Source organism: Lissotriton vulgaris, chromosome 12 (assembly GCF_964263255.1).
Source record: "Lissotriton vulgaris chromosome 12, aLisVul1.2, whole genome shotgun sequence".
NCBI classification, from domain to species: Eukaryota; Metazoa; Chordata; class Amphibia; order Caudata; family Salamandridae; genus Lissotriton; species Lissotriton vulgaris.
The window spans coordinates 203,815,934-203,960,112 of NC_141700.1; the positions used below are offsets into that span (position 1 = coordinate 203,815,934).

At 44.7% G+C, this 144,179-nt stretch overlaps 1 protein-coding gene across 1 annotated transcript; it reads left to right on the plus strand.

Moving 5' to 3' along the window:
• The first annotated feature begins 104,912 nt into the window (after window positions 1-104,912).
• LOC147673808 (uncharacterized) lies at window positions 104,913-107,909 on the plus strand. The gene is made up of 4 exons (XM_086946420.1): window positions 104,913-105,192; window positions 105,920-106,018; window positions 106,727-106,861; window positions 107,455-107,909. The coding sequence occupies exons 1-4, from the start codon at window positions 104,913-104,915 to the stop codon at window positions 107,907-107,909; spliced, it is 969 nt and encodes a 322-aa protein (XP_086802546.1).
• The last annotated feature ends 36,270 nt before the right edge of the window (window positions 107,910-144,179 follow it).

Genomic DNA, 144,179 nt, shown 5'->3' on the forward strand with positions numbered 1-144,179 from the left:
GAGTCCAACCTGATGGAACTTGTTTATTTAAATGTACAAAAAATACGTGAACAATTGAAGTAAAGGCAAAAGAATAGCCAGGACCAACAGAAAGAAAAAGTGTCAGTTGCCCTAACTGCTAAAAGAAAAAGCAGGAATTTTAATAAAGTGACCAGATCTCTCTCTTTTAAAAAAACTTTCCTCATGCCCCATCTGGCCAATAAAGGGCGCAACCCTGCAATTAAATACTAATAGAGCGGAACCACTGCGAGGGTACAACGAAAAGCTCAACTCCCCAAACAATTTATATGATTCACAACTCTAACAGGCAGTCCCACAATCATCCCTGTAACTCAGTATGTCTGACAAAGAAGCACTGTCTTTTTCTGAGCCACATATCCAAAATGTTATTTCTACACCCTTTCCCTTCTTGTCCATAACTCTTAGCACCACAGCCAATCAACATAATGAATCCGAAAAGCTAACTAGATTGCAAAAAAACATATTCGCACAGAATTGCATTGTCATTTCTTGTTAGAACACTTAAAAGCCGGTACCATCCCTTGGGGCCTCCAAATTAAAAACATTCCTGTAATATTCACTGACAATCCAGAGTACAAATAGGGCTTTAGCTTTATTAGCACTAAGTGTAGCCGTGACCTATTGGTTCAGACACTCTGTTCATCACCACCCCCTTTTCTGAATCGTTTTTGGCCACTATAGGTGTGGCAAGGTATACTCAGACATGAGTCCCTTTCTCACTGCACCATCAGGATTCAAGCAAGCCGGGCCGAAGAAGGCTGAAATGCCAGAAACCGGTACCCGGTAGCTTGTCTCCTTTCTGGTGAAGAATTGGCTTGGTAGTTTAGTCTGCCCTGTTCCCATGATGCACTGGGCCAGGGACAGACTGATTGGCATATAGCCAGGTTCTGAGCTGGGATGGTGCAGTGAGATAAATAACGGTGATGGATCAAGCCCTGATCTTTGGACTGGGTAAGAGTGGTCTGCTTAATTCAGACACTCTGTTCATCGCCACCCCCTTTTCTGAATCATTTTTGGCCACTATAGGTGTGGCAGGGTATACTCAGACATGAGTCCCTTTCTCACTGCACCATCAGGATTCAAGCAAGCCAGGCCGAAGAAGGCTGAAATGCCAGAAACCGGTCCCCGGTAGCTTGTCTCCTTTCTGGTGAAGAATTGGCTTGGTAGTTTAGTCTGCCGTGTTCCCATGATGCACTGGGCCAGGGACAGACTGATTTGCATATAGCCAGGTTCTGAGCTGGGATGGTGCAGTGAGATAAATAACGGTGATGGATCAAGCCCTGATCTTTGGACTGAGTAAGAGTGGTCTGCTTAATTCAGACACTCTGTTCATCACCACCCCCTTTTCTGAATCGTTTTTGGCCACTATGGATGTGGCAGGGTATACTCAGACATGAGTCTCTTTCTCACTGCACCATCAGGATTCAAGCAAGGCGGGCCGAAGAAGGCTAAAATGCCAGAAACCGGTCCCCGGTAGCATATCTCCTTTCTGGTGAAGAATTGGCTTGGTAGTTTAGTCTGCCCTGTTCCCATGATGCACTGGGCCAGGGACAGACTGATTTGCACATAGCCAGGTTCTGAGCTGGGATGGTGCAGTGAGATAAATAACGGTGATGGATCAAGCCCTGATCTTTGGACTGGGTAAGAGTGGTCTGCTTAATTCAGACACTCTGTTCATCACCACCCCCTTTTCTGAATCGTTTTTGCCCACTATAGGTGTGGCAGGGTATACTCAGACATGAGTCCCTTTCTCACTGCACCATCAGGATTCAAGCAAGCCGGGCAGAAGAAGACTGAAATGCCAGAAACCGGTCCCCGGTACTTGTCTCCTTTCTGGTGAAGAATTGGCTTGGTAGTTTAGTCTGCCCTGTTCCCATGATGCACTGGGCCAGGGACAGACTGATTTGCATATAGCCAGGTTCTGAGCTGGGATGGTGCAGTGAGATAAATAACGGTGACGGATCAAGCCCTGATCTTTGGACTGAGTAAGAGTGGTCTGCTTAATTCAGACACTCTGTTCATCACCACCCCCTTTTCTGAATCGTTTTTGGCCACTATAGGTGTGGCAGGGTATACTCAGACAAGAGTCCCTTTCTCACTGCACCATCAGGATTCAAGCAAGCCGGGCCGAAGAAGGCTGAAATGTTAGAAACCGGTCCCCGGTAGCTTGTCTCCTTTCTGGTGAAGAATTGGCTTGGTAGTTTAGTCAGCCCTGTTCCAATGATGCACTGGGCCAGGGACAGACTGATTTGCATATAGCCAGGTTCTGAGCTGGGATGGTGCAGTGAGCTAAATAACGGTGATGGATCAAGCCCTGATCTTTGGACTGGGTAAGAGTGGTCTGCTTAATTCAGACACTCTGTTCATCACCACCCCCTTTTCTGAATCGTTTTTGGCCACTATAGGTGTGGCAGGGTATACTCAGACATGAGTCCTTTTCTCACTGCACCATCAGGATTCAAGCAAGCCGGGCCGAAGAAGGCTGAAATGCCAGAAACCGGTCCCCGGTAGCTTGTCTCCTTTCTGGTGAAGAATTGGCTTGGTAGTTTAGTCTGCCCTGTTCCCATGATGCACTGGGCCAGGGACAGACTGATTTGCATATAGCCAGGTTCTGAGCTGGGATGGTGCAGTGAGATAAATAACAGTGATGGATCAAGCCCTGGTCTGTGGACTGGGTAAGAGTGGTCTGCTTAATTCAGACACTCTGTTCATCACCACCCCCTTTTCTGAATCGTTTTTGGCCACTATAGGCGTGGCAGGGTATACTCAGACATGAGTCCCTTTCTCACTGCACCATCAGGATTCAAGCAAGCCGGGCCGAAGATGGCTGAAATGCCAGAAACCGGTCCCCGGTAGCTTGTCTCCTTTCTGGTGAAGAATTGGCTTGGTAGTTTAGTCTGCCCTGTTCCCATGATGCACTGGGCCAGGGACAGACTGATTTGCATACAGCCAGGTTCTGAACTGGGATGGTGCAGTGAGATAAATAACGGTGATGGATCAAGCCCTGATCTTTGGACTGGGTAAGAGTGGTCTGCTTAATTCAGACACTCTGTTCATCACCACCCCCTTTTCTGAATCCTTCATAAAATACCAGCGCTTTGTCTGCTGCAGAATGCCAGCAATTCTAACTGCGGACACTGTTGATTCTAGTCTCCCCAATACATTTCTCAAAAGTAACAAGTAAGGTCTAGGAGTATATTCAACTGTATTTTGATTATGTATTTAAATCCTTATTCATGATCTTAAAATACATTTTCCTATAATATAGAGTTTAGCTTGGATAGCGAAAGTGTAACCATTGTTAACACACATGTTTTACTGTAAACATCAGCCTGGCAGTGCAACATTACTTTAAATGTGGGGTGTAACTATAATCATTAGCATCTCCCATTGTTAGGAGACACTGCACTTCCCTGCATGCATCCAATTACACATTTTCTAATGCTCCTGGTGTACTAAAATATTTCAGAAGAATATGTTTTGAACCACATCCAAGAAAGTCTTTCACTTTATTTGCTGATGCCCACAAAAACATATGTAGAATATTGGCAAAAACTTCTTGGCACTTCTTCACTATATTCTGAAGGAACACGATGTATTATTTCAGAACAACAAGTCATATTTGCAGCTTAAACTAACACATATACTTATTTTTTTCAAAAGTATAAAATCTACTGTCAACTGTCCCAGACAACGTCCAAAATATGATGGGCGATATCCGTAGCGCTCAGACGTTTTTCTCCTACCAAGAGAGACATATGATATGCTACCATGAATATTGTCTGATTAACATGAATTATAGGCAGTCTGACAAAGTACATTTTGATTTCACCATGACATTCACATTAACTATTAAATAAAGAGAAAGAAAATTGTTGATTGTACAAGCATCATGCTGAATTAATATTTGTAAACTATCATGAAAAGCAAAAAATTGCTACAGTTGTGATTTTACGATATGCAAAGTTGTTATGCTTTTCATATTGCATAATGGTAATAATTGCACAATGTTAATTTTGACACACATTTTGCAGAAACTATTATATGAAAATTTAGAAAAATTTATAAAATATAAAAATATAGGGTACACGCATACTGGGCATGAAGGACTGAAAGCCTCAGATAGCTTGTGGGGTAAAAGGAGGCAGGTTCGCCCGCACCTGCAAGCAATCTGCTATATGTCATTGCCATAAGGCTGTAAAGCGCTCCTATCTTCAAGGCAGCATGGGATGCGCATACCGGGCATGGAGGACTACAAACCTCAGACAGCTTCGGATGAGAAAGGCAAACCACTCACCTGCATCTAAATGTAATCTGCTATCCATCATCACCACCATAGTGCTATAAAGCACTCCTATTCTCTCTGCGGTGTGGGACACGTGTGGGCCGTGCCAGGGCAAGGCTCGGGCAAAGGGCGTGCCCATCAATCCTGCACCCATCAGCACCAGGAAGACCCACCGCCTGCATTTTTGGCCTAACAATGCCTGCTCAGGGTATATCTTGCTTTCCCTGTATGCCAGCCTCTACCACCAAGAGAGATAAGATACTTAGGAAGGACAGACCCGGCGGTAGGGGAGGGGGTGTGGCGATTATATATAAAAAACCACTGTCCTGCCTATTACTACCTATGACAAAGTTTAGAGAGGGTGGAGGAACTCGACTTCCATATGACAATTTCTGATCACCAGTCCATTGCTGGTGCGGTAATATACCGACCACCAGGGCCAGCAGGAAGGTTCCTGGAGTCCCTTGGCCACTCTAGCTCACCTATTGCATCCATGTATAGTCAGTGTTTCATTCTTGGGGATTGCAACATACATTTTGACCAAACGACCAATCCAGAGTCTATCAAACTATGTGAATCCCTGGGTATCCTCAATCTGATTCCCTATGTGTTGCTTCCAATGCATGCTAAGGGTCATAGCCTAGACCAAAGCTTTTCAACAACTAGGTGAGAACCAGTTGTTCCCCTGCCAATCCTCTGGTCTGACCAGTTTCTGCTAACCTTTAGGTTAGACAAGGATACTGGGCAAGTCTCAGTCCTACTGTAAACAATGGGCCAGAAGCTTTAGACCTTTTGATCAAATAACACCGTAGGCTTTAGCTGCCATACTTAGCCAACATCCCATACCAGCCAATGGTAACTTAGAGCATGACGTCTTTCGCTGGAAGGCTGGCTTCAGGAGTGGACTATGCAGCTAGCCCCATTAAAAACACGAGTAGCTAAACATTGCAGAACCTCTGCACCTTGGTTTACCGAGTCTTTAACCTCTTCGCTGCTGATGACGAGCTGAGCTCGTCATCAGCTACGGCACTGCTATGCTGATGACGAGCTGAGCTTGTCATGTATCGCGGCTTTTTGAAAATTGCCGCACACAGCGGGAAAAGCCGCCGCAGCGATGTGGTTAAGGAAAAGAAAAAGTGTGTTCAAAGGCCTAGAACGTTTATGATCGAGAATCTTTGATCCCATAAATAAACTCACCTATAAAGCGGTGCTGAAAGCCCACTACGCCAAAGTTTGAGAGGAAAAGAAAAACTTTTTGGCTGCAAAAATTGAACAAGCTGAGTACTGCTCTAAAGAATTGTTCAAGATCGTCAAGGACTTCTCTTCCCCCTAATGCAACAAAAAGCCTTTTTGCCCCTACCTATGAATGGACGAATCATATTGCGCAATACTTTTATAAGAAAATCAAAACTATTCAGGATTCGGTCAGTGGTCTACCCCTGGACTGGGAGAGCGATACCTATACGCCTTAACCCTGTGTGCCCTATTGCGAAGGATACCCTTTTGGAGTTTCCATTTATAACCATGGCCACTTCAGTTAAAATTATGAAGGCTCTGAAATCCAGATCTCCCTCTGACCCTTGCCCAGCAAAAACCCTGGCATCTATTGCTGAGGTAATGAATCCAGCTGTCAACCAGTTATTATATCTATCCCTGTCCGAGGGAGTGATGCCAGAAAATTGGAAGCACAGAAACATTCTCCTGCTTCGAAAAAAACCCTCAGCCGATCCCTTGGTGGTCAGTAATTATAGACCAATATCGCTCCTGCCTTGTTTCTCCAAGGCATTAAAGAAAGGCGTGAATGTCACCATTACACATTTTACTGAGGCAAGTCAGGTGCTTCACCCGAGCCAATCAGGATTTAGATCATACTTTAGCACAGAGACTACCCTGCTGGAAGTATCAGAGACGATTAAGAGCACTCTTGACAGAGGTGGTAAGGCAGGGCGGATACTACTAGACTTCTCTGCAGCTTTCGATACCGTGCCCCACAAAGGACTTCTTCAAAGATTGAAGGAAAGTGGTATTGGAGGCACGGTGTTTAGGTGGTTCTCCTCCTTCCTGGAAAGATGCCATCAAACAGTCAGTTCTCCATTCTCATCCCTCATTCAACCACTGAATGTAGGCATTCCCCAGAGTTCCTATTTAAGCCTTACTCTGTTTAATACATACATGGCCTCTCTTGCTCCATTAGCAGAACAACATGGGCAAAAATTATATTGTACGTCGATGACACTCAGTTGTTGTTTACCTGTGAGAAGGATGAGGCGATCAGCGGCAATGAGGTCAATGTTTGCCTGACCAAGGTGTTGCCTGGTTCAGGCAAAATCAATCACTATACAACTCCGACAAGTCAGAAATCATTTTCTTTGGACATACTCCAGACGACGAATGGAGCCAATGGTGGCCACAAAAAGTATCTCCCCAGTATGCCCAGTTTCCACCATAATAAACGTAGGGGTGAAACTTGACTCTGACATGTCCATGAAGTCTCAGGTCCAATCGGTAGGTGGCACCTGTTTTGGGCTATTAAAAATGATGAGGAATTTCATCCCACTTTTCCCTATCTCACATAGGAAAATGTGGTCCAAGCACTGATTACGTCAAGACTGGACAACGTTAATGTGCTGTATCTGGGCCTTCTGGACTATTTATTGAGCTGCCTCCAGGTAGTTCCAAATGTGGAGGCAAGGGCTGTGCTCATGGTCAGACCAAGGTCACACTCGTCCCCTCACCTAGAGTACCTGCACTGGCCTTCAGTGAAGAAAAGGGTCAGTTTTAAAGCCCTGGTGATGACTTTTAAGGCCCTAAATAACATTTGGGCCTGTACCACAGGAATACAGTTCAGCCCTATAAACCATCCAGAACCCTGCGGTCATTGACCCAGTAACTGACAATCGTGCCAAAGTTCTGTCGTTCACATAAAGGAGGGCACTCCTTTCAGGTAGCTGCCGTAAAGTTACGGAACAGTCCTCCACTCTCCATTAGAAAAGAACGTGATCTCCTTGGCTTTAGGCAAATCTTAAAAACCTGCGGGCACATTATCAAGAATGGCATTAAAATTATCACTGATTTAGTGGCAGGAAACTGCAGCTAAAGCGGCGATAATGAGCTTGATAATATGCCCTTGTGAATCCCCATAGAAGCCCATTTTCACAACAGAACACGGGCTTCTATGGGAATTCACAAGGGCATATTATCAAGCCCATTATCGCCTTTTTCTGCCGCTAAAGCGGCGATAATTTTAACGCCGTTCTTGATAATATGCCCCCTGGCTCTTCCAACAGTAGATGAGCTGAATTGCTACTAGGTGTCTCATGTGCTCTGTCTTGGGGTCAAGACAGCGCCAAGACACTCACAGGAGTAGCTGTGCGCTCTACAAATACCCCATAACATAACTTAACATAACATAACATTTAATGTTAATTGAAATGTGTTCCTCCTTTGGTTGCCCATGGAATTCTTCAATTCTAGTGCTAGTGCATTGTTCTTGTTGCAGACACTGGAACCATTGGTCCCAATCGCCTGCATTTAGGCAATTTTCATCTGTACTATTAATTCATTTTTCAAGAGGACTGTCTATCTTTTTTTTCTTTTTGCCATTGTGTCCTGTGCCATAATTGGGTTAGCAGATTCCTTTCTAGAAAGAGCCTAGGCAGCGCATGCACTGCCTAATATGTGTTTAAAGCAGCTCCCAAATTTTCTGTTGCTCCTGTTTGTGCCCTTTGTAAATGTCTACTTTTATCTGGTGGATATGCTTAATTTGACCCGCCCTTTGGTAGTATGGACCCTCCCAGGTGACTGTCCCTGTTACTTGTGGTCTTACTTGTATTTATTTATGTTCCTTCCTGCAAACTCCCTTTTTGTTTGTTGCTTTCCCTCAGCTCTTGTACCAGTACGGTGTCCGCTTCACAGATGCTGTACTTCATGTTTTCGATAGCATTTATATTTTCCGATTCAAACGGCACATTATCTCTATATTAGTGCGTCACACTGGGCTTATCTTTATTAGTTAATATGGCAGCTGCTCATCTTTGTTTTGTTATGCACGTCACAAATCTTTGTTGCTCATTCAGATGCAGCATGTCTGATGCTATGTTGTTGCTTGTGTATGGGGAGCCGTTTGAACAATTTTTCACTCACTCATGCTCCTTTGACTCTTTTCCCCCCTTCCTCCCCCGGTGACAACCTCCTCTCCTGGGGACGCCACTCCACGGATGGCCCTGAAGGCATTTTATGATAAGCATTTGTGCTGCGCTCCCAGTGATGGCATGCCTGGTATTGTCAGGGATTGTATTTATTATTATTATTAATATTATTATATGAAATTTGTGGCGCGCTCAGTTACCCAGGGGCATCCCGGCGCAGAACAGAACGAAGAAGGGAAAGCTCAGACTCAATCACTACACAGGAAAGCCAAGCCAAGCCGGAGCCAAAGGGGTGGGCACAGCAGAAGTAGAACTAATACACAAAAGATGGTGCAATCTTTGTCCGTCTTCTCTCTTCACCACTGCTGCCTTCTCTGTTGCTGTGTGGCATCAGTGGGCTGGGTGCAGAGGCCTACACCTCCCATTCCGAGATCCGGGCGCTTCTGTGATGGCTGTCACTGGAGTGTTTAGGGTTTTTTTCAATTTTAAACCTAGCCAGTTCCTCTGGTGTCCCTTTGTTGTCCTTTTCTTTTGTTTCTTCTGTTTGTAGGAACAGCTGTAACCCCTTCTTGTAATCTGTAGAAGCCAGTTTGTGCTAGATGCATAATGCTTACTGGCCAAAGGCACCAAGCCGACAACTTGATGCCTGCTTTTCTTTATGGCGAGGTGTTTAGTGTAGTTTAATCCTTCAACCCGCAATTGCGCTGCAGCCAGGCTATGTGCCACACAGCTTCTTCAAAGTCTCCTGCCCGGGCACCTCTCCTGGCTGCACCCTACCTATTCTGCTGAAAATATTGTGTACAACCTCAATTTGTTGTAAAGTCTTTTGGTTTCAATACGTGTTGTCTTTAGCTCATTCTCCTAACTGGGCGTCTGAAGCTGCAGAATGAAAGGCTGGTGAACTAGGGACTTTATGAGATCAAAAAAGCCTCTGTAAGCCAAATGTGTCTGCTGCAACGCCAATGAAGGCATGATCCAAGCTAAGGCTGTTTGGTGAGTTTCCCCAAACAGATGCTTCAGTCAATGTTGTCCTTGTCTGTTCTATTACACCACACTTACTCATTCCTGTCCTAGCTTTCCTATAGGCTGTCAACATACTTGGTCGCCAGTGCTGATGAAGACCCTCTGAGATGTTTTTACAGTAACACATATATGCTGGGTTGAAACGTCGATGTACATCTACTTCACGCCTTTAGTCACCCCCCTATCTAAAATAACTGTGAAGGCAATATAGAGAGTGAGTTGAGCAACATTGTAATCTGAAAAGACAGAACACTGTGATCTTTGTGAAACCTTTTATGCTGTTGTAAAATGGGATCATTTTGCAAATGTTTGTCATTTATGTCAGTAATTATTTGGTTTGTCTAAAAAGTCCTTTTCAATGTTTGATGTATTGAATTTGATTGTATAGCAGCCATATTTATAACAAGAAGCTTCCATAATATATATTTGTGTTAATATAATTATGCTATGTGCTGTATCTCTCATTTTTGTCGATGAAATTAAATAAGAATTACTGTGGTAAAAAATAATTGGGTAACCCTACCGAAGCAATTGCAGCACAATTTCTTACTGGACAAGATTAAGTCACCCTCCTAACAGCAAAATCTTTCAAGATCAGGCCCTGCACCTCTACAAGGTACAGTGGGGTGAATGGACAGCCTGTATGTGGCTGTCAAACTGTATACACCGTCAAAATGTAAAGCACCAGCCATCATTTGCTTTAAGTACAGTTTTTGGGAACAAGTTAATTTTACTACGGCTTCATTGACCTTTGAGCCTAAAAGTATAAGGCAGGGTATGGGTGCATGTGACCGGTCCCTGTCTTTGTTTTAGGGAGCTATTTGTTTCACCTAAGGGCAGTTGTGTCCGCTGTGATTGTCCTACATGGCTAAACACAGAAAGTCCTAAATGTGAGTCATATTGCCTATGTGAATGCTTGTTCGATTCGCAGCTTGGTGTGGCCCAATATTGTTCTACTTCCTTTCTTTTAATTGTACCCTGTACTAGAACCTCATATCTTAAGTAGTTCTTCTTTTGTAATATGTTTTTTAATATTGATTGGGTGTTTTAATACTGAAGCGCTCTCTTCTTTAGCTAGAGGTTCTACCAAAGTGTGAAGGTGCAGTTTCTGCACCCATTATCTTAGGAGATGGGTTATTACATGTCTCCTTAGTAATCATCATGGGGAAAAGAAATGTAAATAAATGTACTTTAAAACTCCCTGGAGAACCTACCGTTAAAAAGGCCCAGGGAAACCCACTTCCACACAAGCACTAGCTCGCGTCTCCCGGAATGTTACTCTGTAACATACAGATGGTCACATAGAGAGAGTAGAGAATATTCTACTTTCCGATGCCTCTGGTAAACCCAGTGCTAAAACAAATAATCCTCAATTAGCGTCCTTATTTACCAAAAGGGCTGGTAAATCAAATGTTATGTTGCATCAAAAAGAAAGGGGGCGGGCTGGCTGTGCCAAAGTAGTTCCGCAAACAAAGCCCATTATCTAACCCTCCGGTTCTGCTAGAACCCACAATTGTATGTACAAATCGCTTTTCTCTGTTGGCGCTGAGCACACATGCCCCTCAAGGCCCTGAAGGACGCTCAGGTCCTAACCCCCAGCCAGTAGTTGATGTAGAGACTAATGTGCAGATAAAGAACTATGGGGAATTATTCATCAACTGAGGGCAGAAATAGTGGATCTCAAGGAGAAGGTTTAACCTTTTACTAATTCCCAATCATATGAGCCTACTCCTACAGGTCCGATACAAAGGCCTGAACACCCCCTTGTTCAGGTGGCCTCCACCCTGGACTCTGCTCCATCAGTAATCAGGCCTCATAATAGACTATTTAGTGGGGTCCCTATAGTGGCCTCACACCACCCTAGTGCCCTGAATCGACAACTGACATCTTCTCTACCTCTCCTCAGGTTTTTCTACGCCCCCTAACCCTGTATAGATCACCAACCCACATACATTAAATATAAGTAAGGGGCAAACACGAGAGGTCCATTTTTTAACACAGTCCACTACCCCAATATGTTTATCCCTTCTATAGTTCCTGCTCAAAACTCTGATTTACAGACCCAGCATTTAGCCAGATCTTCATTATCTAACACCAATCACCATACCATTTCCTATGTCAGGACCATATACATGACAGGTGTTCCTAAACTCCAGCCACATGTTAGAGAAGATGAGGACTCTTTGACCAATAAAGTGATCCACTGGATCAGAGATACCAGAAAGTGTTATAGTGTCATTTATTCCGACATTATCAGGGCCATACGATTGCCATCATCGGTCAGCAATCTAGTTTGTTTCAAACTGCAATTTAGCCATCCAGCCATTGTTAATGGCCTGCTATCCCTTTACACCCAGACATTTACCCCTTTCAACTCTGCAATACAGTACAAAACGAAAGTATTTACTCAGCAGAGAATGAAGGCCCCTTATGTGTCTGCCCTGCTATCCCAAATTACCACAATTGTGTTATGCTGGGCCCTAACTCTGGTCCATTACTAGAGTATCTCAACACCTCTATCTCTACCACTATCTTACCCACTTAAATTGCTGTGAACAAATCCATCCCACCAGGTTGGGAATGCCTCCTGATATGCTTGAAAAGCCACTATGCTCTCCCAGTGAGCCTCCCATAGTACTCTATAGCATCCAATCTCCTTTCCTGCCCAGTTCTGTTAACAATTTTATCCTGGCCTCTTGGAATATGCCGGGCTCAAGAGTAAGCTCATACAGGAGGACTGGGGGTACTTTATTTATAAGGGTTTAATATTTGTGTTCCAAGAGACTTGAAAAATCACTCTATCTCACAGACAAGGCCTTAAGTCCAGAATTGGTAGACCGATAAGTGGTCTGGCCATATGGGTCAAAGGTTCGTTGGGATGCCTAGTGAGACAGTAATCTATTGATTTCACCAACCTACTAGGAATTGAATCAATCTTTTGTAACAACCTAAAATTACTCCTTTTTAATGTCTATAGCAGGTGTGTTCCTAAATCTATTGAGTCCCCAGTTTTAAAACATTTAAGAGATATTATTTTTGAGATCAGGGAGGAGATTAATATTATTGTGGGTGGGGATTTTAATGCAAGTTCTGCACCTTTGGCATTATTAAGAGGCATAGCCGGCAAGGAAGACTGATATTGGGGTACACCACAACTCAATGGCTCTCATTTAGCAACCCCATCCAAAGTAGTCCTTCAATTGTTAGATCTTTGTTTGTGCTGTCACCTGAGAAACACTAATGGCAGAACTAAGTCTGACGCAGCGAGGCATCCCACCTGCAGGTGGAAATTATACAGGAGTCATATTGATTATATATATTCTTGATCTCTGGTCCAGGGAATCTCCTACAGATATGTAAATTAAGCTTTGGTTCACGAGCGATCACTCCCCCCAATGGCTTAACCTATGGGCAGTATAGCTAGTTTAGATAATTTCCAGCATATTCTCTGCAAGGGGATTTGACTTTTAGTAATAATTGGAGAAAGATCCGGTGGGAGAATGTGGCCAGCAATAAGGGGGTTTATGCCCAATGTGACCTCTAACCAGACACCCCTCTGCTGAGGAATGCCTCAGGAATCCTCCCTGAGCCCTACCTTATTTAACGTGTATACGTGCTCCCTAGCAGAGACGGTCTTACCCTTTGGAGTACACATAGTCACCTATGCAGATGACACGCAACTGATAATTGGGCTTAACAGAGCTGAAAGCTCCCCTCCCAGTCTGCGCCCTTGCTTGGAAAAAATCGCAAACTGGATGAACAATTCCTTCCTTAAACTGCATGGGGAAGAGAGCAAAATCATGATCATTCTCTCCTTGACCTAAATGCAATTTGTCCGACTTCTCTAGGCTCAGCTACCATCCTCAAGACCCTGTTAAAAAGTCTGGGCGTCGGGATCTACCAAGATCTCACATTTAATACACAGGCACGGAAGATGGCAGCTTGGTGCTATGGTGTCTTGAAAATGATTTGGAAGGTTCTTCCCCTTCTTCCTTTCCAGGCAAGGAAAATGATGGTCCAAGCCCTTATCTTGTCCCGGCTGGACTATATGAACGCTCTGTGTCTGTGAGCCCCCGCCGCCACCCTTACCAAGCTACAGACCATCCGAAATTGGGCAGCAAGACTCTTATTAGGCATCTCCAAACCTCACTCAGTCAAATCTACCTTGAATTCATTCCATTGGCTGCCAGTCCAGGAGAGAATCAATTTCAAATCCCATATTTATCATCCACTAATCTCTTTACGGAACAGCCCCCCCCCCCATTCTTCATAGTAGTATCCAGTATATCAGCCCAACAGAAGTCCTTGCTCTAAAACTATGAATTTGGTCATCATACCTAGGATCAGGAAGGCTAGAAGCGGGGTACGGCAATTCTCTTTCAACGCGGCCAGACTATGGAATTCCCATCCCCCTATCTACGTGCAGAACCCAACAATCTTTCCTTTCGCAAATCCCTAAAAACCCTGCTTTTTACCTGACGGGTGAAACCGCTCATTGCTGCTACTACAAGCGCTGGGATGCCTCCGGGTAGCCATGCGCTATACAAATGTTATTTCAATTCAATTCAATTTCAATGCAATTTTATATGGACATTGTCCCCATTTTACTCACTTTAGCAGAGAGTGAGAATTCCCCTCACAAAATTCTAGATGTTCATATCAATTGGCACAAGGACATGAAACATACATTTTTTTTACTAAACCCTTTTCTAATTATCACTCGTTACCAGCTACCGACCCTACATGGTTTAAAAAGGAGTACCGGACAGCTAGGAGTCAATTAATTAAAATTCTTAAAGGTGGCTCCCAGAAACCATTAAGCAAGCTAGAGCACTTTATAAATCCACCTAAAAGAACGCAAAAATAGTCTCGGACACTGCCACTTGAAATTATATTTTAATTGCGGCACATTCCGGGAATCAGACAGACTTTTGGCATATTATATCCCATGTGGCTAAAACTATCAGAATGTGGCCTAAATTCAACATCCTCCTACATGAGTGAGTAAATCTATTTCACTCTCTTTATAATGAGCCTATATATTCTCTCCCTTTACCCATTTAGTGGAGCCAGCCAAATTGGGATCTATGTTGCCTGTAACATCTCAGGCAGCCAAAAACATGGCTTCATCTGACTTTGGTGATTTCTTTACCACATTAGAAACTAAACTGGCCATCGGACTGCAGAAAACCAGAAAGGCATCTGAGTTAGACAGGATTTGATGGATTTGCCTATTTCAGAACCCAACTTATGGGCTCCATGCTTTAATTGAGTCACTAACGCTATGATGGCGTGTGCTTAAATTCCTGTTTCTTGGAAAGGAGCAGAGATTATCCCTATTCAGATGATGGGGCCTGTCTGACCCAGTGAATTATCAACCCATAAGCCTCTTAGATTCCAGCCAAAAAATATTCAGCAAATTATTTCAAGACCTTATTCTCACTTGGATCAACCGTAATGAGATCCTGGTGCAGTTTCAATCAGGATCCTGTCCCAAAATGAGTATAGTTGACCAGATTTTTAGATTCCAACTAATCCAGTGGAAGGAGGTAGATAACAACAAGGGAAGCCTCTATGTTGCTTTTGTTATTTTAAGAGCTGCATTTGATCTGGTCCCTAGAGGAAAGCTTTGGGGTAACCTCAGGGACCTTGGGCTCCCAGGACCCCTTCTTGATATCTTAATTTGACGCCATAGCGATAATTTTGATCAAGTCAGTTGGTGCCCAAATAGGGAAAACACATGCCATTTTGGGATAGCTAAGGAAGTGAGGCAGGGTTGTAGCCTTGCTCTAACACTTTTCATTCTTTTAGTTAATAGTTGTGTTGACTACCTAACGTACAGCGACAGTAATTTCCTAGTTCTATGGGGGTACTAAAATTCCGGTCTTAACAGACGACACTCTGTTGGTATATAATACCCCAAAAGGCCTAAAGACTGTCCTACTTAGGTTAAAATTATTTTCCTCGAATCATGGCTTAGCTGTTAATGCAAATAAAATTAAGTTTATTTCAGTCCATCACCATAGGGGATTTAGAGGGGTGTTAACCTGAGGGGGTGGAGTTGGAGAAAGTAATTGGCTTTGAATCATAATCAAATCAAATCAAATAAGCTTTATTCGATTTTTGGTTTACAAAATCATAAAAGAACACATTAAAAACGATGTTTAAAAAACTATATGAGGTTAAAATACTTAAAAATGTTAAAATACTAATATACAATTAATACAAGTCCATCGGTCGCCATAATCATTTCTCTAAATTGATCATTTCCTTTGGCAAGTCTCGAGGTTTAGGGCGGTGAAATCTTGTACATACATAATCAATTCAGGATGTTATAATCTAGGTATACACTATGTACATGTAGTCCGATGACATTCCAATTAAAAAGGCAAAAGCGTGCACATATATCATATGGTTTTCCGGAAGCTAATAAGTATCTTTAGGAAGGAAGATACTGCCTTTATAACATATCCGGACTCTAATTGTTTTAATTTAAAGAGCGCCGCTCTACAGCCCCTTATACCCAAGTTTTTAAGTATGGGTTTCAGATACCTTTTCCTGGGGATCAAATAAAATTTACAGAACAAAATACAGTAAATATTAGATTGGTGGGAGGTATCGTCACATGGGCACATTACCAGGTCTTTTGACCAGTCATTACATTCTGGGAAAGTTACCAGTTTGAAAAATGTGTCAGTGCGAAATCTGGTCAACAACATACGAGAATAAAAGCTTGGTTCTAATGACAAGTTAGGCTGGATCCCTACATGGGTAATAAGTAGCTGGTTTTCCATAACAGTACATTTACCCTTTTCCGAGATCCACCTTGTGTTATCTAGGTGCTAGAGGACCAGTTTTTTAAGAGTACTTCTTGGCACTGCTTCCATACTTATTGGAGTATCAAAGAATTCTGTGTGCCCAATCTCATATATCATGGTGTTGACATACTTTAGCCATTTTATATTTACCATTCCATCGAATTTGAGGCAGTCTGTAAGGATGTCTCTTTTTAAGCTTGTTTCAGGCATTACCCAGATTTTATGCCATAGGAGTAGAGGTGAAGTTTTGATGATATCAGAAATGTATGGTAAACCAACTTACCTATGGCAGATGTAAGTAGCCTTAGATTTGGGAGCTGCTAATAAATAGCGGATGAAGTGATTTTCGCAGTGTTGAATCTGCTCTACCTGTTCAATCCCCCAAATCCCTGCCCCATAGGTACCAGAAGAAACACATTTAGATTTATAAATTTGAAGGAGTTCTCATACCGGTCTGCCACCCAGTTTTTTAGCAAAATTTATCTTAGCTCCATTAGCCCTAGAAACGGCTAGTTTCCTTGCAGTCACCGCTGCCTGCCTTGTTCCCTTTCTGTCAAATTTGATTCCCAAGTAGAAAAATCTATTGGTGCTCTCAATCTTATTCTTACCCAAAAAATTGCTCTGCTAGTCCTTGTGGTATTGCCACAGGTCATGGAATACGTTTTTGAGACGTTGACTTTTAGCCCTCTAGTATTCATATATTCTGCGCATTTAGTTACTGCCCTTTGGAGACCAATAGTGGTCCTTGACATGAGATTACAGCGTCATCCGCATACAGAAGGATAGGGGCCTCTCACAGTTAGGTAGTCGAACTGAAGTTCGCTTAGATGTTGTCCTATGCTATTGATGTACATTGTGAAGAGAAGGGGTGCTAAAATGCACCCCTGTCCAACACCTCTTCTTATGTTAAATTTGGCTGAACATTCTCCCCTTCTACCATACAGTACCCTGGCCCTTGCCTCTCTATATAATTTCTTAATAAATAAGAGGATCTGCCGAACTACGCCCATGTCACTAAGTATTTTCCATAATGTATCATAGTCAAAACAATCAAAGGAGGAGCTTAAGTCTACAAATGTCACAAAGAGATTTACTTTCTTAGCCTGTGTGTATTTAGCTATTATCAACGCTAAATTAAGGCCCTGTTGAATTGTACCTTTGCCTGTCCGAAACCCATACTGTAAATTAGAAATAACATCCTTCTCCTCCGCCCCACTCATGTAACCTATTTAAAATTATCCTACCAGCCACCTTCATTAAGGCATCTAGTAGAGATATGGAGCGATAACAGGTTGGGTTGTTCCTGTCCCCCTTTTTAAAGATTGGTATCACAATCGCTTCTGGCAAAGTTACAATAAAACCAGAACTATTAGAGCAATTTAACGCATTAGTTATCAAAGGTGCCCATAGGTCTAATTCATATTTATAGATATCAATCGGAACACCGTCCGGGCCTGGCGCTTTTCCCGAAGCACTTTCCCTAATCGCTCTTATGACCTCTTCGCAATAAAATTCAATCCCCAAGGGGAACATGCTAGCTGAGCCACCCTCATCTGATGTTGCAATTAAATTATCAAATTCTTTTTCACTGTCATCTATGTTGGCTTTATCATGTAGGTCAGTAAAGTGGGTGACCCAGGTGTCACCTGAGATAGCTAGGTCAATAGCATCTGTATTCTTATCTTGTAGAGAGGGTGCGTAAACCGCTTTCCAGAAATCTATATTATCATTCTTTTGACATGCTTTGTGCAACGTCTGCTAGGCTTCCCTTTGTAACTGTTTTCTCCTGATAACTAAAGCAGCATGGTAGGATCTTCTAGCACGCTGTACTGACTCAATTGATCTAGGGACTTCATGTAGGACACGTTTCAAGTTAAAATGTGCCTTAGAGCAATTCTTGTCAAACCATCCATGGGATTTATTAGTGCTATGACTATATTCCCTTATTAATAGTTTTTTTATTTCTTCTATAATTTTATTAAAGGAGTCAAGAACTATGTGGTTTTCTTCAGATTGCTAAAGACATATTTCCATGTGATCATGGGTGTTAAGGACTAACTTTCAAAGAAGGCCTCGGGTTCAACTTTATCCAATTTAATAGAATACCCATTTGAGCTTGCGAGGCTGATGGGGAAATTATGAAGGCCCTCGGAGTTATCTTCCACCCCTTTAATTTTCAAACCAAAAGAAATAGGGTAGTGGTCACTCAGAGTGGTGTCAAATATTTCCCATGATGACACAAGTGCTGAGTGCCTAGACGATAAAACGGTGGATTCGATGGTCGAATTGACCCCTCTCCCATTAAAGGTGGGCTCAAAGGATATCGGTGGTGAGCATAGTTCATTTACATAGCATAGATCAAAATGAAATATCAGGGTATTCAACAAGTCCCCTAGTTTTGAGTGGATGAATTGGGTCGGAGCATCCTCCTTATTATCCCCCAAAAAGCAGATACCAGAGGCACAGCGAGGGCACAAGATACAATTAAAGTCAACCACCCATAATAATGCCATGTCTCCATTCCCCTGTTCCTCTAGGCTAAGGAGGTTTCTCGTGAGGTTGTTTATAATATTTTCCCATAAGGATGTGTGAATGTTATAATAAAAATTTATAATTGCCATATTTTTCACTCCTGCCCATCGAACTAGTAGGATCTGGTAATACTCTATTGAAATAAATTTAGCAACTGTGGTCCCTCCTGTGTTAGAAACACAGGCCCCCTTTGTTACTACCATGTGTACTTATAATAGCAGGTGTATTAAAGGTTTGGTATCCATTTAGATGAATTTCTTGGACCGCCCAACACAGAATACTATGATTATTTACTATGTCCAACCATTGTGGGAGGGCTACTTTATCCTTGAGCCCTGCAATATTCCAGCATAAGATTTGTTACCACCTGGAAGTTCTCTCAGCAGGGGACACCCTTTCCAAATCCCCTATTTTTGTGCCAGTAATCCCTCTCTTCGTGCGTATCGGTCCTGCACTTATGGGAGGGTGTATGATTAACTTAGTCCACCATTTGGGGGTTGTTTAGGATGGTTGGTTTTTTTGAAAAAATAGCGGGACTGGGATTCTCATTCGAGGCACTAACCATTTCTGGGGTATTCAGCCGATCAGGATGCACCAATGGTATACTTCTATTTAATGAGGTCTAGGTTCTAATTGCATAGTATCAGCTTGTGAAATAGATGCCATTACGGTGGATAAATCAGTTATGATCTGTGAGTTATTGGTAGCTGTGTTTTGGAGACCGGTCCGTAACTGCCTATCACTGCTTCCTCCTGTAATAGAATGTTTCACGTTAAAGGCCTCCTCCAAATTGGTCATTCTATTAGAGAGGGTCTCTAGTGCCTCAACCAAGGTGCAACGGAGGGTGTCAATGCACTTCGTAAGATTTTCAATTGCCGTTATGTTACGTTCTAATTGTGTGGGTAACGTCACTTTACTTAATTTTTTTTTAGGTTTGCAAACTTGTGTTTTAGCTAATTGTTGTTTCCCTTTGGGCTTGTTCCTAGTCGGATGCTCTTTGGATGGACTTATATGAATAATGCTCTCATTTATAATTGAGTTAGTACCCCCCTCCGTTGTATCTGGGTTCTTATAACGTTTATTCGGAGGTTGGGCCTCCTCTTCTGAGACACTTACTTCTATATCCTCCACTAGATTTTGTATGCATCCATTACGTGCGTTATCCTCCAAGTGAGTCTCTTTTGTGAAGCTTACCAAAAGTGGTGTAGGTACACTAGCCTCTGGGTCCGAATTGCATATCCCTTTCCCCAGGGTCTCTTCTACCGTGTTAATCTGTTTTTCTATAGCCCCCATAGCCCCCACAAGGTACGAGAGCAGTGCGATTGGCCCCCTGATTGTATTTCTAGGAGGCCCTTTATGTCTGCTTGGGTCTTCTTTCTTTTACTCATTGTGCCACCTTTCTGTTATCCCCCCAATAAAACCAATATGCTGTGTACTTTTCCAAATGATATAAAAACACAAGTAAGTAATATACCAGTTTTAGGATAAGTGTTGGGGAGTGGGCCCAGCCCAGCCTCCTTCAGGCTCTGACGGGTGCAGACAGGAGGTGCTCAGTTGTTTTTAAGCGCCTCCGGGCGCTTTAGAATGAATCTAGCGAAGGGCGCCACATGATGCTGCTGGGAACTGCAGTCCTCTATTGTCTGGCAGCCAGCCCCCAGCTACGATGCGGCAATCAGCAAGCAAGACCGCTCCAGGGGGTGATCAGCGAGCCCGAGGCAGGTAGGCCCGTTTCCAGTAAGCAGGGTGTGTTCAAAGTGTTCAAAGTACCCGGCAAGGTTCAATAGCGGCTTTAATTATTTAGGAATTTGCCAGTCTTTTTCCAAAACATGGGTTAGCCAAGTTACAAAAAGCACACTTTTGCTGGATCACAGGGTGTCAGCTATTTTTAGATTCACAAAAAAACTCTTTTTACACTGCTTCCTCACTCTTAGAAGTCTGTAGAGCTACATCAGTAGCTGTCGCAGTCTATGTGTGCTAAACTGTGGGGCAACAGTAATATAGAACCATTGAGGGTGTCCAAAAACAAATACTGAGAGTGGCTGTTAAACTCACCCAAAGTACGCCTCAGATCTTCAATCAAGATCTATGATTCCAGACTATTTCTTCTTTGATGTGCCTCAAACCGCTGCTCTGCTTGCTACATGTACGGTCTACCCTTGAGTTAGTACACTAAAGGGCAGTATTCAGAGATATTTTGGACAAGCAAAAGGGTGGTGTGACATTATCTTGACTGAAATATGTGAAGCGGTCCTTGTACTCACTCGGTCTGACTGAGTATTAGCTGTTCCCAATTGCTATTCCATCATCCTCTGCCACAAAGCTGAAGTCCCTCTATTGGGAGCATGAGGAGACAAAGTTGAACGGCAATTTGGGGAGTAGCAAACTTTGCCCAGTATGTGGAGATGATGAAAAAGACTGTCATCTACTTTTTTCTGTCCATTTAATTACAAACAGGGTAAACGCTTGACAGCTCGCCCATGCCAATCTTTAGGAGTTTGCCACTTTAGGGCAGCTCAGAGAATTTGCCAAGCAGACAGTGCAAGATTTATTGTTTTTTCAATTGCTAAATTTCTTGAGAGCATGTGGCCCATCAGGTATCAATTTCAGAAGTGGTCTGGTTTGACTATACTTGAAGAGCCTCTTAGAGGTCAGTGATTACACTAAATTTACTCTGTGCCTTACCTACTGAATCCAATACTGATGGCCTTTTATTTGCCTGCTAAAAGTGGTAGAGAGGACCAAAACAATTTTAGGTTACTTACAGTCATGGGTTAAAGGACCACAGACTCTGGACTTCATTTGATGTGTTTAATATAAAGCAAAAAGCCAAAAATAATTAAATATAAACACACCCTAATATCAGAGTATATAGGAACATACAAATCAAAATAGAGCCAAGTCTAGGAATAAAAGCCATTCCTTATTAAAGGCATAATGTGATGAACTCCAAAATCAAAATGCATCACATAATAGAAGCTAAATCCAATTCTCTTTTCATTGAGAAGTAAAGAAAAATATATTTTCCTACACTGATCTAAATGAGGGTCCTGTTTATCTCCTTTATATCATACCCCAAAGCTGTCAGCACATGTTGACTTCTTAAGAAGTACTCACATTAAATGGGTCTGATAGCTTAAGGCTATGGAGCTCGTTCTAAGATGCTCCTTCTTCTCCGAAAAAGCAGAAGTCTCTTGAATCTGTCCCTGCACATGATTCAAAAAGACAATGTTCAGCCCCCCCAATATGTCACAGAATAAACTTTTTAATCACAAAATTTCTGTACTTTTCCACAGGAGCTGTGTTGTTCAGCTTCTTTCCAGTGGCCTTAGTTCACAGATCAGCCAGACACGAAAGGTGTCCTCCCTTTTCACCTTCTAGTGTTCTTAAAAGACATTCTGGGTATCTCTTTAAATCTAAGAATAACGAGGTCAAATTCCTGCACCTGCAGTAGGATGATAACATGCTATCTTCGAATACAAAAAGGATTAATTTCATTATTTCTTGAGCAACCAGGAATAGACACTAACAGCAACCTGCAATTTGGGCCTACAATTCAGGCAACTTAAACTAAACACGAATTGCATTGCACAAATAATATTTCATCCTACAAATTATACATACAGGAATTATAGGTTTCTTTAATACATACAGAGTCCTATTTAAATGTGCACACTACATTTCGATGCAGACATAATTTTGAATAAATGCATCTTAATAAACGTGAAACACTGCAAACGTTAAAAATACATACGAGTGCGTTTAAACCATGAGTATAGTGCACCCATACAATTTAGAGTGAGGTAAGGGCTTTATCAGTACCCTCCTCTTATGACTAATCTCCTAACACCAACATCTACCCACTCACAGTTTTCTCCTTGTAGAAGAAACTGACCTAAACAGAAATTGTAGCTGGCCGTCCCTGTCCAAATCTTTCAAACCCGTTAAGGTGCTGATAATGACGGGCCTGCAGTCGTTCCAATTGCTGCTCTAATTTTTTCAAAACGTTTTCATTATGACGTGATTTTTGCCATTTGTAAGCTTTGAAAGTTACCATGTGTATTATTATACAGAGGACAGCTATTATGATAGGTTTCAAGATGTACCCCAATATTCCTTGTCCCAGACTTCCAAACCAGCTTCCAATCTTTCCAAATCCCTTGCCATTTGTTCCCAAATTCTGTCTGCATCCATATCACGTAAATCTTGATGTATCTCTAAAATATTACTAATAGATTTCCTTATAGCCCGACTATTGTCAGGAATATTTGTGCAGCACTGTTCAACTTTCAATAATACAGACTCCTCTGGCTTTTACTAATAACACATCTAAAGCAAGATGATTTTGAAGAACCATAGCCCTTATCGAAACCATCTCCCCATCAACAAGTAATAAGATTTGGGCCGTATTCACAAAAAGCTGATCCACTACTGTTGCCAATTTTCTAATTTTGTCATCATTCAAAATCACACGCACACTAGATATCATGGCTCCAAATACATCTCCAACAATTTCTCCAGCACTTGCACCACGTTTTCCTCTGTGAACTATTTTCCCTTCCAAGGGACATAGATCATCTACATGAAAGATTTTGGGAAATACCACAGCTAAAAAACATGTGCCATAGGAATTCTTAGGCAATTTCACATAAGCACTTTTTCCACACACTAAATACACATTTGGTACTATGGTTAATGTACCCAATAGCGCCTTTCTTATTGACTCCTCAATTAAGAAAATGTGTTCACAATCACTCTCACCCACAATTATGTTGTCATACAATGTTGACGGGTGTCTAATGCACAATTTCCCTTTTTGCTGAAAGTCCAAAGCTAATTCTTCCTGTGTCCATGAGACAACCTTATGCTTTGGGTTTGGACTAAATGAAGTCTGCCTATGTCGATCTTTTATCTGATCCACAAAACTTCTTTTCTATATGAGATAACATGCAGGTCAGATTGTGTTTATGAGCATATGATGTATCCAAAGTAATAGTAGGCACAAAATATGTAAACATCCTCTCTACCTCCTTACAGTAATCATATTTATTTAAGTACTTAAGAACGGGAACTTCAGAGAGTACTACATCATATTTTGAGAAGTAATACTAAAAATGGGCCTTACTATAAAACAAGCTCAGCAGCACACTACATGTAATGCCATAAGCCAAAGGTAAGTGACCATATCCGATGCCCTCGTCTACTGAGGCTAGCAGTTGCATACACACATAACAGTCCTTCGCTTCCATTGTATCAAAATACTCATACAAAAAATGAGCATATGCATTCAGCATGAAATCACCTTTTTGACAAATCTACTTGCAACATCCAACTAGTTTCCGTAATCATATCTCTATCTTTGACAGATGCACCCTCTCCTACATCTGAAGTAGGTGTTGTTTGTTCCCCATTCCTTTCAGTATCGTGAGACCTAACCAAAGATGTAACAATCACCACAGTTATGACAATAAGCGTACCAATTATACATTTCTGCTTGTGTCCTGATTTTCCAGACTCCATGTTGAACCACTGTTAGGTTTCTTGAAGCACAAACAAAATCAACAAAGTCTCTTTTTTTCTTTTCTTGCTTCATTTTATTAATAACAATGTCTTTCATTTTCTGGTTTCCATTCGATTATAGCAAGTTTCAGTCCAGTAATACTAAACCTATTGAAGAGATGTAGTCAGCCCTAGTCCTCCGTTCTTCTTCTATTGAAAGTCCCTACTTTAACTCTTCTTCCACGTGGGCCTAGGTCATCTTCTTTCTAAGGCTAATAAGTTCTTCTTTCACAGTTCAAGCTTCATAGTTTATGATATTAGATCCAAGCATGGTAAGAACAAGCTGCAAAATCTCTGCGCAAATCTCTCCCATTTCTTGTGTGGTAGGCTGTCGATCAAAGAAAGGGAAAGCGACCTGGTTGAGGATATAAAATCGCAAACCACTCAGCCTTGGTGGATCGGGAACTGTCAGAGTCAGAATTCCGAAAGCATCAACTCTAGGGACTATTAACTGAATTTCAATTGTCAGAGTGCTCTCTCCGTGACTCACTATGCCAGTCCCCAACCTCCCGGATCTCTCCGGTCTCTGCATCTGCAGCCAGGTACGTCCACTCCGGAGATGCATACTTTTGTGACTGTACCCTTTCTCTTTTGGATCGTCTTAGACCATCTGGTCTTTGTTTAGTTTCACTTTGATCTTAATCAGATGTTTCAGGAATGGGAGCAATATTCTTCTCAGATACAAGCTTTATGTTCAACCTTTCTTTCTTGGTTGGCCACCTTGTTGCTGCAGTATCTGCACTCCTCCCTTCCTCTTGAGTTGATTTTTCTGCACCAGGCTGTTCACTCTGCCCTGGTTCGAAATTAACTTCTGCAATTTCATCTATCTCAGAATCTGACTCTAACTCTGGAGCAGTTTGTTCTATTCTTTCTTTTTCAGTTGATCGTTCAGCCTCATCAAGAGTACTCACGTTCTGATCTGTTCCCTCTATTTCTGTTGCATTCTCAGCTGCTCTTCTCGGAACAAGGGAAGCAATTTCTTCAACAGGCTCGGGAACTCTACAAGTATGCAAAGCAAGAATCAAGTTTGGGAATCCTACAGACTTTACAGCCTTACTTGTGACCAAAATCACCTGGTATGGACCTCGCCAGCGAGCATCAAGACAGCTCTTCCTCACGTGCTTTCGGAAAGGCACCCAGTCACCAGGATTAACATCATACAGCAGGTCTCTCGAGGAGGATGCAGTCACAGCCTCGACCTGGTGGCACACAGAATTAACCACATCAGCCAGTCCTCTACAATAATCCATAACCAAATCATCTGTGATGTTATATCAATGTTGTAGCTGACACCATAGGTAATCGCAGAGCTCTTCCCATCAATATTTTGTGGGGATAGAGCCCTGTCCTCCTATTAGGAGTGCCACGCAGACTCATCAATATAAATAGAAATGCATCTGGCCATTTCAATGAAGTTGACAAACAAACCTTTGACACCCTCATTTTGATTATGCCGTTTATCTGTTCCACAAGACCAGAACCCTCAGGCCTGAAGCTACAGTGCAATATCTGGTCAATCTTCAAAGCTGTACACAATCATTCCATGATTTCATTATGGAAGTGTGTTCCTCTATCTGTCTCCACTGAGGTCGGAAATCCAAACCGCAGTATCAGTTCCCTTAAGAGCATTTTTGCCACCTTGAGACTGTCACATCGTCTAGTTGGATAAGCCTCAACCCAATATGAAAAGATACACACCACCACCAACACATATCTCAGCATATTGCATCTCGGCATCTCAATAAAGTTCAATTGTATCCTATTCAAAGGACCTCTTGATCTTCAGATGTGGCTCATTGCATACACAGTTCTCTTTCTAACATTCATTTGTTGACACGTAAGACACCTGTGACACACTGCTTCTGCATGCAAACAAAATCATGGGTTAAACACCGTTTGCCTAAACACTCGCACCATGGCATCTCTCCCGAGATTAACTGCTCCGTGATTCTGCCTGGCCATTGGGTTCAATTGACAGTTGGGTAGTACTGCTCTGTCATCTGTCAATACCCATATGCCATATTCTCTTTTTTCACAGCCTGCTCTAACACATGATGCAGCTTCCTCCACTGGGACCTCTTCCTGCAGCCTCTTCACCTCATCTGAAGTATTGGCTACAGCTAACATCATGCTGAGCTGGGTCTCTTCTGTGCTCTCTCCTACATATTCACCATTGGAAATACAAGCATGTATAGCACAAAATGATCTACTTCGTCAGCATAGTTATTTCCTTTAGTAACATAGTCTTCTCCCTTCCCATGGGCTGCACATTTTACCACTGCAATCTCCCTAGGTTTCTGTAAAGCCTCCAGTAGTTGGTGCACATATTCTCTATTATGGATAGGGGTTCCTGAGGACATTAAAAATCCCCTCAGTGACCATAACTGTTCGAAATCATGAACCACTCCAAACCCATATTGGCTGGCTGGATAGATAGTCACCCGGACTCCATGAGCCATGGTACAGGCACGTATCATAGCAATAATCTCGGCCACTTGAGCAGAGTAAACTCTTTTCAAACAGTCAGCTTCCACCACCCCTAAGATAGTGCATACAGCAAACACTGCTCTCAGACACCCTTCATTGTCTCTTAAGCATGAACCATCAACAAAAAGTATCAAATCAGATTCAGGCAGCGGATCATTAACAAATTCAGGTCTGGGTTTGGTAGATAGCTCAATAAAATACAGACAGTCATGCTCTTCATACTCCTCTCCTTCTTGCGGAAGAGGCAACAATGTGGCAGGATATAAAATGGTACAGCGTTTCAGAGTAAAGTTTTCAGAAGCCAATATAACTTGTTCATACTTTGTAAGTCTGTTATTCGTTAAATGCTGTGTTTTTGTTCTTGTCATTAACAGTTCTACTGGATGTGGCACATAAACAATCAGTGGGTGACCCATCACTGTACTTTCACATCTTTCAATGCTGACACCTGTTGCAGCAACGGATTTGAGACATCTGGGCAAGGCAGAAGCTACTAGATCTAATGTAGCAAAAAAATAAGCCACTGATCTAAGGGCACCTCTATGTGTCTGTACAAGGACAGCTAATGCATATCCTTCCTTCTCACAGCAGAAGCGGGAAAATGCTTTGTTATAATCTGGCATTCCCAGAGCTGGAGCGCAACATAGGCTCTCTCTCAGCTCGCGAAAGGCTCTCAAGCAGTCATCCCATGGTACCGGATCACTAATGTCTTTTCGAGTCAACCTCAACAGTGGTTTTGCTTCCAAGGAAAAATGTGGGATCCACTGTCGACAATAGGTGACCATTGCCAGAAACCTTTGGACTTCTTTCTGTGTTTTCAGAGTTCCCATTTGCAGAATCGTCTCTATGAGATCTTTTGACACTCTTCGTTTTCCTTTCTCAATTCGGTGCCCTAGATTCTGAATTTCAGTCAGACAATACTGAAGCATGTTTGCGGACGCCTTGTGTCTATTCTCTGCCAAATGATTTAGCAAAGCCACTGTGTCCATCCTACAAGCATCCTCAGTCTCTGAAGTGACCAAAAGGTTGTCAATATACTGAACCAGGATTGAGCTCTGGGGCATCACTAGCCCTCTCAAATTCTTTTTCAAACTTTGACTGAAGATAGAGGGACTTTCTGTATACTCAGAAGAGTCTTTCCCTGGATTCCCATGGAGTGTAGAAGGATCCTGGTCCAGTCATTATTGATGAGCAGGCTGGACTATGGAAACTCCCTGTTTGTAGGCATGGCAGAATATCTCTTCACCAAATTGCAACTAGTGCAGAACGCGGCGGCCAAGGCCATATGCAAGAAGAGAAGTTTGACTCAGCCAAGAGCTGCCTACGAGAGCTTCACTGGCTGCCAATGAGGCAGAGAGCAACTTTCAAAATGTTGTGTATAACACACAGAGCACTATATAACACAGGCCACTTATCCTCAGAAATAGGATTCAGTTCTATGCACCAACTAGAAATCTCCGCTCTCAATTCACAGCTAGAGCAGGAACTACTCGAGTGAAAAGAGCCAGGATGGGAAAGAGAGCCTTCTCCCACATAGCTGCATCCAAATGGAACAAATTGCCCGTGGCTCTCAGACTTATGGACTGCCACCTGGCATTTAGGAAACATCTAAAAACCTACTTGTTCCCTAATCCAGACTAAATGATTCTGCCCGTGATAACCCACCCCTCACTATAGCTGCTACAGCGCCGTGATATAATACTCAGGATGATTGTTAGCGCTTTACAAGAAAAAAATAACATAACATAACATAACATATACCCTTGAGGGACACAGCACCATGTTAACACATGGGAATCTATCTTAAATGTGAAAATAAATTGGCTATCCTCGTAGAGTGGTGTGGAGAAAAACTCCTGACACAAATCGATGTCTGTAAACCATTCTGCCTCGCATGGTATCTGAAATAATGTAACAGCTGGATTTGGTACCACAGGACAACATGTGATCACAATTTCATTGACCCTGCGCAAATCCTGCACTATTCTGTACTTGCCACTAGGCTTCTGTAGCCCCATAATAGGTGAGTTACAGGGACTTCAGAATGCATTGCACAATCATAGACTCGATTACAGCACTTACTCCAGCCACAGATTCTGGAGTCAATTTACTTCGTGGGAACTCAGCATTTGGTTTGACCTGTATCTTATCAGGTTCAACCCATCGGAGCAATCCTATCTCCTCACCCGTGAAATCCCATACTTTCGGAGAAACCGAATCTCTTAAATCATATGGTAAGTCAGCAAACATTTTGGCACACAAGCACATATTGGCCATTTTAAAATCATTGTCGTCATCATAGTTTTGCAACTCCACTCCCCTCAGCGTGAAAGATATGGTACAATTTAGCTTACACAAAAGATCTTGTCCCAATAGACAGACTGGACTAGAGTCGCACACCACAAATTGGTGTTTGTCCTGGAATGGTCCTATTCTCCAAGGTAACTCCTTTGTTAGTGGGTTGGTCATTCTCAGATTGGTAACTCCGAGTACCTGAATCGAATGTCCTGAAAATGATAAATTAGGGACCACTTCCATCCTTACTGTGGAGTGCGCAGCTCTGGTATCTAACAAAAAGGTAACAGGATGTCCATTCACCTCTGCATCTACTAATGGTCCACTTTGATATACTTTCAGAGCAGCACCCAAAGTACACTGTGCCTGCACCCCCCTCTGACACTTATGAGAACCTTGAGTTTGGTCAAACCTGTCTTGTATTTCCAAATAAGGCATCTGATGATACACTTGATTACTTGTGGATATTCCCGGAGGCTGAGGAATCCAATATGCAACAGAATAAACTTTTCAATCGTAATATTTCTGTACTTTTCCACAGAAGTTGTGTTGTTCAGCTTCTTCCCAGTGGCCTTGGTTCCCAGATCAGCCAGACACGAAAGGCGTCCTCCCTTTTCACCTTCTAGTCTTCTACAATGACATTGGGGGTATCTCCTTAAATCTAAGAATAATTAGGTCGAATTCCTGCACCTGCAGTAGGAGAACATGCTGTCTTCAAATACAAAAAGTATTCATTTAATTATTTCTTGAGAAACCAAGGAGAATATAAACTAACAACAACCTGCAATTTGGGCCCATAATTCAGGCAACTTAAACTAAACACGAATTACACTGCACAAATAATATTTCATCCTGCAAATTATACATACAGGAATTATAGGTTTCTTTAATACATACAGAGTCCTATTTAAATTTGCACACTACATTTCAATGCCGATATAACTTTGAATAAATGCGTCTTAATAATTGTGAAACACTGCAAATGATAAAAATACATGTGTGTGCGTTTATACCATGAGTATAGTGCACCCATACAATTTAGAGTGCGGTAAGTGCTCTATAATCAGTTACACATAACTGTTTACAAGATGTGGCATCCACATTGTATGTACACTAAATATGTATGCTTGCTTTCGTACTCAATGAGGATATGCTTTTACAGGCCTATTTTGGGCAATAATTCTTATATAATATTTACCACACGTTTTATTACTGTTTTTATTTATACTGCTGTATTGTGCCCATGTAGGCTTTTAAATTATTTTTATTAACTGCATTTATTTGTTGTGCAGTTGTTTTATGAAGTATTGATTCTCTACTCTGATGATCGTTTATGGGAATAAAGTATTTAAACAAACCAACAATAAAACACAGTGGGGCTTATTTACAAGCCCCTTGCGCCACCCATACGTCACTTTTCCCATGTTAAAAATGTCGCAAAAGTGGCTCAAGAGACTTGTAAATAAGCCCCAGTGTCTTTTTTTGCTCTTATTTTATTTCTACGCTTACTTAGGTTAAATACAATAGAATTAATTTATTTTCACAGGTATCGCTTATTTTCGAAATTGGAACTATTTGTAGCCTTTTGTCAGATTTGATCGCTTTATTATACAAGAATCCATGCTAATACTTAGTATTCCTCAGACTACTTTTCACCTCGTTGATACTTAATGCTCACAATATTTTTTGTTACTGAGTGGGAAATGAATTATGAAAATGTAGTAATTAATTATGACTGATCGAGTCGCAGTTTCTCTGAATCAGACATTGCATTGTAGTAATTAGTATTTGCAAGGTGAAACCTAGTTTCACCGTGGTGTAGAATAAACTCTAACCAACACCACACAGAAATGACAAGCAGGTTTTTGTTTGCTGAATAGACTATTGATTACATTATAAATACTGACAAAGCCAATAGGATTGTTCGCTGCATATACGAAGGGATATACAATATTCATGCACACATTCACATTTTAAGTAAATAACTCTTTCCTGCATTTTCTGCTTTTTGTTCACAACATCAGGGTCTCATTCTGAGTTCAGTCTTAGTTCCAGCACAAATCACGAAATCAGAAATACCATTATAGCATGGTAAAAACACCTTAAAAAAACTCTTAGATAAATTGAGTCTTGCATTAGAGGTATCAGAGGCAGAATTTGCACAGTAATGATGTGTGTAAAAGTCTGATATTAAAAGTGTGCAAGATCAAAGCATGGAGAAACAAAGATTTTGGGGGCACTTTGCACCAAACCTTATGCTCCACTGGAGGAGAAGATGAAGAGGACATTGAGGGCCTGATTCACAAAGGTCCTCTTACACTTTAGTCTAAGTTGAATCTTTTTCAGTATTCACAAACTACAATTTATTAGTAACTTAAAGACTGAGGATACTCTGCCGTTGGGGTGGAAAACTCCAGTCTTAAAATATAGACCGGTCCAATTTTTGTGATGAGAAAGGATATGTCTTTTGAGGAACTTCTAAAGGAGGATGACCACCGCTTTTGTCTCCCCATGATAAAAAATTCAATTATATGACCATTTGCCACCATGACAAAGAAGATATAAGGAAGAAGTGAAATGATCTCAAGCAGTGTGTCATGGAGAGTTTTGTCAAACAAGGCTGAGACAGTGTGGATGCAAGACATGAACAACTACTACATGACATCCTGTCTCCAGTTAGAAAAAAGTATTGAAAATACCAGACCAATCTGAGCTGGTCACAGGAGTTGATTAAGAATTGTAGAGGCTGGGGGAACCTTACAGGAAAAAAGAATTAGTGTACTTTCATCAAGATGCTAAGCTTGCAAAAGGGTTATTGTATCTGTGCACAGGCACCAAATAATAGCCACAAAGGGCCAGATGTACGACCATTCCGTTTTGTGTTTTGCTGGTTGCAAATTGCGATTCTTTTTTTGACTCGTAATTTGCAATTCGAAAACAGAATGTACTAATGTGTCTCAGACACCCAGATTCGCAGAGGGGTCGCAAATAACCTGCCTCATCAATATTCAAGGCAGGTTGCAATTTGCCACCCATTGGGAATGGGCTACAATCACAGGGATGGTGGCCTTCTGGAAACAGCAGACAACCATGCCTGAGTTTGCTTTTTAAATAAAACAACTTTTTTTTTCCAAATGCAGCCTGTTTTCCTTAAAGGAAAATGGATATGTTTAGAAGCAAAACATGAAAAGTTTTCTTTTCATATTTTAACGGCAGGCAATGTATTTTCTCATACATTCACAAAGGGGAAAAGGTCCCCTGGGACCCCTTCCTGTTTGCGACTGGCTTACCACCTATTAAAAAAAAAAGTAGATAGGACTGCACTTGTTTTGCGACTGCATTAGCCAAACAATCGTACATGTCAGTGCGGCTCGCTATTAGGAAGGGACGTCCTCGGCATGCCCCTTCCTAATAGTGGCTTGCATACCCAAATTTTGCAAGTCAGTAATAGGTTACCGAGTCATAAAATAAGGTTGGACCTGCTACAACCCTTTTAGGCAGTCGCAAATGGCCTGATTTTCAGTTTGCGAAATCTAAAAACAGTCGTACATCTGGCCCCAAAATTCTCTGTAGTTGGGGATATGTGATACATATAGAAAACTAATTACAATATCCACCAGGTATTTAATTAAAAGGAGCAGGTTGTCCTTTGAAATTTATTTGTACACAACAACTAAGTCACCTGCAATATCAGACTGTCTCAGGAATAGAATATTGAACACCAATACTAAAAAGAGTATAACATTATATTTGTTGACTCAGTCTATGTTCCTTCTGATTGGACACAAAGGGGCATTCAGCTAACCATGTACTTGGATTCCCACTGTAAAGATATTGAGCAGGACATAGCTATCACCTTTTTAGTCTGAGGTGCCAGTCACCGTATTTAACAAGGAGTCCAAACTGTCCCTAATTAAAATAGGTTGTTCAACCTCTCTACAGTAGTTAAGCATGAGGATAGAGACAAACTGTGCCATTGCTTGCACTATGAGCACGCCATTTCTCAATAGTGCAAATGTATGTTCTGCTGCTTCTGCATCAAATCATGCTTTTTATTGGATTACTACAAGGAATGGATGATATCTTACTGTATTGATCACGATTCTTGTAATACAGCTACTTTTCTTCTGGCGATGAAATCAGTGCCACTAAAGTCTATAAAGGAACCCAGTTGATTCCATTGTCAGACAATTTTTACATGCTGCGATATCCTACTTATCCCTAAACATCCAGAACCCCAAAGATTGATGAATAGATATGGCACTGAGTGTCATATTACATTAGAGCAGTTATAAAGACCTTCATCCCCAGACACAGACAAGATCCTATGCTGATAGTAGTCTAGCCATACTAATCTGGGCCTCCTCCGGTTTGGGCAAATTAATGCACACTCGAACCCTGCACACAAAATCGAAGTTCATGATTCCATCATTGATGAGTCCTTGCTAATGGTGACCATGACATAGCTAAGTGAGACCCCTTGACCAGATGCTTTGCTCACTATTCTGGAATGCTGCTTTGTAATTCTAATGGATAGATTCTGGGGCCTTAATTGTGGCCTTGCGATGACTAATAAAATGGACCATACATTTTAGTAGTGTAGGTCTAGTCCAAGTGATGTATTTGAACATACACTCTTGAGATATAAAATCACTGTCAATGGCTTGTTTAATTTTGGTATAATTTATATACTACTGTTACACCTGACATCCTTGCTGTGGTATTGCCCCAACATGTTGTGCCTTCACACCTTCTGTTTACTGAATTCATTTTGATTGGATTTAGGAACCTGCTAATCATTGCTAAGGTGCTTCTGCTCTCCCCTTCAAGCATGGTGAGATAGGCCTGCACCTAACTAGCACATTTCATTTACTTGTAAGTCCCTAGTAAATGTTACTACATGTACCAATGGCTTTTAAAAAACATGTTGCATGCCATTTCAACGTGGCAAAGTAAACCTTTTACCAGGTCCAAACCTTCCCTTATAATATTTGTAAGTCACCCTTTAAGTATGCCATAAAGGCTCATAGGGAAGGGGCATTGTATTTAAAATGTAGGTCATGTGTACTTAAGTTTTACATTAAAGTCACCTTTCACTGTTGTAAGGCTTATCTCTACCAATGGCCAACACTGGTTTACCTCATTACATTCATTAAGTGATACATTTAGATTGGGAAAAGATAGAGGCATGCTGTTTACACTCAAATGAATTGTAATTTAAAAGTCTACTTAATGGTTAAGAAGAATTATAAATTACTATTCTAAAAATTCCACTCTTAGAAAGTTGCCATTTTCTTGTCCCAACCATCCGTGCCTTCTGCCTGTGTCCTGGGTCACATTGCTGTAAATGTCCCTACTCTTTGTGCTTTTATAGTCCTTCCAGGCAGTGACACAAAGGGGGCATAGGTGTGGGCAGGATGGGTCATACCTGCTGGATGATTGAGAAAGGGCTATATGCAGCCCCACTTACAGTTCAAAGGGCTCTACCTCCTGCATGCAAAAAGGAACAAGACACCAGGCCTGCCCTGCCTTTTGCCTCCCCCGGACAGTTTGGGGCCTTGACAGGGGAATGAGAAGATCTTTCTAGCACAGCTGTGGAGGTAAGACACAGAGTCCCCATTCACAAAGGCTAGCATGAAGTATACATATTGTGGGGTGCATTTAAGAAGAGGTCATGCAGTGCCACACCTCGAGTCACCTTACTACGCTGTACTGTGTAATAGGAAAAGGTCAGCAATGCAGCGAATTTAAGGCAATATGTGCATTCCTTTCCTTTCCCTTGTGCTGGTGCCCTTTTGGCAGACTAGTGCCAATTCAGACATCCTTGCACCATGGTGCAAGGGTGCCTATGCTGCATGCAGGATTGATTTTGTGCCTTTCTAATATGCCACCTGATGAACTTCTTGAGCCAACAGATGATATTGTTGCCTGTCTTATCAGCAAAGAACAGAGTCACCATCCTCTGTGATCTTACTTTATGGCTTCACTTCCCGCTCGAAGTATCTTTGCAGTTCTAGTATTCATTGGACATTTTGGAAAGGGGCGACCACTCGGTCCCCCCGAACGTATGGCAGAGTGCCTCGATCCCCCCGGGAAGACATTTTTGGGCGGGAGGCGCGTCTCGGCTGGTATGCCCGAAGCGGCGTAGCCGGGGCGCGCTTTTTCCCGCCCTTGAGTGGGCTGGCCTAGACACGGACGCCGCCGGCCACGCCCTCGGGGCAGGCAGGGGCGGGTTTACGCCCGCCCTGAAGATGGATAAAAAGAGACGCAAGACCAGAAGACATCCTCTTGTTCCTGTGCTCTGAAGCTGCACCTCCCGCTGCACGTGAGCTCGAGACGGAACGAAGAGCCAATTTTGAGCGTTTTAATCGTTCTTGTTTGTTTTTCAGTTACTTTGTTGGAGAATGCCGAAGAAGGTTGGAAAGCGCATGAATACCGACCAGATGCTGCGTGTTCTCATGAAGGAGATGTCCGAGCTAAAGAAGCGGGTGGACAAGAATGAAGAAAGGGGTCCAAAACGTCCTTTGGCGGGAGCAGCCCCGGGAGGGAAAAACAAGAGGCCCAGGAGGGGGGCAGCGGGAGAGGAGATCCCCGGTCCCAGTGCTCCGCTCGAGGCTCCAACTCCCGTGCCAGAGGAGGGGAATCCGATCACCCCCGTGTCCGAGGAGGATATGCCGCCCGAGTTGGCAGCACAATTGGCAGCGTGGTTGGGAAAAGGTAACGAGGGCGCCACGGCTGTCGAAGCGCAGGAGCTGATTAAGCAATTGCGTGAGAAACGGGAAGCAGCCAAGGTGCCCGTGCCGGCTGCAGTGGGGGACAAGACACCAGGGACGGTTGCGACCACAGAGGCAGCGTCAGGTGCAGGTAAGCGGCCATTGCCGATCGCGAGGGATGAGTCAACACCCTCTCGGAGGGAAAAGTTGGGGCAACATGTTCCTTTGGCAATTAAGGAAAAGATTTGGGCGGGGGAGTATGTGAACATTTTTTCGTTACTTGTTGATCATTATGAGGTGGAGCATGTAAAGAGTCAGAAGGACCTAATGCATCCGAGTGTTTGGCGCGCAAAAATGGCCGCCTTTAAAGTGAATGAGAATATCGCCAATTGGGGCAATGCCTGGGGAATCTTTACATCAATCCTGGGGGAACGTAGGCCTGAGTTGCTTTCCGAGTTCCCAATCTACCAATCACGAATCATGGGGTACTCGACATCGCACCAGGGGAATCATTGGTTTTGTTACGATAATATGTTCAGAAAGGAAAAGGAGCATAATAAAAGTTTAACCTGGGATTGTTATGATGCCTTGACCTGGGATAAAATGAAGGAGTCAGGGATGTTAAAAATGCCGTTGGTGGGAAGTAATGTGGGTGAATCCTCCCGACAATATGCAGGGACGCCCTTTCGATCAGGTTCGGGGGCCGACGATCACTCGAAACCTACCGGCAATACCGGAAGAAAGGGTTTCTGTTTTAATTACAACAGAGGAAAATGTACGAGACCGCAGGGATCGTGTAAATTCAGACATGAATGTAGTGGTTGTGGGTCGTCCCATCCTGAGACCTCGTGCAGAGCCAGAACGGGTGATAACGGGGGGAGAGGAGGTGCCAAACAGGTCTAATATAGTCCGAGGGGCGCCTTTACCCACTCCCATTGATACCCTGGCAATGATCCCTTGGCTCAGTGATTACCCGGATCGTACCTCTGCTGGGGTGCTGCGAAACGGTTTTTCGTATGGTTTCCGCATCCCGGTAGGGGACTTTCAGGGTGTGGATAAGTGTAAAAACCAATTTTCCGTCCTGCAGCATACAACCGTAGTACAGGATAAGATCCGAAAAGAGGTGACTCGAGGTCGGGTCGCTGGCCCGTTTAGTGTACCCCCAGTCCAGAATTTTGTTTGTTCTCCCTTAGGGGTAGTCCCCAAGAAAGACCCTGGAGAGTTCCGACTAATTCATAACTTATCAGCTCCACGAGGTCTTTCCGTAAATGAGGCAATCGATCCAGAAGTGTGTTCGGTGCGGTACGCATCCTTCGATGAGGCCGTAGCCATTTTGAATCGCCTGGGGCCCGGGGCGCTGATGGCGAAGTCAGATATCGAGTCAGCGTTCCGATTGCTCCCGGTACACCCAGACGACCAGCGTCTCCTAGGTTTCATGTTTCAGGGTTGTTATTACATGGATAGGTGTATGCCAATGGGGTGTTCTATATCCTGTGCTTATTTCGAGAAATTCAGTTGTTTTCTACAATGGGTCTTCACAAAGAAAACGGGTTTCCAAGATGTAATGCACTACCTTGATGATTTCTTATTTCTTGGGGCAGCCGGGGGTCTTGAATGTGGCCGGGCCTTGGCCGAATTTTGTGTGTTGATGAAACAGTTAGGCGTGCCATTGGCGCCGGGTAAAACAGTGGGTCCTACGACTTGCCTCGAGTTTCTGGGGATCGAGTTGGACTCCATTGAGGGGTGTTTCCGTTTGCCAGCCGAGAAAGTGTTGAAGTTCAGGGCTGCGCTGCAACTGTGTATAAATGCATCAAAAGTTACGCTGCAACAATTACAGCAGGTGGTGGGACAGTTGAATTTTGCCCTGAGGGTAATACCAATGGCCCGCCCCTTTTCCCGTTCAATTGCCCAAGCGATGGTCGGCCTTAAAGAAGGCCATCATCGCACGAGACTATCGGCCGAGATCCGCCAGGACATGCGTATTTGGTTAGCATTCTTGGCGGATTTCAATGGTAGAATCGTCTGGAATAAACCAGCCGTGTCTTCTGAGGAGCTGGGGCTATGGACAGATTCGGCGGGAAGCATTGGTTTTGGCGCCATCTTCGGCACAAAATGGTCGGCACAAAGATGGCCGACTTGGTGGCATGAGAAGGGTCTGACGAGTAATATTGCTTTCCTCGAATTGTTTCCCATCTTGGTGGCCTTGAGAACATGGCCCGATGGGTTCAAAAATCACTCGGTCATATTTTGGTCGGACAATATGACTGTGGTCGAGTGCATCAATAGTCAGGCAGCACGTTGTAAACTGATCTTAAGACTGCTTAAAGAAATTGTTTTACTATGTATGCAATTGAACGTGCTATTCAGAGCAAAACACGTGCCAGGGGTGATGAATCAGGCAGCTGACGCACTGTCTCGTTTTCAAATGCAGGCTTTTTCGGGTTTCCTTCCCTCAGCGGACCCGGAGCCGGCACCCTTTACCGAAGCTCTCTGGTCTCTCGGTGCCCCGAACTTCGTCACCTCGTGGGAGAGAGTCTAGCACCAAGGACGAGGAAGGCATATGAAGGGGCGTTTCGGGCCTACTTAGCCTTTTTGGGGAGTGATAGAGAGCGACTTTGGTGTCATGAGGAATGGGTGGTGAATTTCCTGATGTCCTTACGTAGGGCTGGGAAATCGGTGGCTACGGCCCAGAGGCATCGTGCTGCCATTTCCTTTGTTGCCAGAGCACACGCTATCCAGGACCCAACAGCGTCTTTCGTTGTACAGAAAGCGCTGCGTGGGTGGCAACGCCTTGAGGGTCGCAAAGTAGATGAAAGGCGCCCGATAGGTTTGGATAGATTGTCCCAGTTGTTGGCTACACTTCCTGCCACATGTTCATCTCAGTTTGAGGCAGTGCTGTTCCGAGCCGCGTTTACGCTAGCATTTCACGGAGCAATGCGGGTAAGCGAACTAGTTGCAAGGAACAAACTGGATGTGGCGGGGGGTTTGTGCCAGGAACACGTCCAGATCAGGGGAGAAACAATGACTGTCTCCTTTGTAAGGTCTAAGACTGACCAAGATGGGATGGGTGACTGCGTCATCATACGCAGGATTCCTGGGTCCTCCATATGTCCGGTAAAGTGTTTAGAGGATTACCTAGCACGAAGGGTGGCATCATGGGGGGGGACTTTGTTAAGACACGCGGACGCCACCCCACTGACGAAATTTCAGTTTCAGCGGGTGCTTGCGATGTCAGTTGCCGCTGCGGGCTTGAACCCGGGCGAATTTGGGACCCATTCCTTTCGGATAGGGGCTGCTACGGAAGCTACAGCCAGGGGTCTTAATGTTGAGCAAGTGAAACGAATGGGGCGTTGGTCCTCCAATTGTTATAAAAGATATGTGCGGTTGCACATGTTGTGAAGCTGTAATTATGTACTCTGTACTCACGCTTCTTGTTTTTGTTTGGTTTCAGTTACGCAAGCCTACGAGGCGGGGCGGACTATGCAGTCGACCTTACACCGGGTCAGCGGTCAGACATCACCGGCTGTGAAAAAGGAGGTGTGGGTCGTGGGCCACTCATACGTGAGGCGTGCCGCAGACGTATTCAAAGCAGGTGACATGATTCACGTAGCTGGGGAATACGGGTACAGGATGTCCTTCTACGGAAGGGGCGGTCTCTGTATTGACCAGTTTCAAAAAATTTTTGAGGGTTTGTTAGGGCGGACAAGGTCACCGCCGTCTATAGTTATAGTGCATGTTGGGGGCAATGATTTGGTCACCATCGGTAGACGACTACTCCTGGAGGCAATGCTTTCCACTGTAAGTTGGTTGGCGAGGAGAGTTCCGGGGTGCACGATTGCATGGTCCCATTTGATTCCACGAAAGGTGTGGCGGGGGGCTATCTCTATCCCTGCTTTGAATCACTCTGTTAGAAAGCTTAACAATAAAGTGAGTAGGACATTGCATTCTATTTCTCATAGCTGTATTAATGATGACAGGATGTATTCGGGGGATGGTGTGCATTTGTCTTGGGTGGGGAATGAGTTGTTCTTAGAAGACCTCTTAGCATGGTTGAAATCTTTGAAACATGACCTTTAGGTAGGAGTTTTGTGGGGGGTCCGGATAGCCGGTCAACTATCCGGCCTGTGGCGGTAAGGTCATGATCGGTGAGCACTAATTGGAAGATCCCTATGAGTGGGCGTCACCCAACACGGATGGGAGCGCTCGGGGGAGGTGGCCTTTGGCCCCTCAACGGGGGGGCGGTCCCTTCTAAGGATGGGTCGCCGGAAGAAGAGGAAAGGCGGTCAAGGCCCCTTCCTGTGTAGGAGGGGTTACAGCCCCCTCCTGGGGAATTTCCCGGGGCCAGTGACATCTGCGACGGCAGATGCGGTAAGTTGTGTGGGGTTGGGGGGAGGTCTACGATACCTTCTAGATACCTCACACGAGTCTTCGAACGACCTTTAACTGGCGTCGAGTTCATAAGTGCCCCCGTCAAGACAAGGGAAATTGTAGTAGTTGCACGTGAGTACGCCTCAGTGCTGTCGCCCCTCCCAAGTGGGGGGGGTATGTCTGGTTAGGGATCTTGACACCGGTTACGACCTTGCCGTTGGCCCTTAAACGTTAGGATGTACAATTTCAATGTTTCAAGTAAATGTTTTTAGGATGTTAGATCGGCTAGGAGAACCTCTGTATTAGAGAATCTGTTAAGGTTAGCCAAACATCGCAGTGTGGTATGAAATTGTACATTAATGTTTAAATGTTTTAATTTTTTGTTTTTAATAAATACGGCCGGGGGGGTCACTCCCTCCCACTTCCAAAAACTTCAAGAACTGTTTCCGGTTTCCCTCATTTGGGGATTGTGTTGAGAGGGGGTGGCGGGTATCTCAGCCATATTAACTTAACACACCTTTCTAATGATCCTATCCACAACAAATTTGATATCTTTGATCCCAATTTCACAAACTACAGTGACTTTATTGCCATTTCTACGTAACATATATGCACACTCACTTCTTTAGGTTTCACCCTAAACTGGTGCAAGTTTTTATATGTACATAGATGATACACAGTTGATATTTGGTTCCGATCATCCATGCTCTTTTCTGGCTTCTAAACGTCTCTTAGACTTCACCTGGTTAGGAGACGGATGTTGTTTTATGAAGTTAAATCCCACAAACCAGAAATCCTCATTGTGCAACATGTACAGACTGACATTGTCAACATTTTTGGTTAATCTATTATGTATTCATCCCCCACTCCCTAACCAGTGGCTTACATCTGGATTCCAAATTATCACTTGATCACCAAGTTGCCTAAGTAATTAGTTCTTGGATTTCCCATCTCAAAATCCTTTGTAATAGTCCTTTTTTTCTTGCAAAGAGATTTCATGTTATCATTGTAATAGTGCAAACCTGATTGGACTATGGTAATGTGATCTACCTCTCTGCACCTTCTATATCAATCAGCCAGCTCTAGCTGATTCAAAATACTGCAGCTTGCCTACTCTGCAATGTACCTAGACATTATCTCAATAGTCCTTTTATAAAGCAATTTCATTTGATACTCACTAACTCATTCTCATCAAAATTGTGTAGAGTGTACATGCACTCTATAATTAACCTATAATATATCATATCAATATAGAGAGACATGCCCATTGTGTCAAGGCCATTTTATTTGTCAAAGGAAAGAAAATCCTGCTTTAGGCCTTTGTTTAACTGAACAAAACAGCTTGTCGAAGAGGCACCTTACACATGATGCCTGCTCTGCAATCCTTCTGTAAAGAATCTGAAATGTATGTGGCACCTGTTGCAGCACATAGATGATCTGTGGACATTTCACTGCGCTGCAAACACAGACACACTCTCAAGACCAGTGTTTCCTCCTCAGTGATTGCTGTTTTTTAAGGGGTGAAATCCACCTTTCCCTGCTCTCCTTCTCCTCCTTGCCATTGACATTTTGTCCCTTCCAACTATAGTACTGTTTATTAGGTATTGCCGTGCAGATGGCGAAATGTCCTTCGGCATGAAACATTCTGCACAAATTCCACGTACCCACAGAGATATCTACCAGGCAAATGAGAATCTCTAAATAAGGTTCAAGGTTGTGGTAAGCTGTCTTGATGAGATGGACTTCCAAGAGTAGTTGCTGGCTGATCAACCAGGTTCCAGGATTCAAGGTTATTGGAAGTTGTCTCGAAGAGACAAAGCTCCAAGAGGCATTGCTTGCCGCCAACTTCAACGTGAAAATGTCCAGGTTATTAATGTTGCCAGGTGTGGGGCTCGGAACCCAAGGACAGTGCTGATGGTGATGGAGCAAGGTTTGATACGCAACAAAACTTGCTTGTATTCAGCCCTCTCGAAATGAAATGTAATGAATTAATCAACATGCTTTGTTTTACTAATATTTACATTACACAGCATTTTCTAGTAAGCAGGGGAAGCTTGCATATGTGCTTTTACTAACAGTAACCAGAGTGTATTATTATGGCCGCCGAAAAAGCGGGAACTTTTCTGCGCATGCGTCTGCCACATCTACGTGGTGTGACGTATCTTTCACTTTTACTGAGATTTTCTTGCAGCCCTGTACTAGTGCCAAAATGGCCGCTTCAAACCTCACATGTTAATGCTTATGCCATGCTTAAACTAAACCTCGTGTGTTCTGCTTAACTATTAATGCTATAGTTAAAATAAAGTAATGGGGTTAGAGACGAAATAAGTGGTATACAGTGTATTCTTTATTTTTGTATTCTAATGTGACTTTCTTTAATTTTGCTGATAGCTCGTATTTGGGCCTCAAGGGCACTTGAATCGCCATCTTGAAATCCATCTGCGCATGTAAAAGACCTCAAGCAGTAATATTGAACCAGTCCAAAAAGACTGCCTTTTCCGCGATGCTCCTGGGAACCTCACCCAGAGCCTGGGAAAAGGAAGACAACTTGCAAAATTGTATACCATTGTGTATTAAAATTAACTTCTATTGGTGGGTGGAATAAAGCAAGGAAAGTAAATTATGGGAGGGAACAGTGATCAACTATATTGAATGAAATGATCTCATCTTGGTATTGTTTGATGACCTCTCCCTGTCTTTCTGACCAATCAAATGAAGGGAACACATAGAGTTTTCAACATTTAGGGGGTGGTACACACTCTGAAATGGTATAACTAAGGAAGGCTTAGTTAGTTAGTTTGTCCGACTTGTCACAGACCTGTCACTGACCCAACGTATGCTGAAGGAGAATCGTGAGCAGAGGGCTGGTCGAGCACTATGTCAGAATAATCGGGAGTTTGCTGAGGGAGAAGAATCGATGCCCAGTCGGGGTCCGAGTGTTGGCTGCAGAGAGGGGTCGGCGCTGGCACTGCACTTAGCTGAGGATACCTGTCCCCTCTTGCACCTGTCCTGTCCCGGTGGCACCTGATCAGTCGGGAGCCCTTTTTTCCCTTGACCCAGCCCGTGGCCAGGGTTGGGCCTCACACCATTCTAGGTAAATATACTGGATGTCCTTGTACCGTTTTCCCTTTCTAACCCTTCCTAGGTACCAATGTCTAAAGGTACCAATGCCTAAAGATGTGTCTTTAAAATCTTGCAGAATTATTGCTTTAATAATTATTTCTTACTCGAAGATTCTTTGGTGTCCCTGATGTGGTTGTTGACTCATAGAATATTGCATAGATAAAGTTTTTAAAATTTACTCGAGTCTGTGCTTATTTTATGAAGGTAAATGTTAAAATCTACCTATTACTCTAACACCCTTATTGATCTTTAGGACTAGGTGTACAGGTAACAAGGATTTGATAAGTCTTGGTGTACAGGTGTAAGTCCTAAAATTGGAATAAAATTCTGATTGGCGATAAATTAAGCAGGATTACCGGTTGAAGGTGTGAATGTTTATGGGCCCAGGTGAGTATGGTAAACTGAGCTGGTAATCCCACGCGCCATCAATGGGAGACACAACCCTCTTTCAAGATGGATCAATGAAGCCAAGAAGAGGGCTGCGTTTGAAAGCTTCATGTATTGTCTGCCATACTTGTGTATAGTGATGCCTTCTTGAAGATTACTGAGTGTTTCCTGTCAAATTGTAAGCTGTCTCTAGAGGGAGACTGGGGCAGGAAATTGAAAGGTGACTAATCAACCACTGGAGCACTGGATGCACTGGAACCTTCCAGAAGACTATTGAGTGGTGCGCGTTAATTAGAAAAGTGTCTCTGCAGGAAACTTAGGCAGGAGGGTGGAGTCCTTACATAAAATGGCAAGGCAACTGAACAAATAAACAACAAGCAAGCATATCAGATGACCTAAATGGCAGCAGGAATATTTAAACTAATGAACAGCAACTGTTATGGAATCTGAACAGATAAGCAACAAACAAGCATCAGGCAACCCTGAGGTCATCAGGAAACAGAAGTTGTTAACTAATCACCAACACCTGTTAGGGCAGATGAACAAATGAATAGACAAGTATTAGGCAACATTGATGTCAGCAGGAAACAGGGGCTTTTAATTAATTAGCCCCACCTGTTTGCTTTAGCTCTTATGTAAACAAATCTTGAAACAGTGCATTAAAACTAAAGTACATGGCGTACCTCAATAAAGTGCACAGCTAAATATATGGCATTTGCACAACTAAAGAATTGTGTAACCAGCATAAGAGAATACTTGCACCTTTCCAAGTAGAAAACAGTGAAACATGCATAGCTGAGTAGCAGGTAACCTTACAGTGCCAAAGGTCAGAAGATCGCGGTGGGGGGCAGAAGCTTTATATATGGCACAACCAAATGATGGAATCCTCTACCCCTCCACTTAAAGGCCAGCTCTCCCCTGTTAACATTTAGGAGGAACCTCAAGACTTGGCTTTTTAATCTGTATACTTTGCTTTTATAGCCATTAACATCTTCTGCTGTGCTACCGGTGCCCAGACCCCCAGGTCATTCAAGTGCTTTATAAACTCATTTTCATAGCAGAGAACATGGCACTTGCCGACAAGAATGCGGTAAATGTGCATAGCAAAGTACTAAGCATGGGCGAATTTTGCGAATCTCGCGTTCGCGAATTTTGCGGATTTGCGAACTCGCAATCCGCAAAATCCGCGAATTTTCGCGAATTTGCGGATTATTTTTTTTTGTGTGTTCGCGCGGGTTTCTGCCAGGTCGCGAGGGTTTTTGTACAATTTCGCAAACGCGAACTTACCTGTCGGGTCCCAAGTTTTGCGAACTTGTTGTTTCTACGTGTCCAGCCTGTTTGGGACACTCTTCTTCATCACTGCCACCCTCTGTCACCACATGCCACCCTCTGGCTCACCCATGCCACCCTCTGTTTCATCACAGCACCCTCTGGTTGTCCAGTGTACATTATTGTGGCAAAGCAAAGCACACCTTCCCTGCCTCAAGTGACCTGAATTAATTTGGGGCTGATTAATGTGTCACAGAATATTTTTTTAGCTGGCACCTGCTTCCTTAGTGCTTCCTGATTAGTGATCTTTTGCACTTGCTAAGTGCTTTCATTGTTGCAAAATTAGTTACAACACCTGCCCTGCCCCAACTGACAATAATGAATTAGGGGCTGATTAATGTGTCACTGGATTTGAACTTCCAGCCTGGCTCCTGCTTGTCTCCCTTAGCTGTAATTCAGGACCTTTGTGGCATATGTGTAACTATTCATATAACTTACAAAGTACAAGGCTCAGGCTAACTATAAAACAGTAAAATGTGCATAGAAGAATATATTGGGCCTCGACAACTAAAAACTGTGACAACAGATGGGGAACAAATAGCATAGGAAGGACAGGGTATGGCATAGTGACTGTAGCACGAAGAAACACAGGCAATGTGAGGAGAAATGTTTTTTTCTCCCCGTATACTGCTCTTTCCATGTGTGGTGCATTCTGCAGCACACCTGGACAGAGCAAATCGTCTGTTAATCACATAAACAATCATCCCTGCAGCAAAGGCACCCGAGAAAAATGGTGCTAGGGTGCCTGAGCAGGCGCTAGCAGCTTCTTCAGCACCAGCTGTAGGGGAAACGTATGGGTGTGTGATTGTTTTGAAAATATGGCACATCCTTGCGTTTTGAAAAGTGACAGAGCATGGCGTTACCAATTTTGGTGTAACCCCGCATTCCACCAGTTTCTTGTACTTATGCCCCAAGTTTGGTAATATTGTGTGAGGTGAAAACGTCAGGCACTTCATGGCTGTGCGCTACAGCTGACTTTGTGTACATAACATTGCTTTGAGGCTCATCAAAGAAACAGCTTTATTAGTTCTAAAATAGCAGTAGGATAATCTGTCAAAGTGGGTCCTGCATTTTCATGTTGGTATGATACATGAAGGGAAAATACATGGCATAGTCTGCCATTATAGGTGGCCAGTTATGTGGCAGGCTTCCTTGACAAGGGTTTACACCAGTAGAATCTGGAACTTCCCACAGCGATACATGGGGAACAGTGACATTGGTGGGTGGGAGACCAACCTATTTATGTGGGTACTCTCGCTCCAACAAACTGTGAATGAGGCATTTAGCCTTTTGTTCTGATTCTCAGTGAGGCAAAGCAAGCAGTTGCAACGACCATCGACTCTATGGGGATGGATATTTATTTATGATGGTCCTAATCCATCAATCCTAAATCAGCGAAGACGCAATAATTATCAAAATGTGTAAATGCCCCAAACCCCTTTTAACCCCAAGCGCGCTAGCGCGTTTTCCAGCTGCGTGCTGAAATTTGAAAATCGCGGGTTACGTGACAAAGCCAGCTTGTCATGCGCGCAGCGCAGGTAACGCCAATGACGAGCTGGCTTTGTCACCAGCATCGAAGGGGTTAATAATGCATTCACGTTATCATTCATTAAAACAATGGCCGCCATTGTCTCATATGTTTCAAATGTTAGTTTTAGGGTTTCACGGTGCAAGAATGCTTTACAGTGCTCATGTTGGTTATTGTTCTTTATAATAAATAAATGTTAGTGTTCCATGCATTAATATCTTTCACATACTCCAGCACTTCAGAGAGTTCTGCTGACTGGAAAAATATATTTGTCCAAAACAAACAAGCTAACTTTGGAAAGCTGTACGTCGTTTTTGTTTCTCGGAGCAATATGTGTGACTGCCAACAAAGCATAATCACTAAAACCTGCACTTTGCTCTAAGAAAAACATTTGTTGCCAGCAAAATGCACTTGGATGATATGAAGCAGTATATCATTATGTGAAAGGTTAGTGTCTGTGCCAGGGAAAATAGTTTGCCAGCTTTCAACTCTATTGTCAATAAAACTTACAATAAAGGTTGTGTGGGGGAAAAAAATAAAACATTCTATTATTATTTTATTATTACTGTTATTATAGAACGTTATTGCATTTTTTTTTCATTCTGGCTTCCAAAAGTGCAAATCTATTCAAAGAATTTCATTTCTATATTAAATAATGGAATTCATTTTAGAGTAAGCAAAGAAAATGTTCGGCTTTGTAAATATAGTATACTTCTGGTTGTTTTAACTAAGTATATGTTTAAGCATGAAAATAAATCACGAATGTAAGGCTAAACCCATACTGCGAAGCAAGCAATCTTAGAGGGCTCCTCATAACCCCAAACCCTCAGTCATAGGACCTTTTAGGGCACTACAAAACGAAACTCTCAAGGACATATTTACTGTCAGTTATAGTGCACCATTGATCCAATGACTGACTACCATACCTCGAAAATGCTGTACTTTAGGACGAAATAGGTATGTCTATAACATTTAACTCAGGAAAAAATAATACATTTAAACTCTAATGAAATAACACAACAACTATGCAAATGAGCACTTTTTTCATGGAATTCACTTATCCGAAGAATATAATTTCAGCATAGGATGATAGCTCATGAAGAAGTTAAAAGAATTTACTTTCACAGGAATAATATTAGCACTCCATTACATTTTATTTTTTACCCCATCACTATCTCATATTTCTTTGTGTGTTTGTATATATCCATTGGTGATTTAATTTGAAACCAAGAATATCGCTATAGGTAATATTAACTAAGAAGTTACAGCTGTGGGTGAATCATTCTTTCTGTCTGGAAGAGATAAAGGGCCATATTATCAAGGCTGGCGATAGCATTATCGCCGCTTTAGCGGCTGGAAACTGATGCTAAAGTGGCGATACTGGGCTTGATAATACGCCCTTGTGAATTCCCATAGTAGCCCAGGTTCTGGTGTGAACCTGGGCTTCTATGGGAATTCACAAGAGCATATTATCAAGCCCAAAGCGGCGATAATTTTAACGCCGTTCTTATTAATATGCCCCACAGTGCTGAATTATGAATCCTGCGGAAGTTGGTGTACTTTTGATGCAGAGTTAGACTGGGTCTAACCTTGGAAAGTTGGCGAGGTATCGAACTAAAAATAGCCCACATTTATGAACTGAGCCTCGAGCAACTCTGGACATTTTAACACATTCTGTACGGGAACTGCTGGTATGAGTGCTTGCTGCAGGCAATGCTTGTGGATCCCTACTGGAAACATAAAACCATTGACTCTGCTCTTCTCCTCACAAAGTGCAATCGGTCTGTAGTGTAGTTCCTATATTCCCAATATGCTCTGCGCATTGGAATAATATATACTGTAGTTTAGACGTAGGACTGAGGTCTACCAGGTCTCTACCGAATATATTAGACTTAATTGTGAGTGCCAGCTAGCTCAGAGGTCACTAGAAACTTTCTTGAATAAACAAGAAGGAATTAGGTTCTGACAACAGCATAAACATGACAACTTGGTTTCCCAAGAATAAGAAATCAAATCTCTAGAGTCGCTGAAACAATTTTACTCAGTCAATCGTGCATGCTTCGTTTCACCAGACGTGTTGAGAAAAATAGCGAGACGGGCGTTTTCAATAAAAGTATTTTATGAACAGTCTTCTTTCTCAAGCATTGAAAATGAACTGCTACAATCGTAATACTGGTTATAAAGTACAAGGCATATAATACAAACAGTATTATAAAGTAGTACTGCATAAGCATGATATGGTTTCTAAGCCATAAAGTGCATAAAATGTATGAAATACATACAGTAATAAATAATGACTAAAAGTATTCAACTGGTGCATCTAAAATGCGCCTACCCCGGTGTACCTAATCTAAGTCTAGTACGAGGGAAGAAGTAAGTGAGGAGTAGCCTAAGTTTAGTAGTTCTCTGCCACAAATCTTAGCCCAAGAATTCTCTAAAGGGTCTAATCAGCTCCGTACCTTGGTTTTAGAATGAAGGAGCTCTTGTTTCTCTCTCTCGGGACATGATTTGCCAGATACCTGCAAGGGTAAGCCAGAAACACTGGAGCTGGATTTCTCGGCAAGAGAAAAGACAGCGTCCCTCTCAGTGCGTCAGCTGGGGGGTCGGCTTCCTTCGGCACTTGCTGCTGCTGGACGTCGGGCAAGTAGATAGTCGATCTGCTCCAAAGCACTGTGTGTTTGTCTGGGCAAACCTAGGCATATTTGTACTTTGAAGGTGCCGAGTTTGACGCATGTTTGGACTTAATAACGTCACTCAAAAGCTAAACCTTGGAAAATGCCAGGAGTTCTTGGAGAACTTAATATTCAAGCAGGGGGAAGTCCCTAGCTGCTGAAGGCAGGCTTTTCCAAGAAATAATTGTTGATTCTCGGAACTTAGTGGAAGTAGCAATGCCGTATTTGGGCTGTATGGTTTAGGCCAAATATGGTAGTGATTTCGATGCCTATATAAGGATATGATCAAGTATACCTATATAAGGGCCTGAATCGGTAAAATTACACTAGGGTCCTAGATTCATTTACAACAGGTCCATCCATGCTGCAGGAGATAAGATAACAGCTTACATAGCTTGCCACTGCCACTTAGTCCCTGATTTTAAGTAAAGGTGCTATTTATCACACCTGGCAAATAACGATACCCTGTGGTTTGTTATTTATCGGATGCGCTAAATAGCACCTATTATGAGTTATTTAGGGATAATATGCAAATGTTGGTGTTTAACACACCAAATCTGCATGACAAGGTAAATACTGTACACATTTCCCAAATAGCTTTTAGCAGGTTTGACCTACTGAAATTTAATGCAGGTTTGGTTATTTAACACATCTGATCATTATCGGATGCATTAAATAAAACCAAACTCATAATTCCGTCCCATCGATGTTAACAGGGGTTTATGCAGGGGATAGAATTAACAGCCCCACTTGTAATCAGAGCCTTAGGGGGATATTATCAAGAAGAGGCCATATTTATCGCAAACCACACTTATGCGTTCATCGCAAGCCAATAGGCCCCAGGCTTTCATTTTACGCATTAGCGACCCGAAAAACGCCTGCTAAGCCGAAAATATTGCAGAACCCTGTAGATGATGGTGACCAACCAGGGACAAGTGCAGAGGGCAGAAACAACACCCAGGAAGGCCAGGCAGAGACCCAAGGAAAGGCCAAGAGGAACCCCAAGTTCAGTCCGATGGAGAACCAGGTAATGGTTGAAGAGGTGACGCAACACCAGCAGGAACTCTTCGTGAGTTCCACCGTCACCTTGGCAAGGAAAAGGGAGATATGGCAGGACATCATGACCAAAGTCAATGCAGTGGGAGAGAGAAGGAGGACAGTGGGTGAGTGCAAGAAGCGCACAATACAAAGAGCAAGACAAAGATGAAACTGGGAGCCAACCTTAAGGCAGCGAGGGAGACCGGAGGCGGCGGACCAGCTCCACAGGAGGAGCTGGATGATCTGGAGGAGCAGGTGGAGAAGCAGGAGTCCCGCGTCATCAGCGAGGATTCTGTTGTTGGAGTCGCAGGTCAGGATAGTGCTGAGTTGGAACGCCCACAACAACACCAGGGTGAGCATCAACCAGGGATGGGGGAAGGGGGTGGATGGGCACAGTGGCAACATGTACTATGAAAGTCATTGTATTTGGTACCTTCATGTACTGTCCAACAAGTCCTGGATACCCCTGTGCATGCTGGCATAGGGACATATCACCATTCATAAACAGCAACTCACAACACACATGGCCATAGTAACAGGAATTACGCCAGTGTAATCGATGCAGTAGCAGAAGGAAACAGCTCACAAAGCACTGATGAAGGGCATGCCAATATGATTATTTGAATGTAAATAGTAGGCCAGGTGCACACCAGAAGCTTTTTTGCCATTTGAATCCAATAGTGCATATTAGAAAGCACCTTTGTGTCGCTGAAGCAGCATCACCCGCCTTAAAAATGTACTTCAATGTTGGTGACACATTTCATATCATGGCCCATTGTGGCAGCCAGACTGAACATTAAATGTGCACCGAAAAGCTAGGCAAACCGTCCAATCACAATGCCAGAGCACCCCACATGTGAATCTGCAAAACACACAGTGGCACAACAACGTGACATGTGGAAAAATAACCAAATGGCCCCTTTGCCATATCAGCATACAAATACAAATTGACTACAACTACACATGTCACTCGGATGCCACATTGTGGATGTGCAGGAAATGTCTGTGCACCTGCGCACAATCAGGTATCCCTCCCCCAACGTCTGCACACCTGCAGCATTGCCCACATGTGTCTGAGTAGTGTCCAAACTTGTGCAAGCATTACCAGCAGCAGGGTATGCTCAGAGGTGAGTCCCTTGCTCACTTTGCCACTGGATTCAATAAAGCCGGGCTGAAGACGGCTGGAATGCCAGAAACTGGTCCTCGGAAGCTTGTTTCCGGTCCAGGGAAGACATGGCTTGGCAGTTCGGGCCTGGACTGTTCCCATGAGGCACATGGTCAGACTGATTTGCATATAGCCATGTCTGAACTGAGGTGGCAGAGGGGGGTAAAAAACGGTGATGGATTAAACCCAGATCTTTTGACTGGGTGTGAGTGTTTGATTGATTCAGATGCTCCGTCCATCACCACCCCCTTCTGTACCGCTTTTGGCCACCATAAGTGTGGCAGGGTATGCTCAGACTTGAGTCCCTTGCTCACTTTGCCACTGGATTTAAGCAAGCCGGGCTGAAGACAGCTGGAATGCCAGAAACCGGTCCTCGGAAGCTTGTTTCCGGTCCAGGGAAGACATGGCTTGGCAGTTCGGGCTGGACTGTCCCATGAGGCACCGGATCAGACTGATTTGCATATGGCCATGCCCGAAATGGGGTGGCTGAGTGAGCTAAAGAATGGTGATCGATTAAACCCAGATCACTTTACAGGGGGTGAGTGTTTGATTTGCTCAAGCGCTCCGTCCATCATCCCCTTTTGTATCACTTTGTTCGCCCTAAGTTGGCAGGGTATGCTCAGACGTGAGTCCCTTGCTCACTTGGCCACTGGATTCAAGATAGCCTGGCTGATGAGGATTATGAATCCTAAACCGGTCCCAGGATGCTTGTTTCCGGTCCAGGTAAGACATGGCTTGGCAGTTCGGGCTGGACTGTTCCCATGAGGCATAGGGTCAGACTGATTTGCATATAGCCATGTCTGAACTGGGGTGGCAGAGTGGGCTAAAGAACGGTGATGGATTAAACCCAGATCTTTTGACTGGGTGTGAGTGTTTGATTGATTCAGATGCTCCGTCTATCACCACCCCCTTTTATACCGCTTTTGGCCGCCATAAGTGTGGCAGGGTATGCTCAGACGTGAGTCCCTTGCTCACTTTGCCACTGGATTCAAGCAAGCCGGGCTGAAGACGGCTGCAAGGCCAGAAACTGGTCCTCGGAAGCTTGTTTCCAGTCCAGGGAAGACATGGCTTGCCAGTTCGGGCTGGACTGTTCCCATGAGGCACAGGGTCAGACTGATTTGCATATAGCCATGTCTGAACTGGGGTGGCAGAGTGGGCTAAAGAACGGTGATGGATTAAACCCAGATCTTTTGACTAGGTGTGAGTGTTTGATTGATTCAGATGCTCCGTCCATCACCACCCCCTTTTGTACCACTTTTGGCCGCCATAAGTGTGGCAGGGTATGCTCAGACGTGAGACCCTTGCTCATTTTGCCACTGGATTCAAGCAAGCCGGGCTGAAGACGGCTGAAATGCCAGAAACCGGTCCTCGAAAGCTTGTTTCCGGTTCAGGGAAGACATGGCATGGCAGTTTGGGCTGGACTGTTCCCATGAGGCACAGGTTCAGACTGATTTGCATCTAGCCATGTCTGAACTGGGGTGGCAGAGTGGGCTAAAGAACGGTGATGGATTAAACCCAGATCTTTTGACTGGGTGTGAGTGTTTGATTGATTCAGATGCTCCGTCCATCACCACCCCCTTTTGTACAGCATTACCAGCCTGACACATACACACTTGCCTGCAGACTACTCAAGCACATGTGTCCAATGTCACCTGTGTGCCAATGTCCGAGGTGGCATGCCTAATTGTGCACATGAACATCAACTTACACAGTGCATCCACAATGTGCTGTCAGAGTTGCATGTGTCTGTGTGCACACAAATGAAATGTGTGTGGTGATTATCAAAATCAAAAATTAAGACAACACCTGCAATCTTATGTAATGTGCCTCCTGGCCGATCTATAAGATGTGGGGCCACATTACCCAGGTAGGTGACAAAATCTTCACTGCCTTGCAGTAGAAAAATGCACGTAAAGTGGTGGCAAGCGGTGTGATGAAATCCCCTATAGTATTGCATCCAAAATCCAGTGTCTGGTCTGACCCAGGGGTCATTTGGGGGCCTATCAACAACAAATTCCAGACAGTGACGTACAAATGCCTGTCTTACCTTAGTATTTTGTTTAACCTCATTCCATTGACCTCCTTATTCCACTGTCTCGCAACGTTCACAAACACACACCTGGGACACATGCATGGACTTGCAGAAAATCTACTTTTCATTGACAATGGCACAGCAAACTCCGCCACTTCCCTTGGCTCTGACACTCGCAATGGACTATGTCTGCCACTCCAACATCCATCAAATCATGTGTTATGTGGGCCAGCACTGGTTCAGTCTCAACCTTGTATTTTAAACGTGTTCACGTAATACACACAGATGGGTGTTTACCTGACCAAGAAAGTATTCAACTGAGGCAATAAGTAAGGGAATGTGAATCCACAAGAAGGTCCACCTAGTGAAATAGAACCAATACACATGTGTCATCTGACATGGATAGGCAGTGAGATGACCACGTAGGAGCCAATTATATATCTCATGGTATCAAGCTGCACATCCATAAAGCACACCACTAAGCTGTGAGTGTCTCAATGCACTGGAGGGGGCGGGGGATGCTGCTACTGCATGAAAAGCCACGTCTTGCAGAGACACCTGAAGGTTTGCATTTCCTGGGTGTGCTGCAGGAGGATGGGGAGAGTGCTCCAGGTCTGGGTTGTGAGGAGGGAGAATTGTCATCCCTGGAGGTCGCTCATTGGATGCGGGGTAGTGTTACAAGGGTGAGCTTGGCGTAGCAGAAATGGCATGTATTTGAGGTAGAAGCTGAGTAGTTGTTAGAGCTATGCTGGGCCTGTGTCATGGAGTGCCTAGTGCGCATGTGTGAGGAGTTTGATTGTGACCCTCTTGTTGACAGTGAGCCAGTGCTGGCCTCACAGGTGGAGTGTGATATGGCTTCTGCGCAGAATGTTGTTGTTCATGCGTGCAGAGGCCTTTCAAATGTGTAGGAGTTGGTTCAGGAGTTTGGTTGAGGGAACTGCAGAGAGGGCCTTATCTATTGCCAACCTGCTGCTGCTTTGGGACCTGGGAGACCTTAATCCTTGTTACGGTGGGGATCCACCAGTACATCCTGTGGAGCATGTGGAGGTTGTTGAAGCTGGAGGAGTAGATGGCCATTGACATGCATTGTCATGGAGACAGTAGATTAGATTAAGAAGCACAGGTAATATGCGTGGATGGGTGTTGTTGGAGCTGTTACCAGTGCAGTGGTTTACTAGCTCAGGATGTGGAGCGCAGGAAGATGACTCACGTCTTGTCAAAGTTCTTTTCCAGTTTCCAGTACTACATCCACTCAGTGATGCTTACCATTCCTACATGGAGGTTTGCTGTGGCAGTGAGGGGGTCCTTGGTGAGGGAGAGGATCAGCTGGCTGTCATTGTTGTAGGAGATGATGTAAAGGTTGTGCTGTCAGGCAACGTGGCCAAGCAGTGACATGTACATATTGAACTATGTTGTGCTGAGGGATGAGCCATGTGTACGCCACACATGATTGTCGTGGATCCAGAGCTGGAAGGGGGATGCGGAAGCACTGGGTCATGCCAGAGTGGAAAGAGGTGTTCTGCTCCAGAGTTCTGTTTAGTAACTTTGCGTTGTGGAGGCTTGGGCGGTGCCAGATGATGGGTCCAGGAGGATCAGTGATGCATTGTCTATGTTAAGCTGCAGGCCCTGATCTCATTGTTGTTGGCGATGATGGCACTTTTGTCGTTGTAGTTGCCTAGATGTTCGTCTAATGAGGGCCTCATGAGGATCAAATGAGGTGATGGTGTCTGCCGGTATTGTTCTTGGGTGCTGCGTAGATGTCCATTGTCTGTACACTGTGACATTCTTCATCTGGCTATTGGCATGTTTGTCCAGGAGTTCCTCAATGAACATGATGGCTCACTTGCTGGTGTGTCTGTGTGAAGCTATTGTGTTTGTGGACAGTTGGTTGGCACAGTCATTGAGCCTTTGTCTGAGGTCGTGTGCCGTGGGGTGTGGTAGCTGTTTGGGCCACGGGCAAGAGTGGTGGTTAGCAGGACTATGGTGACTGTGCCCCAGCACTGGTGGGGGATCTGGTGTGTGTGGTGGGGTGACGGGTGGTGAAGTGGATGCATACATGGGCAGTCCAGTGGAGTTGGGTGGTGTGTCTGAAGGAGACGTGTGACGAAGTGGATAAGATGTGCTCAAGCATTTTGCAGACAGAGTTTGTGGGTGCTGTGAGTAATATCCTGAGTCGGACTTTTGTGAGGCTGTCAATCTGTGCTGCGGAGGTGGTGGTGGTGTCCTTACCGAGGTGGAACTCCAGGTCCCAGAGGAGGATGTAGTCTGTGCAGGCAAGGGCATGTGTACTGATGAAGTAGGCAATGTAGTAGCTGAACTGTTATCGAGGTTGGGGGGTCTGTACAGGTGTACTTCCTTGCTGATGAGGTTGTTGCTGGTCTTTGAGACTCTGAGACTGCTCATGTGGATGATGGCATTTCGTATTCCTACTCCGTTATCGTGGTCCCTGCAGATGAACTTTTAGCTGTCCAGGATGTCAATGATGATGATGTGTGCTGTGGAGGGGTACAGGCAGCTCTCCAGCAGGAAGTCAATGTCTGGTTATGTAGTGAAAATTTGGTCCCAGAGTACAAAGGCGTGTTTGTGAACAGAGTGTGTTTTGAAAAGAATGGGTCTGAGAAAGGTGAGTTCACATTAGGGGTGGGCATAGTTAGTGAAGTAGAGCTACGCGTAGCCACGCAAAGTGCACTTCCCACTACACGAGTTACGCGTAGCTCTACGCCAACTGCGTAGTAGCATGTTCGCACTGTGCAAGATGTCGTTTCAATGATTGCACAGTGCGGACAAGCATCTGTCACAGTGTAATCTTTGAAAACAGCATCGTGCACAGTGCGAGCTGTACCTTTCTGCCGCTCAAGTTCATTTTTACTCGAGCTGCAGCTTTCTCAATGAGGAATGGTAGTATCTCATCGTGAGCAGTTGCGAGTATGTGCGACCACTCGCCATGAGAAAACTGACCTCCCCGCGTTGAGAATCTCGCCAGTAGTTTTATTTTCCATGCTCGCAATCGGAAACTTGATGTTGCTGATGCAAACACGGAAAAACTCTTGCAAGGATGTCAATTTGCTTGCTCTCGGTCACCAACTTGACGTTGGGGACAGCGAACAAACAAACAATGACCACTTCACTATGCTACGCTACGCTACGCATGTTCGCGCTGTGCAGAGTTGCACTAACTTTGCAAACTACACCAGCGTAGTGTAGTGCTTTTTCCAGGCCAAGTTCACATCATGGTTGGTGGATCAGTGGATCGCAAGCTGAATGAGCTGCAGATCAAATGTGAGGAGGGTCCTTGTGTGTGTTCTGGGGACGCTCAAAGCAGGTGTGTGATTTCCCATATTGAGGCTGCTGCCATCGCAGTGGCATTGTATCATGTGGAACCTGTGTGTGGCAGACGTGCTTGCGCTGTACGAGGTCCAGGTGGAGATGGGCACATATGGGCCAGCATCATGAGTGCCATTGGTGTCCCTGGAATGTGGATAACACAGTGTCTGCCATTGGAAGGGGACGTTGGAGGGAGGACCATCTGTGAAGGGCTAGCGGGTCAATTTGCTTTGAGTGGAGGTGTGGACGCAGGGGATACTGCAGGGGCAAGGGTGGGTGGAGATGACCAGAAGAAAGATATAAACAACACATGGCCAAATATAGAACATAAGGTACACTGCCATTTCAAGGTGACTGGGGCACAGTGCTCAAAATGATTATACAACTGTAAAATGATCCAAAATAACTCCTAAAGGTAGACAGTGGAAAAGGTGCACAGGGGTAAAAACAACAGTACACGGGCTAAGATGCTGTGCCCATATTTATCTGATTTAACAAGCTAGCCATGTACGCACATTGTTAATAAATGCATGTTTGACAGCATGTACAAGTCAGTCGCAGTACACAAGTAGTGTCCCACTGAAGGATTGGTAAGCATATTCAACTAACAAATCTCCTTACGATGGACGTGGCGGACGAAGCTATTTGTGACATTGTGCATTGCATATCACATCACTAGATGTTGCAGAGCAGATTCACGTTGGTGAGGAAAGCTAAGGTCACATGTGAAACATACATAGATTGTACTAGAAAGTCTGCAGTCCTACATTTGACTCCACAATAGTGACTGTAGCACAATTGCTAACTGTCATACAGTCCATAGCTGTGCACAAACAATGCCCAAAAAATACAGAGCCCTCATGCTGTGCACAATGACTGTATATTGGCCAATGTGACCATGGATGTATGTAGTACTGCATTTAACATCTAGTGTGTATCTGTTGCAATAAATCTAGTCTGTCATCACTGTGAGGAAATGGCAAAAAAAATAGCCTGGGTTAGTGGCAATGACACTGTTGGTACAGAGAGCAATGCAACATGTCAACACCTTGGTGATGCAGAACAGTGTGCCTGCAAGAAAACAGCATCACTGACTAAGGCATCACTTAACTGATTAAGGGTGTCACAAAAGGGCGATTGTACAAGTTTCGTCAGTCTACCTACCAATGCTAACTAAAAATGGCATCTGTGAATGACCCCAATTCAAAAAGCATTAGTCACTATCACATTACTCATGTGATACCAAACACTTCTGTGACCTGTGATGTGAACAATAAACACACATCTGACCCACATCAAGCATGTAGACAAGATTGGTCATCCATGCATAGGAACATGGGAGGCTGACCAAGCTTATGCACTGGCACCACACATCAAGTGGGCCAAGGTCTGTGCAATGGAGATGGACGCTGAGCCTGGAGCATCAGATGTGCAGTTCTCCCAAGCCATATGTGTCATCTGGGGAATACATACCTCTCCATGATGGATAACTGTAGCAACTCTGACAGACTCACAATGTCATGTTCCTATGTTGAATTTCAAATGTGCAACATTGTGCTGTGCAACTCTGTGCATCACACTTCATATGTTGTGCGTCACTAATTAGATGTCACTAGATTAGGCCGTGCCCAATCCTATCCAATCTGTCAGCCATGCAAGTTAACTATGCCCACAGCTAAGGTTAACTAGACACTGTCCATGCTGCAGAGTAACAGGTCTCATCCATAGTCACACATACAGGGATTATTCCACAGTTGGCATGAGTAGCATACAATTTAGCAAGCTCCACACTCTGCATCCTCCCTGCCAGCAGTGCATCCAGTAATCAATCCAACAGTATTTATTCTATAAAATGAAACCTAAAACACCCTACACTAACACTATTCACTACCGCTATCATTATATCTAAATGAGCTAAACATTTGTTAAACTAAACTACACATGTAACACTAACTATTCACTACTACACATAAAAAAGGACATCAACCCCCCACCCAAAGAGAAAAAGAAACTTAGCCTCAACACTATCTTAACCTATCCTATAAATATATTACACTAAAAAACTAACTATGCCTATTCTAAAACTACTCTCTGTATCTAAATACAAGCAATACTAACTACACATCTAAAAACATAAAAACATTGTGGGAAGAGAAAAGAGGGGAGTAGGGGATGACATTGGACGTTCCAGAAAGTTCGAGCTTCTGGTGGATTTCATGAATCTGCCTGTTCAAGTAAAGCATCTCGCTTTGCACCTCCCACACCAACTTATTGTTCCTCCGCATCTCCTTCCACATCAACATGAGTGCCTCTGTCATCTGAGGCAGAGTCGTGGGGGGACAAGCTCCTCGCTTGTTGTGGGGAGAAGTGTCCAATTGCCGCTTGGGCATTGACCTGTCTCCTGGCTGGTCGAAGTTGGCACTGGCACCTGGCTGCTTGTGGATGGGACCGGCCCCTGGCTGCTTGGCAGGGGAACTGTCCCCTGGCCGGTAGTGGGGGGAACTGGCACCTGGCTGTTGGGGGGGGGGGCACTATCCCCTTGCTGGTTGGGGGGGAACTGGCATGTTGACAGGTGTTACCAGCACCTGCATAAAAGTGATCTGTCCCGCACTGGCATCAGCGGTGGAGGTTTTGCGCCTTGCAAAGACCCCAACAACCTCTTGCATCACGCACAACCTTCCTGCCTTCTTCTCCGACAGGTGCTTCCTTGACATGTCCCGGTACCCCTTCTTCACCCGTCGGACATGGTGCCACCTTTCTTTTGCCACCAGGAAGGCATGCACCTGTGCTGAAGTCATGTTGTGGGTAAAATATGGTAAATATCAATTTCCAGCCAATCACACTATGTCACAGTCCAAAATGAAAATAATTTCAAAAATCCTATACAACATGTTAGGCAACATATAAGCCTAACTCTGTAAAGTTACAAAGTGACCTGTCCACATAAATGTCAAGGCATGATTCGGGCACTACAGGCTATGGATAGTGACATGACAGTCCATGGCAGGGGACATATACAGACAAATCAAAATGCTAACTGTCACCATTGTTCATTCTGAGTGTGTGCAACATGTACAATTAACTTGAGTATGGAGGCATTATCCCTCCGTGGCCAGCACCACCCTCATCTGATCCTGTGACACACTGCTGCTACTTCTGTACAATGCACATGAGCAGCCATGTGTGTCTACCAGCACTGGGTACAGTTCATGTAGTCAGTGCCAAGACTGGCACTCTTTTACATGAGTGCTAGTGTGGCTGTGTGCAGGTGTGAATGTGACGCCCATTTGGGTGGGCGTCAAATTCCGTTCCGCTCCTGGAAATTGCGATAATTTGACATTTTCGCGTTCCGCGGAGAGCTCGAAAATGTCCAAATTTCCGCAATCGGCATCTTACAGTAAATTTTTGTCTTGCTCGTGCTGTAAAAAAATACATTCTCGCGCGCACGCGATCTCCTTACCTGAATCCCCGCATTCGCCGACAAGTTTTCCCAATCCTGTTGCATTCTCCCCGAGATATTGGATTGTGGTAGCCATTTGCGATATCTCGTGACAGTTCGTGCCCGCATTAACGTCATTCGTTACACGATCACGTCATTAGTCGCACGATCACGTCTTTCTTCTCGCGGTCATGGACCGCGAAAGTATTAGATGATTGAGATCTCGAACACGTCATTAACCACCGCGAGCGAGAGCGTGAGAAGGCGGGCACATCATATCGAACGCGAAAATGAGCGAGAGACCCCGAACAAGTCATATCCAACGCGACAGGGAGCGAGAGAACGCGATCACGTCGTTTTGGACGCGCCCTCGACATCCTGCGGAAGTAATGTGAAGCTCGAGAACTCGAACATGTAAAATGTTCAATTTGGAGAAGAATAATCAGCTCTAGCAGCATGAAACCGTCTCTGCAAATGATGAATTCTATGAAAAAAACTCCTCAGATTGACATTTGGCTGTCCTTTTTTGTGCAAGTAGTCCTTTTTTAAAAAGGTGGGGAGAGGTAGGAAGTGCCACAGAATCTCCAACTTGCTGTTCCTGTCCAGCAGGCTCCTCCCAGTGCTTTGTCCATCTCCTGCTCATTCTGACTTTGGATTTTGAGCTGGAAAGATCACTCCTTTTGTCTGCTGCATCATTGCAATTGGATTTGAGGATTTTTGAATTGGATATTTTACAAGTAAGTGTTTGTTTTGTCTGTTTGATTGGGGGCATTGCAGTTGTTGCAACTACAATTTAATTTTGGTAACTATCCTTCCTTTTTTTTAAAATGTTGTGGATAGTAGTAGTCATTATTAGGCCCGAGCTAGTCAGGCCTCATGGGTGTGTGCACGATGAAGCAACTGTTGCTTTGGTGTTTTTTTAATGTATTTCATTTCCAAGCATCATTTAGGGCCTGGATGGCATTGGATTGAGTTGGGGAATGTTTTTGTTTGGGGTGGGCTTTCTGTTGTTCGGCCTGGCCTTGTGGCTGGTGGCCATTTAGAAGCCTAGGCCTGTAAGCTTGTCTGGCCTTGTCTGCCAACAGGCCTGCTTTCATCCAGTAGGCTCAGAGCAGGTAGCCACAGCTTTATTAATCAAGTGTTTCTGTGTGGTCAGTTGAATTTAGACATTCATTTAGGGCATGGATGGCATTGGATTAAGTTGGCAAGTGTGTTGTTTTTTGGTGGAGGGATTTCTGATGCTGTTGTGCCTGACCATGTGGCTGGTGGCCATTTTGAAGCCTAGGCCTGCAAGCTTGTCTGGCTTTGTCTGCCAACAGGCCTGCTTTCATCCAGTAGGCTCAGAGTAGGTAGCCACAGCTTTATTAATCAAGTGTTTCTGTGTGGTCTGTTGAATTTATACATCATTTAGGGCATGGATGGCATTGGATTGAGTTGGGAAGTGTGTTTATTTGGGGTGGGCTTTCGGATGTTGTTGGGCCTGGCCATGGGGCTGGTGGCCATTTTGAAGCCTAGGCCTGCAAGCTTGTCTGGCCTTATCTACCAACAGGCCTGCTTTCATCCAGTAGGCTCAGAGCAGGTAGCCACAGCTTTAATAATCAAGTTTTACTGTGTGGTCTGTTGAATTTAGACATCATTTAGGGTATGTATGGCATTGGATTGAGTTGGGAAGTGTGTTTTTTTGGGATGAGCTTTCTGATGTTGTTGGGCCTGGCCATGGGGCTGGTGGCCATTTTGAAGCCTAGGCCTGAAAGCTAGTCTGGCCTTGTCTGTCAACAGGTCTGCTTTCACCCAGTAGGCTCAGAGCAGGTAGCCACAGCTTTATTCATCAAGTTTTTCTGTGTGATTTGTTGAATTTAGACATAATTTAGGGCATACATGGCATTGGATTGAGTTGGGAAGTATGTTTTTTATGGTGGGCTTTCTGATGTTGTTGGGCCTGGCCATGTGGCTGGTGGCCATTTTGAAGCCTAGGCCTGCAAGCTTGTCCGGCCTTGTGTGCCAACAGGCCTGCTTTCATCCAGTAGACTCAGAGCAGGTAGCAACAGATGTATTAATCAAGTGTTTCTGTGTGGTCTGTTGAATTTAGACATTCATTTAGGGCATGGATGGCATTGGATTAAGTTGGCAAGTGTGTTGTTTTTTGGTGGAGGGATTTCTGATGCTGTTGTGCCTGACCATGTGGCTGGTCGCCATTTTGAAGCCTAGGCCTGCAAGCTTGTCTGGCTTTGTCTGCCAACAGGCCTGCTTTCATCCAGTAGGCTCAGAGTAGGTAGCCACAGCTTTATTAATCAAGCGTTTCTGTGTGGTCTGTTGAATTTATACATCATTTAGGGCATGGATGGCATTGGATTGAGTTGGGAAGTGTGTTTATTTGGGGTGGGCTTTCGGATGTTGTTGGGCCTGGCCATGTGGCTGGTGACCATTTTGAAGCCTAGGCCTGCAAGCTTGTCTGGCCTTATCTACCAACAGGCCTGCTTTCATCCAGTAGGCTCAGAGCAGGTAGCCACAGCTTTAATAATCAAGTTTTACTGTGTGGTCTGTTGAATTTAGACATCATTTAGGGTATGTATGGCATTGGATTGAGTTGGGAAGTGTGTTTTTTTGGGGTGAGCTTTCTGGTGTTGTTGGGCCTGGCCATGGGGCTGGTGGCCATTTTGAAGCCTAGGCCTGAAAGCTAGTCTGGCCTTGTCTGTCAACAGGTCTGCTTTCACCCAGTAGGCTCAGAGCAGGTAGCCACAGCTTTATTCATCAAGTTTTTCTGTGTGGTCTGTTGAATTTAGACATAATTTAGGGCATACATGGCATTGGATTGAGTTGGGAAGTATGTTTTTTATGGTGGGCTTTCTGATGTTGTTGGGCCTGGCCATGTGGCTGGTGGCCATTTTGAAGCCTAGGCCTGCAAGCTTGTCTGGCCTTGTCTGCCAACAGGCCTGCTTTCATCCAGTAGACTCAGAGCAGGTAGCCACAGATGTATTAATCAAGTATTTCTGTGTGTTCTGTTGAATTTAGACATCATTTAAGGCATGGATGGCATTGGATTGAGTTGGCAAGTGTGTTTTTTTGGGGTGGGCTTTCTGATGCTATGCTTCTTAAAGAAATACCTTTGTTGTGTGTGTCTGGTGTGTGTTTGTATGCAATGCACCCTGCAGACCTTTTTGGGGCCTATGATTTTTCGTATTTGCATTTTGTCGCATTAAAAAGGCAGAGCAGTGTGCTTTAGCATGCATCCTTTGCCTGACTTTTATAGGCCTTTTGTCAGCTCCTGGTGTTTCCCAGGCCCCCTGCTTGTTGCTTGTGATTTTTTGAGTGTCCATGTGGCTGGTGGCCTTTCTTTGTGTTGGGAGTTATTAGTGTCCTGCTTTTGCCATATAGGCCTGCATGGTTTTCCTATTGGCTTACTGCTTCCATCCATCCACCCCCTTTACCAGCAGCAGCTCGATGAATGATGTGATGCTCCAATAATTTAATGGCAAATAGGGTCCACCCCACTTCCATTACATTTTTTATTTGGTGGTTCTTATTCTCTTTCCTATCCTTTATGAGAGTGTAGTGTGTGTATACACAGTAGTATAACATAGCCCTTGTTGACAAAGTCTCAGAAATGGCTAGACTATATCTTTTGTACAGTAGTAAGTAACTGAACCACAACAAGAAATGGAATATTTCACTGATGTTCTTCACCTGGCTTATTTGCTTTTAGGTGCACAAAAAGCCAGAGGAGGAGGTGTCATAATCATCACCCGTTCTACTGCCAGCCAGCCAGAAGTCCTGCTGCGCATCACGTCCACGTTTGAACACAACTTGTTGTGCATCTGCCTCCTGCCTGACATCTGAAGAAGATGGCACCAAAGAAAGGTACCAGGTCCAGTACCAAGAAAGTTGCTGGTGAGAAGAAGGAACAGAAAAAGGAAGTGCCAATAACCACGACTGGTGTGCCGGCCAATGTTTTTTTGGGGAGCAAAAAAGTTACGCCTGCAGCAGCGTTGTCTGGGAGCCAAGCTGGGAGCAGCACCTCCACACCAGCGGTCCAACCCCACCAACCTAGGCTCAAGCCCTTGAGTGTCGCAGAGGCAGCCAGTCTACTAATAAGCAGCAATATTAAAATGTCATCATCGCAAAGTAGTAGAACAACAACAGCAGCAGCCTCAACAACAGCAACAGCCGCAAGAACAACAGCAGCAGCCGCAAGAACAACAGCAGCAGCCGCAAGAACAACAGCAGCAGCCACAAGAACAACAGCAGAAGCCGCAAGAACAGTCCACAATAGTAGTTGTTGCTCCTGGCATAGGGGCATTTCAGGAAATCGAGATTTCTGCAGTCATAATGGAGCAAGCCATTATTTCAGAAGATCTATTGTCTTCCAGACCACCAGCAAGGAAAAGGAGGCTTAGTCCATCATATTCTTCTTCAAGCCCCGCTTCTGATGACCGTGATGCCACTTGGCAGCCGCCAGCTTAGTCTGAGGGTGATGCACGCCACAAGACAACGCTTCTGAAAAGGAAGGTTCCCGAAAAACTTACAGTTATGGAGGTAGATGTAGAAGAGGGGGATGATGTTGATGAAGAGTCGGAGCCAGTCATCATGCACATCACTTCTGCCCCAAAGGGGATAGAAGCCAACATTCTCACCCTATCCAGAAAGGCTGCTACTGAGCGGGATGTAGCACGGATACCACCAACGCAGGTTACACCACCAGGACCTCCAGCTGCCATATTTTCCAAGGCCCTGCAGGGACCTACAACCAGCTCAACCACCTCAGTAGGTAGTAGTCGTAAAAGTCACATTGTAGCTGCACAGAGTCACATTCCAAGCACACCCTCCAGTTCATCTGGTATTGGAAGTGGCACATCCAGCAGTGCCAGAAAGCTCTCCCCCCCCAGTTTGGGACTTCTTTTCTGTTAGCACCAAGGAGGAGAACGTTGCAATATGCTCAATTTGACACAGAGGTGTTCGGCGCAGTAAGCTTGGTACAAACTATGGTACCGGAGGCCGAGCAAGTCATCTTAGAATACACCACACTATTGTGTAGGAGAATCACCTATTTCAGTTAAAACAAAGTAGAAAAACTCAACCCATTGAAGTTGGTCAGGAAGAATCAGGGGACAATATTATTGCGGTGGAAGGTGGAGAGGGAGGCATTTCAAGCCCTGTCCCCAGAAGTGTAGTGGTACCGCCCACATCCTCCTCAGTAACATCTGAGTGGCACCGCAGTAAGAGCCATACTCAGAGTCAGGCTCAGACACCAAGGCGTCCAAGTACTGCAATGAGACAAACTGTGTCGTTGACCCTGAGTGGGTTAATGAAAGCAACAGCACCACAAAGGAAAGTAATCCAGCCTACCATTGAGAGCATGCTTAGGTTGGAGCGGCAGTTCCAGCGCAACCACCCAACAGCACGGTTGTACAATACAAAGCTCGCTAAAATATTAGCACTGGGCCTTCTCCCTGTTTCATTTGTGGAAGGGGTGGGTTTCCTTGAATTTGTGTCAGCCATCTGCCCTAAATGGAAGGTTCCCTGCTGTTCCTATTTCGCAAGAATTGCTGTTCCGGCAGTACATCATGATGTGCTGGAATTGGTTGGACAAGCTTTGCAGCAGAGTGCTGTTCACAATATCCACTGCACTCTGGGTCTCTTTTGTGGGGGTTAGAGATAAGCTATCTGAACGAGGTGCTGTTGACACAGCTGAGATTTTTAAATCTACTCGGAAACATGCAACTGTAGCCATGATCGCCATGGAGAAATCTTATACTGCTGTAAACATTTTGCAAGGTTTTTGGAATGGCTGCGTCCAAGAAGGCTTAGTATTGGTTTTGTTGCCACAGAAAATGGCAGTAATGTACTTAATGGCATGGATCTTGGTTCCTATTTCAGGGTTTCGTGTTTGGCGCACTGCATAAACATTAATGTTCAAGACTTTCTGAAAAAAGAACCCAATCAGCAACTTACTGACCATCTGCCGAAGAATATGCACTCATTTCAGCCATTCTTTTAAAGCTCATTCAACGTGAACATAGGATGCCAGTCAAAGCACTCATCCAGGAGGTGGCAACACGTTGGAACTCAACGTATTACATGCTTGATCTTCAGTTTGAGCAGTACAGGCCACTCAATGAATATGTCATGCAAAGAGGGGATGCCCTCCATGACCCTTCAGATGAAGCAATGGGGTCTAGTTAAATGCCTGACTGAGATGCTTCATCCTTCTGAAGTCTTCACACGTGAAGTCAGCAAGGAGGACTGTACAATGGGCCAAGCTATCCCATTATTGCAAATGCTAGAGTATCAGCTGAAGAAGGTGCCCGAATCATGCAAAGGTGTAGAGGACAAAAAGGAAGTCTATGACTTGGTGGAGAGCTTAGCCCGTCGCTTAACTTAAAATACAACGATTGAAAATAAAATTGTGTCACAAGAACCTTACATTACTGCCACAATTCTGGATCCACAGGCAAAATTGGGACTGGAAACATTCTTTCCTTTTTTAGAGATTGATGTTCCCCCCTACAAATAAATCAGCACTTCATACCACTGAATTACACAATACATGAAGCAAGCGAGGAAGATGAGGACAGCGGCTCAGGTGACGGAAGTAGTGTGTCACATCATGATTTCCTTTCGGACCGCACACAGAAGTGCAACTGGGCAATTTTAAATCTGCACTTTTTACCCTCCCATGTGGGGTGCCTCAGGGGTCCTCTCTGAGCCCCGCGTTGTTTAATATTTACGTCTCTGAATTATCCCCTCTGATTAGGAGTTTTAACCTATGTCCAGCGTCTTATGCTGATGACACTCAGTTGGTCATCTCAGGTGTGGATAAGGACATCACAATTATTCAACCAAACTCCATGATTGCATGGTCTCCCTGAGCGACTGGATGGGGAGACATTGCCTCAAGCTCATCTCAGGAAATTCTGAGGTGGTGCTGTTTGGCAGTCTTTCACCTCTGTGGTCTCCAGTCTGGTGGCCAGATACATTGGGCATTACCCCGACACCAGTGGCCAAGGCAAAGAATCTGAGGATCATTATAGATGAGAAACTCAATATGAAGGCCCAAGTCTCTAAGGTGATCTCTTCCGCTTTCCTTACTATGAAAATGGTACAGAAAATTCTGCCTTTCATCCCTATAAGCTCTAGAAAGATGGTGATGACCTCCCTGGTGTTATCCAAATTGGATCACTGTAATGGACTGTATATCAATCTACAGTCCAATTTACGTAGAAGGTTGCAGGCAGTACAGAACGCCGTAGCCAGACTGGTCCTGGATGTCCCTAAATATCAGTCTATTAGTGCAGGTATCCGGGATTTACACTGGTTACCAGTCAGCCAGCGGATTAAGTTCAAGGCTCAGCATGGAGAAGGACCACGATTTCTGAAAGATTTGTTTGGTTGGTAGTCTCCCAAGAGAGCGCTTCGCTCAGCCAATGCCTTCCTGATGTTCACCCCCAGAATTAAAAGATCTAATTGGGGAGGAAGGAGATCCAGCTATAATACTATTAAGGAGTGGAATGCCCTTCCACTCCCTCTTAGGAAGTCCCCCTCCTTGCTTGAGTTCAGGAAGCTGCTCAAAACTTGGCTTTTTAGATACTAGTTCTTCTTCTCAGTTCTCTTCGAGACCGCGAACGCCTAGACACTTTTGGGTAGTAGTGCGCACAATGAATTGTTATAACATAACATTACCTACTACTGGCTGAACCCCCAGAGTTTGAGGACGAGCTATACTTCCCTGACAATTAGGGTTGGACTTACTGTCTTTCTCCCTTTTTTCCTTTATTTGTGTGTCTGTCGTTCCAGTCACAAACTTTGAATCACAACAAATCCATTACCACTGTCTTCTACTCTTCTTATTTCAATATACAAGTTTCAGGTGTCTGCATTTGACTGTACAGTCCTCCGAATCCAGCTCCTCCTCACCATCATACTGAATCTCCCGCCTAAATCCATCGCCCTCATGATGATTGGATGATGAAAAATAGAAGAAAAAATAAATAAAATTCTAGTCCCGCTAAAAGAAGTGGAACATGATGACTACTATAGCTATCCTCCTTTTAGAGTGGAGAGAGACTGCCCATGAACTGAAAATGAGATGGAACAGGTAATGATTGATGCCATGCATTGGATGCAGAGTTGCAGAATGAGTGATTTTGTTGTTGTTTGTTGTGCATGAAGTTATGTCATTGTGTACTAATCATTTTTCTACAGTACACATTAAACGTAACTCAAGGTGAATTTTCCCCTTCTTGCAAATAAGAAATTGGTACTTCTACTGCAGCTTGATACATTGCTTTTGATTGAATACAGGAAAGGGACTCAATCTGTGCACTGAGTATGACAACAGCACCGTCCATGATGATGATGGTGAAAAAGACGGCCCGTTAACATACGATGAGAAGGAACAGGAATTGAAAATTAATGGCATGCATTGGACAGCCGGACTCTGAGCAATTGGTGTTTGTGTTTTTGTTGTTTATTTGTTGTGCACGATGTGAAGTCAAAGTGTACTAGTAGTCTAACTGTACTCAAGTCAATATTAGTTCTACTCTTGTTGTGCAATACATTTTTTTACTTCTACTGCAGGCCGACCTTCACAGTCAGTCAGTACAAGTATCGGAGATGATTGATGGCATAATAACAAGTCAGGAGGATGTTTCATGAGTGGCATAAAAGACTAAAGGTAAACACGTCAACAACAACCACAGCAGACCCAAATGTCTGTGTAGAAGTGGAGTTGAGTGTAGTGGTGGGATGACTGTTTTGCTTTTAATTAAATATCTTAAATTGTAAAATGCTATGTTTGGAATGGATATGTGCTTTGCCGTTGTCCAACTCTTTAAAAAAAAGTACTCTAAACAGAGGATGTGCTAAGCAACGTGCAGTCAGGCCTGTCACTGTGGGCCTGCTCTGTCCTGTTGTTGTTGAAGATCAATGCTGGAATCAGACTAGAGTAGAGATGATGCATACATGCCGCCTCGGAACGTGTACTTGTTGCACTACACCATAACTTGTGCATTTGTTTCAACTTTGTTTCTCAATATCCCCTTTGTGTTTCCATCTATAATTACAAGCCAGGCCTTTGCATATACTTGGGAAAACATTACAATGCACACTTACCTTACCAATAAATCTACATTTTTTTCCAGGCAGGCAGTGGCGACTGGCAAGTGGTGACACCCAAGATTGATGGACGAGAGGGCCAAGAGGAATACCCCCGCCGGGCCGGCGGTGACTACCGCCAGCCCGGCGGAGGCAATCCACCGGCATCCTAATGGGGCCCTAAGTCTCAACAGTTCAGTATACATACAGTACACCCTTGCAGTGAGTGTAATGTCAACAATAGTTAAGGATTATGAATCTAACTTACCACCGCCCGCCACTGGTGCTGGCACTCCCCCTACTGCTCCATCGGTAACTTCGGCAACTGCTGCATCCTCACCCTCCATGTCGCCTTGGCTGGCCCCGGCAATGGTGGTCGTGATTGGGGGTGCGCCTAAAAACATTACACATTTTTTAGGCGTCATTTACACCTCCACCTATTGGTCAGTAGCAAGATTGAAAAATGTGTTAATAGTATGTAACATACATCACTAGTACAAATCAGATAGTATTAGAGTAGACACTAGTATACACTAGTAGTTATATATGGTCCCTAGGGTAATTCTAGCCTTTGCTTAGTTAGCCCGAGCCATGCAACCATTTTACCTTTGTGTATTTTATTTTTGCACATGTGACGTTACCTCGCAGCTTGTTGTATTAGACACATTTGAGCTCACATGACCTCACACTGCTACTGTCTAAGCGATGCGTTCAAGCGGTCAACCAAAACATTAACAAGCCACTTTTTTATGAAGTTCTGGTGTACTGTAAGTCCATATTGCTTATCCATAAATGCTACAATTTTTGGCCTCGCTGAGAAATGCTTGCAATATACTAATGCGCACCATTGCATTTTTCGCATTACAGACGGAAGATTCCTTTGTACGAACCAGAGCTTATGATGTAACGACTACCAGTACTAGGTTCTTCTAAGGTGAGGGGTCCCTTCACTCAGAGATCTTCATTTATACATTTATATAAACTAAATTCCTACCCAGGGGATGGTGGTGCTTCCACCACTGTTCAGTTATCATGATTTAATTCCCAACTGTAAGTAAGTGTAACAATGTTTATTGTTTTAATGTTATTGATTTACCTGTTGGTGCTGCATTATAATAGAACAACGTACAGAGCTTGTCGATAAACATTTTGAACTTACAAAGACTTGGTGGTATTTGGTGTGGACTTACATGAGTGAGCAAATTAAAGGAAGGGTGTGCAATGGATGTGCATTGCTTCCACGAAAAAGAGAGGTTGGGTGTGTTATGTTATGATCTGGGTTGTCTACTTGTTGGGTATCTTGGGGGAGGGTTCGGAGAGCTAATAGTTATGACAAGACACTACTATAACTAGTCGGGCAGGGGATTGTGCTGGGTTCAACCTACCATCACCAACATCCTATATTAGTGTGCAAAGGTCTGTATGTGCAAATTCCCTACAACAGTAGTAGTATGTCCTATCATATCAAAATAGTAATAAATCTGGTTGGCCATTTGTGGGTGTGCATTGTCAAAGCCTCAAGACTAACAAAGACTCAAGATCAATAAGACTAGAAGTAGTACAAGAGGATGACCCAAAGGACTGGATTCAATGGCTAGAGCTACTGGTGAATCTGAGTTTTATTTACAACCTTTTAAATAAGGAGTGGCCAACTGGGCAAGCTTAGCTTCTACAGTACAGACAGACTAATAGTAGTAGAAGTACAGAGAGTCATCAGAGCAGAGCCAGGGTTAACAAGATTTTGGAAACAGTACAGATCGAAGGATAGTTGTTGGTAAAAAATAGCATTAGGAAACTGAAATAGTTCGAGAAAAATATGGTGCAGTTAAACTTCTGGAATAAGGATTATTATTAAAAACAAGAAGACTTACTAGGGCCAGCAGAGGAGCCCTCGTTGGTGTCCGCCGGGTGTTGTTCTCCCGCCGACTGTGTCCCACTCCCTGTCTGCCTGCCCCTGGGTGCTGAACAGGAAAGATATAATAAAGAGACAAACAATGATGGATGGTGTCAAAAAAATAAAATCTTTTTAAAGAAACATCAAAAAACACTTATGTAAACAACCATTGCAATAACTAAATTGACCGATCTCATCTGGTCAACAAGTAGTATTGGGGGATTCGCGGATCGACTACTTACTATTTACCAACACTAATCCAGTCTTCCATTCTGATTTCAGAATACTAACTAAGCATAAGTACGACGTACCACCCGACCTAGCCCACCTATTCCAGGCGTGCCAATTGTACATTAAGTATGCATTTCCACTTCTTTTAGTCCTCAACAATGCAAATGGTCAAATAAACGACACAAGACTACATTTTGTGTATACACCAAATTTTGGGTTGATTGATTGATGCTTATGTTCTGCTAGTGCTAAGCCTATTACCACCACTCATTGAAAAAAGTAGAAAAGGTTCTAATAAAGACTGGGGTACTAGCAGTACATCGGGGGGCATCATGCCTACCACAAAAAAATTACAAACTCATACAAAGTAACTAAACCTAAGTATCAATCCACTCCTATCTCTTAGTGACGGGAAAAAGTAAGAACTAGAGTCACTATAGCATTAAGTAACTTAATTTCTCTAAAATAAACTATTACATAATCACGCTAAGCGAGCACAAACGCAAAGGTGCAAACAAGTAAGATCAGTAGTAGCGCAGAGGAGCACCTGTGTCATAACAATCACAGAAGACTTTTAAACGTAATTAACCTGAATGTAAGCAGCAACATTCTAGCTGGTTGGAAGAAAAAAAGATATTAACGATACTTAACACAGAGCAGAAGAACAGACACAAAGTAGTAATAATTAAATGGTTACTCACCAAGACCCAGGACCTCCACTCCTAGCAGGTCCAGCAGGTCCTGCTCGTGGTCCAGGATATCAGACCACTGGTGTGTCAACTGCGCCTGGGTGCGCCAGACCCCGGAGCAGCGGAACACTGCCCGCGCACCTTCCCCCAGCGCTGTTGATGCTCCTAGAGCCCGTACCCGGACACAGGCCTGCCACCTGCTGCCAGGGTTGAGGGGAGGTGGCGCTGCACAAAGAAGATGAGTGCAGCCAACTCCACTTCCCCAAATAAGGCCTGTGCCTGCACCCCTTGTGGCCGCCGCCTTCCGCAAGAAAGGTGGTCGTGGCTCTGGCTGCGGTGAGCCCTACCCTTCGGCATGGTTCTGGGGAGAGAGAGCCGGGGCATGAAAGAAAAGGTAATAACATTTTAAAACTAAGTAAAGGAAAGAGCTGGCAATAGAAAAAGAGTGAAAAAGTAGCTAAACAACACAACAAAAAGTAGACAAAAACCAAAAATATAGAAGCAGGAATATAGTTAGAGAGATAAAAAATAAAAAACATTTTAAAAAAGTAAATTGAAACAAAGGATTGCAAAGATACAGGGAAGATTGAAAATCAGACCCCAGAACCATGCAATAGAGTGAAAAACAAGATGGCTGCACCCATTGCGACCACGTGCACAAGTTAGCTCGATATTTTCCCCCCGAGCACGCAAAAAGCGCTGTGAACAAGTAAAAGCATTCCCGAACAGGAAATACATACCGGGAACGGGCGCAAGCATGCATTGCGTGACCCGGAACAGGAAGTAAGCATCGCAGGCGGGCGGGACAAGTGAAAACAAGATGGCCGCGACAATGAGCAACCGCATGGGTAAGTTGGCAAACCGCGATCATGCAGAAAATACCGCGAACGGGCGGGAAAAAAACTTCTGCGTCTTCGCGATATTTCCGTGTGTTTGTGAACATTTTTGACATTTTCGCGATAGTTTGCAAAAGTACATTTTGCAAATTCCGCCCACCGCTAGTCTCAACCTATTGTAAGCTCTGCCTACATGCACAGGAACAAGACTGGGACACCCCTAATATAAAAATAGATTTTGGCTTCATCATGCATCACACATGAAACATGGTTGTGTTATGAACGCAGACTTTACCACTAACTGCATTTACTCACTCAACCATCACTATACAATGTCTGACTTCTTGACCTTGCGAGGGGCAGATGTCTTGTAACCCTTCATCCCACTCATGGGTGTCATGTAAACCCTAATCATACTGTCTAGTAGATGACAACACACATGCTTTCACAACGCAAACAGTAAAAATTGGATTACACATAGCAATGGCACCCTGGGGTCATGTGGTTATGGTATTGCCAATGACAAAGTCCGACTCACAGAGTGTTTGAGAGCCACGTATAGCCAAAAAATCAATGTGAGATCAGATGATGCAGAGTGAAAGCATGCTCACTAAATGCTTGTTGTGTGATGTCACCCATATGACAGAGGAGCCTGTACACATGATCCAGAGACAAGCATGGTATGTCACCACAGACACAGAATGAGCACACCAGTGCAGTGCACTAATATTCAACTGCAATTGACATAAACATCCAATGTGTGGGTAACATTACGTTTCTACTTTTCACCATGAACTACGCACTACCACTACTGTGAAGCAGCAATGCAGCATATCCTCTGATTTCACTGTGTCAACATGTCTACGCTTACATGACGTTAACCGCACTGCATCCTGGTGCACAACGCAACAGCCACTGCACGCACATTGGACAATATACACAGCAGGGAAGTGTGCCTTATTGACTATGCATTGCAACTCACCATGTGCTAAAATCAAGGAGTGTATTGCCTTCATCATTTTTGGAACAATGACTAGTTAGCTTGAATCGGTGCTATATTTCATGCACAGGAATTGAAAGCTGTATCACTGTCTCTTGATGGGCAAAGTCATAACTGAGAATGATATGCGTTGCCCCACACCCAGCTACCAATTCGCAGACAAATTGGTTTCCCAAAATAGATCTGCACATTGTGGCAGAGTGACATGCGGTACACACCCATAATGCAAATCAACCATGTGTACCATTCAGTACTGACATTCTTGACACCACAACATGCCCATTTTAAATGCAAATACTCATCCGTGGTGTGTGGGTCCCGGAATCGCTCCACGTCACCCCGTGTGATGGGTTGACGACCATCTGTGTGTGAACTAATGTAATTATGTGTCATTACCAGGCATCAAGAAACGTGACATAAACATGAGGAAAAACATTACAGTCAGAGGAAAAACAATATCACTGTGGAGGTGAATGACATGTTGTCCACTTGACCCTGTTCACTTTGACTGCCATGCACACATGGCCTGTGAATGCAGTGGTGGGCCACACAAAACATCAGTGCTGTGAGACAAGCACATCAGAGTTGTCACGCAATTTCAAGGCATCATTTCCACACAGGCATCATGTCTAAATTGTACTGCGTATGATGTCATCTCTACAGTTTGTGAGGCAGTTACGCAGTGCTTTGGGATGTATGACACTCTGGAGCTGTCAAACTACCGTAGTGTGTTTTGACCTGACAAGGACGTTACTGCACATGAACCATGTACAGGGGCAGTGTAGGTACAATTCTGCTTCTCTTGGAGCTCAGCGTTTGTCACACTGTGTTCTGTCCTGCACATAGGTCACACACATAATGGCTCTGCTTCTATATATACAGTTACCCTTACTGGACACATACACGGCATCCTGCACACAGTCTTTGCCCAACTGTACAAAGTTTGGCCCAACATTGCCAAGTCTGGATCCCGCACAGCGGGTCACCCATAAGAGCCCCAAATGCTTGCAAAAATGATGTAGCATAGTGTGTCTGATGTAACCACATAATGCCTAGACACATTGCACCTCACTTTGCCATTTTTTAATGATCGTCATCATCATCATTGCTAACTTTATTTCGACCACAGTGGGCCATAAAAATACATGTTAAAACAGAAAATGAAACATTAAAATCCATTTTAAAGTTAAGTTAAGTACTTATTTCATATATATGCACATAATTTACAACAAAATGATAAAAGCTAAAAAATAGAATTAAACCATCTAAATAGTTATCAAAGTGATTCCTGACTATCTTAAAAATCAAGTTGTTATAAAAGTTCTGCGCTTGATCCACATGCCATGCAGAAAATGGGAAACGGCAAAACAACCGGTGGGTGGGTGTCATATTTGAGTACTCTAAGCGCATGCTCACATTCGCGAAAACCCAGATTCCTGCAAATAGGTTTAATCCACCTATTACGAGACAGCCCATATGCTGGACAAAAGAAAAATACATGTCTTTGATTTTCTAATGGGTGTTCACACGCCGGGCACTCTGTACTTTTATTTACATCCCATTTGTTGGTCAATGTCCTTAGTGGCAAGCTGCCCAGTCTTAATTGCAAATACAGCTTTCTAGCTTGGGCAGGGTAGATCATGTCAAGGAATTCCTCCTTCTTGTATTCTATTTTTATCTTGAGGAAATCACTGGTCATTCTCCCTACTGCCGTAGGGTTGGTCCCGCCTGGCACCGACAATGCCAACCAACGCACGCCGGAAAACTGCTGCCCGAATAACGAAATAGACAACAGTCCCATCATACCACCTTTAACATCTGAAATTATAGGGGTACAGTCTAAGCACAGCTCGGACTTGGCACAAGTAGGACCCATCAGCACCTACCGGGAAGGACCCCGTGCCCAAGATCGGAGGATAACAGCACTTCCGTGCCCCCAAGTTCAGCTATATTCAACCATAGCGTGCGCCCCTACAGCTCCACCTGCTCCCGTTCTTAAGAATTTTCCCTTCGGGGGTACTCGCCCAGGAAACTCACCCCAGCCTGACAATTGCGACTTAGGGACCCAAATTCATTCCCATCTGCCAACCGTTCAGGGGAATGATGCAAGCAAGATGCCTACCACTGTTCTCTTCACCCCAGAGTACGCTTCAAAAGGCTCTTTTGATATTCTGAATAGAGGCAATCTCTTACGATTACTCAGCACAATACCAGCATTAGATAATATACCCTCAGCCGACCTTCTTTACATAGAATTCATAAAATCTGACAGACCATATGGTAAAGAAGCGACAAAAGCAACATGGATTTCATCCGAAATTGCTAGCAAAATCCTAGAAGAGCAAATTCTCCTAAAAAAATGGGGGATTAAAACTGCCTTTTATCACAACATCGGATACCCGCTGCCCCTGCTTGAGAGACCCAAGGAGGGAGTACCTATAATTACTTCGAATACAAAGTCGGTGCTGAAAGGCGCTTTGGGTCGATCTCCAACAACCAGCAGGCGTCAGGGTTTAAAAACAGCTCATTGAAGGTAAATCCCCACAGTACAGTAGAAGACCGACTCTTCAGAATATGCAATACATCATATAACCGCCAATGACAAGGACACTTAACGGAGTCAGGCTTGTGCCCGGCTATACCACGTTTGGAGTTATGTTCGTGGAACTTAAACGCCCTTAACAACAAATCAGCGGACACCAACTTTTTACAATACGTGAAATCGTTTGACATCATTCTCCTTCAGGAGACATGGCTGGAGGAGCCGGTTCACTTAGAGGGCTATACCTGCTATCATTCCCAAGCCACAAGGAGAAGTAAGTTTGGTCGTTTGGCAGGTGGCCTAGCAACTTACATTAAAATCTCAGCTGTTGGGAATGTACAGGTGCTCACTTCCAATTCTCCATCCATAAATACTGTTGAGATGGTATTAAAAATTGGGGGAAACAAGAAAGAGGTCCAGCTGATCAACACCTACATCAACCCAAAAAAGAAAAAACAAGAGGCAAAGCGTCTAACGGACTATATACATCATGTCTTGACAACGCAAACCTCACCTTACTTAATTGTCTCTGGTGACTTCAACCAATGTATTTTAGGGTCATCCTTGAACAGTGACATTCAGGCCCAGTCTTACCATTGGAACATCCCAAATCAAACTTGGAGCAGCCAAGGTAAAACTGCTAAGTTAGCAAAGGACCTGTTGGAAGACTTGGAACATATGAGCTTGAGGGTCCTAAATGGAAGGTTTCCTGAAGATTCTAAACCCATGGCCATGTTCAACTCAGGCAACATAACCTCGACAATAGATTATACGTTGGTTTCGCTTCCTCTTTTTCACAACATTCTTGGCTTTAACCTAGGGGATAAGGGAGACAGTGACCATCACCCCCAGGAAGTCTCTTTTTGCGCTCTCCCGGACCTAATACTTTTAAATCCAACAGGTCCACATGCTAGCCACACCATAGACCATAGAACTTAAACGGATCAAAACCTCAGTTGCTAATACGCCGGAGGTACTACAAGCTGCTAAATATCAACTAAACAGCTTAAACTACCCCTAAAGCAACCCAGTAGCAGGTTGGGAACAATTTACGGCATGATTTTGCAAATCAATACTCATCTATCGTACGGCACAGTTCATCTGCCGGCTCTGGTGCCCTAAGGAAGATCTCAAGCTCCCAGAAATCAGCCCTAAAAACCCACAAAAAAGAGATCAACAGACTGTTAAGAATGCTGAGAAAAAGCCCGGGGGACAGGGTCCTTCTTGCAAAACTTCAGAAGGATCGGTCGGACCTAAAAAAACTGAAATGGACAGTCAAAAGAACCAATGATGAATCCAAAAAACTGCGGAATAACGTCTAACATTACCAAATCTTCTTGGGAATCCTTCCTAGACTCGCATTTTAACCAGCAGGTCGCCACTATAAGTAAACCCCAGGAAGCCCCAGAGGGCCAACTGCTACAAACAACAACAACTTGGCTAGAATCCAAACCTGGAATCTCCGCGGTTCTGCTTAAACTCATTGCGAAGCGAAGGAAGGATGGTGCAGCAGGGCGAAACGGGATTCCTCCGGCCCTGTTCAAACTTGAGCCAGATTACTGGGCAGAAACGCTAACCCCTCTTTTTACGTCTGTGAGCCGATCCAGGATTCTTCCTGCCTCATGGAGGGGTTCAATCATTTCACCAATCTACAAAGCGGGGGATATAACGCTGCCAAAAAACAGCTGATAGCACTCCTGGATATCGAGGCTAAATACTTTGCTGGGCTCTTACTGACCCACCTGTGCGAATGGGCTACACACCATATAATTCCGCCCAGCCAAACTGGTTTCAGCAGAGAAACGGGAACAACGACAAACCTGCTGGCAATTTCGCAACTTATTCGCAACTTATTGACAAAGCAAGCGTGACTAAACAGGCTCTTCACCTTTTCTTTGTCGACTTCAAGGCGGCGTTTGATAACATCAACCGGGGCTACCTCTGGAGAAAACTGGCCTCCTGGGGGATCCCCGATCCCCTACTGATCCTTTTGATCGAACTGCACACCAACACGTGGGTCAAGATAAAGCTCGGCAACGGCACACACCTTTCCAGGCGCATTCCAACCACCAACGGCCTACAGCAAGGGTGCGTCTTAGCACCGACCCTTTTCAACCAATTTACAGCCGACTTACCACCTGCCCTAGAAACCTGTAACGGGCACGCTCCACGCTTGGGGGGCAAAGAGCTGCCTAGCTTATCCTACGCAGACGACGTGGTCCTGGTCAGCCACACTAAAGTAGGTCTCCAAAACCTCGTTAATGCAATGCATGGTTATGCCGAAGTGAACCTGTTAGAAATAAATATCGACAAGACCAAAGTTCTGTCTATAAATGGGAACAAATAGCTGCACACTTGGTTCCTTGGAACAAAGGTTGTCGCAAATTGTTCAGAGTGCAAATACCTTGGAATATTGTTCGATAAAGGAGGTCGCTTTATGAACCAACTAGAGGCAATCAAGAGGAAAGGGATGCTGATAGCTACCACGAATGGTCCCACTCTACTCCCACTGCTCCGTGTGGCACAAGTCAAGCTAGAGTCATCTATAACATACAGCAGTGAGGCTCTAAAAGGCATAGATGAGAAATTGCTGGACACAACCATTGCAAAGGCCTACCGACTTCTCTTTAATCTGCCAACCTACACCTCACAAGCCCAGATCCGGTTAGGGTTTGGACTGACCTCCCAAAAGCTTGCAAGAAGAGGTTCATACATAAAGTGCTGGCAGAAATTAAAGAACTCGCCAGAAAATACACTGAGCCATCTGCTATGGCGAGACCTAAGCAGCTCTCTTCAACTGCCGGCGAAAACTTTCCTAGAAGAATCCCTGACTGTCACAGGTCTAAAAGAACTATGGGAAACTCCTTTACCGCATGTGCAATTCAATCGCACCTGGAAGATAAAGCGACCTTTTCACAAAGGCGACACGCATGGATGACTTTGTCCACATACAAATCGCCTGGGTTACAAGCATACTTTGGTCTGGGATATGGCAGGAAATCAAAAGAAGCCTTTTTAAAACATAGGCTAGGAATTCTACCCTGTATTCCGCATCTGCAACCATGGCTGAGAAGGGGTTGGGGGACAAAATGCAGGCTGTGCGGGGCAGAGTATGAAGACTTCGAACATCTACTATGCACCTGCCCAAGGCTAAAAGAGGAAAGAGTAGCCCTGTTAAAAACTGCCTTCAATGAACTAAAACTCCGCACACGCAGACAAGCGGTTCTTGCTTGCTTCGACCCAGGCCTTCCCCCATTAAATGGGAAGATGGTCAAATTCCTGAAATGTCTGGAACTGAAACTAAAAAATCTGGAAGATGGCACCAGACCGGACTAGTTGAATATTGGCCAAGACACCACACTTGGACCTCACACCTGCACCAAACTGTTTTTATCAAAATTCTCTTGTTTTAAAAATAATATATTTTTCTAAAAATCTTTTATCCGAAGGTATGAGTTATCAATGTACTTTTGTAATGGTTTTAATTAACCTAAAACAATAAAATTACTTACTTACTTACTTACTGCCGTACTAGCATGCAGGGCCAGCAAATTATTGGACCTGGACCTTTTTACCAGGTCAGTTCTGGCATAGTCCAGAGAGGTTGACTCAGGAGATTCCATTAGCCCAGGGACACCAAGCCTTACACATAGATCCTTAATGTTGATAGCCAAGCAATTTTCTTTGTCCTCAGTGCCACCCATACCTCCTGGAATTCTGCACGATACGGAGCAAGCTCTGGGACCGACCAAAATCTTCTCCAGTAAGTTAAAGGCCTCAGGGCAACCTCCTCTTCCACGGGGAGTAACCCAAGGTCTAGTCTTAATGGGACTAGTGGGGTGCTAACGGGTAGGATGATTGTAACACTACAGGAGCAGGACCTATGACTATTTCTCTTTGGAATTGCTCTAGCCACTTACAGATCCAACTGTGCATGTGGCCTCACACAAGCACCGGAACTATATAGTGTGATTGTCTGATGGCTTCCTCTATCGACGGGTTCACCTGTGCCTCATCCATGGTGTACAAATGGACCTCTGTCACCTGCTTACCGCTCAATATTGCAATCATTGTAACCTTTCACCATCCAAATGTTTCACCCTCATCCATTTACTGATGCTCTTTCTTTCCTGGTCATCTGCTACTCACTCTATATGTCCTTTTGGCCTTCTTTTCTACCATCCACGCACGTTTCTTGGCCACCGATGCTGCCCTAATGTGCCTCTTGCCATCTCCATCACCAAGATCTTCTCCCTGCATGCCATTGCAACCATCAACTACACCCCCCACGTTGCTAAACAACTGTAGCCCAGCACAAATGTAATCCAGTATAATATATATAAAATTGTACTTTGCCAGATAGTGACTGAGCACAGGCACTCATCGGGACCCACAGGTGCGCCACACTTCACAACTAAGTATGGGCGAAATTTGAGAATTTGCGGTATGCAAATTCGTGCGAATACGTACTCGTGGTCCTCAAAATTTGCAAATCTGTGCGAATTTGCAGATTTTTTATTTTTGCGTGTTTGCTGTTTTTTTTTTCAGCCCAGCTACCGCAAAGTTACCCATGCGGTCACATACGGGTGTGGCCATCTTGTTTTCAGTATTTGCGTTGCATATTTCCGTTTCCGGGAGCTAGTTGCATGCTCGAGTTGGGTATTTCCTACGTGCGGGGTGCAATTACGTGATCGCGTCTGTTTTTGCTTGCTCGCGGGGAAAATATTGTGTGAACTTACCCATGTGGACGCAATGGGCGTGGCCATCTTGTTTTTCATTCATTCCTGTGGTTCTGGGCATGCTTTTTCTATCCTACTTTAATCTTTGCGTTCCTTTGTTTGTTTGAAATTGTTTTGATCTTTTTGACTCATTATCTATCCCTCTCTTTTTCTACATCTATATTTTGTGTTTTTTTCAACTTTTTGTTCCTTTAATAACTTTTTTTGTTTAGCTCTCTCTTTTCTTTTACTTACTTTTTTCCCTATTCTATTCTTTTCTTCTTTCACCCATGACCATGGCAAAGGGAGCCGGCAAGTCTAAGGGGAAAGGTCCAGCACCCCGACTTCCATGCGGGCGCTTTAGCGGGGAGGATGTAATTGCCCAGGAGATCTTTAGCACAGTGAAGGTGGCTGCACTGGTTTTCTTCTTCCAGCGCATCCCAAAGACAGCAGGCTGCAGGCCCGGTGCCTGGTACGGGCTCCGGGAGCGTCGCCAGCTATGGGGGGAGGTGTGCCGGACCATATATCGGGAGTCTGGGGTCCGGCGCACCTACAACCAGGCGACGCACCGGTGGTCCGACATCCTGGACCGGGAACACGACCTGCTCGACCTGCTTGGTGTGGCGATCCCTGGGCTTGGTGAGTAGTAGTAGCTATTTAATCACTACATTGTTTTCTCCTGTTCTGTGTTGTGATATTGCAAATATTCGTTTTTTCCGAAGAGCAAGAATGCTACCGATTACATTGCAGGTCAATTATGTTTCAAAAGCTTCTGTGATTGCAGGTGCTCGCCTGCTCACTGGAGGTGTTACTATGCTTACTTGTTTTCAATTTTGTGCTCATTTGGCCTGGGTGATTATGTATGACTGCACTTTACAGAACTGCGTAATGCTAGACACTAGAGACTCAAGTCCAGTCCTTCCTTTGTACTCCTGCCACTAAGAAGAGATAGTGATGTTGGATTGATAGTTTAAGTATATTTTGACTGGTTATTTACTATTTAGTAGGACACTTTTTAGTGGCCCGCAATCATGAAGGACTGTGTCTGTCACTTCGCGTGCTGCGGAGTGCTGCCTGCCAGTCCTAGTAGAACCTTTTTGTAGTTGGTTTAGTGAGTTACATAACTATCCAAGTAGACGGTCCGTGAATCCAGCAATACTAATATCCTAGTAGACCACATCAGATTGGTCAATAAATTCAGTGCAATTGTTGTCTATTTCCCCGAAATAATTTGTTGTTGTTTTTTTGTAAATGTTTGATTTTGTTGACAACAATCATCCATGTTTTTGTCTTTCTTTCATGTTTTACATCAGCTCCTCCCAGGGGCAAGGGGACAGAGGAGGAGGTAGCAGCGCCGGCGGAGCAGGAACAACAGGAAGGCCAGGATAGGTCCACCGGGGGCTCCTCTGCTGGCCCCAGTAAGTTGTCCCTTTAATATTATTAATTATACTTCCCTATCTTTTACAGCACCTATTTATTACAAAGGTTCCTCATAATTCTATTTTTTCCTAAATCCTCTTTGATCTTCTTGTAGACTATTTCTAAATTCTTATCCTGCCTCTACCATGACTGTCTGTGCTACTACTAGATTAGAATTAGTCTGTGTGTGCAGCTAGTTAAGCATGCACAGTTGGCAAAAGGTTATAAACAAAACTCCTATGCAGCATTAGCTCTAGGCACTCAGTGCAGTCCTCTGGGTTGTCCATAATGTCTATTGAAATCTTCTAAATGTTTATGGTTTGACAATTCCCAACAATATAATGTCAATGGCTACCAAGAATAAGATACTGGTTTTCTTTTTTATTGGATAGGAGGACACACTACTAGTGTTGCATGGACTATTCTGCACATACAGAACTATGGACAAGAAATAGGGCATTGGTGATCATAGGCGCAGTTAGACTTTCCACATACCTTGGTCATAACAGAAGTTGAACCCCCAATCTCCTTAATGACTAGCTAGTGTGTCAGAGTGCTTATTTAGCTCCCAAATGCAGCGATGATCCCCAATGATTATACAACCCAGAACATAAGACTACAGAGTCAGAGTCCCGACCTCTCAGACTCACGGACTCATGCTTGCAAATCGCAAACCCTTTCGCTCACTCACTCATGACCAAAAACCACAGAGTCTATGTAAGTTTTAAAGCTTTATTGAAAGTAATACAACTAGCTCTGTGTGTACTCTGTAAAAATTTAAATTGTGCATTATATAAAAACATTTATGAAAATCAACTTATATAAGATAAACGGTAAACGACTGAAAAGTGGCTGATTTCATACATTAATTGTGGGAGAGCCCTCACCTGTTTGGAACTTAAAGTCTTGTCTGGGGATGAATCGTTGACGACTCCGACTAATCATGATCTTGCTCTTGTTCGTAGAAGGGAAGCTTATGTCTGTTAGGAGAAAAATGGTGTGTGTTCAAAAGCAAGCATTCATCAGCTGTGCCAAAAAGTGTAGCATCACATGTTATGCCTAAGCATGAATAAAAAACATCCTTCCCTGAAGAAAGGGACATTTTTAGTTTAGACTAGAGTGTCACAAGTTATTAAATGTGTTTATGTAGTACTAGTAATTTTTTTTATTCCTAGAAAAAATAGGGTGTGGTGTATATAGCATCTAAAAATATTAAATGTATTTTCTAGGCGTAACACCATCTGCACAGCCATCCACCAGTGCCGGGGCCAGCGCGGAGTCGGGCACTCCAGGGGCGAATGCAGTGCCACAGCCAGCAGGAACTGCTGTGGGGGATGCCACGGTAGTGGCGGGCAGTGGTAAGCTATTATATTCCTTACTTGTTGAGATTACAGAGTGGGCTCTCTGCAGCGGTGTATATGTTGTACAGAACAAGTACACGTTACTGTTAAGAAGACTTACAAATTTAGAGCTAAGTTTTTGTCAACCAGGTAGAAGACAGTCACCCTTGACTTCTCATTAGCAATAGCATTAGCAGCGGGATTTGACCAGTAACCAATGGCCTTCTCTAAATTTGACTTCAACTCAGCTGTGAAAGTTTTATCAAGAAGCCAAGTCAGATCAGAGATGAACTTGATGGATGGGATGAACGATATGGGAAAGAAGGGTGTAAAGGAGGACGAGCGAGTTAAAAGTAATGACTGGCAAAGAATGATACGTGTTTTTGAATGCTGCTCGAGGTGGCTGGGAATCTGATGCATGGCAGGTTGAAGGCTGAAGCAAGGATAGGTGGAAGGGGAAAGAAAAGAGGAATACCTGGGTGGGTGAAACAGAAACTGTATGTGTGCACAATATATCCTTTGGTTCAAATTCAAATGCAAGTCAAGCATGGATGCATGGCTGGGGGTTTACAAAATAAAATAAAAAGGTTGTTTTTCGTTTAGAAAAAGTAAGGTTTGTCCAGTTGGGACATTATGAAGAGTGATTGACATTTACTTTGAATGGATGGATGCCTGGATGGTATCTTCCTCATAGATAGCATAGGTGTATGTAGACAGAGTAGACGGTCACTGAATGAAGAGTGTTACTTTGAAGATTATGTAACACCGCACCTCAGTGCCAGAGTAGCAAAGCTGAGGAAAGAAGTTGTAATTTTTCAGAATACTACTATGACTAGTAACAGTAGTTTGCAAGCACATCATATATCCGGCGATTACGGGGACCACTCACTCCCTCTGTTAAAAATGTTTTGACAACTCTGTCATTGACATTGATGTGTGGCCTATAGGTGTTCAGTCAATCAAAAACAAAGCACATAAAGTCATCCCATGTGTAAGAAATGTTCCGTGAAGGGATAGATGATCATATTATCTTCTTTATGTTCCTTTTGTAGTAGTTAGGGGCAGGCCAGGGTGAAAGTTAAATTAATTGAGCAGTAGCCCTTGTAACAGAGTATGGCCAGTGACACCCGTATTAGAAAGGTAAGAGCTTCACCACCTGCATGTACTGGACTGGTAACAGTAATGCAAGTCTGTGTCATCATGGCTTGCGTCTGTTTTTCTCGGGTGCAAGTTGACTGCGCTGGCCTTATGCCGGCTTCCACAAGTTTACGTACCAATTTCACTAAACAAGAGAGAAGAAGAAGACTGGTGTACTGTACTGTCTGAGTCTAATGTAGTGAGTCCATATAGTGCTAGTAGAATTCCTGAAACTCCCACTAATGTTATAGCAGAGGCAGATGAAGTGGGAGGTTAGATAGATACATGCCACAAATGGTATGCACTGTGCTTGCATGTTGCTAGTGCTACTGTGACACAACTTTCTGCTGAATTATTTTGTGTTAATCTTAAAGAGCATTGGTTACAGTATGTTTTTCTCTCTTCATATAGATACTCCTTCTAAACTAACTAGGAAGGAATTGGCTAGACGGGCCCGGCAACGGAAGCTGGAGGTAATTGTCACCGAATATCGCTGGCTGGTGGCCCAGGAGGAGGAGGACACGCAGTCTCAGTCATCAACAACTTCCATGACAGCTGCATCCTCCTCTGCTGCCCCTGGGTCATACGGTCAGCGCAAACCTCCAGCGGTACAGAGCTGCGGTCCGGCAGCCAACCACCACCGCCGAGCAGCAAAAACAAAGGCTGCCCCCCACAGTACCTGCAAGTGCAATGATGGTGTGCACCGCTTGACCCTGAGAGTGTCCCACCTTGAGCAGGAGGTGGCAAGGCAGAAAGCCCTGCTCAAGGACCTCTGGAGAGAGCTGCGTGACCACCTGCCCTAAGGACACCGCCGGCGGAAGTAGAGAGACTGTCCCTTGCCCCTTTTTTTAAAGACTTTTGGGGGGTGGGAATTGGGCGTTGGGGTTTTTGGACTTTTGGGGACAGATTTGATTCATGGACATTAGTTGGGGTTAGGGAGGGAGGTGAGTCGGGTCTTCTTGTGGGATAGTTCATTTTTGTTAAGGCTCCAATAATTATTTATTTCTCTACTTAAACAAAGTATACACATTTTGTTTACTGTTTTGTGGGGGAGGCGGGGGGTTAACTGTACGTTTGTTTTCCTGAAACTTAACTGGCTGGTTGATTCAAATTGTCTAATCGCCCAAATTTGTAAAAAAGTGCCACTGACAAAGTTAGTGAATTCAATTGTTCTACTACTTTACTAGTACTACCGTCAGTCTCTCCTCTCCTCCTACTCCATTATTCTTCCTCCCCCAAAATGCTTCTCTTACCTGTGATTCGTGTTTGAGAATCGGGCTATTCACAGGGCTGGGTGCATGGCAAATGGCGATTAAGGTTGGCTATGGAATCCTGGACAGATGAAATGTCATCGTTGTGGTGGTAGTAGTAGTGGTAGTGGTACACACTGGCAGTAGCAGCATATGAAAAGAAAGAAAATTAAACATTGAGTGGCCTGAGTGTAGCATTAGAACAGTACAATTGATAGTACAGTACACAAGAACAGTGCCAACAATTGTAGCCTAAGCATTGCTAAAGTATTCAGTACTAGTTGCGTGGAGTATGGCTACTACAAGAAATAGTACTGAAGGTGAAGGACACAGCAGCGTAAGATATTGATTTGTCACGTGTAGGAGGAGGATGTTGATGATGATCAATCCACTTGATGGCACACATGAAATTCTGATTTGATTTTCAAATTGTCAAGCAGAATAAGAATAAGAATATATCCTCGGATTCCTTCACCAGCCTTGAAATTGATTTTCTGTTCCTTTGACCTTATCCTTCCCAGCAAGTGTGTGGAATTATTGTTGTCATTTAGTCACACCTCAATGAAAACCACACAGCCTGGGCGAAGAGCGTTAGGGTTTCAAAATTGGATGGTTAATGGGGGGTTTTGGCAAAAGTTTTGTGGACAGAGGAAAAAAACACAGCATGGACAAACAACAAATGATGAAAAACAAATCTTTCAATACGAAGATATCCATGAATCTTTTAAGGGACATGAAGGAAGTGCACTATAAGCATGGGCGAATTTTGCGAATTTGCGGTTCGCAAATTTGCGTATTCACAAATTCGCAATCCGCAAAATCCGTGAACTCTCGCAAATTTTGTCTTTTTTTGTGTTCGCAAGGGTTTCTGGCAGTTCGCAAGGATTTTGTAGCAGTCCGCAAACGCGAACTTACTTGTCAGGTCGGGACGGTCGCGACTATGTTGTTTCTACGTCTAGTTCATCACAGCACCCTCTGTTTCACCACTGCAACCCTCTGGTTCACCCATGCCACCCTCTGGTTCATCACTGCCACCCTCTGGTTCATCACTGTAGATTATGGGGGGAAAAGCACACCTGCCCTGCCTCAACTGACATGAATTAATTTGGGGCTGATTAATGTGTCACTGAATTTGAGCTGGCACCTGCTTCCTTAGCTGTAATTGCTTTCTGTTGCAGTGCAATTTTTTTTCACAGGACCTTTGTGGCCTACTTGTAGCTATTCTCTGAGCCTGCTGTGAGGGTCAGAGCAGGGTCATAGAATAGTTGCAAGTAGGCAACTGAACTCTGGAGGGGGCCCTCAGGAAGCACTACAGGGAATGGTTACTAATGACGAGCTTAAACTTTTGCACCTGGTGATTGCTTTCAGTTTTGCAAAAATCGTTTTTCTGCAATTTCTCAGGATTCGCAGGGCGTGAATTTGCTTGAGATCGCGAGATCAAATTCGGAAGCCGCAAATTCGTGGGAATATGCAATTTGGTTTTTTTGCGGCGTGTTAGTTTGGGTGGTTTTGTGCGTTTTAGCGAGCCGCTGGTAGCGCAACGAGGCGAATTTACCCTCGCGGTCGGACATGGGCGCAGCCATCTTGTTTGCATGACGTATTTCCGTTTCCGGGCGCTATGTGTAATCTCCCAAAGTGTGCGGCTCGCTAGTACAAGTTCACGTGTGATCGTGAGGGAAATCTCGGGCCATCCTTTGCTTGTTTGAAGTTTTTTTGATCTATTTTACTTATTATCTGTCCCTCTATTTTTCTAGCTCTATATTTTTGTGTTTTCTGCTACTTTTGGTTAATTTTAAACTACTTTTTAAAACTCTTTTGTTTTCTTCTTCCCTATTCTATTTATTAGCTTCCTTTCTGCCCAGACCATGGTAAAGGGAGCCAGGAAGCAGCCTGAGAAGGGGAAGGGTCCCGCACCCCGTGCCCGGCTCCCGTGCGGGCGTTTGAGGGGGGAGCAAGTCACAGCCCGGGAGATCTTTAGCGCGGAGGAGGTGGCCGTACTAGTGTTTTATCTCCAGCGCCGCCTCCCCAGGACCATCATGGCAGGCGGCAAGATCGCTAGCGGCTACGGGCTCCGGGAGCGCCGGAAGCTGTGGGAGAAGGTGTGCCGGGACCTGTATCAACACTCTCGGGTCCGGCGCACCTACAAGCTGGCCACCCACCTTTGGACGGATCTCCTGGACCGGGAACGCGACTTGCTCGACCTGCTCGGCATCGAGATCCCCAGGCTTGGTGAGTAGTAGTAGCTATTTCATCACTACTCTGTTTTCTCCTGCTCTGTGTGTTATTATTATATTGCAAATTTTTGTTTTTTACCAAGAGCAATAATGCTGCCGATTACATTGTAGGTAAATTATATTTCAAAATCTTCTGTGCATTTCAGGTGCACTGCTCTCCTTCTCAGTAGCGTTGCTACTAAGCTTATTTGTTTTCGATTTTGTGTTCATTTCATTGGCCTAAGAAATTATGTATGAGTGTAGTTTACAGAACTGTGTAATGCTTGACACTAAGGGGCAGATTTGCAATTACCAGCGCATCCCTGCAAAGTAGCAGGGATGCGCCAGTAATTGTGCGCCACTCCACCACCACCCATGGTGCGCCGTATTTACAATGCGGCGCACCATGGGCCCAAAACGTCACCGAAGCATTACGCATCTGTGCCGTAAAGGCGGCGCATTGCTGGAGTTGCGTCGCAATGATGGCGCACCTCCAGCAATGCTCTGGGGTGCCCTATCTCCCCAATGCTGCGTCAAGCCATACATCTGCTTCAAGCAGGTGCAGGGTTTGAGTGACGCATCATTGTCCTAAAAGTCACTGATTGAAATCTTGCAAATTTCCCTCAGCCACTTTTAGGATGCGCTTCTGCGCAGGAACGCCCTCCCTTGTGCTGGAACGCCCCCTGATGGCGCAGGGCTTTACAACATGATGCATCTCCCATATGCGTCACATTGTTAAAATACGCCGCACCATGGCACCTCTTTTGTTCTGCCGCTGCGTCACAAAAGTCACGCAACAACGGAGCAAAAGAGCCGCAAGGGGCTTGTAAATCTGCCCCTACAGACCAGTCCTTCCTTTGTACACCTGGCAGTAAGAAGAAATAGTGGTGGTGGATTGATAGTTTGAGTATTTTAATGACAGGTTAATGTAGTATGACATTTTTTAGTGTTGTCACTGATGTGCAATCACGATGGAGTTTGTCTGTCACTTCGCGTGCTGCGAACTGCTGCCTGCCAGTCCTAGGCGAACTTTTTTAGTAGCTTGTTTAGTGAGTTACATAACTTTCCAAGTCGACGGTCCGCTAATCAAGCAATACTAATATCGTAGTAGACCACATGAGATAGGTCAATAATATATCCTGTGGAATACTTGTCTATTTGCTATTTCGCCAAAATATTTAGTTATTGTTCTTTTGAAATGTTTCATTTGGTTGACAACAATCATCCATGTTTTCGGGTCTTTCTTTCTTTCATGTTGTACATCAGCTCCCGCCAGGGGCAAGAGGACAGAGGAGGAGGCTGCTGCTGCTGTACAAGGCCAGGATCGGGCAGGCGAGGGCTCCTTGTCTGGCCCTGGTAAGTTTTAATTTTAATATAGAGTACCTATTTTTTCCTAGCGTTCCTCATTCAATTTTTTCTAAATCGTCTTTGATCTTCTTGTAGACTGTATCTATAATTCTTATCCTGCCTCTACTATGACTCCCTGTGGTATTACTAGATTATTCTTATTAGTCTGTCTGTGTAGCTAACTAAGATTGCACATTAGGCAAAAGGTGTTAAACGAAACTCCCATTCTAGTCTGCAATAGCTCTATGCACTGAGTGCAGTCCTCTGGGATTGTCCATAATGTCTTTTCAAGTCTTCTAAATGTTTATGCTTTGACAATTCCTAACAAGAAAATGTTAATGACCACCAAGAAAGAATAAGATACTACTTTACTTTTGGTTTGGATAGGAGGACAATCCATACTACTACAGTTGCAGGGACAAATCTGCACAAACAGAACTATGGACACTAAATAGTGCATTGTTTATTAATTATAATAGGCGCAGGTAGACTTTCCACATACGTCTGTGATATCAGACTTTGAAGAACCCCCAATCTCTTTACTGACTAGATAGTGTGGCAGAGTCATTTAGCTCCCGAATTTATCGATGATTGATCCCCAATGATGATTATCCAACGCAGGACGAGAGTACGGAGTCAGAGTCCAGATGTGTCAGAGGCACGGACTCATGCTTGCAAATTGCAAAACCTTTTGCTCATTCACTCTTGACCAAAAACCATTGAGTCTATTTAAGTTTTAAAGCTTTATTAAAAGTGAAAACATTTATTAAAATCAAGCTTGTCATAAAACATAAAGGTTGATTAAAAATGGAAAAGTGCTTAGTGATTTATTATTTCACACATTTATGGTGGGCGAGCCGAGCCCTCACCTGGTTTGAACTTTAATTTTTGTTTTGGTGCTGAATCGTTTTTCACGCCGTCCTAGTGATGATGATTTGTTCTTAGAAGTGAAGCTTCTGTCTGTTATGAGAAAAATGGTGCATGTTAAAAAGCAAGCATTCATCAGTTGTGCCAAAAAATGCAGCAAGACAACACCCTTCTCTTGGAAAAGCGACATTTTTACTTTAGAGTAGACAGTCACAAATTATTAGATTTGTTTCTGTATTCATATTTCTTCATTCCTAGACAAAATACTAGTGAGTGGTGTATGTCTATGACATCTAACATTCTTAAATGCACTTTGTAGGTGGAACATCTGGTGCCGGGCCCAGCGCGGAGGTGGAGGAGAGCAGTTCTGGGGAGGAGGCGGTGCAAGTGCCAGATGTAACTGCTGTGTGGGTTGCCACGGTAGTGGCGGGCAGTGGTAAGCTCTTATATTCCTTACCTATTGAGATTGCAGACTGCAGAGTGTGCTCTTTTCACGGGTGTAGTATATATGTTCTACAGGTAAGTTACTATACTGTTAAGCAGACTTTCAAATTTAGAACAAAGTCTTTATCAACCAGGTAGTAGCCTCCTCTAAACTTACTTCAACTCAGTGGTGAATTTTTTTTCGAGAATCCAAATCAGATCTGAGATGAACTTGATGGATGGGATGAACGAAAAGCAAAAGAAGGGTGTAAGTAAGTGTGGAAGGACGAGCAAGTTAAAAGTAATGATGACTGACAAAGAAGAATGATACGTGTTTGATTGGTGCCCGAGGTGGCTGGGAAGGAATATGATGCATGGCTGGGTGAAGGATGAAGCAAGGATGGGTGGAAGGAGAACAGCCTGGGTGGGTGAAACAGAAACTGTATGTGTGAGCAATATATGCTTTGGTTGAAATTCAAATGCAAGTCAAGCACGGATGTATGGCTTGCGGTTTCCCAAATAAAATGAAAAGGTTGTTTTCCCGAGAGAAAACGTAAGGTTTGTCCAGATGAGAGACATGAAGAAGAATGATTGACATATAGTTTGAATGGATGGATGCCTGGATCATGGTACTATCTGACTCTTAGATAGCATATGTGTATCATCGATCACTGGATGAACTAAGTGTTACTTTGAAGAGCATTTAACACCGCACCCGCATGTCCGTTCCAGTGTAGGAAAGGCAAGGAAAAGAAGTTTTAATTTTGTCCGAATACTACCATGAATAGTAGCAGTAGTTTGGATTGCAAGCACAGCATATATCCGGTTATTACGATGGCCACTCACTACCTCTGTTAATAAGTTTAGTAGAACTCGGTCATTCATGTGTGGATGTATCACTGTTCACCCAATAAAAAGCAAAGCACCTAAAGTCATCCCATATGTAAGCAAATACATACCATGTGCAGTGATAGATAATCAGATTATTTATCTTCTTCATTTTCCTTTTCTAGTATTCATTGGGTAAAAGTTAAATTAATTAAGCAGTAGCCCTTGTAACAGAGTATTCTCAGTGCCACCCGTAATAGAAAAGTAAGAGCATCACCACCTGCATGTACTGGACTGGTACAGTAACGCAAGTCTGTCTTACTCATCATGGCTGGCGTCTGTTTTACTCGGGTGCAAGTTGACTGCGCTGGCATTATGCCGGCTTGCAGAAGTTAACGTACCAATTTTGGTAAACAAGAGAGAAGAGGAAGAATAAGACTGGTGTACTGTCATAGTCGACTCTGATGGAGTGAGTCCATAGTGCTCGTAGAATTGATTCCTTAAACTCCCACTAATGTTAGAGCAAGGATGAAGAAGTGGGAGGTTAGATAGATACTTGCCACAATAGTTATGTACTGTGCTTGCAAGTTGCTAGTTCTACTGTGACACAACTTTCTGCTGAATCATTTTGTGCTAATCTTAAAGAGCATTGGTTACAGACTATGTCTTTCTTTCTTCATATAGATGCTCCTTCCAAATCAACACACGGAAGGAGCTGGCTAAAAGGGCCCGGCAACGGAGGCTGGAGGCCACTGTCTCCGAATATCGGCGGCTGGTGGCCCAGGAGGAGGAGAACACGCAGAGTATGTCGACAACATCCACGGCGACACATGCATCGTCCTCCGCGCTCCCTGAGTCATTCAGTCAGCGCAGCACGTAGCCGGGGTACCGCAGCCACCCGCCACCGCCGAGCAGTAAAGAAATCTGCTGCCCCCCACAGCAGTTGCAAAAAAAGGATGTAACGCCTTTCCCTCAGGGTGTCCAACCTCGAGCAGGAACTCCTCAACACCAAAACCCTGTTCGAGACCCTCCGCAAGGAGCATGCCGACCTGGCCCAAAAATTCAACAGCAGCCAGCAGTAGGAGGAGACTGTCCCTTGCCCCTTTTTTAAAAACTTCTGGGGGGTGGGAATTGGGAGTTGGGTTTTCTACTTTTTTGGACTTCGTTTTCACAGACATTCGTTGGAGTACGGGAGGGGGGTGGGTTGGGTCTTGCAGGAGAATATTTATGTTAGGGATATATAAATATACTTTAAACTTTATCTTAGCATACGTGTTTTTACTGCTTTTGAGGCTGGTGGGTCGGGGTTTAACAGTAAGTTTGTTTTCCTGAAACTTAAGTGGCATCTTGATTCAAGTTGTGTATGTACTAGTAATTGCCCAAATGTTTTCTAAACTAAGTGCCTGTCACAGAGTAGGTGAATTCAATAGTCCTCGGACCGTCAGTCTCTCGTCTCTCCTAATACTCCATTATACAACCTCTCCCCAAACGCTTATCTTACCTGTAGTTTGTGTTTGGAAATAGGGCTAGGCACAGGGCTGGCTGCACGGGAAATGGCGATAAAGGTTGGCAATCCTGGGCGGATGAAATGTCATCATTGCGGTGGTACTTGTGGTGTTACACAGTGGCAGTTGCAGCATCTGAAAAAAAAGAAAATGAAACCTTTTTTGTCCTTACGGTAGCATTAGAACGGTCCGATAGAGAATATAGCAGGTGACAGTACACTAGAACAGTGCCACAATGTAGCCTAACAAATGGTAAAGTATTGAAAGTATAAACAGTACTTTGCGTTGAATTTCTTTGACATTGGCTACTACTACAAAAATAGTACTGAAGGTGAAGGACACAGCAGCGTAATCATTTGCCACGTCTAGGAGGAGGATGTTCTTGATGATCAATCAAGTTGATGGCGCACATGAAAATCCGCTTTCATTTGTCAAGCTGAGTAGGAATATATCCTCGGATTCCTTCACCAGCCTGTTGCTATGACCTTATCCTCCCCAGCAAGTGTGTGGAATTATTGCTGTAATTTAGTCACACATCAATCAAAACCACACAGCCCGGGGGAAGAGGGTTAGGGTTTGGAAAATGGATGGGAATGGGGGTTTTTGGGAAAGTTTTGTTGAGAGAAGAAAAAAAAAGCACAGCATGGACAAACAATAATTGAAGATAAACAAATCTTTGGGTACAAAGCTAACCAATAATCTTTTAGGTGACATAAAGGAAGTGCATGCACTACTGCATGCATGTTACTGAAAAGTAAGTAGTACTTTCGACAACCGTGAATGAAAGAATGCACCAGTACAGGGCTGCAGTAATAATTATGCGTTTTCACTTGCCTGTCTCTGCACTCAGAGAAACACTTCGTACATTAAATTAGGTTTGAAAAATAGCAGAAGTAAAACTTATACAATGGCTGTAGGGATGAATATAGAAGCAGAGATCAAAGAAATGCAGAGTCACACTCATAGAAGTTCACAGCAATAACATTACTTAAAAGATAATTAGAAAAGAACGGATACTGTATCTTTATGTTGTTGTAGTTGTCCTGTTGAATTTGGGAAGTTGTAAGATGCATCCAACCATTCCTCTTATTAGCGGGACTCCTCCATTCCATCTGACGCTCTGTCCATCAATGTTGGTGACCAGAAGACACCCTGTCCACTGCCTGCCTGGCGGATGCTGAATTGCAGGTCGCTAATGTGAAGCCTGACTTCATCCTTTTCCCATTGCACAGGCTGAAACCCGGCCTGTAATTATTGATGGAAAAACAGGAAGTGATATTAGAACACCACTGACACTTTGAGTTTCCTAATATTTTTGAAAGTGCCTACTCTGTCTGAGTCTCCTTTTCAAGGATAAAGAAGTATGGGCGAATTAATTTAGCGGATCTTTCCCCTCAAGCTAGGTGTACTGTAAACTGTGTTTTAGAACAAAATTAGACCTTCCCAGCAGTGCTCCCAGACCCTTACTAAACCCAGTCGCAAAAATGTAGAAGAGCCCCAATCAGATCTAAAAAAACGAGGCCTAGTAGAAAATGGTGACAAAACAACTTTGAAAGTAAAGTAGGCTCAAATCCCCGCTTACCCACCGTGGATTGTATTCAAACCACTTGCAAGCAAGCAAAAGTATCCATACCCAGCAAACCCCCCCACACACAGCCCCCCGCCCAAACACATGCAACACAATACTGCTAACCCTAACGAGCCCTAAGTTAAGAATAGTGGCAAACGCTTTCTTAAACTAAGCCAAATCCCCCATTTCCCACCATGAATTTTCTTCAAACCACTTTCAACCAAAATTACACATTCCCACGAGTGCTCTAAGACCCCAGAACTCAGTTTCAAAAATCTAGAACACCCCGAAACACTTGCAATCCTGCTGCTAGTGCTAACCCAAGTTAATGTGCCAAAACGCTTTTCAGCATGGATTTTCTCCAAATTAACTCCCCTTTTCCAACATGGATTTCCTGAAAAACAAATGCAATCAACATTAGACTGTGCCAGCAGTGCTCCCAGACCCCAAAACCCACCCACAACAACCTAAAAGCCCGCCAAACAGCACCCCAAAGACAGGCAAGTGATCAAAAGCGCAAAAGCTTTTTCTGCTCCGATTTTCTCCAAACCACTTTTATCCGTATTAGACCTTCCCAGCAGTGGCCCAAGACCCGTCAACCCAGGCGGAAACAAGTAGAAGACCCCCAAACAGCCAAAAAGCAAAAGTACAAAAATGGGGACTTTGACATTTTCAGGCAAATTTCCAAAATCACTCCGCGTGCACTCTGCTGCTAGGTCCTACCTCCCCTTTGCCACCATGGATTTGCTTCAAACCTCTTGCAATCAAAAGTATCCATACCAAGCAGTGCTCCCAGACCCCAAAACCCACCCACAAACACCCGGAACCCCCCCAAACAGCACCTCAGACAAGCTAGTCAGCAAAAATGCAAAAAAATGTCACCTCCGATTTTGTCCAAACCACTTTGATCCGGTATTAGACATTCCCAGCAATGGCCCCAGACCCCTGCAGCCACCCGCAACAAAGCAGAACACCCCCAAACTGGCAAAAAGCAAAAATGGGCGTACTACCTTGAATTCTGTCCAAACGCGCTGGGCAGCTAGGCCCTAACTCACCTTTTCCACCATGGATTTCCTGAAAAACAAATGCAATCAACATTAGACTGTGCCAGAAGTGCTCCCAGACCCCAAAACCCACCCACAACAACCTAAATGCCCACCAAACAGCACCCCAAAGACAGGCAAGTGATCAAAAGCGCAAAATCTTTTTCTGCTCCAATTTTCTCCAAGCCACTTTTATTAGCAATTAGACCTTCCCAGCAATGGCCCCAGACCCGTCAACCCAGGCGGAAACAAGTAGAAGTCCCCCAAACAGCCAAAAAACAAAACTACAAAAATGGGGACTTTGACATTTTCAGGCAAATTTCCAAAATCACTCCGCGCGCGCTCCGCAGCTAGGCCCTAACTCCCCTTTGCGAGCATTGATTTGCTTCTAACCTATTGCAATCAAAAGTATCCATACCCAGCAGTGCTCCGAGACCCCAAAACCCACCCGCAAACACCCGGAACCACCCAAAACAGCACCTCAAAGACAAGCAAGTCAGCAAAAATGCAAACAAAATTTCACCTCCGATTTTGTCCAAACCACTTTGATCAGGTATTAGACATTCCCAGCAATGGCCCCACACCCCTGCAGCCACCCGCAAAAAAGCAGAACACCCCCTAACTGGCAAAAAGCAAAAATGGGCCTACTACCTGGAATTCTGTCCAAACGCGCTGTGCAGCTAGGCCCTAACTCCCCTTTCCACCATGGATTTCCTGAAAAACAAACGCAATCAACATTAGACTGTGCCAGCAGTGCTCCCAGACCCCAAAACCCAGCCACAACAACCTAAATGCCCGCCAAACGGCACCTCAAAGACAGGCAAGTGATCAAAAGCGCAAAATCTTTTTCTGCTCCAATTTTCTCCAAGCCACTTTTATCCGGTATTAGACCTTCCCAGCAATGGCCCCAGTCCCGTCAACCCAGGCGGAAACAGGTAGAAGACCCCCAAACAGCCAAAAAGCAAAACTACAAAAATGGGGACTTTGAAATTTTCAGGCAAATTTCCAAAATCACTCCGCGCGCGCTCTGCAGCTAGGCCCTAACTCCCCTTTGCCACCATGGATTTGCTTCTAAGCTCTTGCAATCAAAAGTATCCATTCCCAGCAGTGCTCCCAGAGCCCAAATCCCACCCACAAACACCTGGAACCCCCCCAAACAGCACCTCAAAGACAAGCAAGTCAGCAAAAACGCAAACAAAATTTCACCTCTTATTTTATCCAAACCACTTTGATCTGGTATTAGACATTCCCAGCAATGGCCCTAGACCCCTGCCGTCACCCGCAAAAAAGCAGAACACCCCTAACTGGCAAAAAGCAAAAATGGGCCTACTACCTCGAATTCTGTCCAAACGCGCTGTGTAGCTAGGCTCTAACTCCCCTTTTCCACCATGGATTTCCTAAAAAATAAATGCAATCAACATTAGAATGTGCCAGCAGTGCTCCCAGACCCCAAAACCCACCCACAACAACCTAAAAGCCCGCCAAACAGCACCCCAAAGACAGATAAGTGATCAAAAGCGCAAAATGTTTTCTGCTCCGATTTTCTCCGGTCCACTTTTATCCGGTATTAGACCTTCCCAGCAATGGCCCCAGACCCGTCAACTCACCTCCAAAGAAGTAGAACACCCCCACAAGTGCAGAGTCTTTCCTCATTGGGCGTAATCCAGCCATCTGCTTTGAGGGAAATAGGAGTCTGGAGGAGGAGGATAGAGGAGCATGTTCTTGTGAACTTGTGAACCTGAGGAATGCAGACTGCGGCACCTTCAAATCAATAAGCAAATAAGTGAAGACAGTTCTGCTGATGGGCTTGTTTTTGTGATTAGGTGATTAAAGTTTTTTTTATATAAATTTTGCAAAGAAAGACAGACACACAGGAATAAAAGTGAATAAGGACGAAAAAGAAAGTTATTGATTCATTGACTCATTGTCAGGGCTTGGTGTCAGGGAAGAAGAGCTCGTCCTCATACTCTGCGAATTCAGGTGGGAGCAGGTCACCTAACAGAGAAGAACTTCCCTCATCTAAGTTGGTGTCCTCCTCTTCTACTTCCAGCGTGTATTCTCGTATTTTGTAATCTGGTGGTATGAGGTGCTGATTCATCTTGATCATTGTTATACTCTCCACATTTTTGGGCGAGAGGCGAGTCCTTTTGCAAGTTACAATGCCACCAGCAGCACTGAAAACACGTTCAGAAGACACGCTTGCGAGTGGGCAAGACAAGTAATTTATACCCAGGTTGGAGATCTCTGGCCACAATTCTCTTTTCCCATGCCAATACGCCAATGGGTCATCATGAACATAGACCTATGTTGAGTCATTCAGATAGTCCTGCACCATCAACTCAAGGTTCTCCACGGTTCCTCCACTTTGCTTACTTTTTGCTGGGACCTTTTGAGAAGCAAACCCAAGCCGAGTTAGCCAATCCTCTTCTTCACACAATGTTACTGTTGTGTCTGGTGCAGATGATTCGGTTGCTGGTGTCTTTAATGGCTGAGAGAGAAAATCACTCACTTCTGCCACAGCCACAGATGCAGAAGTAGATTCTTTTGACTCCGGATGGCCTGCTGATGCTGATGTACTGCCTTTTCCTTCAATTTCCTGCCGTTCTCTTTCAAACCGAGTGGCTGACACAGCTAGCCAATGTTTGTCCTTTGTAACTTCTGCGTCATCAAAACGAAAAAATACTCTGCCTGCCAGTGCCTTTTTGTACTGTGGATCCAGAAGAGTAGCACAAATGTAATGCTGCTCTGTGTGGATCTTTTGAAGACGTTCATTGCAAAGTAGGCGCTCTAATAATTTCCCCGCCAAATCAAAAGCTTCTTTCTTTTTTTCATCTTTTTGAAACGTAGAAGACACCGCCTTCAGTTGGTGCTCTAGCATGCGCAACAATGGGATAGCTTTTCTAAATTACAATCCTCCCTGCTGACTGCACGCGTGAAGACCTCAAAAGGACGAAGCATGTCTGTCAGGCTTTGAACTTTTGAACTAGCTTCCATTGCTCCACATGTATCCTCAGGTCCTTAATATCTGCACCCTGTGTAAAGAAATACTGATCAACTACTGCACACTGCTCAAACAGACGCTCAAGCATGTAGAAGGTTGAATTCCAACGTGTTGCCACCTCCTGGATGAGTGCTTTTACTGGCAGTTTATGTTCATGTTGCAGGCCCCTCAGATGCTTCTGGGCCTTAAAAGAATGGTTGAAATGTGTGCACATTCTTCGGCAGGTGGTCAATAACTCGCACACTGGACTTTCTTCACTCAAGAATTTTTTAACAACCAGGTTTATACAGTGCGCCAAACACGGCACTCTGAAATAGTTACCCGTATCCATGGCCTTAACTACATTGGCACCATTATCAGTGGAAACATAAATAATGTTGCGTTTTCTTGGGGACAGCCATTGAAAGACCTTTGTGTTAAACTCCTGCAAAATGTTTTCTCCTGTATGACTTTTCTCCATGCCAAACATGGCTAGTGTTGCATGTTTCCGAGCAGCTTTAAAAACGTTGTTCGGGTCAACACCTGCATTTAGCTTTGCTTTAACCCCTGAAAAAGAGACCCAGTGTGCAGTGACGCACATGTAATCAACGGCTTGGCAACTGGTCCACATGTCTGTTGTCAGATGTACAGTGTGAACAGCACTCTTCTGCAAAGCTGCCCCAATCACCTCCAGCACATCTTCATGTAGTGCTGGGACCGCAACTCTGGCAAAACAGAACCGGCTAGGAACCTTCCATTTAGGGAAGAGCGTTGCCACTAATTCAAGAAAACCAACCCCTTCCACAAAAGAAAAAGGGAGAAGGTCCAGAGCTAGCATTTTAGCCAGCTTAGTGTTATACAGACACGGCATTGGGTGGTTGCGTTCAAATGGCGCATCTGAAAACAACATGCTTCTAATGGTGGGCTGGACCATGATTTTACTGGATGATGATGACTTCTTTGACCCAGTTACGCTCGGTGATGTTGTTGAACTTTTTTGCATTGGTGTCTCACTCTCTCCCACACTCTTAGTTTGGCTCATATATCTTGCAGGGGGTGTGCTGCTGACAGGGGTACTGGGTGTAACTGAAGGAATGTTTGACGCTTCTTCCTCCTCGTCATCATCAGATGAAACATCAACGGATACAGTTTGTTGACTTGCAATTCCGGCTTCCTTGATCTCCTTTAGGTGCGCATGCCATTTGACAGTGTGCTGTCTCTCAAGATGACCTCTCTGGCCTCCAGTACCATAGTTGGTACCAAGCTTACCACGACTAACTCCAAGCTTACAAATGGTACAAATGGCTCTGTTTTCCCTTGTTGGGCTAACACTAAAGAAGTCCCAAACTGCGGACTTCAAATGTCTGTGGAGGCGGAGGAGGCGATACTGGTAATGCTAATGCCAAATGAAGTGGAGGATGTGTGTTGTCGAACTTTACTATGTTGTGCACTTGCAGCACCACTAATTGAGGAAATGGAGGTCGAGGTGGATGGAGGTCCCTTCTGGCGAGAAAATATGGAAGCGGTACTAGTTAACACCTTCAGCGCAGCGCGAATTTTCGCGCTGTGCTGAAGGTTCTAAGCAACGGGCGTGGCCGTGACGGAACGGTTCCGTCATAAGCACAGCCCAACCGGCGCTCGTGACTGAACCGTTCCGTCACAAGCATCGAAGGGGTTAACTGCATTGGTGGTGGTCCCATTGCCTCGTCCACAACATCACACTCAGCAGCATTTCGGGCTAGGGTAAAAATGTCTGTTTGCTGCATGCCCGCTGGGGCTGCAGTGACGTTTATGATGACTGCGTCGTCGTCGTGAGAGTCTTCATCAGCAGTAGTATACGCCACTTCTTGATCAGCGTCATCATCACACTCCATAATTACGAGAGTTTCGGGGGCCTTCCTTTTACGCTTAGCTACCTTTGGCAGATCATAGTGTGCCTCACTCTCAGACGGCAGTGGTGGTTCCCAATTTGGATCCATATCATCAGAAGGAAGGGGGCCTGAAGAAGATGTAGACACCATCCTTGATCTTTTCCTTGCTAGGGATCTGGAAGACATGAATGATCAGGAGGAGTGGCTTCCTCAAATAATACCTCGGCATGAATGTCGATTTCCTGATGTGCCCCTACTTCGGGAGAAACAACTATTGTGGGCAATTGTGCCACTCCATGCACCTCTGCTTGCGCATCTCCTTGTGCTGCCTCTCCTTCCACATGTACTTGGGCTTGTACTTGCACATGTGGTTGTTGTTGGGGCTGTGGTTGTTGAATACTCGAGTTACAACAACCTGTGTTGATTGAGGGATGCTACTACTTTCTTGCGATGAGCCAACATCACTGGTCGATGGTGATTGAACAACTATACTTGTCACACATATGTAACGAGTCTAAATGTATGTTATTGTTAATTTCAGTTTCCCCTGACGAAGGGCCAACTTCGGCTCGAAATGCATTGAGATACATTAAACTGCTTTTGAAGAATACAGCACTTGTACGTGTTCTGAATTTGAGGTTCGGATGGCCCGATTTCAACATGAGAAGCCTATGAAAATTGCTTTTGCTTGCATGAAAAATCTGGAAAGTGGAAAAGTGACAAAATTTGAGTACGCACGGAGCAAAAAACTAATAGAAGTAAAATTGGAAGAGATTAGTATGCAAATAGTTATCTGTGGCTGTGCCAGCGGTCTGGGGCGCACAGACGCACCTCTTGATTGTGATAAATTCCAGAGACCCCACAGAAAGCCTTGGTCTATGCACCACTGAGTACCCCCGGGCTTAATGGATTAAAGCAAGGCAGACTGGGTGCAGGCCTATGGTACAATGCACACTGCCTGGCTTCAAATGGCCCCTAGGCCCCCACCCACATGACCAGACCCTGCGTGGACCAGGCCTCAAAAGGGCCCTACCCACATGGCCAGGCCCCAACAACACCCCAAAAAATCGAAAAACACACAAAAATCACCAGAATCCAATGCCATCCATGCCCTAAATGATGTTTAAATTCAAGAGGCCCCACAGAAAGCCTTGGTCCATGCACCACTGAGTAGCCCTGGGCATAATGCATGAAAGCAAGGCAGACTGGGTGCAGGCCTATGGCACAAAGCACACTGCCTGGCTTCAAAATGGCCACTAGACCCCCACACACATGGCCAGGCCCTGCCTGGACCAGGCCTCAAAATGGCCCCAACCCACATGGCCAGGCCCCAACAACACCCCCAAAAATTAAACAACACACAAAGCACATTGCCTGGCTTCAAAATGGACCCTAGACCCCAACCAACATGGCGAGGCCCTGCCTGGACCAGGCCTCAAAATGCCCCCCACCCACATGGCCAGGCCCCAACAACACCCCTGGGCATAAAGGATGAAAGGAGGCAGACTGGGTGCAGGCCTATGACACAAAGCACACTGCATGGCTTCAAAATGGCCCCTAGACCCCCACCCACATGGTCAGGCCCTGCCTGGACCAGGCCTCAAAATGGCCCCCACCCACATGGCCAGGCCACAACAGCACCCCAAAAAATTGAAAAACACACACAAATCACCACAATCCAATGCCATCCATGCCCTAAATGATGTTTAAATTCAAGAGACCCCACAGAAAGCCTTAGTCCATGCACCACTGAGTACCTCTGGCCAAAATGGATGAAAGCAAGGCAGACTGGGTGCAGGCCTATGGCACAAAACACACTGTCTGGCTTCAAAATGCCCCCGAGACCCACACCTACTTGGCCAGGCCCTGCCTGTACCAGGCCTCAAAATGGCCCTCACCCACATGGCCAGGCCCCAACAACACCCCAAAAAAATAAAAAAGCACACAAAAATCACCACAATCCAAAGTCATCCATCCAATAAATGATGTTTAAATTCAAGAGACCCAACAGAAATCCTTGGTCCATGCACCACTGAGTACCCCTGGGCATAATGGATGAAAGCAAGGCATACTGGGTGCAGGCCTATGGCACAAAGCACACTGCCTGGCTTCAAAATGGCCCCTAGACACCCACCCACATTGCCCTGCCTGGGCCACCCTGGGCATAATGGATGAAAGCAGGGCAGACTGGGTGCAGGCCTATGGCACAAAGAACACTGCCTGGCTTCAAAATAGCCCTTGAACCCCACCCACATGGCCAGGCCCTGCCTGGACCAGGCCTCAAAATGGCCCACACCGACTTTGCCAAGCCCCAACAACACCCCAAAAAATCGAAAAACACACAAAAATCACCAGAATCCAATGCCATCCATGCCCTAAATGATGTTTAAATTCAAGAAACCCCACAAAAAGCCTTGGTCCATGCACCACTGAGTACCCCTGGGCATAATGGATGAAAGCAAGGCAGACTGGGTGCAGGCCTATGGCACAAAGTACACTGCCTGGCTTCAAATTGGCCCCTAGACCCCCACCCACATGGCCCTGCCTGGACCAGGCCTCAAAATTAAGCATGGGCGGATTTTGCGGATTCGCAATCCGCGAAGTTGCGGATTTGCGGATTTGCGGATTGCGAAAATCCGCAAAATCCGCGAATCCTCGCGGATTTTGCGGATTTTTTTGGGGGGGGTTTCGCACTGGTTTCTGCAAGTTCGCGAGGGTTTTGTGCAATTTTGCAAATTGCAAACTTACTTGTCAGGTCGCCAGTTTTGCGAACTTGTTGTTTCTACGTGCCCAGCCTGTTTGCAAGCCTTTCTTCATCACTGCCACCCTCTGTCACCACTGGCACTCTCTTTGTTCACCCATGCCACCCTCTGGCTCACCCATGTCACCCTCTGTGTCATCACAGCACCCTCTGGTTCACCAGTCTACATTATTGGGGCAAACAAAGCACTGCCATCCTCTGTCAACACTGGCACTCTGATTCACCCATGCCACCCTCTGGCTGGCACACCCATGCCACCCTCGGTGTCATCACAGCACCCTCTGGTTGACCAGTGAGTGTACATTATTGTGGCAAAGCAAAGCACACCTGCTAAGTGCCTTAAGTTTTGCATAATTAAATTACAACAACACCTGCCCTGCCCCAACTGACATTAATGAAGGCTGGCACCTGCTCGTCTGCTCCCTTTCCTTTCCTTTTCCTGTTTGTTGCAATGTAATTTTTTTTAACAGGAACCTAACCGAATTCTGGAGGGCCCCTTCAGGAAGCACTACAGGGAATGGTTACAAATGATGAGGTTGAACTTTTGCACCTGCTCATAGCTTTTCCTTTTGCAAAACTCGTTTTTTGGTAATTTCGCCCTATTCGCGAGGCGCGGCGTCATGCGAAATCGATCGTGTAAGCCGCGAACTCGTGCGAGTTACCCCAAGGTTGAGTACGGGGGCCGCCATTTTGTTTGCATGACGTATTTCCGTTTCCGCCCGCTATGTGTAATCTCGCGCGATGAGCGCCTTGCGAATACAAGTTCACACGAGTCTGAGCATGGTGTTTCTATCCTCTGTATATCTCTGCCATCCTTTGCTTATTTTATTTTGTTTTTGATCTATTAAACTTTTTTTCTATCCCTCTTGTTTTCTAGGTCTATATTTTTGTGTTTTAGGCTACTTTTGTTTACTTTTCAAGTACTTTTTAAACTTTTATTTCCTTCTTCTCTACTCCTATTCTTTTTCATTTTATCTCCTTACCTGCCCAGAACATGGTGAAGACAGCTGTCAAGCTGCCCAAGCCGGGCACCGCAGCCCGTGCCCGGCTCCCGTGTGGCCGCTTGAGGGCGGAAATGGTGGTGCCCAGGGAGATCTTCAGCCCTGAGGAGGTGGGCTCACTTGTTTATTATGTGCAGCGCCGTCTCCCCAGGACCATCGCAGCAGGCGGCAGGATTGCTGCCGGTTATACCAACAGGCAGGAACGTCGGAAGCGGTGGGGGCAGGTGTGCCGGGCCCTTTTTAACATCACGGGGGTCCAGCGCACCTATAATCAGGTGACCCACCGCTGGACCGATATTCTGGAGCGGGAGCACGACCTGCTCGATCTGCTGGGAGTGGAGGTCCCCGGGCTTGGTGAGTAGTAGTAGCAATTTTTTCATCACTCACTACTCTGTTTTTTCTCCTGCTCTGTGTGTTAATATTGCAAATGTTTGCTTTAACTTTTTTACAAAGAGCAATAATGCTGCTGATTACATTGATAGGAGAGCTAAATTAATATTTCAAAATCTTCTGTGCATTTCAGGTGCACTGCTCTCCTTCTCTGTGGCGGTGCCACTGCTTATTTGTTTTCTATTTTGTGTTAATTTAATTGGGCTGAGTAATGTATGAGTGTACTTTACAGAACTGCGTAATGCTAGACACAAAGGGGCAGATTTACAAGCCCCTTGCACCACGTTTACGCTGCCTTACGCTGCCTTACCTGACGCACAGCGACGTAAACGTGGCGCATCCCTGCGAGTCATGTACAACGTGATGCTTCTAAGGAGATGCGCCACGTTAAGACCTGGGCCTGCGCCACAATGGGTGCGTTCCCACGCAGGGGGAGGGGTGGCGGTCAGGCAGATGTGCGCCTCGCAAAAGTGCCTGCGTGAAATCTACAAGATTTAACGCAGGCACTTCCGCGACGCTGCTACGTCAATTCTTTATGCCTGCTTGCTTGAAGCAGGCGTAAGGACTGATGCGGTATGTTGAGTATTGGGCATCCCTGAGCATTGCTATAGTTGTTTGATTTGGTTGACAAGGACATCGACAAGCAGCAATCATCAATTTTTTCTGTTCTTTCTTTCATGTTGTACGTCAGGTCCGCCCAGGGGCAAGCGGACAGAAACAGCGGATGCAGTGGCTCCAAAGGAGGAGGATGATGCAGGCCAGGGCGGCGAGTGCTCCTTTGCTGGCCCCAGTAAGTTTTCATTTAAATATAGAGGACCTATTGTTGTCCAAGCGTTCCTAATTTAAATTTTTCGAAACAGTGTTTAGATAGGAGCAAAATCAATAATACTACTGTTGCAGGGACAATTCTCCACAAACCGAACTATGGACACCAAAGACCAGAGTAATAAATAATATTTCAGAGTGGCGTGTTTGGCACACTGTATACTATAGTATAAACTTGGTAGTGTCAGCGGCACGGACTCCTCCTTGCAAAAATTACAAAACCTTTCGCTCAGTCACTCTAGTCTGGAGGACCAAAAACCACAGAGTCTATTCAAGTTTACAAGCTTTATTAAAAAAAGTAAAAGTAAACACATATATTAAAATAAAGTTAGCTGGAAAAGGAAAAGTGCTTGGTGCTGAGTTGATGAGTAATGGAACACATTTCTTGTGGTCGAGCCGAGCTTTCACCTGGTTTAGTTGATGTTGCTCTTGTCCGTAGAAGTCCAGCGTCTGTCTGTTCAGAGAAAAAAGATGTGTGTTAAAATTAAGCAAGCATTCATCAATTGTGACAAAAAAGTGCAGCAAGACAACAGCCTTCCCTGGAAGGAGGGACATTTTTACTTTAGACTAGAGTAGACAGTCAATTATTTTTTCTGTTGTTTTCAAATTTCTTCCTTCCTAGACCAAATACTAGTGAGTGGTGTAATCTAACAGTCTTAAATATATTTTTTAGGTGGAACAGCTGGTGGCGGGGCCAGCTCGGACGTGATCGTGATCGACTCGGAGTCTGAGGACGACTCTGGGGAGGATGCGGCGCAAGAGGACAATCAGACTGTGAGGAAGCAGGCAGTGGTGGTGTGGAGTACAGGTAAGCTGGATCATGGTACTATCTGACTCTTAGATAGCATATGATGTGTATCCAGTGCTGGCCCAGTGACAAATTACAATATGGTAATTACAGCAGGCTGGGACCGACGGACAGATAGAGGCAGAGAGAGAGGAAGACAGAAGGAGAGAGAGAGAGGGGGGGAGGGAGCCAGAGGGAGGGTGAGGGAGGGAGACAGAGAGAGAGAGACAGCGAGGTAGAGGGAGACACAGGGAGACAGAAAGAGGGAGACAGAGAGAGAGAGAGAGAGACATATCGCCTGGGCCTGGTGCAGATGATACGGTTGCTGGTGTGGTTAACGGCTCAGAGGAAAAGTCACTCACTTCTGCCAGATCTCTTTCATATGAAAGAGCACCAAACCAAGGATACAAGTGAGTTGTGGGAAGGGAAATGGTGATTCAAGCGCCCCCCCTTGCCCCTCCATGCGGACGCCCATGATACTGGCCTGAATAGTTTTGCACTGCGCTGGCTAGTTGCTAGTTGTACTGTGACACAACTTCCTGCTGAATCATTTTGTGTTAATCATATTCTTAAAGAGCATTCGTTACAGATTATGTTTTTCTTTCTTCTTATAGTTGGTAATACTAAAACATCAAAACCGAGCAGGAGAATGCGGGCTGTACTTGCCCGGCTACGGAGGCTGGATGCGACTGTTGCGCAATATCGCCGGCTGGTGGAAATGGAGGGGGACGACACGCACTCCAGGGCATCAAATGTAACATCTTCTGCATCCTCCTCCGTGACCCCACGTTCTGCCGGTAAGCGCAGTGCTCCAGCCAACCGGAGCCGTGCTGGAAGACGCCACCGCCGAGCAGCAAAGGCTGCTCCTCCTCACAGTACTGTAAAGGCTCGCTTGCGCCGTGCACTCCGCAGAGTGTCCAACCTAGAGGCGGAGGTCCAGAGATGGAAGGAGTATCAGACTCTGGTGGAGGGCCTCCGTTTAGATCAAGCCATCCTCCAGGAGAAGTTTGATGCCCTGGCCCTAAGGCATGATGCCCTGGAGGCCAAATTGAACAACCTGCATCCGTAGAGTGTCCCTTGCCCCTTTTTTACAGACTTTTGGCGGGTGAGAATTGGGAGTTGGGGTTTTTGGGGACTTTTGATGGACTATTTATTTGTTGGGGTTAGGGAGGGTCTTGCGGGAGTTTATTTTGTTAGGGATATAAAAATATACTTTTTCAAACTTTATCTGAGCATAGCTGTTTTTTACTACTTTTTGAGCCTGGTGGGTGGTGGTTTTGCAGTAAGTTTGTTTTACGGAACACTGTCATCGTGTTGATTCACGTGTAATTGGCCAAATGTTTTCCAAAGTTAAATGCCTGTCACAGAGTTTCCTAAATCAAGAGTCCTAGGAGTTTACTAGTAGTAGCACTGTCACTCTCTCGCCTCTCCTCCTAATACTCCATTATACTACCTCCCATCCAAACGCTTATCTTACCTGTAATTTGTGTTTGAGGGCTGTCTCTCCACCTGGAATTCACAGTGTCCTAAAGCGTTCTGCGGCAGGGCCCCAACTGGAGTTTCCCGGCGTGGATTTTCTGCAAAGCAAAAGCAACCTGTAATTGGCCAAATGTTTTCCAAAGTTAAATGCCTGTCACAGAGTTTCCTAAATCAAGAGTCCTAGAAGTTTACTAGTAGTAGCACTGTCACTCTCTCGCCTCTCTTCCTAATACTCCATTATACTACCTCCCATCCAAACGCTTATCTTACCTGTAATTTGTGTTTGAGGGCTGTCTCTCCACCTGGAATTCACAGTGTCCTAAAGCGTTCTGCCGCAGGGCCCCAACTGGAGTTTCCCGGCGTGGATTTTCTGCAAAGCAAAAGCAACCTGTAATTGGCCAAATGTTTTCCAAAGTTAAATGCCTGTCACAGAGTTTCCTAAATCAAGAGTCCTAGGAGTTTACTAGTAGTAGCACTGTCACTCTCTCGCCTCTCCTCCTAATACTCCATTATACTACCTCCCATCCAAACGCTTATCTTACCTGTAATTTGTGTTTGAGGGCTGTCTCCACCTGGAATTCACAGTGTCCTAAAGCGTTCTGCCGCAGGGCCCCAACTGGAGTTTCCCGGCATGGATTTTCTGCAAAGCAAAAGCAACCTGTAATTGGCCAAATGTTTTCCAAAGTTAAATGCCTGTCACAGAGTTTCCTAAATCAAGAGTCCTAGGAGTTTACTAGTAGTAGCACTGTCACTCTCTCGCCTCTCCTCCTAATACTCCATTATACTACCTCCCATCCAAACGCTTATCTTACCTGTAATTTGTGTTTGAGGGCTGTCTCCACCTGGAATTCACAGTGTCCTAAAGCGTTCTGCCGCAGGGCCCCAACTGGAGTTTCCCGGCGTGGATTTTCTGCAAAGCAAAAGCAACCTGTAATTGGCCAAATGTTTTCCAAAGTTAAATGCCTGTCACAGAGTTTCCTAAATCAAGAGTACTAGGAGTTTACTAGTAGTAGCACTGTCACTCTCTAGCCTCTCCTCCTAATACTCCATTATACTACCTCCCATCCAAACGCTTATCTTACCTGTAATTTGTGTTTGAGGGCTGTCTCCACCTGGAATTCACAGTGTCCTAAAGCGTTCTGCAGCAGGGCCCCAACTGGAGTTTCCCGGCGTGGATTTTCTGCAAAGCAAAAGCAATCAACATTCGAAATGTGACAGCGGGGCTCACAGACCCCAAAACCCTAGAAGCCCCACAGACAGCACCCCTAAGACAGGCAAGCGAGCAATAACGCCTAATCGTTTTCACCTCCCATTTCCTCCTAACCAATTTCATCCCTTAATAGACCTTGCCAGCAATGGCCCAGCCAAGACCCGTACTCCCAAGCGCAAACAAGTTTGACACCCCCCCAAACAGCCAAAAAGCAAATCCGGGAAAAAAGCCACACTTAGCAAAATGTATTTAAATGAGGACTCACTACTTCCAGTACCTCTTTAGGGGACTCGTCAACGTACGTTTCTTCATTGTGCGGAATCCAGGCATCAGCATTACGGGAAATGGATAGGGTGAGTCTGGAGGAGGAGGATAGACGACCAGGACTGAGTTCTTGGCAACTAACTTGTGAACCTGATGAATGCTGCGGCATCAAAATCAAGACAGTTCTGCTGATGGGCTTGTTCTTTGATTGGGTGATTACAGTTTTGTTGTGAATGGGATCAAGCACTTGCTAAACAAAGAAAGACAGACACACAGAAATAAAAGTGAATAAGGAGTCGGACTAAAAATAAAGTTAATGAATCATTGACTCATTTTCAGAACTCGGTGTCAGGGAAAATGAACTCGTCCTCATACTCTGCAAATTCAGTTGGTAGTACTTCTGGTAACTGAGGAGAACTTTCCTCAGGTAGGTCGGTGTCCTCTTCTTCCTGCGTGCATTCTCGTACTTTGTAATCTGGTGGTATGAAGTGCTGGTTCATCTTTATCATGGTGAGCCGCTCCACATTTGCGGGCAAGAGGCGGGACCTTTCGGAAGTCACAATGCCACCAGCAGAACTAAAAACACGTTCTGAAGACACACTTGCGAGTGGGCAAGACAAGTAATTGATAGCCAGGTTGGTGAGCTCTCGCCATATGTTTCTTTTCCCATGCCAATACGCCAATGGGTCCTCAGTAATATTGACCGCTGTTGAGTCATCCAGGTAGGCCTGCACCATTGAAACAATGTTCTCCCGCATTCCTGTACTTTGCACTTCTGTGTCCTTTCTGGGACAAGCAAACCCTAGCTGACTTAGCCAATCCTCTTCAGACATATCGCCTGTACCTGGTGCAGACGATACGGTTGCTGGTGTGGTTAACGGCTCAGAGGAAAAGACACTCACTTCTGCCACAGGCACAGAAGTGCTTTTTTGGGACGCCTGTTGGCCTGCTGATTCACTAGTACTGTCTTCTCCTACAGTTTCCTTCCTCTCTCTTTCAAAACGAATGGCTGACCGAGCTAGCCAACCTTTGTACTCTGTAACATCTGTAGTTTCAAAAGGAATTAATACTTTTCCTAACAATGGATTTCTGTAACGTGGATCCAGAATAGTAGCACAAATGTAGTGCTGTTGTTTCTTGATATTTACAAGCCGTTTATTGCTAACTAGGCGTTGTAATAATCTCTGCGCCTTCTCATATGCTTCATTCTTTCCAGCATCCTTTAATTCTGAAGACACCACCTTGACTTGGTGCTCGAGCTTCAGCAACAATGGGATAGCTTTGCTCAAAGAACAGTCCTCCCTGCTGACTTCACGCGTGAAGACCTCAAAAGGACGAAGCATGTCTGTCAGGCTTTTAACTAGCTGCCATTGCTCCACCGCTAGCATCATTTCTGTCGTATCACCACCCAGGTTGTAGAAATACTCATTGACTACTGGAAACAGCTCATGCAGACGCTCAAGCATGTAGAAGGTTGAGTTCCAACGTGTTGCCACCTCCTGGATAAGTGCTTTCACTGGCATTCTACGTACATTTTGCTGGCGCCTCAGCTCCTTCTGGGCCTTAAAAGAATGGTTGCAGATGGTCAGTATTTTGTCGACTGCAGGTTCTTTTTTCAAGAACTTTTGCACGACAAGGTTCATACAGTGCGCCAAACACGGCACTCTGAAATAGTCACCGTCCGCCATGGCCTTAACTACATTGCTGCCATTATCAGTAGAAACATACCCAACCTTGCAATTTCTTTTGGGCAGCCATTGCAAGACCTTTTTGTTAAAGTCATCCAAAATGTTGTCTGCAGTATGAGTTTTCTCCATGCCAAACATGGCTAATGTTGCATGTTTACGAGCAACCTTAAAAATGTCGACCAAGTCACCACCTGCATTTATCCGTTTTGCAACCCCTGAAAAAGAGACCCAGTGTGCAGTGATGCACATGTAATCAAGGGCTTGGCAACTGGTCCACATGTCTGTTGTCAGGTGTATAGTGTGAACAGCACTCTTCTGCAAAGCTGCCCCAACCAACTCAAACACCTCCTTATGTAGTGCTGGAACAGCAACCCTGGCAAAATAGAACCGGCTAGGAACCTTCCATTTAGGGGCCAGTGTTGCCACGAGTTCAAGAAAACCCACACCTTCGACAAACGAAAAAGGGAGAAGGTCCACCGCTAGCATTTTAGCCAGCTTAGTGTTATACAGGCGCACAATTGGGTGGTTGCGTTGAAATGGCGCATCTGAGGAGAACATGTCTGTAATGCTGCGCTGGACAAGTTTAATGGATGATGCTGATGCCATCTTCGACCCACTTCTGCTCAGTGTTGACATTTTCCGCATTGGTGTGTCTCCCAGACTCTCAGTGTGCCTCCTATGTGTTCCGGAGGGTGTGGTGCTGCCAGGGGTACTGGGTGCGCCCGGATAAATGTCTGACGCTTCTTCTACCTCCCCGTCATCTTCAGATGAAACACCTAGTACGGGTATATTTTGGCCACTTGCCCTTTGGGATTGCTTTCCCTTGATGTTTGCTAGGTGCGCAAACCATTCGACAGCGTGCCTTCTTTCAAGATGACCTATCTGGCCTCCGGTACCATAGTTGGTACCAATCTTACCACGGCTAACTGTAGTCGTACAAATGGAACAAACGGCTAGGTTATCATACTTTGCATGGACACTAAAAAAGTTCCAAACTGGGGAATGGAAACTTCTGGTTTTGCCGCACGAGGTGATGATACTGCCAATGCCAGATGAAGCAGTGGTGGATGAGCCTTGCAGACATCTACTGGGTTGTGCAATTATTGCAGCAACCCTACTTGAGGGAGTCGAGCTGGATGGAGTTCCCCTCTGGGGAGAAAATATGGGAGCTGTAGGTTTTGTTGAACTTGTACTACATGACTGCGTTGGTGGTGCTACCAGTGCCACATCGCCAGGGTCACGCTCAGCATGACGTCGGGATAGGGTATAAATGTCTGTCTGCTGCATGGCCGGTGTGGCTGGAATGACGTGTGTGATGACTAGGTCATTGCTGTCATCCTGTTCATCAACATCAGAATGCACCAGTTCATCAAGTCCGACGTTCGGATCCATAAGTACGAGCTTTCCGGGGCCCTTCCTTTTAACATTTGATACCTTTCTCAGCTCATGGTGTGCCTCCCTCTCAGACGTCGGAGATAGTTGCCAATCTGGATCCAGTTCATCTGATGGAGCAGGGCTTGAAGAGGAACTTCTACACACCCTCCTTGATCTTTTCCTTGCTGGGGAGCTGGGAGAAAATGAATCATCAAGTGGAGTGGCTTCGTCTTCCTGACTTGATACCCCGGCTCCAAAGTCAATTTCCTCCTGTGCCCCTACTTCTGGAAGAACAACCATTGTGTCCACTTGCACCGCTCCATGCGCCGCTACATGGGCCTCTTCACTGACCTCTACTTGCAACTCTCCATGGACCTCTCCTTCTCGGCCTTCTCCTTCTCGGCCTTCTCCTTCTCGGCCTTCTCCTTCTCGGCCTTCTCCTTCTCGGCCTTCCCCTTCTCTGCCTTCTCCTTCTCGGCCTTCTCCTTCTCGGCCAGCTCCTTCTCGGCCTTCCCCTTCTCTGCCTTCTCCTTCTCGGCCTTCTCCTTCTAGGCCTTCTCCTTCTCGGCCTTCCCCTTCTCGGCCTTCCCCTTCTCTGCCTTCTCCTTCTCGGCCTTCTCCTTCTCGGCCAGCTCCTTCTCGGCCTTCCCCTTCTCTGCCTTCTCCTTCTCGGCCTTCTCCTTCTCGGCCAGCTCCTTCTCGGCCAGCTCCTTCTCGGACAGCTCCTTCTCGGACAGCTCCTTGCGCATGTACTTGTGCTTGTACTGGTAGCTCATGCAGTTGTTGTTCCGGCTTTGGTTGTTGAATAGTACTTGAGCCAACATCACTGGTCGTTGGTGATTGAACCACTAAACAGGCTACCTGTGCAGCACTCATGGTGGACTTTTGTTCTTTTTTCCACATAAATTTAGTGGTCGAGGCACCAGACTCCTTGGTAAGTGGTGCCACTTGCTTCTTCTTCTCCTTAGTAGAGACATCTTTCTTGCAAGAGGAGCTACGGGCACCTCTTTTCGGACCCATCTTCTGATTCTTCTTCAGATGTCGGAACAGCAGGCCGCAGCAGGACTTCTTCCTGGCACTGATGCTCAACGATGATGCGGAGTTCTTGACTTTGTGCACCTAAAAGCAAACGAAGACAGAGGAACATCAGTTAAATATATGTTGCATATGTGGCGCTTCAATTAATAGTTTGCAAGTAGGCATTTATGAATACACACGTGCACACCACAATATGGAAATATCAAAAATAAGAATTGCTAAATTTTTGGGAAACAGGAATTTAACAGTGATCCAAGAGAGCCCACAGAGAGGCTTGTAGTTTCATGTACCACTGACTCAACCTGGGCACAATGGGTGAAAGCAAGGAAAAATGGGTGCAGGCCTATGGCACAAAGCTCACTGCCTGCCTTCAAAATGGCCGCTTGACCCCATGCACATGGCCAGGAGGACCATGCCTCAAAATGGCCCCAACCAACATAGCCAGCCCCCAAACCCTACTCCAAAAAGTCAAAAAAGACAACACAAATCACCACAATCCAATGCCATCCATCAAGTTTCAGAAGGTTTATGCTGCCTGCTGGTGGTTTTCTGGTGCAGTATTGCACTTTTTGCAATTTCGCGAGTGCGAGATTGTTGCTTCACGACGCGAACGTGGCAAAACACCCGCAAAATCACCAAAACAACCGCAAAAGTCGGAAAACACACACAAAAATCACCACAAAGAAAATCAACTTATCAACTTACTTGTGAAATCAAATTTTGAATACACACGTGCACACCACAATATGGAAATATCAAAAAGAAGAATTGCTAAATTTTTGGAAAAAAGGAATTTAACATTGATCCAAGAAAGCCCACAGAGAGGCTTGTAGTTTCATGTACCACTGACTCAACCTGGGCACAATGGGTGAAAGCAAGGAAAAATGGTTGCAGGCCTATGGCACAAAGCTCACTGCCTGCCTTCAAAATGGCCGCTTGACCCCCATGCACATGGCCAGGAGGACCATGCCTCAAAATGGCCCCAACCAACATAGCCAGCCCCCAACCCCTACTCCAAAAAGTCAAAAAAGACAACACAAATCACCACAATCCAATGCCATCCATCAAGTTTCAGAAGGTTTATGCTGCCTGCTGGTGGTTTTCTGGTGCAGAATTGCACTTTTTGCAATTTCGCGAGTGCGAGATTGTTGCTTCACGACGCGAATGTGGCAAAACACCTGCAAAATCACCAAAACAACCGCAAAAGTCGGAAAACACACACAAAAATCACCACAAAGAAAATCAACTTATCAACTTACTTGTGAAATCAAATTTCGAATACACACGTGCACACCACAATATGGAAATATCAAAAATAAGAATTGCTACATTTTTGGGAAACAGGAATTTAACATTGATCCAAGAGAGCCCACAGAGAGGCTTGTAGTTTCATGTACCACTGACTCAACCTGGGCACAATGGGTGAAAGCAAGGAAAAATGGGTGCAGGCCTATGGCACAAAGCTCACTGCCTGCCTTCAAAATGGCCGCTTGACCCCCATGCACATGGCCAGGAGGACCATGCCTCAAAATGGCTCCAACCAACATAGCCAGCCCCCAACCCCTACTCCAAAAAGTCAAAAAAGACAACACAAATCACCACAATCCAATGCCATCCATCAAGTTTCAGAAGGTTTATGCTGCCTGCTGGTGGTTTTCTGGTGCAGAATTGCACTTTTTGCAATTTCGCGAGTGCGAGATTGTTGCTTCACGACGCGAACGTGGCAAAACACCCGCAAAATCACCAAAACAACCGCAAAAGTCGGAAAACACACACAAAAATCACCACAAAGAAAATCAACTTATCAACTTACTTGTGAAATCAAATTTCGAATACACACGTGCACACCACAATATGGAAATATCAAAAATAAGAATTGCTAAATTTTTGGGAAACAGGAATTTAACATTGATCCAAGAGAGCCCACAGAGAGGCTTGTAGTTTCATGTACCACTGACTCACCCTGGCCACAATGGGTGAAAGCAAGGAAAAATGGGTGCAGGCCTATGGCACAAAGCTCACTGCCTGCCTTCAAAATGGCCGCTTGACTCCCATCCACATGGCCAGGAGGACCATGCCTCAAAATGGCCCCACCCAACATAGCCAGCCCCCAACCCCTACTTCAAAAAGTCAAAAAACTAAAAGACAACACAAATCACCACAATCCAATGCCATCCATCAAGTTTCAGAAGGTTTATGCTGCCTGCTGGTGGTTTTCTGGTGCAGAATTGCACTTTTTGCAATTTCGCGACTGCGAGATTGTTGCTTCACGACGCGAACGTGGCAAAACACCCGCAAAATCACCAAAACAACCGCAAAAGTCGGAAAACACACACAAAAATCACCACAAAGAAAATCAACTTATTAACTTACTTGTGAAATCAAATTTCGAATCCAAAAGTAATTCAAATGGCCCCCCACCAACATAGCCAGCCCCCAACACCACCCCAAAAGTCGAAAAACACACACAAAAATCAACACAAACAACATCAACTTATCAACTTACTTGTGAAATCAAATTTCGAATCCAAAAGTAATCCAAAAGGCCTCAAATCCAAATATCCAGCAGCATCCACAAAAAGTAATCCTTCCCAGTCAAGATCGAATCCAAAATGGCCAGGAAACAGGAACAGGAAGTTGGAGACTGGGGCACTTCCTTCACCCCACCCCAATGGGAGGAGCTTGCTGGACAGGAACAGGAAGTTGGAGACTGGGCCACTTCCTTCCTTCACCTCTCCGCCATTTTTATTTTTTTTTGTAATTTCGCGACTGCGAGATTGTTGCTGCCCGCGCCGCGGGCCGCGAGCAGTGCGAACACAAGCAAAAAATCCGCAGCGCGCGGATTTGCGGATTTTGCGGGAAATCCGCGAATCTCGCGGATTGCGGATTTACCGAAAATCCGCGAGCGGAACGGATTTTACGCCCATGCTTACTCAAAATGGCCCCCACCCACATGGCCAGGCCCCAACAACACCCCCAAAAATAAAAAAACACACGAAAATCACCACAATCCAATGCCGTCCATGCCCTAAATGATGTTTAAATCAAGAGACCCCACAGAAAGCCTTGGTCCATGATATTTAGGTTCAACAAAACTCACAGAAACAGTTGTATCATGCACCCATGACTAACCCTGGGCCTACTGGATACTGTGCCTTCCCACAATATATATTTTTTAAAGTTGTGAAAAAGTTTAAAAATTGTATGTGCAGCAACTGCAATGCCCCAAACAAACAACACCAACTTACTTGTAAAATCTCAAAGCCAAAAGTAATCCAAAAGTGATCCAAAGTAACGTCCTCAAATACAAATATCCAGCAGCAGCCACAAAAAGTAATCCTTCCAGCTCCAGATTCAAATGAAAAGTGACCAGGACATGGACAACCCACTGAGAGGAACCTGCTAGACAGGAACAGGAAGTTGGAGACTCTGGGGTACTTCCTTCCTCCCATCCCCCCAAAAATGGACTCCTTGCACAAAAAAGTGCAGCCAAATGTCAATCTGAGGAGTTATTCTGATCTAAATCATCATTTTCAGAAGGTTTATGCTGCCTGCGGTAGATTTCTTGTGCAGAATTGCAATTTGCAAGTTCGGGAAAGCGAGCTGTTCAAATCTCCCGCCGGAAGTCAGCTGCCCGTCGCATCTACATGTTCGCAATTGTTTACTCCGGCAATGCGTGATCACGGGCCCTTAAGACGTAGTCGCGTTCTCAAACTCTTGCAGTGCAAGATGGCGTGCCGCTATGACGTACTCGCGGATCTCACGGTCAAAAAGTCTCGTGCAATCACGCAGCCAGATCCAAAATGGCGCAGCAGACGAAAACTGGGAGGAAAAACACCTCGGCGAACTCAGAATCACGGTAAGTTAACACCGCGCATGCGAGATTGTATTTTTGAAGTGCGACCAAGCAAAAAAATCCGCCAACTTGCGAATTGCGAATTTTTTGACACTTTCGCGCGATTCGCCATCTGCGAAATTGCCAAAAATTCGCAAATTCCCCGAGCAGAACGGATATTTAGCCTACACTTATTCACAACAGGAGAGTCAATGAGCTCATGCCACATCCCCCTAATGGAATTGAATTACTGTTGATGTGTCCACTCCACCTTCAAGCCTGTCACCATCCACAGAAACATGCTCCTACTCTCACAAACAGACAGCACCTGGATCGGTGCTCAACATCCACACACATCACTCAGGTACTCCATCAAAATCATTGAGGAGGACTACACCAACGCCATTGCATCTCAAGACATGCACCGATGCATCTCAAACAGCTACACAACCACCAACCACAAACCAGCAATCAACAACTGGTCACCCTTCACCAACGCTGACACACTGTAGTGTATGAAGTCAAGCCACACCGTGTGTGGCATGGAACCCTGCCACACAAACATCTTCTGCTTGTATGCAAGATTCACTTCAGATAAACTCTGCCACGACACCAAACGTTCTCAAGCACATGCATTGTTGACCAACTACATGGTACACAGTGAGTTCAAGTCACTCCTGATTGGACACCAGGCCGAGCCCACAAACATCAAACACTCCATGGACAACTCCCTGCTAGCTATACCAGCCAAACTCATTGAGAGATCCATTGACAGCCGACTTCCAACTTTCATCAGACATTACAACTTCATCCACACATCCCAATACTGCATCAAGTCATACCACAGACTATGTACCCCCATCATCAACACAAGGGATGACAACTGCACAGAAACGGACAAAGGTAACAGTGCTGCCCTTATATTTTACCTCTGTGGAGTTCTACACTGTCGCTCAACACACACCAATGTGCAAAATCCATGAGGTATGGATTCAAGAGAAGGCCCCACCTGGATCTGCTCCTTTATCTACATAAAAACGCTGTGGGACAGAGTCCCCACTTTCCTCTCAGACCCCACTACAGCAACATGTGTAGTCCACCAGGGGGCCACCCTCACTCCGAGGTGTGACAACATCTACATGGCTCCGCCTGCAAGTATCTTCCAAAGCTATGAAATCTCCATTGTACCATACAACAACAAGAATAAAAACAAGCCTCTTCGCATCCAAATGACACATGTCTGCCATGCCCAACTTTTGGTAGGGTAATTAAGGCCTTGCCATATGGATGACAGACAGCAGCCTAAAACTGAACAACAACAAAACGTCATTTCCCGTCATGCTCAAAGGCAGAGATGCATGGGTGTACACATGGTGATCCCATGCACTTGTAAACACCTCCAGGGTCAAAGCAACGAACCTGTGAATATAGATGAACTGTAACTTATATATATGTACCCCAAAATCTACCCATCTCCTGCTCCTGCTACCATACCCTCTGCCCCCTATGTTAAGCCCTCACATGATTTCCACTCAAACACACATGTACAGTCACTCATGCCCTAAGCAACAGCTCACCCAATTGCAGACCCACTCTCACAGCTGGAATGAAGACAAAGCACATCTGAAAATTACAGGGCATCCCACATGTCACCGCAGTACTGATCCTCACACTGCCAGGACACTGACACATCTCCCACCACCTGCGCACAGTCCACTGTCTCAACATTGAAGCCCTAGTCCTCCTCCAATATGTTCATCAATGCTCACACAGCCCTATTCAACACTGGGCCAGCTTACCTCACCGTACAACTTACTTTACACACAAGAAAAGACCCTATGATAAGCCATCTGTCCTAGAATGTGTCCATTGGCACAAGAGAGACGAGATTGTGAGTCTGCTCCTTTTCCCACCTTGCAGACATAGCCCGCAATGAGATTCATCCCCACCTCCGACAGACAAAAGTGCTCACCATCAAGGATGATAAAAGCTGGAAACATCTCTTCGACTGACTCCACCCTTGATGGATTTATACATGCAAATACCCTCCCCGCCTTGCCACCCTTACTGCTGAGTGGCATTGTTAGTTTTTGGCAAGTGTCACACAGGAGATCTCTGTACCATATGTGGTCTTCACTGAGCAAATATGTTTTCACACATCAATTACAATGTGAATACTCACCACAACTGCCACTTGTTGGTGCTATACAATAAGGGATATTTGGATTGACTACTCACACACCTACTCTACTGTTGCATACACTGTGTTTGGAAGAGGTAGTCCTTCCAATCCTAAGGTACGTGAATCATGGGTAGGTCTTTTCTGGCTAATAAAATTGTCAGGACCACGTTGTCACAGTATAACAGTTATGAGACAGCATGTACATATCATACACACTTGTCACACACGTCACTCACTTTCATACTTAAGTTTTGTGATGTTAAAAAATGGGCTTAGTACTTACCACCCTGTAGGCCAGGCATCACTCCTGTGTACTTAAGCAGGTCCGCCTCACGCGCCAACCTGTCTTGCCAGCGGTGCTTTCACTGGCGTACACTCCGGCTGACTCCAAAATAGCACTCCTTCCGCACCCTCACATGCTCCCAGCGCACATTCCTCACTGACATCCTGTACCCCTGAAGGATACATCCCCCAGCCTGCAACATCAAAGGTAGGTAATACTTAACCAACCACAGGAAGCCCCCCAATGCCCCTTCACTCATCCTCTCCGACCTTCCCACACCCGACATCCCCCTGCACCCTGTTACCCACTTAAAATCTAATAAATATTAACCCACTAATCAAACTGTAACTAACCAACTAACTAACCCCACACAAATACAACTAGTTTGAGGACAGTAGATACACAAACAATGTAAAACAATTAAAAAAGAGCAAAGAGACACTTTTGACAGGACACAGCACACAGCACCACTCTCAAAATCCCACAGCAACAACACAATCCAACATACACCTCCTCCTCTCAGCACATTCACAAGCAATATGCTGAAAAGTGAAAGTGAAAGGCAATACCACACCCCTGTGACAGGAAGCAGTAATACATCACTTCCTGTGTGTTAGCGTAAAAAAATTAGCAAAAGCGACGAAAATATGGACGCAAATAGGCCGCAAAGGTTTACATTGTTAAACTGATATGTGAATGCGGCCCGTTTTTGGGAATGTGATAAAAAAACATGCTAATAGTCCGCAAAGGGCCCAATGGTGACACTGTATAATACAGTGGTGTATTTTTATGGTGATGATGATTAAAACTTTGCCTGGACTTTATTTGACTCACTTTAAAACCATGTTATTTTTCATTAATGTTTATATGTTTCATTTTTCATTTACAATTCTACATTGCGTATTACGTGATACAGCAGCATGCAGTTGTTGCAAGGCAACACCCATTAGGGAAGATTTAAACTTCAATGACCATACCTCATGGTGCTGAATTACACGCCCCTTGCGCCTCTTTTATGCCCCCATTGCGTCCCTTCTTGTGATGCAGCTGCCGCTCAAAAGATGCGCCATGCAGCAGGGTATCCACAACGTTACGCATCTGTGAGATATGTCAAGTTCCAAAGCCTGGTGCCAGAAGGAGGCATGCATGGTCAGGGGGTGGCTTTCCGGCGCTGGAACACCTCATACAAGTGATTGAGTGAAATCTACAAGATATCACTCACTCACTTTTGGGGCAATGCCGCTTCAGATCCCTGCGCTTGCTTGTAGCAGGCATAAGACTGACGCAGCATTGTAAAAATGTGGGCCCCCAAAATCAAGTCAGGGGCTGCGTTGCACTTGCAAACCCACTCCAGCAATGCGATGCATTTACAGCAAAGATGCGTCAGGCATCCGTTCGTCTGTGGCCCATGTTGCGCCGCATTGTATATGCAGCACATCCATGCTGGCTGAGGCGTTGTGCACAATAACTGGGGGATCCCTGCTGACATGCAGGCATGCGTCAGTTATTTTGATTCTGCCCCTTATTGTCCAACACTGTGGGCCTTAGAAGAGGTGTAGGACACCGTGACGTAATGCAAACAACCATATCATAGGCACAGTGGCTAGCTGGACGCATAGGAACTCCTATAGTGTCATCCTGGAGTCACAATGGTTATTAGGCTGGCAGTAATGCCCTATGACACCAGGAGACATATCAGCGTTCCATGTATCTGTCCCTATTAAGGCCGTGGGTGGTGCGTTGATACGGCAGTCTGTAATCCATTAGCTATACAGCACAGATCAAAACAGGAACAAAGAAGATCCAACCACTTAGGGGGAGGGGAGGATAGGAACAGGATAGTGGGGAAGGATGAGCAAATGCAACAATGGGTCAAAATCTGAGGCCCTATTGCCAGTGTCAATTACCATCACAGGGCATATCATCAAGCACAGCGTTAACATCATCTCCGCTCCAGTGGCAGTTTCCAAGTGTGAAAGCAGAGCCATTTAGCTACGTCTTCTTGCAGATATGGCACTGTGAGACCACCATGTACCACTACAACTTCACATATGCAACCTCATCAAATTCATAGCCATTTGGCAACAAAATGTCCGCCCCCCAAATCAGTATGATCTGACATTGTACTGCTGTCTCTAAGTGTAATAAACAACTGCATGATTGTTGCTGACAAACACTGATGTAATTTATCTCCAATATCAAATTTCAGAGGGCGAGACAGCATCTCCTGAACAGCAGCCTGGCCTACCACCCACTGATGATGCGGATGAATATGTGGACATCGAAGTCGACTCCCTACAACTCCTGATCGACAGCATCAACTTGTCTGCCTCCAGAGCAGGGCAACCCAGCACCCTTCCGGAAACCCCACCCCCTGCTCAGACCAACGAGCAGTAGGCACCTCCCACCCCAGCTAGCTCCCAGGAGCCAGATCCCACCACCCGTGCCTTCCAAAGGCAGGTCATCGAGCTCCGGGAGCAGTTGGGGGAAAAGGTGCAGGTGGGTTTTCAGCAACTGGCAGACCAAATAGCGGGCCTACATGGGTGTCTCAGTCCCATTAGGGACTGCATGCAAACACTCACAGACACCCACAGCCCCTTCAATGCTCTCCAGCAGTCCATGGCTGACATTGCTGGAGTTATGATCCAGAGACAACAGTCACTATCTGCTCATGGTGGCTCCAGCAGTGTCAGCCAGGATCTGGCCAACATCCGCCAGATCATGGAGAGCATGGAGCATGTAGCAGGCCCAAGACTTGTCTGCCAGGGCTGCCCACATGCGCCAGGATGCTGGGATCTATAATGCCCTGCACCTGATTGTTGCCTCCTTGCTGCCACAAGGTTTGGTGCAGATGGATGCTGCTGCTGCTTCAACATCCTCAGCTCTACCACCTGGTGTGTCAGTGCCTCACAGTGCTGCACCCACAACACCAACTGAAACCTGTAAGGCACATGACACACCAGATGATGGGATGAGGATGCCAACGCATTTGTGCTGAGAAGGAAGCTGTAGCATCCCTCTGTGCCAAAGCCCCAGTTTCTTCTGTAGTGCTGTGCTCAGTATCGTGCCACACATACACTTCTTGCACTTTCTTCCACTGTCCACTGGAGCCTCCTCGGACCCCCCAATGGACTGCCATATCACCCCATTCCTTGTCACTTCAACCAGCCTGTGGACTGAACGATGTCTCTTCCCTTGGCCCAGTTAACATCAATTGTCTCTGTCTGGCCCTCCAATGGGCACCCTCAGCACTTGTCCTATATGCTCACCACATGTGTAAATATTGTAAATAAATAATAATTAATTCACACATATGTGCTTTTATCAAATGATGTCAAGGTACAAATTTGGGAAATAGGGTCTGGAGACTGATCCATCCAGAAGGTACACCAATGTAAAGACTAGCAGTGTACATGTCTAAACAAATCCAGGATTTTGCTAAATTGGTTGATATGTGTAAACAGGTGGTGCCACCATTGCACCAATGGAACGGTATGCCAATGGCAAAATCTTAATAGCCCATCAGGCAAGGTAATGTATCCGTACATGCCATTGAGCTAGTATTAGCAAAATATGATAGAAGAATGCCCCCTGTTCCATGTTTGCAGACAGCGAGGCATGTACTACTGGCCTGATGTCTATGATTCCATGCACTGCTACATAGCTGTCTTTGATCTCTGTTTTGACGTTCATGGATAGAAAGGTGACCCCCAGTCTGATGCATATTTGTTCCACTCCTGCATACACTGAGTATCCCGTGGCATCCAACTGTCACAGCCAACGTTGATGTAGAGGTGGCATTTCAGGTTTTAGACAAATACATTTCCTGTAGCTGCGCTGGCTGTGTATGGTGTTGTTTGAGATAGGAGTAAAATTACAAACCACATGACGGAGTGTGTATGCCCCGCCCATTCCATGTGCCCGTTTTGAGAGAGGTCATAGTAGGTGTAGAGTGTAATCAATTAGAGAGCACATGTGCATGTAGAAGTTGCAACAATGTAATGTGGTCGCAGTGTTGGCTACCCTGGCGCTGAATGTTTGAAAGTTGACCTTCTACGGATGTTAGATGGCAATGCAAATAGTTCCAAAAGCATAAGTTATTACAATAGGGAGAACGAGCTAACGTCAATCATCAAAACCTTGTACCAAGGCAACATTCACACAATGACAGAGGTGTGTGTGCGACGTACCGCATGATGGACCAAGGATATGCAAGTGTCTAGATTGGTTCTTGTGAGGTTCCCAGCTGCCAAACAGTTGCAAGTGGGCATGCACCACATGGTGCAACTTCCCAGCCCGAAGATACATACCGACATAGGTGAAACGTGTGGGAGCACAGCTTGGGAAAGAGAGGGCCCTCTGGGTAGTCAGGGAGTCAGTGATCATGACACAGCCAAAATGCAAGTATGTGGGAGTTCACAGGGGTTGTGACACAAGACAGTTCAGGATCGGCATGCCTTGACTGCTGGTCCCTGTAGTTACCAAGGGTGTGTCACACAAGTGGCGCACAAGTGCAGCTTGTTAGGCAATGTAGCTGGACATTTGTGGAGTGACATTGGGCAGTTTGTGAGAGTTTTGAGATCCCTGTGGCTCTTTGGAGGAGTGATTGTGGCTGATCTGGTCCTGTTGACTCATGGTAGAGCGAGGTGGTCCAGTCGAAATCCTGTAATGTCTGCTGTGGCCTTGAATACCTTGCAACATTCAATCTGCGCTTGGCTCAATGCCTATCCTGCTGATTGTGAGGGGTGAGATTGCCTCCACCTTTTACCTGCATTGGTGCATTGGTGCGGCAGGAGGATGCATTGTGCGACTGCTGTTGCGGATAAGTCGGCATAGTCTCAGTGTTTGCAGAGGCGTAAAAGTCCATCCATTGTCCAACCTGTTCTTGATTTAGCACAAATTGAGTGTTTCCCTTTTCTACTATACATAGACATGCTGGGAACTGGATAGAGTCCAGAGGCTTGTATTGCCTAAGACGTTCCTTGACTGTCATGACTGTGTATCTGTGTTTAGTGACCTGTGACGTGCAGTCCTGGGTGGACATTTAGTATAATTGACAACCTGAATGTCTTGTTGTATTCATTTTTTAGCATTATGGCATCCCTGTCCCTGTAGTTGAGGATGCGGATCAAGAATGTAGGAGGCTTCAAACCTGTTGCCAATGTTCTTGTAGGCACACTGTTTTTCAAGATGAGATAGTGCCTTCAGGTATCATCGAGTAGGCCCAAGTCACAGTGTACACATCCGGATCTTTAGCGTCGTGGCCTTCCATCGCACATTGGCACATGTCCGCAACCAGCCTGGCCAGGCACCTGATTCCTGCAAGTGATACACCCCATCAAAGCATTGAGTACACAGCCAATTAACTGCAGAGCAGGACTCCAACATTTGGAAATGTATGTCAGCAATTTATGCTTGCTGACAAGGAGACTTAAAATTGTGGACACTGTAACAATGAGATCGCACACTTGATTACGGTCACACAACTGGGTATAGACCTATTCTTCCTCCAGCTGCATAGTCGGTCCATTACCTCTAATGAATCTGTAGACCACACCATACTCAAGGGAGATAAGCCCAAAGGAGATGTTGATTGCCAAGACGATGCTTGTTAATAATTCCATCCCTGACATCCTTGATGCTGTACCTGGAGGCTATGGGATTACAAGTAAGGATCAGGTGGGACAAGGAAGGGGTGGTCTGCAATGAGTTACACATTACCTTTCACATGCCGAATGGGAGACACAGACATGTCCAAATGTGAAGGATATGTATCCACACTCACCATCAGTGATCATTACAACATAGCATGCTTCCCGATTTCCAGCACCACTGGTCCAGGATCTAACTTTTGTTCAGTAGATACATTGGTCAATTGACACAAATTTGTCATCAGCTTAGGGTATCTCAACATACACTTTGATGATGTTGGGAAATAAGAGGTAGCAATAGTCTGTGATGGGCTCATAGTGCTCCAGCTGACACAAATGAGACATTGCTCCACACACCAAGCAGGGCACTTCCTGGATGCAATCTTCAATGACATAGCAACAATTGAATTGTGAATACTCGTGGCCATCTCCATGGTACTACCTCCATAGTATCCCTTTTCACATCCCAAGTCACGTAGTCACTACATGCAAAGCCAATGAAACAGTGACCCATGAGCAGTGGGATGATTTATGACAGAGACATTTGCATTGGCTTTACAAGAAAATGAACCCATATTGGTTAAGGACATTGACATAGCCAACAGACAAGTAGTATCCTGCATCACAGAGGCACTCAATGAGTTAGCACCATGGTCCACTGACAATGCCAGGAGAGCTATGACCTCTGCACCCACTTTCAACATTATTGTATGATAGGCAAGAGCAATGATGAAAACATTTGACACACCGCTGGCCGAAGAACTATTGTTTCATAGTCAAGGGGGATTACAAGCAAGTCCAATCACAATCTTAAATACTGATCAGGGCATTCAACGCAAGTTGATATGTCTGAATACTCATCTGCAAACATGTTTAGTTTACTGAAAGTCTTACAATGAGATGTGAAATTGACTCAGCCCCCTCATACATCTGAGGGGTCCTGTAATGGATTATTCAATCTATTATCAGATGAGGTGTAAGACGTTTCTGTCACCTTTCCTATGGAGGCTCACCAGGGCATGGGCAGCATAAAAATTTTGGATATAGCAGTCATAGGAATAACCTTAGAAGAGTTTGGAGTGCTAGCAACAGATGTGATTATGAAGATAGCAACTGTTGTCATTACAGGCTCACTGCAGGAAGCTGCACACACATACACTCAAATGCAGATAGGTCACTGCATCATGCCATCATTGTCATTACTGTTCCACCACTCATTCAGTTCATGTACATTCCCCTTTGACATGGTCCGTCCATTGAAATGTACCCTCACATAGACCATGAAGTACATTTTTGTTTGTGGCCCCTGTCTACACTACCCTTCTTGGGGAAGAGTTGCTGGTAAATAAATTGATCTACAGCTCACGAACCATTATACTGAGAATGCCCTGCTACACATGTCGCTATCTTGTTTCCAAGCTGCACACTCCAATGAAACTGCATTGCACTTGCCTTGTGCAACCCTGGGACGACGAGCAGCCGTGGGTCAGACTGATGCAAAGTTCCTGTAAGTTTTCAGTGCTGCATTTGACACCGTCTCTCATTGGATAATTCTCCTGTGACTGGAGTCATGTGGAGTCAATAGCTTAGCCCTTAGATGGATGAGTTATTTCATTACTTCAAGGGGCGTTCATGTGGTACAAGCGAAATTCTGTTCAGTAAGTACTTCACTCCTACATGGAGACCCTCAGGGCTCGATATTGAACACCAAACAGTTTGATCTATATTTGTAACCACTTTCCAGCATTGTGTAAGTGCACTGGGTCTCAATTGTATTATACACTGATCATACTCTGCTTATATTCACACTGTTCCAAAGGCCAGACCTTCTATCCTCACAATTTCCCCCCTGTATGGAGGCTGTTGCTGCATAGATTGATAATCACTGCCTGTAACTTAATGGTGGTTCATCAGAGGTGATGCTCGTATGAGGAGCGTCATTCATATGGACATCTGCTTGGTGGCCTCATACGCTTAGTCAACTCCCAAAACACAACACAGACGAGAATAACTTTATTATATGGCACGACTCCACATTCTGTATGTGAGCAAAATGAGTAAAGTAGCAGGGACATGTTTAGGAACACTGCAGGCCCTGAGTCAGGTCCAGGACCTACTTTCCATCCTAGTCAGCAAACCGTAGTACATGCAGTGCTCACATCTCATTTGATTTTGGGATACCTTTGTACCTTGGTGTATCAAGGATTTGACCAGAGAAACACCTATAGAATATGCAGCAGCTTGCATTGTCAATATCCTACCAGAGATTGGGGCATATTATAATGTTTGGCATTATATTCATTGCTGGACACTGCCAATGAAACGGATAGTATTTTGACACTGGTCTTGATGATATGTCCATCAGACTTTTAGGTGGAAGACATTGGGGCTCCTTACCAGTGGTGCTGAGCTCTGATCCATGGGAAGCCGCCTTTTGTAAAAGGCTAATTACAGGGCTCTTGGCAAAAGGGTTTGAGAATTGGCAGACATGCATGCTGTTTCTTCGACCTTGGTCCACCATCTGGGTATCTGCTATTGTCACAGGGACACAACTGCTGGATGAACATACACTTTACAAAGGGTGAACGTGAGAGTAATTTTATTGCATGTGTGAACTACATCTAGATCATCAAGCACACTGAACGCACATGTGTTGTCCACTAATGCACACACAACCTTGTTGTTGTACCACAAGCCAAGATTGAGTACATGTAGGCCACCACTGAGTTGGTGATCTGTTGGGACAGCACCACCACCATTGACATGAGGCTCCTATTCACCATCAACAACACACACACACACACACAAATTCACTTTCATGTGGGTTTTCTGTAATTTGCAACATTGCCAGTCTGCAGCTGGTACATCATCTACACATGGTATTTTGTGGGCCATCCTCCTGGTGACATAACCTTCAGCATGTGTGATTATCTGGTTAGCCATTGCCTTCAGATGTACACACCACTAAACTAGGTACATGGGCACCATATTTGAGACCTCCATCGCAATATACCTACAGGTGTACCCAGTGGCCTTAATCTGCCTCGCCAACCTCTGCATCCTCCATGCAGCCTTCACAGGTTTTCCCACGTTGTTGTGTGCAAGTGGGTCACAGACAGTAAGTGACGTCAAGCTGGGCTACGTTTGCACACTATATGGCAACATGTCCACATCTGCGGTGGGATTCATCCTGCCTCTCCAGCACGAGACAGGCACAGTGGGACTTGTGTTTCAACTTTCTTTGTGAGTAATGTTTCTCCATCACACGTCCATGCTTCCCACCTCTCACCACATTAACTGGGGGGGGGCAAGGGTCTACGCCTTGGAGTGAGGTTGATAAACATATCTAGCGGCAGTTCCCACACTTCATGGTGTTAGTGTGTCTGGTGCGGGGTGATGTTGTTTGACCTGTTGTATGGGAGATTGTGACAGGGAAATTTGCACATTTCTGTTTTACATGTGTGTAATGTTGATGCAAGTGATATGTTGGATTGATACTTACCAACTAGGACTGCATTTTTATATGTCACATCCTGGAAGTGCTGATTTATGACGGACTGTTGGAAGATGTACGAATCATGCACACTCCCTGGGAACTGGGCTATGACATTTGTGAAGCGTCCACAGCGGTCCAGTATCGCATGCACATTCATTGGGTGAGTGTGCTTTCTGTTGCGATATATGTGTGCACTGTCCGCAGGGAGCACAAATCGGACATGTTTGCAGTCTATTACGCCCAGGACTTGTGGGAATCCTGCTATGGCATGGAATCCTTGCTTGACCAGGAGCTGTTCCCGCACGGTGTTGGGAAAGTAGAGTTGCTGGGGTATCAGGCTGATTATGCCATCCAACACTTTTGGGAGGAATTTTGAAAAGGATGCCTGTGAGACACCTCCAAGTCTGGATGTTGTAGGTTGGAAAGTCCCTGAGGCCAAGAATTGCAGAACGGCCAGCAGCTTTGTTTGTGGGGGGGATACAAGTTGTCCGCTGGGTTGGTGGTGTCAGCCTGCGGGCTATCTGATTCAGGATGTAGTCAATGGATGTCCGTTTGAGCCTGTAGTGGGCTATGACATCCTCTGGTTGTAGGTCAACAAGAACGAGACGTGTGCGCATTGGCCGCTGTCGTCTTCGGCGCTGCCTTGGTGGTGTTCCTGGAAGTGGTGGTGGAGGCAGTGGTGGTTTTTGTCTTTATGGTACTCTGAGCTGAATGATTAGTGACTCCATGGTGTCAGCAAGTCCTCATCTTTGTGTCTGGGCTGGGCTGGTCTTCCTTTATAGTCTCCTTTTATCTCCAGTTTTTCCATTTTAGAACTGGTTTTAGCAGTTCTTATTTACATCCAGCTAAGGGATCTTAGCGCAATTTTTTTTGTCGCTAAGCTGGTCCAGGCGATCGTTGGTAATAGTGAGATAGTGTGTTAGTGAATTTTTTCGTTACATTTAGCGAGGGTACGCCTACTTCGCATATCATTAGTGATATTTATCGCTTCCATGCATGGTGATAGTTTGGATGGTTGCTATCGCCGGAAAACTGTTGCTAACTGCTGTTAGCGACAGCTTGTTGATAGGGCGATACAATTATCGCCGCTTTATCAGGAAAAAAAAAGTGCTAAAGCGGCGATGAGGCCCTTGATAATATGCCCCTTACACTTTATTTAAAGATGTTCACAAAACCAGCCCACATACAGCCAACAAAACCTGCTCACACACTAACCTGTCAGCTGGGTTCACATAGCATTTCCAGATTGCTCCAAAGTCATCCCCATCCAGGTCCGGAATAGTGTCCAGTGCTCCCCAGTGCTCAGCAGGAGCAATGAGACTCCAATGTCTCCAACTTTATAGCACATCAAGCTGCCCTTATCTTAAACCAAGATCTTGTGCTGTGTAGATCAAGCAACGTAGTTGATGCGTTTTTATTCAAAGGACACAAAATAAACAATTTTTATTTTTGGTTGGCGGCATTGCATTTTCTATGTATTAATATTTGTATAACGTTGATTTATACCACAAACACGTTACAACAGAACATTTTAAGTAGCTAAATCATTAAACAGCTAATGTAAGTTCCTCATTGGTAATTAATGTAATAATACAATGGCACTGCATCACATATATTTTATATTACACATGTTGAAACCTCTAGGTTTTATTCATATTTATAACTTTTGGAACATGAAAGGTGGAGTAACTTTCCAAGAATTATATGGTGTTTTGTAAAGCACAAGAACAGCGACTGTATCTCAGACATTTACAGGTTTCATTGCAAAAATCTCAGCCAACAGTACACATCCCACACCCTAGATAAGAGAGGTAGTGCCCTGTGATCCATATACTTGAAAACTTTTTTTTAAACAAAGTCTAAATTAATATCCATAATCTAAAAAATTATGTTTTTAAATAACTGCACTTTTTTTCTTTTCCAAGCATCCCCACTGAGCAGGGGCGGCCCCTCCTTAAGGGCAGAGGAGCATTGCCTTACTAGTTAAAGTCCCTCATAGAAAAAAAAATGATATTAAAACAATAATATTTTATTCTTCTGTGATGGGCTCCGTCTGATGGTGCATTCATGCAGGGGGGGCTGGGCCGTGACAGACAGGAATGGTGGGAGGGGGAGAATGGGTGAATTTGAGGGTAACAGTAATATAAATAAAATTTACCTCTTGCTGGCCTGACGCTGATGGCTGTCTCCCTGATTGAACCACGGCAGTCTCTGGTATGGCACAGGCCCCCCAACCAATCCAGATGTTGCTCTCATGCTATGAGGGCAGCACTAGGATTGGTGTGAGTGGCCTGTTCTACCGCTCAGACACTGCCTCAGAGCCTGCAGCTTTTCTGTGAGCACAGCTGGGTTGGGGAAATAGAAGTATGCAATGAAGCACAGAGGCGGCTGTCGGCCTCGGGACAGGAGAGGTACGGTTTTTCTATTACTTTTACCCTCATTCCCCCCTGTGCACCCCCCTCCGACCTCCATCCCCCATTTCAGTTATGTGGCTTCCGCCACTGGCCATTTTGTTGCTGGTATTGATTTGGCTGCGAAGGTATTGCAATATCATTCACTTTCTTAATATCTCTTGTGTTGGCTGATTTTACTTTTTAGAATGATAATTAATTGTGTTGAAAAATTACTGAAAATGTGCAATTATATCTCAGCCTATTAAGTCCATCATTACATTCATTATGGTCATTCATTTCGGCCAATAACTCCTGATATTGCTCCAGTTGGAAATTTCATGGTCCGCTGATATACCATTGAGCCAGTATTTTTTGCTAAATGATTTCACCTGCTCCATGCAGAGGAAATATCCAGTAGAAAAAAAACCCTGAAAGTGAGGAATTACTCAGGCAACAGGATTTGGTATTCCAGTCTCTCCTAGTAATTCCTCATTTCTCAATTAACCATCGGGTGCCAGCTTGTAAAGGACTAGGGGGTATATTACCACGAGTAGCGATATTTATAGCTAACTAGGCTTTGCAACGATTTTTTTACCGCTAGGCATCGCCGGAAATTATCACTGAGATATCTTGCTATTAGCAACGTTTATCCCAGAAGTGATCAAAATCCTCACGCTAACTGCCAAATGAGAGATTATCGCTGGAAAACCAAAGATAATCTCTCGAATTTTGGGGTTAGCTTGATGATAGGGGCTCACAAACTTAGACATGATATCCACCTTCCATAGGATATCATGGCTAAGTCAGGAAAATACCAGGTGTAAAAAAAGCACCGCTAACCGTCGTTAGCGCTGCTTTTTTTGTCTCTAACATGGTTAGCGTGAAGCTTGATAATAGGAGAAATGTCGCTTATCGACATTTCTCTATTATTTTGCTCTGGAACGTCCACTTTGCATCTTATTAGAGATGCAAAGGGAAGCCTAGTGAAAAAGGGTGCTAACATGTGAATTTGTGTGTTAGCACCCTGTTGCTGATAGGGAGATAATTTTATCTCCGCTTTCTTGGCTTTTAAAGCCAAAAAAGCAGAGATAATTCCCTTGATAATATGCCCCTAGATTTCCCCAAACCTTGGACCCTTGATATACCAATACTCAGGGTATCAGTCTCTGGGAAGAAATAGTACCTCATCTCCCAGGTCACCCATGAAGAGGACCTAAATGTTGTACATCAATTTAGGAGGCTCCTGTCGTTTTATCCTATTTCGAAATGTATTGCGCTCCTATAAACATGAAAAGCTAATTCTTTAACCTATCATATAAACAGAACAGATCAGAATTAGGATTCTTTAGAAATGTTTCAGAAAGTGTGAAAAAAACGCAAACTAAAATATGCATACATAGAACTAGTTCATAAGGTTTTTTTTCACTGGTAACTCATTAGCTTTACACCTTAAGCATTAAAGAAAAGTCTGCTTAGGTCTGGAATCTGATAATGCCTTGTACTTATTAAAAGATAACTGTGACTATAGAAAAATCACTCTCGTGAACTTGTTTCCCATCGGTCAGTTTAATACCGCAGACGTGTCTTTGTTAATAGATGTCAGCAATGGGCTGCATTAAATGGGGCTCTGGAGTTCTAATGAAGATGAATAGCCTCCTCTGCTAAAAAGGATTTTTGGATGCATTCCCCGTTTCTAATGCTGAAATCAGGTGCCAAGTGTATGTCAAAAATTAGACATCCAAGAAGCATGCAGCAAGGTTGCTAATTATTGGGATTAATTTAATGAACTTATTCTCATTAGACTTTATGAGCCATGCAGTACACAGAAAGTGAGAAAGTCCACATCAACAAGATCGTGATGTCATTGGACAATTAAGTCCACGGATGAGGAAACTTGCAGAAAAGGCAGGGCAAGTGTTTTGTGCAGAGCAGCATTATTGGAGGTAATTAAGTAGAAATCATTAAATAGAATTAATCAGAGTATATTTTAGTCCCACCAAATTAGCAATCTTTATTGTGCAAAGGCAAACAGACAATAGGATGCTTCAAAGCTCTCCTACAGAAATGTGGGTAGCAAGTTTTAAATAGATTATTTCACATCAATAACATTTTTTTAAGAACTGTGCAAATTCTGATAGCAGCAGCAAATTGCACTGCAGGGTTTAGACTTAGCATATTTAGCCAGGAATCATTTGCACGGCCATAACAGTGCAGTTTGGGCCAGATGTATCAAAGGGTTTTACCAATTCTGTGTCTATGGGAAAATGTGTGCATACATATGGCCCAAAGTGAAGTAACGTAACGATTTTATTAATCGGAAAAGCAAATTCCGCACGTTAATTTCTTTCCCTTTATGAAAGCTCAGAAACAGGCACAAAACAGGACCTGGAAAAACTATTCTCTTGAAGTAACCATATTACTCCCAGTGCCGCTGGAATTATGCAGTTCTGCAGCCAAGGGGTTTTCTGAATAATTATGGCTATACCATATTTGCCACATAATTAATCATTTGCAGATTTTACCAAGAAAAAATTGGAATCGGATCAATAGCTACTAAAAACAAGAGGCCACATTTTTTTTTAATTTAAATTTGTTTTTATTGTTGCATCAAAGTATATCAGTACAGTGTAAATAATCCGCTGACGTGGCCTCAACATTCAGCCACGAACAGCTAGGCGTGCAACCTTTTCTTGTTTGGCTCACTGGTTAGAGGCGGCAGACCCGAGAGCAGAGGACGGCCCGGGACCAGGGTTCGATTCCCGGCGCGGCAGGTTTCTGGACCAGGGTCAGCGGACTCGATAATTCTCTCGCCTCGGTGCCCACTCTGATCAGCGATCACACTCGGCAACTCTGGGCATTAGCTTGCCTCATCTTCACTAACGGCCCCACCAGACCGCCGGGGATGCCTGGTCTCACCCTGGAGATACCCATTAAGGGACCATCTCTCAGGGAAGCCAGGAAGGGTTTCGCAGCGGTTGAAGCGCCTTGGGACCCTCCGGGTAAGTAGTGCGCTATATAAATGCCTATACATACTATACATACATACATACATTGTTTTATATAACTGGTACAAATATACATTTCCTCAGTTAATCAGTACAGATCGTGCAAATATGTCTGCAGGCTGGGAGACAGTGGACCTGCGTCCAGGGCCGGACTGGGAACCAGAACCGGCCCTGGCAAAGTGCTCGGCCGGCCCCCTCCCCCCCCCCCCCGGGAGGAGGGGGAGGTGTGGCCGCGCTCTGTGCCAGGGCCGGTTTTCGGCCGTTTTTGTTACAGGGCCGTTTTTGCAGCATAACGGCCCTGTAACAAAAACGGCCACCAGGGGGCCAAAACCGGCCCCCATCCATGCGGCCCACCGGGGGATTGCCCGGTGCCCGCAACGGCCAGTCCGGGCCTGCCTGCGTCGCCAAGAGGACGATGAATAATGACAGGCATGCAAGTTCCCGCCACAATAGCGTAGGATCGGGGTCTGTACTGTCCATATGACGGTGCTATCAGTGAACAGGGGGGGACAAAACTGTGAACAAGAGGCCACATTTAATAACATTTTGCGTAATAGTTCCACCACTTTTATGGTTCATCCATCACTCAAAATGCTAGAAAATATTTCCAAAGCCACAATTTGTGCCGCCTTGCAGGGCTGTGTAAAAATCAATGTAACTCTATGCAGTAGCTCGCACTGCATTGCCTTACCTTACATTCTGTGAGGCATTCCATGAATGAAACATGGGCGTTCAAAAGCATCCACCCATGGCTTTGACGCAATCCTAGATTTACAATGGTTTGTAAACCTGGGATTGTGTGAAATCACTACGTCTCCCAGAGAATAACATAACGAGGAGAACATTCTTTTTTCATTTCTTGACAATGGAAAACATAGGGGCATATTACCAAGCAATAGCGGTAATTATCGCTTATTGCTTGGTTAGCGAGAAAAAAATATCGCCGAGCTGCGGCGATTTTTATCGCAGATAAACCTTGGTATTACCAAGGTTTATCGCAAATGCGATAAAAATCGGAAATAATGCATGAATATTGCTGAAAAGTCCGCGATATTCAGGTATTACCGAGCTAATGCTCTTAGCCATGTTATCCACTTACCATTGGATAACATGGCTAAGAACTGCTCCAGGGCAGGTGTTAGCTTTTGCGCGAATATCTCCAAAAGTTGGTAATAGGAGATAGCGATGTTAGCGACTGTTTCCAGTCGCTAACATCTTGGCACGCCCACTTTGCATGTCATTAGTGATAAATATCACTGACATGCAACGCGGGGCCCAAGATGGTCGCTATCTCCTACTAGCTGTCGCTAACTGGTGTTAGCGACAGCTAGGTTATAGGGAGATAATTTTATCTCCACTTTCTTGGCTTTTAAAGCCAAAAAAGCGGAGATAAACCCCCTTGATAATATGCCCCATAGTGTCCAAACAACCCCCTTCCACCTGTTGATGAAGCAACTGGCACAATAAAGGCTATTCTCCTTGTGCCAATGTAAGAAGTGGTGCCGGCTGGTAAATAGTGTACCACAACCACCTCCTGTGACAGCTTTGGGTGCAACAGTGGCACATTGATAAAAGTGATCAAATGGTTTGTTGTGGTTGGCATTAGCCTGGGAGCTTACAAGTGTGCTTAGATAAACCTTAGGGCAGTATCATCAAAATACAGTAGAACTGGGTCCTCTGTGATTGGCAACAACAGTGTCATGGCACATTTGCATGGCCTCCTCTTGGACATTTGAAACAAAAAGAGACTTTGTTTAAGGGTTTATAAATCTTGCTGTTTCCTTAAAGGTGTTTTGATAATCATCGCATGTTGAATGCTAAGATCTAAACATGCTTGTGAATCTAACTCTCCACAGGAAGGACTAGACATCATCCATTGCATAATGAGGAAGAGGGAACGAGGTTTAATTCAATCACTCTCGTCTGGATACGGCCTAGAAAGTGCAGCTGCTACTACATTCTTTGATCACGGCTTGGGAGTAAAATGAAAGTCACTCTGTGCAAAGAAACAGGCCCACCACACTTGCATTCCAACACTGGAAGTTCTAAAAAAAACTGCTGATTTCGGAGATTGATTCAGATGAAGAACGGGTCATTTGAACTCATTGATAAGGGTAGCCACTCTAATCAGGCAGGCTTCATCGCCAAAATCTCCTCTTACAGCATTGAATATTTAACTTCACAGGCTTTAATTCATTAGACAGGTATAATATTGGGCATTCTAGGTGGTTGTCATCTTTTAGTTGTAATAGTATAACCACAACTACTGTATACGAGGCATCAGCCACTACAACTAATAATTTAGATCGATTTAGATCTTTCAGCATAGGAGTTTCAGTGAAATTTTCTTCAGTTCGTGAAAACAACATATCTGCCTGATCGGTCCATAGTTCTTTAGGTTAGACAGGTTTTTGAGTGAAATCCTTCATGAAATAACAATAAAAGATTTGCAATCCAAGGTATCTTTGTTATTCTTTCACAGTTGAATGTTACTGGGATTGAAGTGCCTAGAGTTGAGATATGGTACCCCAAGAAATCAACGTCATCCTTATTATCTCCTCATATCTCGAGTTTATAGACCAATATTTCTTCCTAAGGTGTGTCAGAACAGATGCTCCATGTTTCCGATGCCAAATCGAATGTGGAAAGCACATACGAATTAGGCATGGGCGGAAAATCCGTTCCGCTCGCGGATTTTGCGGATTTTCGGGAAATCCGCAATCCGCAAGATTTGCGAATTTCCTGCAAAATCCGCAAATCCGCGAGCAGCGGATTTTGCTCGCACTGCTCGCACTGTTCGCGTGAGTTCGCGCCCCGCGAATAAGTGCGAAATTGCAGAAATATGATCTAAGCAAAACTGAAAGTAACTACTTACCAGGTTCAAAAGTTCAGGCACATCATTAGTAGCCATTTCCTGTAGTGCTTCCTGAGGGGCCCCTCCAGAGTTCAGTTGCCAGTTGAAACTATTATGTGACCCTGCTCTGAACCTCAGAATAGTTACACATATGCCACAAAGGTCATGAATTACAGCTAAGGGAGACAAGCAGGAGCCAGGCTGGAAGTTAAAATCCATTAATCAGCCCCTAATTCATTATTGTCAGTTGGGGCAGGGCAGGTGTTGTAACTAATTTTGCAACAATGAAAGCACTTAGCAAGTGCAAAAGATCACTAATCAGGGCGCACTAAGGAAGCAGGTGCCAGCTAAAAAAATATTCTGTGACACATTAATCAGCCCCAAATTAATTCAGGTCACTTGAGGCAGGGAAGGTGTGCTTTGCTTTGCCGAAAATAATGTACACTGGACAACCAGAGGGTGTGGTGATGAAACAGAGGGTGGCATGGGTGGGCCAGAGGGTGGCATGAGTAGTCAGAGAGTGGCAGTGGTGACAGAGAGTGGCAGTGATGAAGAAGAGTGTCCCAAACAGGTTGGACACGTAGAAACAACAAGTTCGCAAAACTTGCGACCCGACAGGTAAGTTCGCAAATTGCGAAATTGTAAAAACCCTCGCGAACTGGCAGAAACACGGGCGAACACAAAAAAAAAAAAAAATCCGCAAATTCGCGGGAATTCGCGGATTTTGCGGATTGCGAGTTCGCAAATCCGCAAATTCGCGGATTGCCAATCCGCAAAATCCGCTCATGCCTAATACGAATATCATCCAGACAATCAAACGATGTACTGTCGAAGGATGTAGGAAAAAACAAATTGAGGAGTGTCTGGAACACAGCTGGTGTATAACACAATCCAAAATGTAATGAACGGTATTCATATAAAATGCCCAAAGGTTTGCAGGAAGCCATCTACTGCTTGTCGTCCTGCTTGATTCTAGAAACAAGGTATACTACCTGTAGGTCCAATTTAGTACAAATGTTGACTTAAAAGACAGATGAAAGTATAACCTTAAGAGGAGGTAAATGGAATGAAACCATTCTGGGAGTTCTCCTGTAAATATTCCTGTAATTTAAAGTCTCTGAAAAAGAGAGGTCATCACCAAGCAAATATTAGATTAGGCAACTCAGGAGTTGTTCATTCACACTCTGTGTAGTGGTGAGGAAAATACTTCTATTTTCCAAAAACCATTTGCATACTCTTCATTGCAGGTGGGTATCAATTTATACAAGTAATGGTTGCATTTTCTCTAACATTTTGCAGTCACAACCAATATTCACTAGAAGCACTCAAGTGCTTTTGGCAGAAAAGATATATTGTTGTTATTGTTAGTTTATATTTGTAGAGAGCCAATCACCATAGGTCTCTAGGCGCTGGTAGCGTGGACCGAGGTCCATTGGTCTCAAGTGTAGTGAGCGCACTGAATGGATTTAGCTGAATGCCTCAGTAAACAGGATGCTTTTAAGTTTTTTCCTGAATGGCAGTAACACAGTTTCCATTTGTATATTATCCGGAAGTTTATTCCAGACCTGGGGGATTATGACGGAGAAAGCTGTCGTCCTTGTAGAGAAGTGTGGCTCAATGGTTAGGGCGGCAGACCTTGATGCAGTAGTCTGGCCGGGACCAGGGTTCAATTCCCACCTCGGCGGGTCTTGGGCTCAATTTCCTCTGACCTGATAATTCTCGCCTCGGTGCCTATTCTGATCATGAGCCCCACTCTGCACCTCTGGGCAATAGCTTGCTTAATATCTACAACAGCCCCAACAACTCTGAGGATGCCTGACTTCACCTTGAGGGTGCCCAGGAGTGGGCTCCTCACAGGGAAAGGCCAGGAAGGGTTACTCGGCGGTATTCGTACAAGTGCTGAGATGCCTACGGGTAGTCGGGCGCTATATAAGTGCGTAATTATTATTATCCTACGGTGGTTCTATTAAAACCCGGGTAGGCCAGCAAGCTGGCCTCTGATGACCGGAGGTGCTTACTAGGCACATAGGGCTTCAGGCGGTCTATGATATATTTCGGTGCCATTCCATATTAGGCTTTGTGCACAATGCACAGCCCCTTGAACCTGATCCTCTGCCTAATAGGGAGCCAGTGCAACTGTTTCAGCAGGGGGTGGCACATGTTCTTCTTGCACATTTAAAAATCAGCCTTGCTGTATCATTTAAAACTACCTGGAGTTTCCCCAGGAGTTTTTCAGGGAGCCCTATGTATATTGCGTTACCATAGTCCAAGCGTGACAGTATTAGGGCTGTCACGACGGTACGCATGGTAGAAAATGAGAGCAGGGTACCCAGCTTTCGGAGTTGCCACAGCAGACTTGTGCAGCTCCCCACTACTGCCGACACCTGATTGTTTAGGGTAAGTTTGGTGTCTAATTTGATGCTAAGACTCTTTACAAATAGTGCTGGTTTCGGGTGGTACAGAGCTCTTGGGGCCAAAAAAGATTTGACCATGGTGAGGGCTCTGTGGTTAAAGCCAGCACCTCTGTCTTATCATGATTCACTTTTAGTGAATTCGAGGTCATCCAATTCATGGTGAACTGGAGTATGTTTTGGACATTGAGCTGAGCTTGGGGACAGTTATTGTCTCAAACTATTAGCTGGGTGTTTTCAGTATAGTTGAACACCTGGCAATCTAGGTTTGCCAGTGATTCGACCAGCGGCCAAAGATAAATATTAAATAGCATAAATAGCAGGGGGGATAGCGCTGAGCCTTGTGGGACCCCCCACGGTAGGACACCCTGCCTAGACCTGCAGTCCCCAAGTTGGATTCTTTGACACCGGTTTTCCAGAAAGGAAGTAATCCATTGAAGCACCCTCCCACCGACCCCCAGCTGCCAGACACTGGCCAGCAACTGATATATGAAATCTATCCATGATACTGCAAGAATAATGGCATTGTTCGGTGAAGCTATCATACCAAATGACAAAACCTCGTAGTGTGCCACAAAAGGGTCAGCCACTGGATTCATCATGTCAGTAAATGGGCCAGAAGATATAGGTATTTCGTCAACATTTCAAACACGTCCTTAGTCTTTTGAGCCATTCGAAATCAATATATATTCCAGAAGCCCTAAAGTCCAATAAAGCCAAAATCTGAACCAAAGAACCTTTTTAAGGCTGAGGAGTTATTTGCAACATCAATAATTTTCTTCCAGCATACTCAGAAGAAAACAAATAAGCGAGCCATCGGACACCCATCCCCTTTTCCCTTACTGAAGATGGCCACAGAATTTTCCAAACAGTCGTTGAGATTTTACTAGATAATCCCTAAATAAATGTCCAGGATCATCACAATAAATGTCCTGTCCTATTTTTCAGACATGGCAGGGAAAGAACTTTGAGATGCAAGCTTGTAGGATGTGGAGAACTGCTCAGTGGCAGCTAGGGCACAAAGATCTAAGACAAGCCTTCCGGGTCACAACTACAAAAGGCCATATAAGAGGAAAGCCCCAAAGGAACATGGGAGCTTCAAGTGAAATTTAAGAACTAACAGAAACGGTGGTCAGTTGCATCCCAATATCATAAGACAGTAGTGGTGGTTAGACCAGTCGCACATCCATTTCTCTCAAAAGTACAATGTTATATGTTTTCAATGTAAGATATATAGACATTTCGGTGCCATTCAAGATAACAGGGGCCTCCCACTACCAAGGATGTCAAGTTAACAGGTATAAATACCTATTTAAATGTCTTACAAACTGGTTGTACCTCGGCATTTTAAAATTAAACTTGTGCAATTTGCAATTTGGTCAAAAAGTATAAACTAGATGGCCAGTGCTCAATGATCCTATAACAACAATTGCCTCATGAGTAAAGGAACCTCATAACTATTGTCCCAAGAGAAGAAAAGAGAACATCATAAGGTCAAATATTTGTCTTGTTCCATTTATTATCTTTTCAGTCCAATATTTTGTCATACCAAACGTAAAAAAGCCCTAGGCATTATGCTCCAAGAGTTCCAGAAACAGTACATGTAATGTTAACAGTGCATGTGGTGTTCACATTAGGTGCACAATTTACTGATTCATTAAGCACTACAGAAAGACAAAAGTGACGGCCAAGTTGGGGTCCTCATCCTAGGGCCTTCCAGGTCATGATGGTCAGAAGACAGCCAATGACAGCCGACACGTGTTTTGTTACCTATATGTAACTTTCTCAAGGCTTACTCTCTGTATGATAAAACGTTGATACAGTAATGAACCATTTAGGAATTTTCCTGACTTAGTGCTAGATCTGTAACATCAAATCTGAAAATCCGTTTGTGATATATCTACCCCCTTTAGATTTGTGGGGTACCATAGGATGTAAAGCGAAATTAGGTAAAACCCGTCATCAAAAAGACCTGGCATGTGAAATATTCAGACCTCGCCCCGTTAAACTTCTCAACCCATGTATGGGTTACTTCTCTAATGATATGCCATACAGTCTCAGTTAATCAGACGGACACGAGTATACATGAAATTTGAATTTAGTTTGGCAACCGAGGGCTTTAATATATCCTCAGTTGCATCCCAAATGCTTAGTTGTATGTGTCTCAGGTCATACTTCTAACCCACCATTTGCTTCTTGTATACACCTTTGTTGTTTTCCCCTTCCTTTCCTCATTTCCTCCCTCCTGTATTTGTCTACCTTATTTAGCTTTTTACTCCTGCATCAGCTATCTAACTGACCCAGTTATGCTTTACACATACCTAGCTGGCGTGCTCCTGTGGTGTTTTCTCTCATAAAATTCCTCTGGGTTCATATCTGCAACACTCCGGCTTGTCTTCTTCCCAGCGCTGAGGCTTTCCGGGTTCCAGAGTTTTACTGATACACTTGGCCTTGGCCTCTAGCAGAGGTTGAGAAACAGGTGGTTTTGCCCTGTATTAACTATTACACTTAGCTTTCCTCTGCGCAGTACTGGGAGGATATGTGCATGTAGATATGTGTCTAAGGAATTACCTATCCATACAAACGGGTTCTTTAATTCTTTACCCCATGTTCCTCCACTTGAGAGCATGTGCTTGGGGATCCAGTATTCAGTCACTTACAAAGCGTGGAGTCTTGGGTATTAGCATCAAAATGCACCAAAAAAGTACCATGTTAAGTTGAATCTCAAACTCAGGGGCACATGTACAAGGAAGTGGCGGAGTGAGAAGTTATCCATCATGGCTTAACTCTTCACTACATCACTTTAGAAATGCAAGGCTGCACGACATTTACAAGGATATGGTGCTGCCTTGTGTTTCCCCCTGTACTGGCACTACACTTAGCAGTGTAGCGCCAATGTAGACACCCTTGCACCATATTGCAAGGGTGTCTGCATGCTGGGGAAGATTGTTATGTGCAGCAAGGTCCCCTTTCCTGCACATAAACAATCTTGAAATGCCATTGTGTCACTTCTATGAGTGCTGCTTATTGCAGCACACATGGAAGTCACAAAATGTGATTTTGTTTAAAGATTGTTTATGTGCAGGAAGGGTCACCTTCCTGTACATAAACAATCCAAGGCTTTTTGCTTTTTCCGTGTGTGCTACACAAGGCAGCAAACATGGAAAAAGCAAAAAGAAGGAGAAATAAAGCATTTCTCCTTGTTTCGCCAACGTAAGATCAGGTTTTCCCTGGTCTTAATTTTGGCGCTGCCTCCTATTTACAAAGCCCTTGTAAATAGGGGGCAGCGTAAAAATCAATGGGTGTTGCGGTGGAAAGCCCATGCAACATGCACTGCCTACCTCCTTTCACGCGAAGCATAGCGTGAAAGGGGGCCTTTTTTAAAAGGCAGCGTTAAACCACATTTAGGGGCAGATTAGGATTGCGGATTTCCCGCATCCTCTGGGCCAGCAGAATCCACAGCCGGCCCGGAGGATGCGGGAAAACCGCCGCGGATGCAGAAAAGATCCACCGCCAAATTAGGATGGCTGGTGGGTCTTTGAATCTGTCCGCCGCTTTTTCCCCCGCGGTCGCCTTCCGACTGGGCAGAAAAGCATTAACATGGCTGGCGGTGTCTATCAGACACCGCCAGCCATATTATGATGGTGTACAAAGTATGCTTTTCCACGGCGGCTTTTCCGCCGTGGAAAAGCATACGGACCTTTAATTCGGGGGCCCGTTGCAGGCCCCCTGGGTGAAGGGGGGGGTGCACATGGGGGGTACCTATGGTACCCCGCTGCATTTGCGTGAACAAAGCGGCAGGTACCGCGCGGTGCCTGCCGCGTTGTGCACGCAAATGCTGTGCGTGCATTTTTAACATTGCGGCGGGTGCAGCTTGAAGCTGCACCTGCCGCAATGTTAAAAATAGAGGATGTGACCGCCACCCTGGCGGTCACATCCTAATCTGCATGGAGGGACCGCCGCTGCCCCTGCGGACGGTCCCTCCTACTCTATGGTGGCGGACGGACTCAGGTCCGTCCGCCATCATAATCGGCCCCTAAGTGGCTTAACATTTCCTTGTAAATAAGGCAAAACCCCTATGCCACAGAAATGTCACAAAAAGTGATGTTTCCATGGCCCTAGGGGCTTGTACATATGCCACTTAGTTATATTGTTTCTCATATGTTTTCTGTAGTC

Coding starts and splice junctions, on each gene's coding strand:
- LOC147673808 (XM_086946420.1), top strand. CDS start 104,913: ATGGTGGTGCCCAGGGAGATCTTCAGCCCTGAGGAGGTGGGCTCACTT. Junction 105,193..105,919: donor AGTGGAGGTCCCCGGGCTTG/GTGAGTAGTAGT, acceptor GTTGTACGTCAG/GTCCGCCCAGGGGCAAGCGG. Junction 106,862..107,454: donor AGTGGTGGTGTGGAGTACAG/GTAAGCTGGATC, acceptor TTCTTCTTATAG/TTGGTAATACTAAAACATCA.